Raw genomic sequence first — 121,994 nt, forward strand, 5'->3', positions numbered from 1 at the left:
CCTCTTGGTGGTCTAGCGCTCTCCATTGTGCCCTAAGAAAATTAGCCAGCTTCAAGGTGGGCTTCTCTGGGTGGCTTTCAGAACTACTTGGGAATCCCATGTGGTGTGAGATTTTGCAGCTTCTCCTTCCTCTTGCCTCCTCTTTTCCTCCTCCTCCTCCATCACAGAAATGCAGGAGGGTCTTCTCTGTGTGTGACCTTGCATTTGTGTGAACCGTTCGTTCACCTGTTGGGCTGACACGAGGAGGCGAGGAAGAATCAAAGTCTGCCTTATGGCCCTTTCCAAAGATCAGAATAGAGAAAATATTCTTTAGCTTGACCAATAGGTTAGGTGGCAGTGAGACTTTCAAAACTTTCTACCCTTACTCCCCTTTTCAAGTCAAAAGTTATAGTGATAAGGTATTTTTCCTTCCTTCTCTGCTCTTTGCAACAATCTAAGATGCAACCCCCCCCCCAAAAAACCCCCCGTTATGGGTTAAATCTGGCATGATGTGAGTTGTAGTTAATCCACAACCTTATGTGTTTTGAACAATTAAAAATTGACTTTTTCAAATAACCAGGGCAACACCGAGTACCCCAAGCTAGTTTACAATATAAGCCACAAGCCAGAGAGTCTAAAATATACTAGTGACTGAGGGTGCATCTATACTATAGATTTAATACAGTTTGATACCACTTTAAGTACCAAGGCTCAATGCTATGGATTTGTGGGAGCTGTAGTTTGGTGATGCAACCGTGCTCTTTGGCAGAAAAGGCTAAAGATCTTGTGTATTTTATTTATTTATTATTATTTATTTACTACATTTATATCCCGCTCTTCTCACTATGGAGGGGTCTCGGAGCGGCTTACAAATCAAATGTACATACAATATATGATTAGCATAGCACAATATATGCATTAAATTACTATATTGTACTATATAATTATATGGTAATATTATGAGAAATATTACAATTCATATATATAATATATAATTAATATTATATTATATTATTAGTATAATATTGTATTACATTATAATATTATTATCAATATTATAAGTATATACAATATATTTCAACTTACATTTCATTGTTGTGGTCTTGTGTGTATGTATTATAGGTATTTTAATATTGTGGTGTTTTATTGCTCTGTTTTAACCATGTTGTATTCCTTCTTGAGCAGCAGGAGAGGCAAGTAATGCATTGTAGTATCATTAGTATTATTATTTTGCAGAGCATTGAGCCATGGCAGTTAAAGTGATGCCAAACTGCATTCATTCTAGTGCAGATGAATTCTCAGGATCACCGACTAAATATTGATTTAGTTATTGATTAAATATTGATTTGGTTTATTCAGTTATAGTAAAAATACAACAGACACGTAGCATCATTGTGTATGTGGTTGTATCCCTTAATATACGGGCATCATAAGTTGTCACATCTGTTCATGAAGCAACCAAATACTTACTCTAACAGTAGAAGTGTACAGCTTTGCTGCATGGATGTTTCTTCAACTGCTGGGCCCCATTAGTTGGGGTAAGAAGACATTAACTACCAATGGGATAAGTTAAGGACCACTTTGCATCGAGTGTGGTCTACGTTGTGCCATCGCACATCAGTGGCAGATAAAAGCAGGGCCACATGTTCACATTCAAGCCTTCAAGGCAATTGTTACATCTGTGTGAGTCAGCTACCCTGGGGCTCTGAGTATATCTCTTCCTTCCACTCTTGGGGTAAAATGCCATTGGACACAATGCCAAAAGAGAAAGACTCAAGCCAAAGAGGCAAAACAATATTCCAACTTGAAATAAAGACACCCCCAATTCGTAACTAACGGGAAATGTCTTGATATTTCATATCTTCTTTGCATCCATCCATCTTTCCCAGGGGGTGGGAATGCAGACATTTACTATATGAAAGGAGGAGTAACATAGAAGGAGGAGTAACTTTTATAGAAAAGAGAAAATCAACACAATACAAAAATAAAAGCACTCAGAAAACAGGAGAATTTCAGGCAGGAAACAATCAGGGCCAGCTAACACCTCCTAACAAAGGATTCCTCCCAAGCAGGAAGCAACCAGGCTTTGAAGCTGCCAAGCTTTTCAGTGCTAATCAAGATGGCCAGTTGCAACATTCACACTTTCCTCCAGCAGACAAGAGTTCTTTCTCCCACCCTGGACATTCCACAGATATTGCCTAGTTTCCAACAGACCTCACAGCCTATGAGGATGCCTGTCATAGATGAGAGTGAAACGTCAGGAGAGAATGCTTCTGGAACATGGCCAGACAGCCTGGAAAACTCACAGCAACCTAGTGATTCCGGCCATGAAAGCTTTTGACAACACAGCACAACTTTTTCTCCCAGCTCCTATTTCTTGCCTAAATAGGAGAAGAAAGAGCAGTATCCAGCATGCCATTAGGTATAATAATGTCCCCATCTACACTGCCATATAATCCAGTTTGAACTGCATTATAATGGTTCTGTGTAAACTCATATAATGCATATTTCACCGCATTGAACTGGGATTATATGAGTCTACACTGCCACATAATTCAGTTTGATGCAGTTCATTGTATTCTGAAACTAGATTATATATCAGTGTAGATGGGGCCAATGTAGCATAGTTTAGTGTGCATCCAACTGTCTCAGGTCCAATATACACCGCCATATAATCCAGTCTCATGGGCATATATTATTGCTAAAAAAGGTTCTGTGACAATAGGTATCTGAATATTTCTCTTCCCAGTTGGTTCAGACAAAAGCATCCTGCTGCTCTTATTCCTAATTTGTGTGTTCTTCCCCATTGATAACTTTTACTATCTCCCTGACCACAATTTGATATTGCTTGACCATGCATATCTAATTTTTCCCCTGTGAAATGTTGGAGGATATATCAGGAAGTTGAGCTTCCTTGGGAATGATCAATTGAGGAATATTCAGACGGCTGTTGCGGCTGAGTCTTTTCGGAAAAAATAAAAGACTCCCTGCAATCTACACAGTACACTTATGCAGAAATAAGCTATGAGGATATTGTACTTGTAAGAATCTTGACAGTTACAGATGTTTCAGGGATAATGGATGGAAAAAAGAATTAAACCTCCCTCTGCAAAAACCTGTAAGTAGGTAACATTAATAGCAACCTGCCAGTGCCTACCAATCTTGACCCCTTTGCCTTTAAAAACAGTTCAGAGGTTCTTGATCCATTAAAAACATCAAAGCAATATGCAGGAGAATAGGAACTGATATAACCTATTATTCTCTGCAGCCAGACTCCAAGTACAATGATGACATTTCCTATTCTGGTGTTTTATTGTGCAGAACGCAGACCTCTTTGCATTGGCTAAGAGTGCCCTCTACTGACCTTATACTTTAATGTCTCCTGGATAGTTTGCATTTCACTATGAAAATGAGAAATCAAAAATTTTAAAATGCATTTTTTAAACCGGAGAGAATGCATTCCTAAGAATCTCTTAGTCTCATCTTCGAAGTATGGCTTTTCAGCCCTCAGCACTGGAGAAGATCTGGAGTCATGTTCATTAAGCTCCCGGGAATCCCTTTGACGACAAGCAATTGTTGAACTCTATCCAGGGTCCTGATTCATCCAAAATACCCACCAGACTTATAGCTTCTATAGGAAGCTCGTAACGATCATCTTCAATTCTTCTTAAGTCTTTGAAAGACTTTAAAGGCAAGTCTTTGGCTGAAGTTCCTTTGAGAATGTTAGACAGGATATATTTGCTGACTTTCACTGTTCATTGGATGTACATACAGACAATGTGTATGCGAGGGGCCATAAAAGACTAAATGATATTTATAAAGAAGACCATATAATGTCAAGATGACTTTCCCACACATCTCATTTTCTTGGCATATTCAGGACTGTGGCTGAAACTTTCAATGCCACCACTCTGGAGTCCTGACCCGATCTGAAAAATCCACTTTCAGTCCCCTTCGGGGTGAGAAGGGTCGGATGTAAATGTATTAAATAAATAAATAAACAAACAAATAAATAAATCTGCCATATAATGCACTTTGAAACTGCATTATGTATGTATGTATTTACTTATTTACAGTATATACTAGGCTTGCTCAAATAATTCGTTTTCCCCGTTTACCGTTATTGATTCGTTATTTTCGGATTTTTTGAAGCAATATTGAATCTTGGCTGTCCACACGCCTGGATATCGCGGTTTCGAACCGCGATTGGCCGTTTTCCGTAATGGCGCCTTTTTATTCGTTTTTAAAAAATGCTTTGTCAAATCATCCAAACTTTTTTAAGTCCACTGGGGCAATCTAGTGTGTTGTTTGCCCCTTGTAGCCAATCAGAGAGCACGTTTAACCAGGGGGAGGGGCTGGTAGGACGTGCTTAATGAAAACAGCGTGCACACGCCTCGTGGCTCAGTCGCACTGGGACTTTTGGAGAGGGTGGAAGGGTAGATTCATTGGTGTAGGCAGGCAGGAAACATTGCTGCGTCACAGCATGGCTGTGTGAAGACCAGGACAGGAGAAAAGGTGGGGTGGTCTGTGGCTGAGTTTGGTGGTGTGGGTCTTAGGTCTTTCTATTTGTTTTGTTGTTGCAAACTTGCAAAGGGCTGTCCTGTGGGTGTTTTTCCTGTTCAAAATACAACTCCTTTTGGGGAAAGAAAAGCTTGCCTTTGTGCCTTGCCTTCCTTGTGTGTGTGTCTGCCAGGGACGCTTTGAAAAAGAGTTGCATATCCCATCCTGTTCAAAATACAACTCCTTTTGGGGAAAGAAAAGGTTCCCTTTGTGCCTTGCCTTGTGTGTGTGTCTGCAGGGACGCTTTGGGAAAGAGTTGCATATCCCATCCTGTTCAAAATACAACTCCTTTCGGGAAAATAAAAGCTTGCCTTTCTGCCTTGCCTTCCCCTGGGCTACGGGTGTGTGTGTGTCTGCAAGGGACGCTTTGGGAAAGAGTTGCATATCCCATCCTGTTCAAAATACAACTCCTTTCGGGAAAATAAAAGCTTGCCTTTCTGCCTTGCCTTCCCCTGGGCTACGGGTGTGTGTGTGTCTGCAAGGGACGCTTTGGGAAAGAGTTGCATATCCCATCCTGTTCAAAATACAACTCCTTTTGGGGAAAGAAAAGCTTGCCTTTGTGGCTTGCCTTGTGTGTGTGTCTGCAGGGACGCTTTGGGAAAGAGTTGCATATCCCATCCTGTTCAAAATACAACTCCTTTTGGGGAAAGAAAAGGTTCCCTTTGTGGCTTGCCTTGTGTGTGTGTCTGCAGGGACGCTTTGGGAAAGAGTTGCATATCCCATCCTGTTCAAAATACAACTCCTTTCGGGAAAATAAAAGCTTGCCTTTCTGCCTTGCCTTCCCCTGGGCTACGGGTGTGTGTGTGTCTGCAAGGGACGCTTTGGGAAAGAGTTGCATATCCCATCCTGTTCAAAATACAACTCCTTTTGGGGAAAGAAAAGCTTGCCTTTCTGCCTTGCCTTGTGTGTGTGTCTGCCAGGGACGCTTCCTGATTTTCCCAAGACAACTTTGGGAAAGAGTTGCATATCCCATCCTGTTCAAAATACAACTCCTTTTGGGGAAAGAAAAGATTCCCTTTGTGCCTTGCCTTGTGTGTGTGTCTGCCAGGGACGCTTTGGGAAAGAGTTGCATATCCCATCCTGTTCAAAATACAACTCCTTTCGGGAAAATAAAAGCTTGCCTTTCTGCCTTGCCTTCCCCTGGGCTACGGGTGTGTGTGTGTCTGCAAGGGACGCTTTGGGAAAGAGTTGCATATCCCATCCTGTTCAAAATACAACTCCTTTTGGGGAAAGAAAAGCTTGCCTTTCTGCCTTGCCTTGTGTGTGTGTCTGCCAGGGACGCTTCCTGATTTTCCCAAGACAACTTTGGGAAAGAGTTGCATATCCCATCCTGTTCAAAATACAACTCCTTTTGGGGAAAGAAAAGGTTCCCTTTGTGCCTTGCCTTGTGTGTGTGTCTGCCAGGGACGCTTTGGGAAAGAGTTGCATATCCCATCCTGTTCAAAATACAACTCCTTTCGGGAAAATAAAAGCTTGCCTTTCTGCCTTGCCTTCCCCTGGGCTACGGGTGTGTGTGTGTCTGCAAGGGACGCTTTGGGAAAGAGTTGCATATCCCATCCTGTTCAAAAAACAACTCCTTTTGGGGAAAGAAAAGCTTGCCTTTGTGCCTTGCCTTGTGTGTGTGTCTGCAGGGACGCTTTGGGAAAGAGTTGCATATCCCATCCTGTTCAAAATACAACTCCTTTCGGGAAAATAAAAGCTTGCCTTTCTGCCTTGCCTTCCCCTGGGCTACGGGTGTGTGTGTGTCTGCAAGGGACGCTTTGGGAAAGAGTTGCATATCCCATCCTGTTCAAAATACAACTCCTTTTGGGGAAAGAAAAGCTTGCCTTTCTGCCTTGCCTTGTGTGTGTGTCTGCCAGGGACGCTTCCTGATTTTCCCAAGACAACTTTGGGAAAGAGTTGCATATCCCATCCTGTTCAAAATACAACTCCTTTTGGGGAAAGAAAAGGTTCCCTTTGTGCCTTGCCTTGTGTGTGTGTCTGCCAGGGACGCTTTGGGAAAGAGTTGCATATCCCATCCTGTTCAAAATACAACTCCTTTCGGGAAAATAAAAGCTTGCCTTTCTGCCTTGCCTTCCCCTGGGCTACGGGTGTGTGTGTGTCTGCAAGGGACGCTTTGGGAAAGAGTTGCATATCCCATCCTGTTCAAAATACAACTCCTTTTGGGGAAAGAAAAGCTTGCCTTTCTGCCTTGCCTTGTGTGTGTGTCTGCCAGGGACGCTTCCTGATTTTCCCAAGACAACTTTGGGAAAGAGTTGCATATCCCATCCTGTTCAAAATACAACTCCTTTCGGGAAAATAAAAGCTTGCCTTTCTGCCTTGCCTTCCCCTGGGCTACGGGTGTGTGTGTGTCTGCAAGGGACACTTTGGGAAAGAGTTGCATATCCCATCCTGTTCAAAATACAACTCCTTTTGGGGAAAGAAAAGCTTGCCTTTCTGCCTTGCCTTGTGTGTGTGTCTGCCAGGGACGCTTCCTGATTTTCCCAAGACAACTTTGGGAAAGAGTTGCATATCCCATACTTTCCTGTAGAACTGGAAAGTACAGGTATCCCCTTGTAAATAAATAAAACTAACTAAATGTTATAGACTACGCTTTTGCAACAGTAAATTGGCCAGAATATAACACGTTGCCAATCAAGATTCAACAAATATTTCCCACCAGTAACACAACACCTAACCATCATCCCTTCTGTTACCTGAAAACACTCCCCTTGACATGAAGCGCTCAGCTGTACGCGGGTCTGGGGGAGCAAGTCCTAGTAGTGGTCAAGCCACGGCCAGGACACTGTGGGGGGCCAAAAAAGTTAAGGTGGGTCCCATACGTCTGGAACGCCGAACTATGGGAGTGGGTGGACTTGATGAAGAACCAGGCTGTTCTAATGCAGACAGTTCACAGGCATCCACCCGGAGCCGGCTGTCGCATGGAGCTGAGACAACTGGACGATCATTGGAACATACAGGTGTTGCCGTCCTGGAACTACAGGTGGTGGATAGTGAGGATATAGATAACCCCACCCCTCCACCCGCTACTGACAGTGAGGAGGAGGTAGAGGAGGTACTACCATCAAAACGTAGACTTCCTCATGCTGCTGAAAGGGTGCCCACGACTCCCATCTCTGAGGGCGTCGCCACAGTGGCTGTGGGGAGGCCAAGGTCATTTATTTGGGACCATTTCCATGTCCACTCTCAGAGTTCTACTTTGGCAGTTTGTAGACACTGTGGGGCAAATATCAGCAGAGGCAGAGACACGAGACATCTTGCGACCTCGGGGTTGAGCTCTCACATGAAGCGACACCATCCCTCCATTTCGCTGGGAGGGGGAACTGCAAGCCCTTCCAGTGGCAGCCTTAGCACGCAAAGTTCACCAGGTGAAGATAGTGGAAGGCGGACACAGTCCACCATGGAGGATTGGGCCATTCCATTACCCAGAAAGAAAACGGGGGAAACATTGCTCACACCCCAGCAGATAACCCAAACTGTGGGAGAGATGATTGCCCTAGATCACCATCCCTTCCGCCTGGTAGAACAAGAAGGCTTTGTACGCCTTATGAAACGACTGTGCCCCCGCTACAAAATCCCCTCCCGTCACACCTTTTCCAGAAAAGTAATCCCCGGCTTGTACGAGGGCTGTAAGGAACGCATTATCCAGATGTTGCGTAGCGCCATGGGAGGACACATCCATTTTACCTCTGATATTTGGTCAAGCTTGGGAGGAGGCCACTCCTACCTCTCTCTCACGGCACATTGGTGGGAGAAGGAAGGCACTATGGATACATCCCATCGTTGGGCACTCCTCGCATTGGAGGTAGTTGATCGTGATCACAAGGCAGAGACCATCTGCAACTATCTGGAAAACATGATGGGGGAATGGATGCAGTGTAGGCCGGAAGAAATGAGGAGGGGCTTTATGGTGACGGACGCAGGGAAAAATATGATCAAAGCGGTTGAAAGTGCCGGGTTTCAGAATGTGTTCTGCATGGCCCACTTGCTTCACAATACCGTCAAGGAAGGTTTAAAGAGCCAGGAAGAGCAGTCGGGCAGCAACACAAACATCTCCCTGCTGATCGAGCGCTGTAGAAAGATCGCGGGCTACTTCCACCGGAGCATCAAGGCAGCCCGGCAGCTGAGAGACAGGCAGAGCCTTGAAGGCCTCCCGCAGCACAAGCTGCTCCAGGACGTCTCGACTCGGTGGAATTCAACCTTAAAAATGCTCGAACGCATGGTCGAGCAGCAGAAGGCGGTACACGGCATCTCCCTCACTTTGGTTGCGCCTGTTAGCAAGCTTGTTCCAACTAAGCAAGAGTGGGACACCATCTCCCAGCTAGTAGACGTACTAAAGCCATTCAAACATGCCACTGAGACACTTTCGGAATCAAAAGCTCTTCTGAGCCAGGCAGTGCCCATGGTCTTGAGGCTAAGGAGGCACCTAGAAAGGCTTGGGGCCGGTCGAACAATTGACTCCCTGGCTGGACCGCTGACACCGCCGGTCCAGGAGGTGGTGAGGAGGTTGTCCTTTGCTGTACGGAAACGGCTAGAGCCACTTCTTTCCAGCAAGGTCCATATGCTGGCGGCCTTGTGTGATCCACGGCTAAAGTACAACGTCTGCCCAAAAGACTTTACCATGTGGAAGGCCCAACTTGTTGACCTTGTGAGGGAGGTCTTTGCTGCCAGGGTGGAGGAAACGGGCACAGCGGCCCCTCTTCCAGAACTGCCTGTCACCCCAAGCACTAGCGCTAGTGGCGAGACGGAAAGTCCCGCGGAGCCGGTAGGGGGTTGCCGTAGGGATACGGATCTCCAGCCGCGAACAGGAAACGTTTTCTTTGCAGAGACGGTGGCCATACTTGCCTGCTCTGAAGAATCCTCTTTGCTGGCTTCTGCTCAAAAGGTAGACTCGGCCGAATGCTCGGTCAACAGGTACTTTGAGGAGCCTCCGGAGATAATTTCTTGTGATCCATTGTCCTATTGGGCTTCACGCGAACACATGTGGCCGGATCTGTCGCACGTAGCCCGCCAGTTCCTCAGCTGTCCTCCCACCAGCGTACAGAGCGAAAGGGTCTTCAGCCTAGCGGGAGATGTAGTCACGCCCCACCGCAGCTTGCTGGACCCTCAAACAGTTGAGAAACTTGTTTTCCTGAAGGCCAACCTTCCTGTGTTGAATTTCCCAGATTTGGATTTTGAGACCGACTGCTCCTAGAGCAACAGTTCTCCTCCTTTAACCAACTCTGCTTCAGAGTAACTTTGGCCAATTTTTTGGCCGTCCGGGCGGGGGGGTGGCCCCTTTGGACTCTGTCCAACAACTCTCTCCTCTATCCTACAATGCTTTCCTCTCTCTTTTCCCTTCCTTTCTCCTCTTTTTCATCACTCGACGTTGCCCCACTGACGTTTTTGGGTTCATCCATCTCAAGGGGCCGTTTCACGAATCATGTAATCATGGAATCATAGAAAAGTAGAGTTGGAATAGAACTCATGGGCCATCGAGTTCTCCCCCAAGAAAGACGCAGGAAGTATCATTCAAAGCATCCCCGACAGATGGCCATCGAGCCTATGCTTAAAAGCTTCAAAAGAAGGGGCCTCCAACAACACAGTCCGGGGGAGACAGTTCCACTCCCGAACAACCATCGCGGAGAGAAGTACTCTCTTTCATTTGTCCCTGTTGAACTTAATATACTTTTGGCCCATCTCTGTATTCGGAAGTTACAAAACGTTTTCTCTCATGTAATACTGGCTCTGTAGAGGTTGAAGGATATTCTGTGGAAAATTAGACCATAAAAGCCAAGGTAGATAATGCTTCCTCTTTGTGTTCTGTTCGGATTTCATTCAATTCCCTTTTTATTTGGGGGGGGGGGGGGAAATATTACCATCACGAGCCATGACTGTTTGGTCTTCTACAGATCCTCGCAGCTCCTGTACAGAAAGAGCACTGTTATATTTGATGTGGATACTTCAGATAATCATTTCAGGTGTAGGAATACGCCAGACTCTCACTTTACAGAGGTATACTATCTGTCCATCTGAACCTTTGAGGATGTCTTTATCCACTGGAATTACTACACCTCGACTTGGGACAGAACTTCTCTAAATTGTCATCTTTCAGTGTCCCATTGTCTAGAGCGGGTGTGGTTGCCGCAGTGGTCATGGGACGGCCGCCTTTGGGTCCCCTAGCCCTCTGCCCGCTTACGCGGAGGGTGCCTTTATAACTTGGAGGGGGGAATCATCAAAGACAGTGGTACTCCTCCGCCTTTGCCAGCATTTCTCCAAATGGTTGTCTAGTGTCCCTTCTCCTTTATATGCCGTGGTCTACGCTGTGGTCGTTAAACGGCCGCTTTTGGGTCACCTCCCCCTTTGACCTGGCACGCAGAGGGTGCCGTTCCCCCTTCAGGACGTGTGCCTTGCGGCTGCTGTAGATGTTTGGGCGCAGGTTACGCCGAGTGGGAATTGCCTTTTGCTGGCTTGTTGGCAGGACGATAGAAGAGGTACACGGCCTTCCCCTTGGGTGGTGGGGTGTTGCTGTGGGTTGAGGCTTAAGTCGCAAAAACAAAAAACTTTGTGGGAGGGCCGTGCCGAATTCTCCGGGATGCATGCCGGTCAACTGTGGCCGGCTGGCTCAGGGTGGGGTCTTAGCTGCCCTTTGTTTTTTTCCCTTACTTTTCTTTTCATTTTGCTGCCTCTCGGACTACGTGACGCCAGAGTCTAGAGGTATATGCCCTTCCCCCTTCAGGGCGTGTTCCTTTGCGGCTGCTTGCAATGTGTGGGCGCAGGTTACCCAGAGTGGGAACTGCCTTTTGCTGGCTTGTTGGCAGGACGATAGAAGAGGTACACGGCCTTCCCCTGGGGTGGTGGAGTGTTGCTGTGGGTAGAGGCTTAAGTCGCAAAAACAAAAAACTTTGTGGGAGGGCCGTGCCGAATTCTCCGGGATGCATGCCGGTCAACTGTGGCCGGCTGGCTCAGGGTGGGGTCTTAGCTGCCCTTTGTTTTTTTCCCTTACTTTTCTTTTCATTTTGCTGCCTCTCGGACTACGTGACGCCAGAGTCTAGAGGTATATGCCCTTCCCCCTTCAGGGCGTGTTCCTTTGCGGCTGCTTGCAATGTGTGGGCGCAGGTTACCCAGAGTGGGAACTGCCTTTTGCTGGCTTGTTGGCAGGACGATAGAAGAGGTACACGGCCTTCCCCTGGGGTGGTGGAGTGTTGCTGTGGGTAGAGGCTTAAGTCGCAAAAACAAAAAACTTTGTGGGAGGGCCGTGCCGAATTCTCCGGGATGCATGCCGGTCAACTGTGGCCGGCTGGCTCAGGGTGGGGTCTTAGCTGCCCTTTGTTTTTTTCCCTTACTTTTCTTTTCATTTTGCTGCCTCTCGGACTACGTGACGCCAGAGTCTAGAGGTATATGCCCTTCCCCCTTCAGGGCGTGTTCCTTTGCGGCTGCTTGCAATGTGTGGGCGCAGGTTACCCAGAGTGGGAACTGCCTTTTGCTGGCTTGTTGGCAGGACGATAGAAGAGGTACACGGCCTTCCCCTGGGGTGGTGGAGTGTTGCTGTGGGTAGAGGCTTAAGTCGCAAAAACAAAAAACTTTGTGGGAGGGCCGTGCCGAATTCTCCGGGATGCATGCCGGTCAACTGTGGCCGGCTGGCTCAGGGTGGGGTCTTAGCTGCCCTTTGTTTTTTTCCCTTACTTTTCTTTTCATTTTGCTGCCTCTCGGACTACGTGACGCCAGAGTCTAGAGGTATATGCCCTTCCCCCTTCAGGGCGTGTTCCTTTGCGGCTGCTTGCAATGTGTGGGCGCAGGTTACCCAGAGTGGGAACTGCCTTTTGCTGGCCTTTGGGTAAAACGATAGAAGAGGGTGGAACGATCAAAGACAGTGGTACAGTCTCCCATCACCCTGAGAGGTTGTGATTGACGCTGTTGCTGCGGAACGGCCGCCTTTGGTTCCCCTTGCCCACTGTCCGCGCACACGGACGTTGCCGATTGCCCGTCAGGGCGTGTGCCTTTGCGGCTGCTTTCAAGGAGTGGGCGCAAGTTCCGTCTCGTGGAAACTGTTTCTTGCTGGTCTGTTGGTAATAACGAGGGTGGAGTGATCACAGACTGTGGGACAGTGTCCCATTCACCTTAAAAGGAAGTGTACTCAACTATGTGGCGGCAGAACGGCCGCCTTTGGTTCCCCTCGCCCTCTGGCCGCGCACGCGGAATCACTGAAAGAAGTGGGACACCTTGGCCTTTACCACTTCTCAAAATTGTCTTCTTTTACTGTACCATTGCCTTGTGCGGGTGTAGTCGAGAGCATGTGATGATAATCTTACGCAGAGTAAGAAGTAGAGAATCAATCCACTCAGAATCTCTTTAGCTATTAAAAACAATTACTTAATAATGCCTTCATGTTTCCTTTGGAATCAACATTTCTGCTTTGTTTCTACTTTGAATTACTTTCTACTACATTACACACTATATCTTTCATAATTGTACTTCCTCAAGTTTACTTAAACTGTATGTATACCAACCGAAGTCATTTCCCTCTATCCAGGTCATCTGCAGGAGAACTTTAATAACCCCTGGAGAACACACTAGTCTTACCTGCAGTGGAACTGCATGGAAACATGTGCCTAACATGAGAGCCTTAAAACCTTCCTCCTCCAAAAAGCATTATAGGTCTGTGTGGTCGTTTGTAGCCTATTTAAGAATAGCTTGACAGGCCAATAGTATTTCGCACTGTATAGTTTTTTAACTGTCAAACTACCTCCTCTTCAGTCCTCGGACTAGAGCCGTGTTTTTACACTGTTTTTTAAGCTGGTAATGCTGTATGCTGACTGTGACTTCAGTTATATCTTATGTCTTATTGACCCAACATGAACACAGAAGAGTCTCACTGATCAAAGCCGAACGGGCCTACCAGTGCTGAAATAAGCAAATTTCTTGGATTGGACTTGTTGAAGAAAAGCATATAACACATCATATCAGGTTATTATTTTCCAAATAAAGCACCATAAATGCATGTTATACAACCAAGGAGACATAAGAAGTCGTTCTATATGCTGAAATGATATGTTGCTATTGCTTACTTTATGAATTTAGCTGCAAAATATCACAATATAATGGAATCATTGACTACAGAAATGGCTAGATTTTTCCAGAGGCTAGACGGTTTGCTGTTATGGAGTGTATCTTTGTGTCATGGGTTGTGGTGTGTGGGCGTGGGGCCGGCCAACGGTGGCCGGCCCCCCGGGTCTGATGGGCTTGGGCCCACTTTTTGAAAGCAGACGTGAAGAAAGCATGCCCTTCCCCCTGTGGGTTCAGCGGGGTGGGCGTGGGGCCGGCCAACGGTGGCCGGCCCCCCGGGTCTGAGGGGCTTGGGCCCACATTTTGCAAGCAGACGTGAAGAAAGCCTGCCCTTCCCCGTGGGTTGCGGCGTGTGGGCGTGGGGCCGGCCAACGGTGGCCGGCCCCCCGGGTATGAGGGGCTTGGGCCCACATTTTGCAAGCAGACGTGAAGAAAGCCTGCCCTTCCCCGTGGGTTGCGGCGTGTGGGCGTGGGGCCGGCCAACGGTGGCCGGCCCCCCGGGTCTGAGGGGCTTGGGCCCACATTTCCTATTTTTTGTTCTTCTCTCTCTTTCTCTGGGAAGGGTGCCGGCCAACGGTGGCCGGCCTAGTATTTTAAAGTGTGGGCCTTTTTGGCGGTGGCTTTTTCTGTCTTTTCTTTGGTCTTTGCTGCCTCTCGGCCTACGTGGCCGAGTTTCCCCGATGTACCGCCTCTCTCTTCTCTCGCCGGCTGTCGTTCTTTAGCCCTTTATGCGAGTTTGCACCGAAGCCTCCTTTGGGGCGGTGTCCTCTGGTTTTTTCTCTCTCTCTCTCTCTCTCTCAGGGATGCGTGCCGGCAAACAGTGGCCGGCCCGGCTTAATGTATGGGCCTTGTCGCCTGTGGCTTTTTTCTTTCTTTTCTTTTCTTTTCTTTTCTTTTTGCTGCCTCTCGGCCTACGTGGCCGAGTTTCCCCCGATGCACCGCCTCTCTCTTCTCTCTCGGCTGTCGTTCTTTACCCCTTTATGCGAGTTTGCACCGAAGCCTCCTTTGGGGCGGCGGCCCCTCTTTCTTCCTGTCTGGGAATCGTGCCGGCCAACGGTGGCCGGCCTAGTATTTTATAGTGTGGGCCTTTTTGGCGGTGGCTTTTTCTGTCTTTTCTTTGGTCTTTGCTGCCTCTCGGCCTACGTGGCCGAGTTTCCCCCGATGCACCGCCTCTCTCTTCTCTCTCGGCTGTCGTTCTTTAGCCCTTTATGCTATTTTGCACAGAAGCCTCCTTTGGGGCGGTGTCCTCTGGTTTATTTTCTCTCTCTCTCTCTCTCAGGGATGCGTGCCGGCAAACAGTGGCCGGCCCGGCTTAATGTATGGGCCTTGTCGCCTGTGGCTTTTTTCTTTCTTTTCTTTTCTTTTCTTTTCTTTTTGCTGCCTCTCGGCCTACGTGGCCGAGTTTCCCCCGATGCACCGCCTCTCTCTTCTCTCTCGGCTGTCGTTCTTTACCCCTTTATGCGAGTTTGCACCGAAGCCTCCTTTGGGGCGGCGGCCCCTCTTTCTTCCTGTCTGGGAATCGTGCCGGCCAACGGTGGCCGGCCTAGTATTTTATAGTGTGGGCCTTTTTGGCGGTGGCTTTTTCTGTCTTTTCTTTGGTCTTTGCTGCCTCTCGGCCTACGTGGCCGAGTTTCCCCCGATGCACCGCCTCTCTCTTCTCTCTCGGCTGTCGTTCTTTACCCCTTTATGCGATTTTGCACAGAAGCCTCCTTTGGGGCGGCGGCCCCTCTTTCTTCCTCACAGGGAAGCGTGCCGGCCAACGGTGGCACGCCTAGTATTTCAACGTGTGGGCCTTGTCGGCCTACGTGGTCGACGTGTTTCCCACGATGCACCGCCTCTGTCTTCTTTCGCGGCTGTCGTTCTTTACCCCTTGGTGCAATCTTGCACAGAACCCTTCTTTGGGGCGGCGGCGGCCTCTATTTCTTCCAGTCAGGGAAGCTTGCCGGCCAACGATGGCCGGCCTAGTATTTCAGTGTGTGGGCCTTGCCGGATGTGGCTTATTCTTTCTTTTCTTTTATTTTCATGAAATCAGCGGGGGAGGATGGGCGGGTTGTGTTTCCACAGAACACCACTCAAAGAAACAGTTAGCGGTATCCTATACTGTTCTAAATTGCTCGACAACAAAATGATAGAATCATAGAAACATGGCACCAAACATCATATAATCATAAAGCTAGAAGAGACCATCCAGTCCAACGCCATTCTGCCATGCAAAAACAATATACAGTAGAGTCTCACTTATCCAACACTCGCTTATCCAATGTTCTGGATTATCCAACTTATTTCTGTAGTCAATGTTTTCAATATATTGTGATATTTTGTTGCTAAATTCGTAATTACTACGTAATATTACTGCGTATTGAACTACCTTTTCTGTCTAATTTGCTGTTAAACAAGATTTTTTGGGGCTTAATTTGTAAAATAACCTAATTTGCTGTTCAAAAGGCTTTTCCTTAATGTCTCCTTATCATCCAAAATATTTGCTTATCCAACGTTCTGCTGGCCCGTTAATGTTGGATAAGCGAGACTCTACTGTATCCAGAAATATCTGATGCTGTAACCGATATATCATTTACCGTCCCGGAATACTAGCCAGATGGCCCATGAATGGTCACAAAAGTCATAGAAATATGGTCACAGAAGTCATTGAATAATAGAAACATGGTCCCTAAAGTCATAGACTCAAAGAACCAAGTAACAGAATCATCCCAAAAGTCCTAGAATCCTAAAATGATAGAATCATAGAGTCATGGCGCCAAACATCATAGAATCATAAAGGTAGAAGAGACCATCCAGTCCAATGCTATTCTGCCATGCAAAAGCAATATAACACTCTTGCAGGCTTCATCATTACTGGATCCGTCCTTCAGGACTTTGGCAAACGTTGGATGTGCAATGTTGCTATTTCATCCAAGGCAGAAATTCAACTCATTCTTGGATGGACAAACAGAACCACAACTGCTAACGTTCCCTTAAGGCAGTGTTTCTCAACCTGTGGATCTCCAGGTGTTTTTACCTACAAGTCCCGGAAATCCCAGCCATTTTACCAGCTGTTAGGATTTCTGGGAGTTGAAGGCCAAAACATCTGGGGACCCACAAGTCGAGAACCACTGCCTCAAGGGAGAAACTGTGGCATTACCTCCGAAGTTAAAAATTTGGAAAAAGCAAACTCTTCCTTGAAAAGCTGTGATTGTCTAGACATGTGGGGGTTAAATCTAGGGCAAAGGAGGGTAAAAATAGATGGGAGGGTCCAATGTGAAAGGTTTGGAACCCCTCCCCTTATATATAAAACAAAGACTCCGCCTCCAATATGTGGCATTCAGTGTGTGTCCACACCAGGGTAGAATTGGCACCATGCTCTCCAGATCAGCCATGCACGTGCCACATTATGCCCCTTCCATGTTCAGGGAGTTTGACAGATGGAAGGGCTATCTGAGCCTTGCGAAAGTGGTTACGGAGATAATCGCGGAACGCAAGAAGGTCCCATTTCCATCTCAGAGTTGGGACACAATGGAGTACGACATTCAGCTAGTCCTCAACGAGGACAACTTTGAAACAGCATCACAATGGGTTAATGGAAGCAGTTCCAGCAGCAAGAGCTCCAAAGGTAGTGCCAATGGCCAGGCTTCCCAAAACAAGGAGATTTGCAATTTCTGCAAACACAACGGGGAATCCAAGCAGGTCTATTCGTCCCACCGGCTGAAGGGGATGGACGGCACCGTGGAGTGCCCCATCTTGCGCAAATACACCTGTCCGCTCTGCGGTGCCACGGGCGAAAAGGCCCATACTTTAAAATACTGCCCACTGAGCCAAGGAAAGAGGTCGCTGTATCGCAAGTGCGGACGTAACTCGGCTGGACGCAAGGTGAGGAGATAAGAAGATCAGGAGAAGACCGAAGCATTTATTCTTAGTTTTAGTTTGACTTTGTAAAAGAACAACATTTGATTTCGAGCATCATTAACACTCTTTACATTTCCTCCCACTTTGTTTCAGGTTTGGAGAATGGAAGCCCAATTCTCTTAGACTACAGTTGTGAGTCCAGAAATGTTTTTTTATGTATATTGTTGCCTTCTTTCACATTTGTTGTACCTAGGTTAATTATATTGTGTTTCTTTTAGATGTGTCAGTTGCCTAGTGTGATGACTCATGGGCCCTGCAGTCCTATTCCTGACAGTATTGTGGCAGATGAGGAGGAAAATATGGAGTTTTCCCCAGATTTCCGGTCGGAGTCAGAGCCTTGGCAGCTGCCTGAAGTTCTAGTCCAAGGACCAATTAAACCTGACCTTGGTGGGAACTCTCCCCCTTATGGGAGAAAACAGGCTTACACGACTGATAGAGGATCGAGAGAAAAATTTAGAAGTAGTGCTCGCCTTGCTGCCAAATATGCCACTGATTAGAAGTATTTCCCCTGAGAAAATACGGGGAGTCTTGCACCTGCAAGCTGGTTTCCTTCGCTCCCTGTTCTCTAGGGAAAGTGATTGTTGTTTGGGGAAACGAGACCCAATATAGGGAAATTGCGCGAAGGATTCCTTGCGGAGTCAATTCGTCAGCTCCTGGAGAGAGATCATGTGTGTGTGGACTTCGAATCCTGTTCCTTGCCTCCTGAATCTAGTTCCAAGCCTTGTCCTCGTCTCACGGATTTACCACAGATCTTGTTCCATGCTTCAAGTTGCTTTGCCTTTAGCCACAGCTCCAGCCACGTTCCAAGTAACTTTCAGCCTTGTGTCAAGCTTCATTGGATTCAAGACTTTTTCTGTTTTCCCAACGCTTTGCTTGGCAAAACGTGTGTTGCGGTTATTGGATTATAATCTTTGGACTCTAATATTTCATATTGGACAATAATCTGCTGGACTATATTTGGCCTCATTTGAAAGGTCTGCTTCTGAACTTTATTCTACACTTGTTTTTATTGACTTTATATATTCCTTTAATAAAGATATTAGATAGAATCTGGCCTCAGTGTATGGTTATTGGTGCCCAGCAGCCTAGATCCTGACACCTTGTATCATGCTTTTTTATACATATAATCATGTTTTTTACATATGTAATATCACGTTCCTTTGACATCTGTAATTGCCTTATATCATATTTTATATTGTGTTTTATATATGCAGTTACTTTACATGTTTCTTTTATGTATGGATGTATAATTTTTACATGTTTAATTATATTATTTGCAACTATAATTGCCTAATATCATGCTTCTTTTATATATGCAATGACATCATGTTTATTTAACGTATATAAGTGCCTTATATCATGTCCGGGTTATCATGTGTGTCTCCAGAGGGATGCAGCCCTATCCTTTGCAGGGAAAATATAGAAATATCTTCTAAATGGCTACTGTCTAGAATTTTGATTTGTAAAGAAAGGAAAAGTTTATATGCTATTGGAAAGAAAGATACTATTTTATGTTTAAATTTTGGAAAGGAATAGAATTGGTTATTATTACTGTGGTCTAACCTTCAATTGTTTGCAAGTTGTTCTAAAGTTTGGATCGTAGAGTTTAATAAACAGAGTTTATGGTTTTGGCATCAAAACTGTTCATGTTGTGCTTAAATGGGATTGAATTTTCTTTAATTTGTGGCCCATAATAGGCTGGTTATAAGCCTGATCTGGAAGGCAGCCAAGGCAAAGACCATTGAGCTGCTGAACTTGCAGACTGAAAGGTCCCAGGTTCAAATCCCGGGAGCAGAGTGAGCGCCCGCTGTTAGCTCCAGCTTCTGCCAACCTAGCAGCTTGAAAACATGCCAATGTGAGTAGATGAATAGGTACCGCTGTGGCGGGAAGGTAATGGCACTCCATGTAGTCATGCCGACCACATGACCTTGGAGGTGTCTATGGACAACACTGGCTCTTGGGCTTAGAAATGGAGGTGAGCACAACCCCCAGAGTCAGACATGACTGAACTTAACGTCAAGGGATACCTTTACACACACACATATGCAGGGACTACACCAATTTAACAAAGTTTCAGCCACAAAAACAAAGTTTCTAAAGTAGAGCAATGACTTTCACAGTAAAGACAACCCAATTTAACAGGAAATAAGACTTTCAAACCAGGAACAGATTTCTGCAATTATTAAAAAATGGTTTATTATAAAAGCTATGAAAATTTGCCAAAAATCAGAGGATAAGGGAAACGTTCCACATTTTGGTGAGCTATCAGTGTTAAATGTGTTCTACCACTGTACCAAGTTTGAAGAAGATCACTCAAAAAATGAGGGCGGGAGAGCCCCCTAAGTCCCCCCCCCCTTCGGGCTGTTTTTGGGCCACCGCGCATGCGCGTCCGCCATTAACGAATTAATTTCGAAAATAACGAATTTTCGTTAATTTCGAAAAATTTTGGGGGCCAAATTCGTTATTAGCAACAAAAACGAAAAACTGCCCCCTCTAGTTTTGAAACGAGTTTAGAATCAAATTTTTCATGGATCGATCAAGCCTAGTATATACCCTGCCCTTCTCACCCTGAGGGGGACTCAGAGTGGCTTACAGAATACAAATACAGCAAACATTTAATTTATAATAATAATAATAATAATAATAATAATAATAACAACAACAACAACAACAATAATTTTATTTATACCCCGCCTCCATCTCCCCCGAGGGAGACTTGGGGCAGCTTACATGGGCTGAGCCCAGATAAAAACAATAACAATATAAAATACATCAATAGACAAAAACATACACAATTATAAAATTTAAACATAACCTATGATATAAAAAAGACTTAATAAAACATAAAATTTAAACCCACGAGGTTGTAATAATAGATTGGGTAAAGTGCACCTTATAAAAGTTGTAGACTCAAGGTAACTGATAAAGTGCTATAGATTCGTGGGAGAGCTATATGGGATGGGAGAAACCCTGAGTCAATATCAAATTAACCAGCAAAAAGTGCAACCGGTGCAGAAATGGTCATGGAACATGATTGTTGTGGGGATGGGCAATCTTTATCTACTCGCATTTCTGCTTTCGACTTGCTAGGTGGGCAGGTGAGTTATGGCTGGCAGCAGGTGCTCACCCCCAACCTGGGCTCAAACTGCTTACCTTTTGACCGGCAGGATTTTTCTGCAGCACTGTGGTTTAGCCTAAGCCTGACCCCTTATATGTAGACCCATATAATGCGGTTAAGCCTCATTTTATGAGACTATACCAACCACATAATGCAGTTTCAAAGTGTATTATATGGCAGTGTAGATGAGGCCTTTCATTTCCCCAAATGATCAGGTGAAATGGCTGCAGTCCATACATTGTCTTCTGATTATTACATCAAATGGCAACCCTTAAGTTTGTCTATTAAGCCTTATAGAAAAGAATAAATGATACGCCTTTCAGCTTCTAAAGTGAAAGAATGGATCAAAGATCCAAAGCTGGGAGAATATACCACTGTTGTTCATAAGGTCTGTATAATCTCTTGTGGATAAGCAATGGTGCCTCTTTAAAGAAACAAGGCAAAGACATGGGCACCATGCAAATAAAATGTGCCAAACATTGTTAATATTAAGCAAAATAAGGGAAGAACAGGACACCTTGTAGGCGAACAAACAGATGGTAGCATAAGCTTTTCTGACCTACCATCTAGCCTAGTCTTTGTTCACCATTCCATGAACACTCACTTTTTTGCTGCTTCTTGTATGTTTTGAAGCTCCTGGAGTGACATCATTCCTCCCACTTTTATTAAAAGGGGACTTTATTCAGCCAGGGCTGAAGTAGACATAAGACAGGCATGGTTAGGAATACTGCATCCCATTCCGCTGATCCAGAATAGATAAAAATGCTTTTTTCTGGGCAAAAGAGACAAGAGATTATCTCATTTTGTCTTTAGTTTCTTTAAACGCTTTTCCATTTGCCTCGTGATTGAAGCACAAGGATGCAACAGCGTATGTCGATCTTTCTGCCAGTTGCAAGGAAGAATCCTCTTCAACCATCAGGGGATGCAGGTAAGAAAATGCAAATTAAATATATTTTAAATAGGGATGATTGAATCCATATTGTGAGCAAACAAATCATGTCTCCCTCCTCTCTTAAGAAACCAAGAATGATGCCAGGGGGACAATGGAAACATGTATATTTTATGTTATTCATATATAAACAGTATGTCTTTTCTATTTCTTGGTTTCCTTTGCTTTTTCCCTAGTTTGACAGCACTCACTGGAATATAACAGCAATTGCTATCATTCTGTCTCAGGTTGGATCTATACTAATCAGCTAATCTGCATTCTGAAACTGCATTAAATGGCAGTGTAGATCCATCTTCAGTCCTTGGAAAAATTCATTAAATACTGCACTGGCTTTCCTAGCAATTCTGAGCTATGTGTTGTCAAAGGTTGTCATGGCTGGTTCTTCTTTGGGAAACAATGTTCTCTTTATCCCTCGACCCTTCACTCATCTACAACACTGTGAAAAGGAGGAGGTTGTGCTGCGTTTGCCAAATTCAAGTCAAACTGCTTTATATGCAGTTGACAAAGTGGGGCAACAGAGGATTAATCAAGACTATCCTTTCCAAATTAGGACAGTTGGAAGGTATTTCCCCCCCTCAAAGACAAAGTGACTGGATGGTCATGACCTAAAGGAATGAATAGTCAAGTGTCCCCAGAAGATCCTGGTTCTCTTGGCTTTTAGTGCTGAATTGAGGTGCATCTACACTGTAGATTAATGATGTTCAACACCACTTTAAATGCTAAGGTTTCAATATTATGGAATCATGGGAATTACAGTTTTACAAGGTCTTTAGTGTTTTCCTCCAAAGAGTGCTGGTACCTCACCAACCTTAAACTTCTAGGATTCCATACGACTGAATCGTTGCACTTCAAGTGGTGTCAATCCCCACCAATTCTACAGTCCTGACAATACAAAATGTATCATAATGTGCACTTTGCTTATCCACTATTGCAACCTCATTGGTTTTAATTCTACGTTTTAATACTGCGTTTCTGTTTTTTTATTATTGTGTATATATTATTATTTGTTTTGTTATTGTTCTTTGATGTTTCATATTTTGTCATTGTTTTGTATCTGATTTTGCTGTAAGCCGCCCCGAGTCCCCTTCGGAGGAGATGGAGGCGGGATATAAATAAACAACTTCTCCTTCTCCTTCTCCTTCTCCTTCTCCTTCTTCTTCTTCTTATCACCCCAAAGGCTGCATATACCCATCATAGGTCTCCTCCAAGCATCAAAAACAATTGTTGCAACATAAATAAAGAAATACATAAATATTATGCCCCCTTACAAATATGTCTTGAGGGCCATTTCCATCATTGGGTTGCTATGAGTTTTCCGGGCTGTATGGCCATGTTCCAGATGCATTCTCTCCTGGCTTTTCACCCACATCTATAGCAGGCATCCTCAGAGGTTGTGAGGTATGTTGGAAACTAGGCAAGTGGGGTTTATATATCTATGGAATGTCCAGGGTGGGAGAAAGAACTCTTGTCTGTTTGAGGCAAGTGTGAATGTTGCAATTGCCCAACTTGATTAGCATTGAATAATCTTGCAGCTTCAAAGCCTGGCTGCTTCCTGCCTTCTTTTGGTTTTTTAAAAACAGAGGCTGAATAGTCATTTATCAGGAATGCTTTAATTGTGTATTCCTGTATGGTAGAATAGGGTTGGACTGGATGGCTCTTGGGGTCTCTTGGAGGCTTTAAAGCAAAGGCTGGAAGGCCATCTGTCGGAGGTGCGTTGAATGAGATTTTCCTGCTTCTTGCAGGGGATTGGACTGGATTGCCCATGAGGTCTCTTTCCACTCTATGATTCTATGATTCTAACTCTTGGATTCTATGATTTCTACTAATAAAAACCATAGATAATTGATATAACTTTTAAGTGTACACTAAAGCCATTGAAATAGCTCAAGATTTTCCATACCTTGGACTTCCGGGTATGGCAGCATGGCGACTGGATGAGTGTTCGTGAAACCCGTGAGCACCGACCTCTAAACAGACCGGGTAGGGCAGTTTTTTCGCCCCCTCTCCTGGGCGGATCGAGTCCCTGGGAGACTGCGAACCCACCGAGACCCCTATCGCGGATCTAACGGCTGATCCCCCTCAAGGAGATTAGCGAAAGATCAGAGAACGGGCGGTGGCAGCGGGTCTGATGAGGCTGAGGACAAGAAGGTCCAAAACAGAAGCCTAGCCATACTTCCAAAACTAAAAAGGATATAAGAAGAATCTTAAATGAATGTGAGAGTGGATCGATACACAGACAAACAAAAGTGCAGTCAGAAAGACTGAAGGCAAGCGAAGAAAGAAGAAAGAAGCGAAGAAGCGAAGAACGCCTAAGGTAACCCCCCTTAAAACTCTGGGTGGAAAAAAAAATAGAAGGGTATCTAAACAACAAACTTAAACTAGCGAACAATAACGCAAGGGCTGAAAGGCAAACAGAGTTATACCCAAAGGAGTTGCCATCAAGTTGCCCTAAAAGCCATAAATACCACCCTCCGAGATTGGATCTGACAAAATATAATATAATATAATAACATACAAAAAAGAAAAAAAGAAAGGGGGAGCGGGAAAAAAAAAAGCGCAGGACTGTGAAGGGTTAAATACCGACCTTGAGAGCCTGGAGTTTAGTCTACAGAATTTGAGCGTCATAGAAAACCTCAAAGACCCGGATGAAAGAAGAAAGCGGAAGCTCGTAAGCGGAAGAAGGGATAAAGGAAAATCAAGAAGGTCAACCCTGCCGCAGGAAGACTGGAGGACTCAGCTAATAAAATTAAATTAAAATTATATAAGTAACAGACAGCAAAGTCCTGATAAGAAGAAGGGAGTAAGAGCGGAGAACGGGAAACACCGGGCAGATAAAGTATGAAGCACGGAAAGTAACAGGACGAGAATAACCAGCGGCAGAAGGGGAAAGATTGGGACGAGTAGCAACTGGGAAGAGGAGAGACGAGGCAGAAGGAGGTGTCACGGGAGGAGAAAGAGAAGAACGAGGAGGAGAAGCAGACGGAGGCGAGAGGGAAAGACGAGGAGGAGAAGCAGACGAGCGTGAAAGGCGGAGGCCACGAGGACGAAAAGCAGACGGAACGAGAGGAGGAGGTAGACGAGGACGAGAAGCAGACGGGTGAGAGGAGACTACGAAAGAGAGAGGAGTAGACAGAAGAAGGGGAAAAGAAGAGAGAGACAGTGAGAGCGAATAGACGCGACGAGAAGGGGTTGTGCGGTGGGGGAGAAAGGAGGTAAAAAAGAAAAGAAAGACTGAACGGCAGGGAAACCAGAAGGTGCGGAAGGGATAATTCAGAAATAATTCAGGGAAAGGCAATGAAGAGAATTAATGTTAAGCAAGTCAAATGCATGTAAATTTCATTTGAATTGATACAAGACAAGGGGGGTAAGCAGTTTAAAATATATATATATACAATTAATTGATCAGCAATATTAGTAATAGTATTTAAGTGATCTGGAATAAGAGAATATATGTCCAATTAATTAAGTAGTTAATCAGTGGTTTGAAATATACCTCCTATAGACTTTAGTGGGGAATTTGTTTACGAGATTATTAGAAACTGAATAGATCATTACTGGGCGGGGGCAAGTTAATAAGGGGGGGGGAGAAAAAAAGGGGAAATGTACACATACTTATAAGCATTTATTCTAATTAATTATTTAATACAGGAACTTCATATTACACCCAACAATAATCAAGAAATAAAGTTATTTGATTGCGGAAAGATATAAGTATCCAATGTATCCAAAGGAGAATATACCCCCTCAATAAAATAAGAAGATTAAATTAAGCAAATAGTTAGACAAATAGTAACTTAGAAACAATTAGAGTTCTCAAATTGACCGGGTTAAGAAGCCCAAGGACTACATTTAATCCTCACACCAGAACAAAACAAAGAAGATGTCAATGCAGAAACTCAAGACAGATGAAAAAAAATGTCCGGAAGAAAGGGGTCCATCTCTGAGGAGGTAAATCTAAAAGACGTGATGAAGGAACTTCAAAAAATTTCGGAAAATCAAAGAACTCTCCAAGAACAGATGATAGATATGAGGAAAGAATTATCAGAAGAATTCATAGAAGTGAAAAGAGAAATAAAAGATTTACAAAAAGAAATGAAAGAAGTAAAAGAAGATAAACAAAAATTGGAAAAGAAACAAGACAAGTTTCAAGCCAAACTGGAAAGATTAGAAGTAAAGAATAACAAACTGGAGGAAAGACAAGAAAAACTGGAGAGGAAAGAACTAGAATTCCAAGTAAGAGTAAGAAACATCGTGGAAGAGCCAAAAGAAAATCTGAAGCAAATAACGACCCAAATTTTAGCAGACCTACTACAGATACAGGATGAGGTAATGGAGGATTGTATTGAGAAAGTGTATAGAGTAACCACAAATTACTCAAGAAAAAACAAGGTGGCAAGAGACGTAATTGTACAGTTTGAAAGGAGGAGAACAAGAGAAGAAGTGTTAAGAACCAGTAACAAAAATACTATCCGCTATAAAGGACAGAAAGTAACGATACTGAAAGAACACCCGCCTAGCACAATGCAAAAACGCAAGAAGTATCTATTCCTCACAGAAGAATTAAAAAAACGACATATTAGATTTAGATGGGAATGGAAAGAAGGTCTGATGGCAACGTATAATCAGGAAAGAGTTTGGATAACTTCAGAAGAGAAGGCTAAGGAATTCTATAAGAATCTAATGAAGAAAGAAAATGGACCGACCCCACCGGACCAAAACTCGGAGAGATTAAGGAAAAAACCCAGAATCACCTCACCAGACAATACCCACTACGCTACGACCCCACAAACTTCAAACCTAATTTGCCTAGAAGAAGAAGAAGCAAAAGAAGAAGAAGAAGAAGAAACCACCCAGCACTAAATTATGGAAATAAAATGTCATTCAAATAACGTTAATGGTATGAATTCATCTAATAAAAGAAATAGTCTGTTCAAACATTTGAAAAAATCGAGATTTGATTTAATAGCACTCCAGGAAACCCATATCTGCCATAGACACACCGCATATTTAAGTCAGACAAACCTAGGAAAAGAATTTATATCATCCGCTCCGGAAAAAAAAGGGGGGTGGTCTTATATATAAATCAAAAATTAAATCCAGAACTAGTATTTAAAGATGATGATGGAAGGATGGTAGGAGCAAAAATTAAAGTGGGCAACCAGACAACATTAATCTGCAACATCTACGCGCCTAATGGGTCAAAAACAGCCTTCTTAGGAAAATTAAAAGACAAAATAATAGAGCATGAATTCGATGAACTGATGATCTTGGGTGATTTCAATGGGGTTTTAAATCCAGAATGGGACAAAAAAGGGAACGTAAACAAAAAGAACAAGGATACGCAATTAGGCAAACTCCCAAGAAATTTTATTAAGGCACTGCAAGACTGGGAACTTAAGGATGCCTGGAGGGCGCACCACGAAGGAGAGAAGGATTTTACATACTTCTCGAACAGACATAACTCATGGTCTAGAATAGACATGGCATGGATGACCCCCTCATTGATTTTGAAACTATCCAAAATAAAAATTACTCCTAGGTATATCTCGGACCATTGTCCATTAGAATTCATGATAAATAAAACAATTAGAAACCCAAATTGGAGGTTAAACGGAAATCTAATAAAATCAGAGGAAGATATCAAAAAGAATAAAAATTTTTTGAAGGAATATTTCGATTTGAACAATACGGAAGAAATACCTATCCAAACAATTTGGGACGCAAGTAAGGCGGTCATGCGAGGCCACTTTATTCAACAAAATGCCCAAAAAAATAAAATGAAAAATAGAGTTACCAACGATATAGAGGAGGCAATCAAAATAAAGGGAAAAAAATTAAAATTAGAGCCAATCAACATCAAAGTTAAACAAGATTTGGAAATTTTGAGGAAGCAAAAAATTCATATAGAACTGGAAGAGACAGAGAAAAAATTAAGGTTTATTAAACAGCAACAGTTTCAAAATGCCAATAAGCCAGGCAAATGGCTAGCCTGGAAAATTAGGAAGAAAAAACAAGCACATGTTATTACTGAAATCACCACAGGAGGAGTCAGCTATATGACAAAACAGAGCATACTGACTCAATTTAAAATTTTTTACAGTAAGCTGTACTCGAAAGACCAAATAGATAAAGAAAAAATATCTCAATTTATCAGTAAGCAAAAACTGGCCAAAATATCAGAGACACAAAGGGAGCTTTTAAATAAAGAAATAACAGAGAAGGAAATTAAAGCAGCAATAAACAAGATAGATGGGAATAAAGCCCCGGGACCGGACGGATTAAGTGGCATCTATTATAAGGTCTTTGCGGAAGAAATAACTCCGTATCTCAAAAAAATTATGAATAGTATTTTAGAAAACCAAAAAATCCCAGATTCATGGAAATACGCATTAATAACTACGATCCCAAAAGAAGGTCAAGATCTCAAAAATGTAAAAAATTATAGACCAATATCTTTATTAAACTCAGACTACAAAATCTTCACGAATATATTAGCGGAGAGACTGAAAGATTTTCTGAAAGAGTGGATAAAAGAGGAGCAGACGGGCTTTCTACCAAAGAGACAAATGAAGGACAATGTGAGGGAAATTATAAATATAATTGAATATTATGAATTTACAAGAAAAGAGGAATTGGCTTTGCTTACTATTGACATGGAAAAAGCATTTGATAATTTAAATTGGGATTTCTTCAAATTATTAATACAAGAATTAGATATGAGGTACAAATTTACAAATGCAATTAACCAAATTTACGACAAACAAGAGGCAAAAATAAAAATAAACTCATTAGAATCGAAAAGTTTTAGAATATGTAAAGGAACCAGACAAGGTTGCCCATTGTCCCCCTTGCTCTTCATCTTCTCATTGGAAATTCTATTAAACAACATCAGAGAAGACCCCAAATTAAAAGGTGCCAAAATTAAAAAATATAATTATAAAGTCAGGGCCTATGCGGATGATCTCATTTGTATAATTGAAGATCCAATCAAGACAATTCAAAATTGGCTATCGAAAATAAGAGAATTTGGAGAAGTATCGGGTTTAAATTTAAATATAGATAAGACCATGATCTTGCCAAAAAATATGGCAAAAAAAGGCAAGAAGAACTAACAGAAATCTCAGGGATACAGATCAGGAAAAAAAAAAAAATATTTAGGTATAACGTTAACGGCCAGGAACTTTCAATTATTAGAGAATAATTATGACCCTATATGGAGAGATATAAAGAAGGACTTAGAAAAATGGAAGTATTTAAATTTATCATTATTAGGGAGAATTTCAGTAATAAAAATGTCTATTCTGCCCAAGATGTTATTTTTATTTCAGAACATCCCTATCATTAGAAACTCACAAAAATTCAAAAATTGGAATAAAGATATTAGCAAATTCATTTGGATGGGCAAAAAACCTAGAATAAAAAGAAGTTACATGATAGATGAAAAGAAAAGAGGAGGATTAGGGCTACCAGATCTCCAAATATATCATGACACATGTGGCCTTATATGGGTGAAGGATTGGGCTACATTGGAGAACACTAAAATCATAACACTGGAAGGTATAGATCTACGGGCGGGTTGGCATGCATACTTATGGTATGGAAAAAAAACAACGGAAAAAAAATTTGGCAACCATTTTATCCGATCCGCACTCATAAAAATCTGGGACAAATATAGGAAGAAATTTTATTGGAAAACACCTAGATGGATCTCTCCATTAGAAGCATGTCAGAGAAGAGAGACAGGTGGAGAAATATGGCCCAGATACAAAGACATCTTAGTGAAAGAAAATGGAAAACATAATCTACAAAGTCAGGAAGAAATAAATCGCAAATTCCCTAATGTTGGATGGTTCCAATACATGCAATTGAAAGAATATTATAATAAAGACAAAATTCTAGGATTTGAAGAGAGAGATAGTTTCTGGGATAAGGTAATGAAATTGGGAAATAAACAAATATCCATAATTTATACAAAACTAATAGAATGGGAGACGGATGAAGTAGCAATAAAAGAAAACATGACCAAATGGGCTAAAAATTTAGGGGAAAAAATTTATTTAGAAGAATGGGAAAAGGCCTGGAACTCCAGACTAAAAACAACATATGCCATAGAACTGAAAGAAAATTGGATTAAAATGTTTTATCGCTGGTATTTAACCCCTCAAAAATTATCAAACTATTATAAAAAAACTTCAAACAAATGTTGGAAATGCGGTGACCAGGTGGGGACATTTTTCCACTGTTGGTGGACATGCAAAAAGGCGAAGAAATATTGGAAAGAAATCCATCAAAAAATACAAGAGATGTTGCAAATTAAGGTAGAGCTGGACCCAAAGTATTTTCTATTGGGCATGCTCAATATAGAAAAAGACAAAAATAAAGAAACGTTGTTTAATTACCTCACCACGGCGGCTAGAATAATATATGCCAAAGATTGGAAAAAGAAAGAAACTCCTGAGCTAAGCAGTTGGTTAAACAAAGTGTTGGAAATTATGAATATGGACAAGCTGACGTATTTACTGAAAGATAATAATGGCATACCAAAAAGGCAAACGGATTGGGGCTTGATAAAGAAGTACTTAAGAGAAAAACAAATAACGATGCTAATTTAGATAAACAATTATTAGAAATAGATCAAATGTAAGAGGATACAAAATATCTGTGTAAGAGATGGAAGTCAGAGGCTGAATAGTCATTTATCAGGAATGCTTTAATTGTGTATTCCTGTATGGTAGAATAGGGTTGGACTGGATGGCTCTTGGGGTCTCTTGGAGGCTTTAAAGCAAAGGCTGGAAGGCCATCTGTCGGAGGTGCGTTGAATGAGATTTTCCTGCTTCTTGCAGGGGATTGGACTGGATTGCCCATGAGGTCTCTTTCCACTCTATGATTCTATGATTCTAACTCTTGGATTCTATGATTTCTACTAATAAAAACCATAGATAATTGATATAACTTTTAAGTGTACACTAAAGCCATTGAAATAGCTCAAGATTTTCCATACCTTGGTTTGGAATGGAGATTGTGATCAAGCGGTAGCATAGCGGGTTAAACCGCTAGCTGCCGGAAGTCTGCTGACTGGAGGGTTGGCAGTTCGAAGCCATGAGTCAGGGTGAGCTCCCGACTGTTAGTCCTAGCTTCTCCCAACGTAGGAGTTTGAAAGCATGCAATGCAAGTAGATCAATAGGAGCCGCCTTGGAGGGAAAGTAAAAGGGTGACCCATGCAGACATGCTGGCAAAATACGATCGGAGATGCCAACAGTCTCCTCAACATGGAAAAATGGAACAAGAGCACCTCCCCATGGCTGTAGTTGAGCAATGCCTTCAGACACCGGAGATGAAAGGAGGTGTTTACCTTTGTCTGTGTACGTGTATTGTATGTTGTTGTGCAAAAAGGCAACGTTTGCCTTATATGTGTACTGTTATCCTCTCTGAGTCACTCCAGGGAGATAAAGCAGAATATAAATAAAGTCTAATAATAATAATAATAATAAAAAAACTTTATTTATATACCGCCCTATTTATTTATTTCATTTATTTACAGTATTTATATTCCACCCTTCTCACCCCGAAGGGGACTCTGGGCGGATCACATTGTACACTTATAAGGCAAACATTCAATGCCATATAACATAGAACAGAGACAGACGCAGAGGCAATTCAAACCTTCTCCAGCTTCCAGCTTCCTGAAGGTATGCTTGATTCCGGCCACAGGGGAGCAGCTGCTTCATCATCCACTGCGACGGCAACTTCCTCATTCCAACAGTGGCTGGATGATTTTTATGATGTCGTAAATTAGCCTCCCCACATATAAGTGGTACCTAAATTTCCTACTTGATAGGTGCAACTATCTTTCATGTTGCTTAGGTCAGCAACGAGAAGGGGCTATATTTTATTTTTAATGGTCGGGTGCTCACCCCGACACGAGCTGGCCTCAAACTCATGATCTCTTGGTCAGAGTGATTTATTGCAGCTGGCTGCTAACCAGCCTGTGCCACAGCCCGGCCCCTATCTCCCAGAAGTGATTCAGGGGGGTTACAACAATGATACATAGCATACAATACATAACAATATAAAAAGCAGATTATTACACAAAATAAAATGTTATACTAAAAATAACAATCAATAACAATCACAACAGGTTGTTGTTGTTGTTGTTGTTGTTGTTGTTATTATTATTATTATTATTATTATTATTATTATTATATCAGATTGATTTTTCCACTTATGCCCAAACCTAGGAAGTAGATTCAATTATTATTTTGTTTGACTGATTCTCACACTGCTGTCCCAGCAAACCATCCATGGCTGCTTACTGTGCAAGAGTATAATGCAAGGCAATTAAGAGATAACTGAAATCAGCTCCCTGGGTGGCATCTGCATAATAAATGACATAATTAAATGGTGCTAAAAGCTTGAACAAAATAAAAATTGTGCTAAATAAACAGCCAGAACCAAAAATCAAGCTGCCTCCCTTCCTGATCTTGGAACGGGTGTTTCATTGGCATGTTGGATCCCTAAGTACAAAACTTGAAGTGGGAAAGAGCAGCACAAATAGGGCACCATCCATATATTATATTTTCTCCTTCTCCTCCATTCTGTAGAAGCATTTTCTTCCTCCATTTGTTCTCTGCATCCCTTCTGTGTCCAGGTAGCCCTAATGGAAGGGAAAAAAAGCTCATTTGACAGCTGGAAACCAGCTTTTGTACTTTTACAAGATTGGTTTCCTCCCCTGTTGAGAAGCATCTGGCAATCGAAGCAACCTGCCTTTGGAGATTGGTAATGCAATGGGGAGATCTGATGAAACAACTGTGTGTCGCCTGCTTATTTAATAGGAACATAATTCCAAGGCTGAATGGCATGTGTGTATCCAAGCCTTAGACAATACTAGACCTGTTGCATTCATTAAACACTTATGCCAATTATGTAAATAGAATGCTAATACGCTGCCTGAGTTGCAGTGAGCATTATCTCTCTCAGTTCTCCTGAATTCCCTCTCCTCCTTGTTTGCTTCATTAATATTCCCTATGGTGACTCATAAGTTGTTTACTTAATTTCAATATATGCCAAAGAGAAGCACAGGGTTATTAAAAAAACATTTTAATTGGCTTTGACTGCTCTCACCAACAAGAACAAGTTTTATAATGTTTTTAACATGTTATATGTCTCTCCAATATTTTTAGGTTTGTATAGTTATGAGTAATATTTGTGAGTTATACTCCCTCAGGTAGGAAGCAGCTAGGCTTTGAAGCTGCAAGGCTATTCAATGCTAATCAAGCTGGCCAATTGCAACAGACAAGAGTTCTCTCTTCCACCCTGGACATTATTCCATAGGTGTGTAAACCCCCTTGCCTAGTTTCCAACAGACTTCACAACCCCTGAGGATGCCTGCCATAGATGTGGGCAAAACATCAGGAGACAATGCTTCTGGAACATGGCCATATAGCCCGAAAAAACCACAGCAACCCTATACTTAATTTGTTACTATTATTCATTTTCTATGTAATTGATGTGTTTACTTTTGTTGTTTGCTATGTTCTTATTTGTTGAATATTGACTCTTGTTGTAAGCCTCTCCAAGTCCCCTCAGGAAGATGGGGCAGGGTATAAATAAATTATTATTATTATTATTATTATTATTATTATTATTATTATTATTGTATGACACAGCAAACAAGATAGATATGCTGGATTTCGTATCATAAAATCACAAGTCGAACACTTCCCTAGTGTCTAGGACTGTGTGATGTATTTTCGAATGATGCGCGCAGATCCCGGTAGGGTGGCCTTTTGCAGTTGGCAGATCATAAATTTGTCAATGTCTATTGTTTCCAAATGCCGGCTGAGATCTTTTGGCACGGCAGCCAAAGTGCCGATCACCACCGGGACCACCTGTACTAGTTTCTGCCTGAGTCTTTGAAGTTCAATTTTGAGGTCCTGATAGTGGCTGAGTTTTTCCTGTTGTTTTTCGTCAATGAGACTGTCACCTGGGATGGCAACATCAATAATCCAAACCTTTTTCTTTTCCACAACTGTGATGTCTGGTGATTATTATTATTATTATTATTATTATTATTATTATTATTATTATTATTATTATTTGCAGATTTCCTATCTATGCTGAAATGTTATGGCTTGGAAAAATAGTTTTTCATGGACATGGATTCGCAAAAGTGGCTTGTGGGCAGAACTAGCCACTGAAATTATTTTTCTGCTTTCTTCCTGGTCGTTGCCAAATGATCCACTATGGAGGCCCATGAAGACATTAACCAGACAACCCACGCTTTGGGAAGGTCTAAAAGGAACTTGACATATTCCTCTTATTATCAGCACTCGCTGCCAGTCGCTGCCAGCTACACGGTCGCCTACCTGCTCATCTTCATCTTCTGCATGCTTGGGAATGGCCTTGTTTGCTTCATCATTGTGAGAAACAGACAGATGAGGACAGTCACCAACTTGTTTATTCTCAACCTGGCCATCAGTGATTTGTTGGTGGGCATTTTCTGTGTTCCCACGACACTCGTGGATAATTTGATCACAGGTAAGGCAAAGAGACAATGAATGTTTGCATCCTCTGGATTCTGGATGCAAGTGAAATGGAGGGTGGAAAAGAAGACCCTTCTAGATTCCACTCCCCACCCCAATCATTTCCTTGGACAAAAAAGGAGACACAACAATAATAGATCGAAAAGTTGTTCTTGTTTTGACATCAACAACATCATTAATAAATGCCTCCTTTTCCCAGTTTGGGGCTCAAGGTGGCTTAACCTTGCATTATTTTTTGGAAAGATAGGGCTTTGTACATGGAGAAACAACCAGCAGGGAATGAAGTCAGACTTCCCTTTACCTTTTTTTGGTTGAAATTGTGTCAAGTTTTCATTCTCAGATAATGGCATGTGGCAACTCATTGGTAATAGTATCTTTGCTATGGAGTTATAAAAGGCTGCCTGTGTATTAAATAGAGAGAGAGAGAGCTAACTGGTAAAAGTAGCCTTTCTCTTGTTTACTGAACTGCACCTCATGGTTCTGGTTGTCTTTTTACTTGTCTCCTAGGATGGCCCTTCAGCAACAGCATCTGCAAGCTGAGTGGCCTGGCCCAAGGCATGTCAATTTCATCATCCATCTTCACGCTGGTGGCGATCGCAGTGGATAGGTGAGAAGGGAAGATCCGACAAGCAGAGCATACACAGTTTCATTCACTTACTGAAGACATGTTTCTGTACACACAGGGGGTCCAAATGGGGTCTGGTGGCCAGTCCCCTCTCATTGAAATCAATGTGAAGACCTCAGTCCCACCCCAGTCCAGCCTTTTGTGAGCCACCCCGAGTCCCTTCTGGGAGATGGTGGTGGGATACATTATTATTATTATATTTGAAACACAACAAGATGAGTCCACAGCAAACACTCTGCTGGCTGTTGAATTGGACACTTCCCAAGTGTCTAGGACTGTGTGATGTATCGGCAAATAATGCAAGCAGATCCCAGTAAGGTGGCCTTCTGCAGCTGGCAGATGGTAATTTTGTCAGTGCCAATTGTGTTTAAGTGCAGGCCAAGGCCTTTAGGTGCTGCACCCAGTGTGCCGATCACCACTGGGACAACTTTGACTGGCTTGTGCCAAAGTCTTTGTAGTTCAATCTTTAAATCCTCATATCGTGTCAGCTTTTCCAGTTGTTTCTCCTCAATCCTACTGTCTCCTGGGATTGCTACACTGACAATCCATACTTTGTATTTTAACATGATCGTGAGGTCAGGAGTATTGTGTTCCAAAACCCTGTCTGCCTGAATTCGGAAGTCCCAGAGTAGCTTGACATGCTCATTCTCTGTAACTTTTTCCAGCTTGTGATCTCACCAGTTCTTTGTCGCAGGCAGATGGTATTTGTGGCACAAGTTCCAATGAATCATTTGAGCAATGGTGTTATGCCTCTGCTTGTAGTCTGTCTGTGCAATCTTCTTGCAGCAGCTGAGGATGTGATCTATTGTTTCATCTGCTTCCTTGCAGAGTCTACATTTGGGATCTGTTGTCGACTTTTCAATTTTGGCTTTGATGGCATTGGTTCTAATGGCTTGTTCTTGGGCTGCCAGAATAATAATAATAATAATAATAATAATAATAATAATAATAATTTTGGCAAAGGCATAACTACTAGAGCCATTCTTGGCTCTGGAACCAGCCCTGAATAAACTAATCTTTTTGGAAGAAGACTAGTATTAGAACCCTTTTCCACCGGCATCTGTTTATGTGGTGGGAATATGGAAATGAAAGAGCGTTCTTCTAGCTCAGCCCCTTATTGGCCATCTGCCCTATTGCCTTCCAGATACAGGTTTATCACCACAATGAAGAGCAAGTTCCATATAATTCATGACATTGTGTGTTACAAAAACCTGGGGAGGGAGTACAGCTCAGTGGTGAGAATATATGTCCCTCACATGGAAGGAATTCCAAGGAAAAGAGTAAAAAAAGACAGTCGCCCCAAAAGGTTGGATTCAGGTGTTTTGGATATCAGTTCATAGAAGCACCGGCCAGCATAGGCAATAGTCACAGATGGGAGTTCACAGTGGGGAATGGGGAGGTGGTGGATTGGGGAAATAATATGTATATCTTGATGGCTGAATTTTTAAGATGGTGTTTTTTCTTCATATACCACAATAAAATGTGTGTATATGTGTGTGTATGTATATGTATGTATGTATGTATGTATGTATGTGTGTCTGTATGTGTGTGTATGTACACACAGACACACACACACACATATATACACACCCTAGAAATAACCTTTGGAGGGCCAAAATCTGAATGCCACTCAGAAAATAAATGCTGCAAAAGAACTCAGTGAAGGAACTCCAACCTGATATCCAGTTAGCAATCAGAATAGAGAAAATGTAGTTAGAACATTGATCCAAATCTTTGGTCTTCCAGTTCCTTGGGACTTCAGCTCCCAGAAGCTCTGGACAGCTTGGCCAACTGTCAGGATTTCTGGCAGCTGAAATCCAAAATGCCTGGTGATTCAAAAGTTGGGAACCACTGAACGAGAAAGACAATGAGTCTGATGTGTGTAGTATAAGTAAGCTTTCGTAGCCTTGCAATGTTATAATGGTCTTATCTTTCTCTGTCCTTTCCCCCTATTCCCAAACTCTAGGTTCCGCTGCATTGTCTATCCATTTAAACCCAAGCTCACCTTCATGCAGGCGCTCAATGTCATTGGCATCATTTGGATCCTGGCAATTACCATCATGTGTCCCTCTGCTGTCATGCTCACCGTGGCTCAGCAGGAGGGTAGCTACTTGGTCCGTGGTGACAACCAGAGCCTGGTGTACCCCTTGTATTTCTGCTATGAGGCCTGGCCAGAGAGTGAAATGCACACGATCTACACCACTGTGCTTTTTGTCCACATCTATGTGGCTCCATTGAGCTTCATAGTGTTCATGTATGGCAGGATTGGATTTAAGCTCTACATGTCCTCTGGTCCAGTAAGCCAGCACCAAGTGATAGGTAAAGCTCAGTGCAGCACAGTGGTTTCTAAGCAGAAGCTGAAGGTCATTAAAATGCTTGTCCTTGTGACACTGCTGTTCATGCTCTCCTGGTTGCCCTTGTGGACCCTGATGCTGGTCACAGACTATACAAACTTGGACGAGCAGGACATCAACCTTTTAGCTAGCTATGTGTTCCCTTTTGCGCACTGGCTAGCCTTCTCTAACAGCAGTGTCAACCCCATCATCTATGGTTACTTCAATGAAAACTTCAAGAAGGGCTTTCGAGCAGCTTTAAGACTTCAGAGCTGCTCCAGGAAAATGGTTCCTCGAGAAATATATGCTGAGAAGACAACTGTGAGTACCAGTGGCTTTGGTGCCAGAAATAAAATCTTCACCAGTGGAGAGTCTTCTGATTCAATCTCCTTGAAGAATTTGCATCCTAAAGCTCCTTGTGGTCCATCGATTGAAGATGATTAGAGAGCAGGGTTCTATGTGATACTGAACCCTTGAACAAAGCCTGCAAAGCTTGAGAAAGATTAATCAGCAGAGATTAGCTAAGACCTTTAGCTAAGAGGAGATTCATGATCAAATGAGAACATCAAGATCCATAATTTGTGTGGGTTGTTTATATTTGGGGGCCTCCGAATACTGGAAGCAGAAATATGTTTGCTTGTGTGCATGTCAAAATAATAATAATAATAACAATACTTTATTTATATCCCACCCTATCTCTCCAAGGAGATTCAGGGTGGATTACAGTACACATACATGGCAAACATTCAATGCCGTTTGGAGACAGGACAGAACAAGACAGACAGAAGGAGGTATGTAATCTTGAAGTCCAGTTTTTTGGTGCCTTGAAGGCTGCGGTTACACTGAGACTGAGTTGTAAGTCCCAACAAAACTGAATATTTTGTGAAATGTACTGTATATGGGCTTATAATACATCATGCGTTGATTGGTTTGCTATTGCAATGGTAAATTGAGATTTTCATATGGATTTTATTCTATTCATGTAAGGTCCTCATGAATCTAGCTACTTTAGAGTTTTAGTTAATGGGGATGGAGATCTTTTCTCTTCCGTTGTGTTATTTTTCTGACCCATTTCATGGTGCATTGAAATTTTGGATTTCTCTAGTGACATTTAAAAGCAGTATGTTCTTCTGTTATGTTGGTTAAAATTGTTCTGCATTTTAAATATTGTATTGTTCTTTCTGTCACTTTTTTGAACTGCAAAAAAGATATGTGCAGTGTGCAGAAAAAATTATAAATAGGAATATATAAATACCGCAAATAAAATAATAAATAAATTTGTTCATTTTTTTCCCAATTAGTTCACACAAACACTCTCCATCCATCTGCTACTGGCCTGGCCGGTCTGTCAAATTTTAAAACATAATGCGTCAAAAAGTTTGCCCTTGCCTGATATATATACATGATATAATATATAACATTTCTTGGAGCTCCACGAGTAACTTTTGCTTCAAAAAGAGCTCAATTGCTGAAAAAGTTTGAGAATTCCTGGTCTAAGGTAACTCCCATTGGACTTGAGAATGTCTACTGGAGCTATCCTTGATCCTGAAGAGACGGATGCATTTCTAACCATCTAGATCAGGCATGGGCAATTTTGGCCCTCAACTTCCACAATTCCTAATAGCCAGTAAGCTGTTAGTTTGCCCATGCCTTATCTACAAATGCCAAGAGTCAATGATAAATGTCAAAGGAGCAAGAGTCTAAAACATTGGTTCCCAAACATATTTGGCTTACTGCCTGCTTTCCAGAAAAAATATTACTCAGCGGCCCCTGGAAGAGGGGCGTGGCTTAGAGGGGTGGGCGTGGCTCCTGCTCAAGAGGGTGGGGCTGAGCCTCTCCCCTAGTCCAAGATGCAGGGCTGGGAGGGGAGATGGGCGGGGCCACAAATGGGGGGCCAGGACTGGGATGGGCGGAGTTATGAGCTCTGAGGCAGGGCTGAGCCTCTATCCCTGTCCTGCGATGCCTGCCAGGACACAGGGGCGGGGCTAGAGGAGGGGGCGGGGCCTCTTCCCAAGTGCCTGACAGGGCTGAACCTCTACACTCCGCCCCTGTGTTCTAACAAGCACTTCAGGGGAGGTATACAGAGGCTCAGCCCTGCCTCGCGCTCTTGGGAAGAGGCCCTGCCCCCTTCCCTATCTCTGCCCTCTGTGTCCCAACAAGTGCCTCAGGAGAGATATAGATTCTCAGCCCTGTCTCGGGCTCTTGGGAAGAAGCCACTCCCCTCCCCTGGCCCCGCCCCATGTCCTAATAGGTGCCATCACCGCCCCCCTGGATCGCTGCAGCACCCACCAGGGGGCGGTGGTGCCCACTTTGGGAATCACTGGTCTAAAACATTGTCATATTTCCATGGGTCAAGCCAGAGAAGCCAAAGTTCAAGGGTAGGTCAAACACAGTAGTCGAGGATCAGTCCAGGGGTTCGCAGTTCATTAAGGTCCACAGCATGATACAAACAAAACAAGGTTCACCAACACAATAATCTTCTTGGTTCAAGGTTCCACAATGTACAAGGCTTACAAGAGTTCATGACAGGTCTGGATACCATAATCCACCAACCCAGGGGAAACACCACCAGTATCCATGGGCAAGTATGGCAGGTATTTTCTCCCAAAGAGCAGCCTCTGCTAGGTTTTTTTATGCAGCTGATCACAGCTGCATCCTCTCTCTTGCAGGCCTGCTACCACCTGTAAATTCTTACCTGCAGGTTGCTCTGCCCTTTAGAACTAGGAGGAAGATCAACCCCTTCTGTACCTTCTGAAGCATCACCACCCTATGGGTCACAATCCCACCAAGCCTTCTGTATACTAACCACCACCAACTATTAGGCACTCTAATCACCATCAACTGCTGGACATGGCACCTATGAAAAACATCCCTTTCCCCAGCACGATAAAATTAGTACTAAAACGAGCTTGGGCTGATATATTTGCTGCTTTCAGAGAACCCATTTTTAGCTAAGGCTGTCTCTCTGGTGTAAACCGTGCCCAAAAAGCAAAAGGACCATGATCTTTCCATCGGAGAAAGCAAATTAGAAGGCTCACAGCAAATTAGACTCTTAGTTCTCCAGTCACCAAGTGTAATCTTGAGAGCTGACATCTAATGAGGAAAAGGTGCTTTCAGGTCCATATTTGGAAAAATCTCCTCTTGAATGATTCACTCCAGACAAGATGAAAGAGAAGCAGGTGAAAGAATTGGAAAGATTTACAAGAGGTAAGTTAGTCACTATAGCTAAAAATATAACTGGCAATGTTGGAGACTCAATCTATAGATATCTTTTAAAATTTAACTTATCAAATATGTATGCATTTTCCAAAATGGTCCCAAATTTCAGAGAGCACTGTAACTCCCACAAGCAACAGATCTGGCCCAAATTAAGCAGACAGATCCCCCATGACTAACTGGACATACTGGAAGGGTTTGGGGCAGATGGACCCTAGATTCTGGGAGTTATCGTTCATCTAGAGCACTGTGAACCCAAACAATGATGGATCTGGACCAAACTTGGCATTCATACCCGATATGCCCAAATTTGAAGACTAGTGGAGTTTCAGGAGAGGGAATGGACCTTGACATTTGGGAGTTATAGTTGCTGGGATTTATAGTTCACCTACAATAAAGGAGCACTTTGAACCCCACTGATGGCATTGGACCAAACATGGTACACAGAACCCCTAACAGAAAACACTGGAAGGATTTGGTGGGAATTGACCTTGATTTAGGGGAGTTGTAGTTCACCTAGATCCAAGAGAGGACTGTGAATCCAAATGACTATTGATCTGGACCAAACTTGACACAGATATCTGATATGCCTAAAATTGACTAGTGGTGGGGTTTTTGGAAGAACTGACCTTGATATTTAGGAGTTGTAGTTGCTGGGATTTAAAGTTCGCCTACAATCACTCTGAACCCTTACAAGCGATGGACCTGGACCAAGTTTGGTACACTGAAATCAAATGACCAACAGAAAATACTGGAAGGGTTGGGGGGAATTGACCTTGCATTCTGGGAGTTGTAGTTCACCTGCATCCAGAGAGCAGTGAATCCAGTCTATAACAGATCTGGACCCATGATCTACTTTGAATACTGGTGGGTTTTGGGGAGGATTGACCCATGATTTTGGAAATTGTAGTTCACCCACATCCTTCTGCATTTTCTAATGAGAACATTCATAACAACAAAAGCAAAGACTGACTTTTTTCTAATAAATAGAGTTACAAATTACCTAACATGCAAAAACAAACAATGCATTGCAGGGGTACCCAAGCTAGTCTATATATAAACAGCATAGGTAAAGGTAAAGGTTTCCCCTGACGTTAAGTACAGGGGGTTGGTGCTCGTCTCCATTTCTAAGCCGAAGAGCCGGCATTTACCGTAGACACCTCCAAGGTCATGTGGTCAGCATGACTGCATGCAGCGCCGTTACCTTCCCGCCAGAGAGGTACCTATTGATCTACTCACATTTGCATGTTTTTGAACTGCTAGGTTGGCAGGAGCTGGGGCTAACAGTGGGCACTCATTCCGCTCCTGGGAGTTCAACCTGGGACCTTTTGGTCCACAAGTTTAGCAGCTCAGTGCTTTAACACACTGTGCCACCAGGGCCCCCCATAAACAGCATATATGTATATAAAAACAGCATCCTTGCTTTTGTCATTTTGGCCAATAGGTGGTGACAGTTTACCATTCAACTCAAAAGAAGAAGACTTCAGAATGTACCATTCGCTGTTCCTTTTACTTTAATATTTTACACTGGCCATGAGCACCAGCATAAGATAATGGTTTAAATGTTGCATTAAGAGTGATCCTGTATGGGTAAGTAAACCCAGACTCTCTTTGAACTCACTTCTGTCTGTTCCCACCATGTTCTCCAGTAGCAAAGCTCCTTTATGCAGCTCCTCACGGATTGCCTTTGCAGCTTCATGGCTTCTAAATGCTATTCAAGCTTACTGGTTGCAACATTCACACTTGCTTTACACAGGCAAGGGTTCTTTCTTCCACCTTGGACATTCCACACACACACACACACACACACACACACACACACACACACACATATTTGCCTCACCTCCGACAGAAGTCTGAAGATGTCAGCCACGGATGCAGGCAAAATGTCAGGAGAGAATGCTACTGCAACATAGCCATACAGCCTGAAAAACTCATATCAGCCCAGTGATTCCAGCCATGAAATTCTTTGTCAACTGTATGGTTGTGGGTTATGTTGTGATGGATGGATGTATTATAATTTTTCCCCTTATACTATCAGTCCAGAGAATTCCCCCCCCCCCCCCCCATCTTTTCTGGAACCAAAAATACCAGGCTCTGAATAAAAAGGTTTTTTTGTGTCAGGAGTGACTTGAGAAACTGTAAGTCACTTCTGGTGTGAGAGAATTGGCCGTCTGCACGGACGTTGCCCAGGGGATGCCCGGATGTTTTTTAAAAAATGTTTTTACCATCCTTGTCTCATGTCCCCGCATGGAGCTGGAGCTGATAGAGGGATTTCATCCACACTCTCCCCGGGTTGGATTCGAACCTGGCAGCCTTCAGGTCAGCAACCCAACCTTCAAGTCACAAGGCTTTAACCCACTATGTCACCGGGGGCTCCTCTGAATAAAAAGTGAAAGATAGAGCAACTGTACAATGCTATTTGTTTGATAATTCTGCATCTCAAAGCACCCTTCGTACTATAGTAAAGGGAATCAAGTTCAAATTTGTCTGGGCATTTTATTATGACATTTACATTTGGATGTTTCATCTCATGCTAGAGAATCTCGAAATCTGGATACGCTAGCTGTAGGGTTTGGGGAATTGATGTGCCAAAGAGTAACTTCTCCAAACTCTAGTTGGCAAAACATTGGAGCAGCTGTTGAGAAAGTGTTCTTGTTCTCCCAAAGAGTAGAGACTAAACCAGCAAGCCATCAGGTTGGATCCAAACAAGATCAACAACACTGAAAATGGGGAAATGATGAAATTGTGATCCTAATCTCTGTTTATCAAGAGAATAGCATTGTTGTGTTAAATGGGAACACAAAAGGGATTAAGATATACAATGAATCGGAAATGGCAATTGAAAGACTGGCAAAAAAAAACCCTTTACGCATCTTGGTTTGGGAACAAGGGGTTGGCTGGAGTGAATTATAGGGAAGACGGATCAATGTAGTTCAAATTATTCAAAAGCAGCCTTTCCCAAAATATGTTGCATGAACTTTGATATCCAAATGTATTGCATGAATGCTGACTTCTCCTGGGTACAGTCACTGCAGTTTTTTTTCCTAATTTTATTCTTTTGACATTTTCTCTCCTTCAGATGCCATGAAAACATTCACATCTTTTCCCTCCTACAGCCCAAAGGTCTTTGTTATTTTTGAAGCTGCTTCTAAACACAAATGCTCTATCTGCTGCTTAGAATCCTGTTTCCAATGGTAGCCAGTTTGGGTGTGCTTTAGAACAGCGTTTCTCAACTTGGGGGTTGGGTCGGGTCACCAAAGACCATCAGAAGACACATTCATATTTGGGCATATTGAGTATTCATGCCAAGTTTGGTCCAGATCCATCATTGTTTGAGCAATTTAGATGTAGGTGAAACTACAACTCCCATACTCAAGGTCAATGCCCACCAAACCCTTCCAGTATTTTCTGTTGGTTGTGGGAGTTTTGTGTGCCAGGTTTGGTTCAATTCCATCACTGCTGTAGTTCGGAATGCTCTTTGATTGTAGGTGAACTATAAATCCCAGCAACTACAACTCCCAAATGACAAAATATCCCCCCATCCTAACCCCACTAGTATTCAAATTTGGGTGTATCGGGTATTTGTGCCAAATTTGGTCCAGTGAATAAAATACATCCTGTATATCAGATATTTACATTACAATTCATAACAGTAGCAAAATCACAATTATGAAGCAGCAACAAAAACAAAATTATGGTTGGGGGTCACCACAACATGAGGAACTGTATTAAGGGGTTGCAGCATTAGGAAGGTTGAGAACCACTGCTTTAGAGAAAGTCATGTCTTTGGCTCAGCAAGTGTTGCAATGTTATGGGGACAAGTTTCTTCAAAGCCGCAGATGGTCATCCAATTATCAGGGAGGCTTTGGCACAGGAAGGAGTGCAGGAAAGGAATAGGGAATGACATCAACATTGGTCTCCCCACCCTTGAGGCTGCAAAACAAGAAAGACCTACCACGATTTCCTTTTCCCAATAAACGACCCATGAAAGTGTCAAGGAACCCTTTGAAACAGCAAAGCTGTGTTTGACATTCAGGAGCCTGATGAAAAACGCCAGATAAGTTTTCAGGAGGGCACATAAACAAGGCCACTTTAGCCATCCTCCCATAGATCAGCATTATTTAGTCCAAGACAGTCCTTCTGACCTCCAGAAGATATGCTAAAGTCTCCATTGGCCACTGAATCCATTCTTCTTTAATCTGGTCTTGCATCTCTTTATTCAGGTTTTGCTAAGAGGTACCTTGTTCTGCCCTGCTAGGCTATATACAGAATGGAGAATAGTCGGCATTTTTTTCTTATCTCTGCTGAGCTCCTGAACTTGCTGACCAAAAGGTCAGCAGTTCAAATCCAGGGATCCAGGTGAGCTCTCACTGTTAGTCCCAGCTTCTGCCAACCTAGCAGTTCAAAAACATGCAAATATAAGTACAGTAGAGTCTTACTTATCCAACACTCGCTTATCCAACATTCTGGATTATCCAACGCATTTTGTAGTCAATGTTTTCAATATATCATGATATTTTGGTGCTAAATTTGTAAATACAGTAATTACTACATAGCATTACTGCATATTGAACTACTTTTTCTGTCAAATTTGTTGTATAACATGATGTTTTGGTGCTTAATTTGTAAAATCATAACCTAATTTGATGTTTAATAAATAGGCTTTTCCTTAATCCCTCCTTATTATCCAACATATTCGCTTATCCAACGTTCTGCCAGCCCATTTATGTTGGATAAGTGAGACTCTACTGTAGATGGCGGGAAGGTAAGGGTGCTCCATGCAGTCATGCGGCCACATGACCTTGGAGGTGTCTATGGACAACACTGGCTCTTCGGCCTAGAAATGGAGATGAGCATCAACCCCCAGAGTTGGACATGAATAGACTTAATGTCAGGTGAAAACCTTTACCTTTACTTAGCTTGCTCTGTCCTGCTATATACAGGCTGTAGGCTATATACAGAATGGAGAATAGTTGGCATTTTTTTCTTGTCTCTGCTTTGTGTTCAGAGATTTATATCCATCCCTCACATTAGTTAACGTGCCTGTGGTCTCTTGGCTTTTATGTCCTGTTTTGGGTGGGAAATTTGGAATGAGAAGGGATCAAAAAGAAGAGCCAGCCTCGTTCTGCCCAGAGCCAACTTGGACTGGCAGAAATTTGACTGCCGATAGAGCTGAAAGAAGAACAAATAGTAAATCACCGAAGGCCTAACTGTTCATTGCACTAGCTGTGCCGAATCAGGTCTGGCCAAAGAGATGTTGATGCTTGAGGGAGAATAGCCATTGCATCACATTCTAGCCATAGCTAAAGAATTACAATGTTTATGTTACACGATTCAAACCAGTTAAGAGTAATTCCAGAGGAATTAATTGTGATAAGAGCCAGTATGGTCTAGCTATTTGAGTGTTGGTTCAAATCTGCATCCAGACATGGAAACTCATAAGGTGACTTGGGTCAAGTCACATTCTCTCAGCCTCACAAGATGGGAATGATGGTCCTTCTCAGAACAAATCTTGACAGCAACACCCTTTCATAGATTCAGCTCAAACCATTGCACCTGTTTAATTTTAGCTACTCTGAAAAACTATGCTTCGTTCTCACTTCATCGCTCCATCAGCACCTCCCACTCTCTCAGCAAGTCACCATCCACATGCAAATCCGTTCCATTTTCTGCATCTGTCACTCAGTCTTCATATACACCATTAATCTATTATTACCATCTTCCATTACCATGGCACAAAGTGTTTTTGTTGGAAGCAAAGAGGCACTGACACTTGTGTAGATCAATGTGGGACAGAGGGAGTTTCAGACTGCATGGCCTCATCTCGCTGATCCTTTCTTTGATCTATGTGCTCAAGCCTTTTTGTGTCTTGCCAGGAGAGATCACTTCCTCCTCCTTCCAAAAAGTTGGTTAGCCCTTTATGGCTCTTTATTAGAAAAGCCACCTTTAGGGCCTCTTCTATCAGAAACACCAGTACAGCCTGTTCTCTGTATCCACAGATTCTGCACCCACTATTTGAAAATACGAGGGTTGAATGAAAAGTAATGCCTCCATATTTGTAACTGCCTCAGCAAATGGCAGTCCTGGTCTGCGGCAGGTACTGGCTTGTTCAGTAGACTTTCCTCTACAGTTCCGTTTAGTGGGAAGCATTAGCTTTGAACAGTTGTGTTGTTAAAGTGAAAAGTATGGAACCCTGCACAGAAGGTCGGTCAATGCGACTTAAGCAACATGCAGTCATTGAATTCTTGACAGCAGAAGGTGTCACTCCAAAGGAGATTCATCAGAGAATGCAAGCTGTTTATGGTGATTGTGTTGATGTGAGTACTGTGCATCATTGGGCGAGTAAGTTTAAAGATGTTGAGGTGGGAACATCTGACTAGCGTGACAAACAAAGAGTTGGATGTCCTGTGACGGCAACCACCAAATTTCACAAGCAAAACGTTGACAGGTTGATTCAGGATGATCGCCGTATCACTCAGAGAGAAATTTCAAGCATAATCGGCATTTCACAAGAACATGCGGGTCACATTATTGCTTTGCTTGGCTATCGGAAGATCTGTGTACGATGGGTCCTGTGAGATGCTGGTTGCAGAAACAGAGTATCGACTTCTTCCATGACGGCTTCAGAAAACTTGTTCATCGTTGGCAGAAATGTATCCAATTGTCTGGTGATTAAGTGGAAAAGTGAATAGTGGTAGTTGAAGAGCACATTCTAAGGATTATTTCTGTGTTTGATTTATTAAAATATTCCCATCCAAACCCAAGTAATGAAAGTGGAGGCATTACTTTTCATTCAACCCTCGTATTTTTAACAATCCCCAATACCAAACCTTGGTCTTGCCATTACGAAACTTGTCCACCTCTGCTGCCATTTGCATGCCCAGACACTAAAAAAAAAGTCCAGAAACATAGAGACATTTCCTGGGATGGACAAAGCTCCACCTTTCACTACTCTACTCAAAGAAGGAAATTCTGTATTGTTGGGTTTCAGTGATGTTTTCAGTGGGGCCAAAGCTCTCCTTTGCTCCTATGCTCCAGCTGGTTCTTATCAGCATTTCCCATGGAAATGTGTTCATTAGTGACTAAAAAAGAACAAATGTCAACTGGGGAAACTGACTTTGAGTCAGACATTTTCTTTCTGTATGTGTCTGTGAATACCCCTTAAAATATAAACTTTTTAAACAAAATAAAACTAAGAATAGCCTGCTTTATCCTTTTACAAAGGCTGGCACCTCATGAAACAAATTCCATCCAACATGACGATGTCCAGCTCTATGTATTACTGAGAAGAGAGAAACAAGTGAATGGGGAAAGGTTTTGGTATGCTACGGCCCTACATATTGACCACAATCTATTGACCCACCGCCTAGCCATGACGGGGGTTAGGGGGATACCCCTGAAATGGGTGTCCTCCTTCCTCCAAAATCGGGGACAGCGGGTGGTGAGGGGAGAGTTGGTTTCCGCGTGGTCTCCGCTAACTTGTGGGGTCCCACAGGGAGCTATTCTCTCTCCTCTATTATTTAACATCTATATGCGACCGCTTGCCCGACTGGTGCGGAGCTTTGGGCTCGAGTGCCACCAGTACGCTGATGACACTCAGCTCATTCTGAGGATGGAGGGCCAGCCGGACTCCGTACCCGATAGTTTCCATCAGTGCCTTGAAGCCGTTACTGGATGGTTGCGTGCCAGCAGGTTGAGGGTGAATCCAGTGAAGACGGAGATCCTTTGGCTGGGCCGTCCGGGTGGGAGGGAGATCCAGCTGCCTACCCTGGATGGTGAGACACTACATCCATCATCTTCGGTAAAAAGTCTTGGTGTCTTATTGGACCCTCTGCTCACAATGGAGGCCCAGGTCTCTGCTGTGAGCAGATCTGCGTTTTTCCACCTACGTCAGGCTAGGCGACTGGCTCCCTACCTATCTAGGAACGACCTGGCGACGGTGATCCAGGCGACAGTCATCTCGAGGCTCGACTACTGTAACGCCCTCTACATTGGCCTTCCTCTGTCAGTGATCCGGAAACTGAAGCTGGTGCAAAACGCGGCGGCTCGTCTTCTCGCCGGGGTGCCGGCGAGGTGGCATATCACCCCAATTCTTCAACAGCTGCACTGGCTACCGATTGAGTACCGGATTACTTTCAAGATACTAGTACTAACTTTCAAGGCCTTACATGGTCTGGGGCCAGCGTACCTGAGGGCCCGCTTATCACCCTACCAACCCCAGAGATTACTTCGGTCCGAAGACCAAAATTTGCTTGAAGTCCCTAACATACGGACTTATCATTTGTCTTCCACTAGGCAGAGAGCCTTCTCGATTGTAGCCCCTCAATTATGGAATGCCTTGCCAGTGGAAACTCGAACCACCCGAGACTTACTTGCCTTTCGGAAAGCCTGCAAAACCTTGCTCTTCCGACAAGCGTTCAATGGGTGAAAGACTCGGGGCTATGTCTGTTTTTATTGTTGGTTTTATTGTTGCTTTTATTGTTTTTATTGTTATTTTAAAGCCAAGTGTATTGTTTTAATCTATTTTTGTAAACCGCTCCGAGCCAAACCGGGAGTAGCGGTATATAAGTTTATTATTATTATTAATAATAATAATAATAATAATATTGGTAATGAATAACTACAACCCCATCTACACTGCCATATAACGCTGTTCAGAGCAGTTAAACTGCATTATGAAACAGCACTATAGGGCAGTATAGGTGGAGCCTAATGGTTAGATGCTTGGGTTATACCTGACAACTGCACAGTTTTTTAATAAAAGTAGATATTTCATTATCTATAAACTATATCTCAGAGAAATGTGGATCTTTTGTTTGCACTGGATTCCACCTTAAAGCAGTGGTTGCTCCAGTTGAAAGAACAGTAGTATGGACAGAGGGCTCATTTACATGGGCTTAATAACCTGTATTCATGGTCCACTGAGTTCTGTCTGTTCACATAACATTCCTGAATCTCCATTGGTTATTGTGGGGTATTGTGTCTTGCCAGTATAAATGAGGTCCAAGCAATATTTGGGCCATCTACGGCCATGCATCTTTACAATGGAACATCAGTTTAAGAGCATCCCAACTTAAGAGCATTTTGAGTTAAAAGCTGCTGCTCGGCCTGGGTTTTGTTTTGTCATACGAGCAGTGTTTTGAGTTAAGAGTTGAGTACCAGAGGAAGCACTAGTGCGAAAGTCCAGGGCTTTAGAACTTCAAGGGAGCAGCCACCAGGCCTCATACCTCTGTATTTCTTTGCTCTTGTCCACTTTGGAAGATTGCTATCTGCTTTGCTCTTGTCCACTTTGAGGAACTTTGGATTAGTTGATTTTATGTGGTTTTATTCCTGGTCTGTTTGGTTTCATGAAGAGAGAGGGAGAGGGAGAGAGCAAGAGCAGGAGGGAGGCTGGAATGAGGACAGGATGAAGAAAAGGATACTTCTGCCTCTTCACTTTGTGCTTTGTGCTTCTTCAATTTTTAAGTTGATCTTTCTTTTTTTATTGTTCCATGTGAAGGTGCATTTCGGGGCGAGGGGGAACCAATTATTAGCATTCCAATTCATTTCAATGGGAAATTCACTTTGAGACAAGAGCAATTGGAGTTAAGAGCTTGGTCATGAAACGAATTAAACTCTTAACTCAAGATATCACTGTATCTTTCTGCCACCTCTCCCAATATAAGACTGGCACCAGAGTGGGAAGATATGGGGAAAATGAAAGAAGGACCAACGCTTAGCTGTAAACAACTCGGATCCTCAGAGGCAGACCCATTCAGTTCAGAGGAGACAAAGGCTTCAGGACTTTCTTCTCCAGCTGGCCTTTTCTACTATGTAACTGACAGGTTTTTGGCACCTATAGAAAAAAGCATTTTGCGATTGCATAAGTAGTGGCAAGAAAGGACGCTGTTATGGAAATACATACACAAGGAAATGCCAAGAGGACTGGATGGTGTCAGCGACGTCTTGAGATAACAGCTTCAGCTGAGATAAAAGCAGAAAAGGGACTCTTTGTTTTTGGGTGGACCCCATGGGATTATTTATTTATTTATTTATTTATTTTTCAAACTTATATAGTTTTTCAAACTAACATTTACCTTGTGTTTTTTTTTTTCTTAATGGAACATAAGAGCAACTGTGCTCAGCATTTGGGGCTAAGGAAATGAAGCAACCCTCAACAATATGTCCAGTCTAGTATGGTAAATCTCTGGCTAAATAAAAAAGGTGGGGACTTGGATGGTTTTAGCCTGGAGAAGGGAAGATAAAGATGTGAAATTGCACCCATTTAAAAAAATGGTTTGTCAAGTGAAGGGTGAAATAATGTTGTTTTCTGCTGCTCTGGATGGTAGAACTCAAACCAAGGGAGAACATCCGAATGCTGAGTGCTATTTGACAATTGAATACCCTCCCTCGGTGGTGAGCTATTCTTCAGAAATTAGATGGCTACCTTAAGAGTGCTTTACCAATTGATTCTTGTGCTGGAAGGAGGTTGACCAAGATGGCCCTTGGAGTCCCTTCCATGTCTTTGAGCCTATTAAATAATATACCCTATTAAAACTATACTATAAACAATTTAAAGGTATTGCAGTGTAGCTTGGTCATACGGTTGTAGAATCATAGAATTATAGAGTTGGAAGAGACCTCGTGGGCCATCCAACCAAGAGGCATGAAAATCGCATTCAAAGCAGCCCAGACAGATGTCCATCTAGTCTCTGTTTAAAAGCCTCCAACGAAGAGACCTCCACAACAGTCTGGAGGCAGAGAGTTCCACTGCTGAACAGCTCTCATAGTGAGGAAGTTCTTCCTCATATTCAGGTGGAATCTCCTTTCCTGTAGTTCGAAGCCATTGTTCCATGTCCTAGTCTCCAGGGCAGCAGAAAACAAGCTCGCTCCCTGCTCCCTATGACTTCCTCTCACATATTTATACATGGCCATCATCATGTCTCCTCTCAGTCTTCTCTTCTACAGACTAAACATGCCAAGCTCTTTAAGCTTCATAGTGCTTCTTCTCCAGACCCTTTATCATTTGAGTCACCCTTCTCTGGACACATTCCATCTTGTCAACATCTCCCTTAAGTTGTGGTGCCCAGAATTGGACACAGTGTGATTTCAGGTGTGGTCTGACCAAGGCAGAATAGAGGGGTAGCATGACTTCCCTGGATCTAGACACTAGACTCCTATTTATGCAAGCCAAAATTCCATTGGCTTTTTAGCCGCCTCATGACATTGTTGGCTTATGTTCAGCTTCCACAAGGACTCTTTTTCACACATACTGTTGTCGAGCCAGGCGCCCCCCATTCTGTATCTTTGCATTTCATTTTTAATGCCTAAGTGAAGGATCTTGCATTTGTCCCTGTTGAAGTTCATTTTTTTTAGTTTTGGCCAATCATGTCTCTAATCTGTTAAGATCATTTTGAATTCTGCTCCTGTCTTCTGGAGTATTAGCTCTCCCAATTTGGTATCATCCGCAAAGTTGATGATCATGCCTTCTAACCCTTCATCTAAGTCATTAATGAAGATGTTGAACAGAACCGGGCCCAGGACGGAACCCTGCTTATGGCATTCCATTTGTTACTTCTTTCCAGGATGAAGAGGAAGCATTGGTGAGCACCCTTTGGATTCGTTCACTTAGCCAATTACAGATCCACCTAACTGTAGATTTGCCTAGCCCACATTTGACTAATTTCCTTTCCAGAAGGTCATGAGGGACCTTATTGAAGGCCTTACTGAAATCCAGATATGCTATATCACGGCGTTCCCTGCATCTATCCAGCTTGCAACTTTATCGAAGTAGACAACATAGAGATTACCCCCAAAAGTGTTTTCTTAGGTTAAAAAATAACAGTTTTCCTACCTTCTTGAGGTATCCTGAATCCCTAACCCCAGAGAATGTATAAGGCTAACTGGATTTCAGATAGTCTGGACCAAGTTGTATGTACCCTAAAGATCACCACTTTGCCAATATCATTGTAAAATTTTTATAATCCGTATTTAATAGAGAAATAGGTCTGAAGTTCCGTACATATCTAATATCTGCTCCATCCTTTGGAATTGTTATTATGTCCGCCTGTGTCCACGATTCTGGGATAACTTTATCTTTCAATACTGAGTCCATTATTTTCTTTAAAAAAGGGAGAGATTTCTTCTTGCATAACTCTGTAAAAGTTTATTGGAAAGCCATCTTGCCTGGGTGCTGCCATTCGGTTTCATCATTTTTATGGCTTTTTTAAATTTCATCATCTGTTATCTCTTTGTTCAATAACTATCTCTAATGGTCAGTTATTTTTTGCAATTTTTGTTCACCCAGGTATTCCGAGATATTATTCAAATTTATGTCCTCCTCTTTATATAATCTATATATATAAATGAGTGATGGCATCACGGCGACCAACAAAACTACAGGCCCCCCAACCTCGAAATTTGACAACACAACCCATCATCCATGCCTCTAGGTTGATACAACAAAAAGAAAAGAAAAGTCCTAATTAGAGGAAGAGCAATAATTGTTTTTATCCAATTGCTGCCAGTTTAGAGGGCTAATCTCTGCCACTTGGTCTCCTAGCAACCAACTCAGCCAAGGGACAGCCAGGGTTCAGTTAGGGGACAGGCAGACTTAGGCCTCACTTAGGTTTCTTCCACAGATTATCTAATTTGCACTGGATTACATGGCAGTGTAGACTCAAGGCCCTTTCACACAGCTATATAACCCATTTATAATCTTATATTATCTGCTTTGCACTGGATTATCTTGACTCCACACTACCATATAATCCACTTCAGTGTGCATTTTATACAGCTGTGAAGAAGGGGCTTCATATAATGCAGTTCTAAGCAGATAATAAAAGATTATCAATATACAGTAGAGCTTCACTTATCCAACATAAGCAGGCCGGCAGGATAAGTGAATATGTTGGATAATAAGAAGGGATTCAGGAAAAGCCGATTAAACATCAAATTAGGTAATTGTTATACAAATTAAGCACCAAACATCACGTTATACAACAAATTGGACAGAAAAAGTAGTTCCATGCACAGTAATGCTATGTAGAAGAAGAGTCTCACTTATCCAACACTCACTTATCCAATGTTCTGGATTATCCAACACATTTTTGTAGTCAATGTTTTCAATATATCGTGATATTTTGGTGCTAAATTCATAAATACTGTTGAAAGTATTATAATGTTTGCAAAATTATATAGTTCATGTTTAGCCAGTAGGTCTGTACCTTTAACTGGTAGTATGCTTGTACTTTGAGCTTTCTCAATCAGATACAGGTGGAGCTATGTTTGTCATTTATATATTCTTTGCACTCTGCCTGTATTCTCTCTCTGAGTTTTTTGTTCCTGCATTATGCTTCTGTTACAGCATTAAAGTAAGTTGACTTTATGCTACAATGTAGTTTTTTATTTGACCACATTACTTCGGGGCTATGTTTCTGTTGCAGCTTTATTCTTTTTTCTTTGATACTCTGCAACCTAAGGTTTTTACCTTTGCTAACATTACTACATAGCATTACTGCATATTGAACTACTTTTTCTGCCAAATGTGTTGTCTAACATGATGTTTTGGTGCTTAATTTGTAAAATCATAACCTAATTTGATGTTTAATAGGCTTTTCCTTAATGCCTCCTTATTATCCAACATATTCGCTTATCCAACATTCTGCCGACCCGTTTATGTTGGATAAGTGAGACTCTACTGTATTGCACCAAATTGCTATGTGTGTATGTAAAGAAATCCTTGCAAAGTTGGTTTGCAAAGGGAACTCTGCAAAAGAGCTCTTTTTGCAGAGGCAAGGCCACGCCTAAAACAATGTATCTGTTTGATGGCAGGTGGCTGAGATTGTCAGTTGGAAATCTGAGCTTCAAGAGAGAGCACAGGAAAGAAAGGCTCTCTAGCTACGGTCAAGTAGTTTGAATATGCTATGCTGTATATATTGATGCTGATTGATTGGTTATTGATCTTATGCAACTACATGGACATTGTACGATTGCAGAACTGTTTTATATTTCAACTCAACAAGCAAGAGTAAAGTTTCCTTTGTTCTTTTCAATTCCTCTGCCTGGTCTGAGTCTTTTGCACATGGTATTAACTGGACACTACTGATTCCGCTATACTCTCACCTGGTAACATACTGTACTGTATTTACAAATTTACCACTAAAATATCACAATGAATTTAAAACACTGACTACAAAAACATTGATTATGAAAAGGCAGACTGAGTTGGATAATCCAGAACATTGTATAAGCGAATGTTGGATAAGTGAGATTCTACTTTAATATGAAATAATTACTGGGATAAAATAATGCAGAACAATATAATCTCTAAAACCAGGACAGTAAATAAAGACCAACAGTCTGAAAGCAGGGAAATTAAAAATTCCACAAAGGAAACAATCAGGGCCAGCTAACACCTCCCAAGAAAGGATTCTTCCAGAAAGGAAGCTGAGAAGGGAGTGAAGCACCGTGTATTACCAAAGTCATTATTATTACTGTCATTACTATTATTATTACTTATTATTATTATTATTGTGTTGCGGTCAACTGTGAAAATGAATACAATCTGGCTCCAAGTATTCAAAAACACTAAAATCAGAATATATAAAAATTAATGTGGTATAATAAAACAGAACAATGCAATCTCAAAATCAGAACACTAAATAAAGAACAACACTCTGAAAACAGGGGAATTCCAGATAGGAAACAATCAGGGCCAGCTAACACCTCTCAACAAAAAATTCACTCAGGGAGGAAACAGCCAAGCTTTAAATCTGCAAGGCCATTACATCCTAATCATTTTTCCTAATTGCAGCATTCATACTTGCCTCCAACAGACAAAAAAAACCCCAATCAGAAATATTGTATATTCACAACCTTTAGGAAATAATATCCCCTGATGGCGCAGCATGTTAAAGCGCTGAGCTGCTGAACTTCTGGACCGAAAGGCCACAGGTTTGAATTAGGGGAGTGGAGAGAGCCCCCACTGTTAGCCCCAGCTTCTGCCAACCCAGAAGTTCAAAAACATGCAAATGTGAGTGCATCAATAGGTACTGCTCCGGCGGGAAGGTAACGTCGCTCCATGCAGTCATCCCACATGACCTTGGAGGAGTCTACGGACAATGCTGGCTCTTCGGCTTAGAAATGGAGATGAGCACCAACCCCCTGAGTCAGACATGACTGGACTTAATGTCAGGGGAGAACCTTTACCTTAACTACCACCAATTCCTCAATACTTTATTTCCCATACCACCAGACTTCGCCACAGCAATGCGTGGCCGGGCACAGCTAGTTTGTTATAAAACTCTCCAAATTCCCGCAAAATCTCTTCATCTGTTAGGAGTAACTTGTTTCCTTTTTTATTTTAATTATCTGTTGTTGTTGTTTGTTCTTTCTAATTTTTTGTGCTAACCACACACCCGGTTTATTGGCATTTTTGAAATTATATTGTCTAATGAACTTAAGTTGTTTTGCAGGTTGTTCTAAATCAGTATAGTTTTTCTTATTTTTCAGCTGGGGATTCTCCTTAATGTCTTTTTCAGTTGCCATTATTTCTTTATTAATTTCATTTATTTTTTATTTTTCAATTTGTTTCTTTCAGCCTCTTATTACCGCCTTATAGGCATCCCATATTACTTGTCCCTTGGTTTCAGGTCGTCGTCTCACTCGTTCAGTCGTTTTCGACTCTTCGTGACCGCATGGACCAGTCCACGCCAGAGCTCCCTGTCAGCTGTCACTGTCCCCAGTTCCTTCAAGGTCGAGCCAGTCACTTCAAGGATACCATCCATCCATCTCGCCGTTGGTCATCCTCTCTTCCTTTTTCCTTCAATTTTCCCCAGCATCATGATCTTCTCCAAGCTTTCCTGTCTTCTCATGATGTGGCCAAAGTACTTCAACTTTGCCTCTAATATCCTTCCCTCCAGTGAGCAGCCGGGCATTATTTCCTGGAGGATAGACTGGTTGGATCTTCTTGCCAAGGTCCAAGGCACTCTCAGGATTTTCCTCCAGCACCAGAGTTCAAAAGCATCTATCTTCTTTTGCTCAGCCTTCCTCATGGTCCAGCTCTCGCATCCATAGGTTACTATGGGGAATACCATTGCTTTGACTATGAGGACCTTGGTTGCCAGTGTGATGTCTCTGCTCTTCACTATTTTGTCAAGGTTGGCCATTGCTCTCCTCCCAAGAAGTAAACGTCTTCTGATTTCCTGGCTGCAGTCTGCATCTGCAGTGATCTTCGTGCCTAGAAATATAAAATCTGTCACTGCCTCCACGTTTTCTCCTTCTATTTGCCAGTTGTCAATCGGCCTGGTTGCCATGATTTTGGTTTTCTTGATGTTTAACTGCAACCCAGCTTTTGCACTTTCCTCTTTCCCCTTGGTGATAAGGCTCCACAGCTCTTCCTCACTTTCGGCCATCAGAGTGGTATCATCTGCATACCTAAGGTTGTTAATGTTTCTTACAGAAATTTTAATTCCAGCCGATATTTTAATTCCGATAGTATACAGCCCTGTCGCACTCCTTTCCCAATCTTGAACCAGTCTGTTGTTCCGTGGTCTGTTCTTACTGTGGCTACTTGGTCTTTATACAGATTTCTCAGGAGACAGACAAGGGGACATGGTATCCACATACCACCAAGAACATGCCATGGTTTATTATGATCCACACAGTCGAAGGCTGTGAATAGTCAATAAAGCAGAAGTAGATGTTTTTCTGAAACTCCCTGGCTTCCTCCATTATCCAGCGGATATTGGCAATTTGGCAATTTGGTCTCTTGTTCCTCTGCCTTTTCTAAACCCAGCTTGGACATCTGGCAGCTCTCACTCCATGTATTGCTGAAGTCTGCCTTGCAGGATCTTGAGCATTACCTTACTGGCATGGGAAATAAGGGCCATTGTATGGAAGTTGGAACATTCTCTAGCATTTCCCTTTTTTGGTATGGGGATGTAAATTGATTTTTTCCAATCTGATGGCCATTCTTGTGTTTTCCATATTTGCTGGCATATGGCATGCATCACCTTGACAGCATCATCTTTCAAGATTTTTAACAGTTCAGCTGGGATCCCATCGCCTGGTTTCAGGTAAATAATTAAATTTGAAAAATTCCCTTGTTAGTTTCTTATTTCTTTGAGTTGTGGTTAGAATTAGACCAGTATCTGGTTAAGCTGTTGCAAGAGAAAAGGTTGATGTTCTCAATAATCAACCCCAGTCAATCGTCTGGCTGTAGTACTTTGGAGCCATTGAAGTTTCTGAACTTCAACGAAGTTATTTCCTGCTGTTTCTCTGCAGTCTCTTGATGTTTATCCATGGGGCAGATGCAATCACTCTGGAGGGACTCCCTTTGCGTGAGAAGATGTTCCTCCAAACAAGCCGTTTCGGAGCAAGGGGAATGTTTATGGCCATCCAAGAGCCAAGGGGCTAAGAATCAATAGGCTGGCAGCCCAAGGAAATTCCTGCATGCCAATGTGCTATTATCTATAGTACTTCCACCAATACTAACCGACTTGCTTATTAAAAGCGAGTTCACCCATGGCAGGAAGAAAATATAGTGAGGAGAGGATAAACATCCCCTGTTCTGTAAACAGCCAGCTACAAAGCAGAGCAAAGACAGCGATGGGGAGGGAAAGGGGCAAGGAAGTAGATCCCTTCCTTTCCATGATGCCCTTGGAAAGTTAAACTCCCTTTGTAGTGAAATAGCCGCCATCTCGCTTGCAGGCCTTTGATGTCTGAAGATCTCAGCATGGCTAAAACAGACTATTTACAATGGTTTAAATATTTTAAATACATGCTATGATAGAACAGGTAAAAATCTGGATAAAATCAATTAGACTTGAAGGCATCAATAAAAAGCCAAGTCTTGACTTGGTGCCACAATGATATTCATGTTGGTGCCAATCTGGCACCAACATGAATACAAAATGAGAATAACTCAACAAATACAAAATACAAAACGAGAATAACTCAACTGCTGCAGCAATCCTGTCTTCTTCAAAGTGGTTAAATGTAAATGGTCCTTGATACACACACATAAAACACGTTTCTCTCTTTAGATAGGTGGCCTTCAAAATGTATCATCATTTTGAAATGTGGTAGGTAGAGCCTTCTTCTCTGGAGGTTTTTCAACACATGCTGAATGGCCATCTGCCAGCGGTGCTTTAAAAGTATTTTTATTAAGTACATATTTATTTATTTACTTATTTATTTATTTCGTGTCAAAAGCATTGGTACAGCAAATACATTTCAAATAATGGAAATAAAATAGAAAGGAAAAGAAATCACAAGCAACTAAATAGTTTTGGACTAAAAGCGGGCAACAGCAACCGCATTGTCTGTAGCTTTAAACAACTCCTCCTCCGTGCATGAGGCAGGACATTGTGGGCAAGCATACATATACAGAGTTGTTTGTTCAGCTCCACAGTCACACAAGGTGGAGGATTCCTCCAGGTAGTGCCACCTTGCCAAGTTGTCTTTTGATCTGCCCACTCCACTTCTGAGTCTGTTCAGGGACTTGCAAGTTGCCCATTCCTGGTTTGCCCCTGGAGGAAGACCCTCTTGGGGGGCCATCCAGTTAGAATTGCCAGGTTTAGCTGCCCAGAGGGACACCCTTGCTGCTGCTGGAGGAACATCAAGAGGAGTGGTGGTTCTCATGAAGCCCTTCCTTGATTTGAGTCTGGTGGGAGGAGGCTGATAGTCATGCAGTGGGTGGCTTTCACAATGTTCAACCTTTTTTCTCTCACCGTTATCAGCAACTTCCCGTCGCACGTCAGGAGGGGCAATGCCAGCTAACTTGTAGAGTTTATCAACAGGTGTAGGTTTAAGGCATCCCGTGATGATTCTGCATGTTTCATTCAGTGCTATGTCCACCTGCTTTGCATGGGCAGACTTGTGCCAAACAGGACAGGCATACTCAGCAGTTGAGAAAGACAAGGCCAGGGCTGATGTTCTTATTACTTGTGGGTCTGCTCCCCATGCGCTGCCAGTCAGTTTCAGCAGGATGTTGTTGCGTGCATATTATTAAATACATAATAATAACACAAACTGTGAATAGGTAATAGACAATGTGTTGTAAAAGGCTTTCATGGCTGGAATCACTGGGTTGCTGTGAGTTTTCCGGGCTGTATGACCATGTTCCAGAAGCATTCTCTCCTGATGTTTTGCCCACATCCTCAGGATAGGCATCCTCAGATGTTGTGAAGTCTGTTGGAAACAAGGCAAGTGGGGTTTATATATCTGTGGAATAATGCCCAGGGTGGGAGAAAGAACTCTTATCTGTTGGAGGCAAGTGTGGATGTTGCAATTGGCCACCTTGATTCACATTGAATAGCCTTGCAGTCTTAAAGTCTGGTTGGTTCCTGCCTGGGGGAATCCTTTGTTGGGACGTGTTAGCTGGCCCTGATTGTTTCCTGTCTGTTGATTGTTTTAACAAAAAGGAGGAAATCATGAAAATGAACAAAATCTGGCTACCAGTATTATCAATCAATCAATTTATTAATGCTCCGACCAATGGTCATATGCATTCACAAACATCTATACAAAACACTGTAAAATCCAACACTTAAAGGTAGGATGCAAGCAGGATAAAACAGAACATGTAAACTATACATTGTGAGGTGCAGCAGCACAAGTGCAACATGTGCTGGGAACTGCACAATTACCGGTAAAATGCCAATGTATAAGATCAGTCATTTAAAAAACATAAGAAAAAATATCAACCAAGCATCTATAGGAATCCTATAAAATTCCACAGTTACAAGCAGGATGCATGGAGTATAAAACAGAGCTTGCAAAATATAACCGGTAAAAAGCCAGTATAAAATATCTGTCATGTTAAAAACTAGATAAAAGCATCCCCGGCGCAGTTGACTGCAATATCCGCAATCAGTCTTGCTCTGATTTTATTTGCTGCCAAGGTAAAGAGGGAGACCTTATACGTGATTGAGGAGTTGGTATCAGATAAAAGATAGATCTTTTCTTCAACCGTGTTCGATCGTAGGTGCCATAGAATAGGCCCTAAGAATTTATTTCTTGGTGCAGAGTACAGAGTGCAGGCAAACAAATAGTGGGGCAGGTCCTCAATTTATGAGGTCCCACATACGCATATTCGGCTAGCCAAAGGAGTGCCTGAGTATCTACCATCCAGCACTGCTGAGGGCATGCTTTGGAATTGTAGAGCTGTAAAAGCTTGTCTGAGGTTAGGGAATGTGAGGTTGGTTAGATACATAGCCCTTTCGTGGTCGAATTTGTATAATTTGTACCATGTTGAGAATTTGGAGCTGTTAATAGCCTGTCTGTCCATTTGAATACCTTGGTTATAAATGTATTCATGCAACTTCTCTCTTGAACTCAGGATTGAAAGCTCATGAGACAGGGTAGGGTATATTTTCAGCAATTCCTGATGTTTTGAGCTCCATACTTTGCATTCAGATAGATGTTCAAAGCATAGCTTTGGGAAAACCCTACCTTAGGAATCCTTTATGATTCTCCGATAGTTGTATAGGGAGAAATGGAGGGTAAACCAACCTCTGCTCTGACCAAGGCTGCTGGAATGCCGGGTGGGAGTCTTAGCAGTTTCTTAAGAAATGTATTCTGGATGGCCTCCAATTTTGGTATCTGTGAATCGTCCCATCCCCAGACTGGGGCGCCGTACAGAATCTGGGCAATAACTTTGCTCTGGAATATTTTCAGAGCTGGGGCAACCAGATGGCCACCTGCTGTGTTATAAAATCTGAGGATTCCTCCAATAGATTTTAGTGCCACTTCTCTGCTATGTTCTATATGGGGCTTCCATGATAAAGTCTCTGAAAAATATACACCCAGATACTTAAATTCCCTGCATTGTTCAATCTGATGGCCACCAATGGACCATCTGAACTGTGAGTGTCTTTTTCCGAACACCATCACCTTTGTTTTATTATAATTGATGTTCAGCTTTTCTTTGGAGCAGTATATACCCAGTTTAGTAAGCAGCCTTCTTAGACCTATTTGGGCAAATGAAACTAACACCATATCATCTGCATATAAAAGAGCAGAAATCTTCTTTGAACCGACTGAGGGTGGGAAGAATTCTGGACCTGAAAGTGCTGTTATTATATCATTCAAGTATAAATTAAAGAGTGTGTGTGCCAGCAGACAGCCTTGTTTTACTCCTTTACTGGTGTGAATTGCATCAGTTAGTGAGCCAGAGGTGCCAACTCTTATTCTAGCTGTGGTGTCAGAGTATAGTGCCTTAATAAGAAACAACAGGCGTTTATCTATATTAGTGTTGGTCAATTTTTGCCACAACAAGTTTCTGTCAATTGAATCGAATGCTGCAGCTAAATCAACAAAGGCTACAAATAGGTGTTTAGTTGGTCCTGTGATTGCTTGTTGGGCTAGGAAGTACAGAGTCAAACATTGATCAATTGTGCTCTGACCTTTTCTAAAACCAGCCTGTTCAGGGTGAATAATGTGGTTAGCAGATTCCCAATCCTCTAATTTGTTTAATAGGTGTTTGCTATATAACTTAGAATCAATATCTAAGAGGCTGATGGGTCGGTAATTGTTGGGGTCTTGCTTGTCACCCTTCTTGTAAATAGGAACAACTATGCTCTGTTTCCAGCCCTCTGGAATTAATCCTGAGTTGTTGATTTGTGTAAACACTTTAGCTAATATTGGGGGCCACCATTCTGGGAAGTTTTTAAATATTTCTGGGGGCATCATGTTTTCCCCTGGAGCCTTACCCAAGGCTAGAGCTGCAATCAGCTTCTTTATCTCATCAATTGTCACTGGCAGCTAGAGGGGCAAACAGGTCATTTCAAAGGTAGTTGGCGGATTATTCTCTGAGGAGTTAGCTCCATAGAGCCCACTAAAGTGAGTGAACCATTGCTCTGATGAAATATGCCCACGTATTACCGGTCTGGCCCTATGCATTCCTCTAGAGGTTATATCCCAAAACTGTTTCTCATTCTTTTGCGTCACTGCTAAGGCTAGTTGTTTCGACTGTTCTTTGGCATATATGTCTTTTTTCTGCTTTATAAGAGCCTTATAAGATACCCACATTGAAGCTAGGATAACAGCTGTATTGTTGTCTTTATTTCTAAGGGCCTGTCTAGAGTAGTCCATCAGTGCCTTCCTGGCGCCGGTTACCAGTATTAAAAACCCTAAAATGAGGACAGTAAATAAATAAAATCACTCAGAAAACGAAGTAACTCTAGGCAGGAAATAATAAAAGCCAGCTAACACACCTAACAAAGGATTCCTCCAAGCAGGAAGCATCCAGGCTTTGAATCTGCAAGGCTGTTCAATGCTAATCAAGGTGGCTAATTGCAACACCCACACTTGCCTCCAACAGACAGGAGTTCTTCCTCCCACCCTGGACCTTCCACTGGTATATAAACCCTACTTGCCTCCTTTCCAACAGACCTCACAACCTCTGAGGATGCCTGCCATAGATGTGGGTGAAACATCCGGAGAGAATGCTTCTGGAACATGGCCATACAGCCTGGAAAAATCCCAGCCACCCAAATCTTGTTTCTTTTTACACGGATCTTCTTATTCTCTAGTATACCCATTAACATAAGAACCATATTTACCTGAATTTGTATTTTAAATAGTTTCTCCATTTTCTTTATTATTTTTCCCCAGAAAATTATTGTCTTTGGGCATTCCCACCATATGTGGATGTACCAAACTTTATTTGCTCCACAATGCCAACATGTTGAGCTTATTCCATTCCCATGTTTGATATATATTGGTGACGCTTTGATTGTGCATTCTTGTATGGTAGAATGGGGCTGGACTGCATGGCCCTTATAGACTCTTCCACCCCTATAATTCTATGATCTCCTGTCATCCACCATATTGAAGGTGACCTGAAAGAAGGTGTTGGGAGTCCGAGTCCTTCCAGCACTTTAGGGACACCTTGGATCACTGCAAGGTTCTGGAACAGCACCATGCTGCTCCTGGTGACATCAGCTTGACGGAGACACTTGGGACTTCTGCCAAGTTTACATTCCTCCCTGTTTGCCAGCCACGATAACATCCAGTTGGCCTGTCTGCCAGCCAGCTCAACATGCAGATAATTCATGTCCCGATAAACAAGCCCATCCTGCCCTCAGGAAGCTCTCCACCCGCTGAACCAGGCTCCACCTGAGCTGCCAAGAACAGAGGAAGCCAAACATCCTCACCGGAGAGGAGAGTTGCCAGAAGATGTTACTACTACCCTTCTGCCCTGCAAGGAGGTGGCAGCTCTGTGGACAAACCGCAGCCCCATTTGCCATCGCTTCCCCTGACACATTTGAGGTGCATCTAAATACAACACAGAAGGGAAATTTCAGTTAATACTCATCACCGTGTCTCGATGGAGTGAACGAGAAAGCTGCCTGTTGAAAGTCTGTTTATCAGGCTATTATTTCCATTACAGATAGACTATAAACTAAGAAGGAGAATGACGATATTACAGGTTTTGGCTTAGTGAAGAATGAATGGAGTTGAAATTATTTTCACAGTGGAATGATGGGCATGATGATGAAAAAGCGCAGGAGAAATATGTTCATTCCTTGATAACACTATGATGTTTTACTACACACCTAGCTATGGCTTTTCAAGAATTCTGTTTTAGGATAGATCAGAGTCATATACAAGATGATAAGATCTATTTTGCATGATGACACAAGATCCACCGAGCAGAGCCTAGTACAAAGTTCTCCTATCTTAGAATTAAGAGATGTCTGAACTAAGATTAAAAATTAAATATTACTATTAATTCTAACAACCACCATGTCAGAGTACACAGAGAAGCCATTGAAATCCACAAGCATGTGGACAATTTCAACAGAAAGGAGGAAACCATGAAAATGAACACAATCTGGCTAGCAGTATTAAAAAAAACCTCTAAAATTAGGACAGTAAATAAATAATAACACTCAGAAAACAGGGTAACTCCAGGCAGGCAACAATCAAGGTCAGTTAACATCTCCCAAAAAGGATTCCCCCAGGTAGGAAGCAGCCAGCTTTGAAGATGCAAGACTATTCAATGCTAATCAAGGTGGCCAATTGCAACATTCACACTTGCCTCCAACAGACAAGAGTCTTTTTCTCCCACCCTGGACATTATTCCACAGATATATAAATCACACTTTCCTCATTTCCAACAGACCTCACAACCTCTGAGGATGCTTGTCATAGATGTGGGTGAAACGTCAGGAGAGAATGCTTCTGGAACATGGTCATACAGCCGGGAAAACTCACAGCAACCTATCCATTTCATTTGGCGTGTCTAATGTCAAGGAAATTATAAACCAAACTATCTGGAAGAACAAATATTCCCGATTCCTGTTGCCCACTGGATTGGGGTTACTATTCTATATCTGGGAGGCTGTTTTCTTTCTGTTGTCAAATGCTTTCATGGTCAGAATCACTGGGTTGCTGTGCGTTTTTTGGGCACATGTTCCAGTAGCTCCCTTCCTTCCTTGTCCCTTCTTCTGTACAGACATACAGTAGAGTCTCGCTTATCCAACATAAACGGGCCGGCAGAACATTGGATAAGCGAATATGTTGGATAATAAGGAGAGATTAAGGAGAAACCTATTAAACATCAAATTAGGTTACGATTTTACAAATTATGCACCAAAACATCATGTTATACAACAAATTTGGCAGAAAAAGTAGTTCAATATGCAGTAATGTTAAGTAGTAATTACTGTATTTACGAATTTAGCACCAAAATATCACGATGTATTGAAAACATTGACTACAAAAATGTGTTGGATAATCCAGAACGTTGGATAAGTGAATGTTGGATAAGTGAGACTCTACTGTACTGGTATATACCAGCTCGTTGAAATAATCTTTTTTGTTTTGCTCAACAACAAAATAAATAGGTGGGTGATTGTAAATAGACTCCTGCCATGTAAGGCTCGGTGCCAAAAACCCGCAAGGAATTGCATCAATGCATGCCAATCAGGAAGAGAGATCAGGGATTTCTTCCCCTTCCCTATCTCATAAACAATTCTTGGAGCCAAAGGTAAACATTAGAAGTCCTGTTGTCCTCTCCTTTCTTTAACTGGGGTGGGGGAAGCGGGGCTTCAATGGAGGGAAAGCACACACTCCCACATTATAGCATGGAAGCAATTACCATGCCATTCTGGAATTTGGAAGATTCTGTGACTAAGAAGCACGTGACTGATAGGAACTATGGCTCTGCCTTTTTTTTTCTTGCTTTGCCCCACTTGCAATGACCATTCATTCTTTAAAAGAACATGTCTGGAAGATCCATGGGGGCATTTGCTGGAGTTGCACCTTGGGCAACTCCAGAAACTTGTGCTCAGAGTTCAACTAAGAGATCTGTCCATTTCCAGAAGGACAAGATGGCAACCCGTCTATATATAGAAGTTGATAAGAATGGCATTGGACTCTCACTTCAGCACCGATAAGAGAATAGTTTATTCAGGGGGACTTTGCTAGACAGAGGGATAACAGGCAAACTCCAGGGATGGGTGTAATGTGAGAGTATTGTGATCCCTATCCAGTCATGGAAACATAGTTAGTGACCCTGAGGAAGGCACACTCTTTCAGCCTCAGAGGAAGACAATGGCAAACTCCTCTGTAGATAAGTTGTGAAGAAAACTCTGCTCACAACAGCAACCAGAGTGCATTGTGATAAAAAATCTAAGTAGCAGATGGTCAAATGTCTCTTGCAGGGAAGGGGGAGCAAAAGCAAATGGGGTACTCCAAGGAAGGAAGGAAGGAAGGAAGGGAGGGAGGGAGGGAGGGAGGGAGGGAGGGAGGAAGGACTTCACTGCTTTGGGTTTCTGCTCTCCCAAACAAAATGAACTGGAGCATTGCAATGTGACATGCCATCCAATCCAACCTCCTGCCATGCAGAAACAACCTATGCCCTTTTCTTCAAGCATGAAATCACTACATGATCTTGCATTAGTATGCTTGTTTCTCACTCATCTTCAGTATTGATCATGTTGCATCCCAGCCACAGGCTGGCCAGATTCTGGATGAAGATGGAGGGGATTCTGGGGATTCTGGATTTGGGATTCAAGATCAGCAGTCTGAGGCAGAGGTTAGCTCAGACATGCAGTTGCAGGATGAGCTGCTGATTCCAGGAGAAACAGATAACGGTCAAGCTGACATGAGAAATATTGAGGGAGAGACTTCAGCCTTGGAAAATAATTTGGATGACGGTTTAGCTTCTGACCAGGTGCAAGATAACGAGGAGTTATCTAGAGAGGACCGTTTGTCTTGGATGGGTTCCCAGGTCCGTAGAAGTGAGTGTTTGGCGCGCAAACGTGAATCTAGCTGTGGGAAGAGGAATGCATTCCTAAGTTGTTATTAAAGCATGCTTTCACAGACTATTCTTTGTCAGTGCAATTTTCATCGCTTCATCTGTGTGGAAGTGCTACCTAGCCAGCGTTCTTGGATCTTTGGGCCTTGTTCTTTGGACTCTTTGCCTTGTGGTTTATCGTGGATTCTTGGACCTTGTTCTTGGACTCTATGGACCAATTCTTCACCTTGTGGATTATCTTGGATTCTTGGATTTTGTGCTTTGGACTCTATGGACTAATTCTCTGCCTTATGGATTATTGTTCCTGCTATGCTCTTTGAATCTATGGACTTAGCCCTTTTGGATTAATAGACATTTATGAACTTTGTGAATCTCTTGGACCTATTGACTCTTTCACTACAAGTTTGAATTACCTTTTGATTGATTGCTTGATTTACATTCTGCTTTGCTTAATAAAAACTTCAAAAGACTATCTGTGTGCCTGACTGGGTATCCATAGCAAGGTGAACTTAGTCTGAGGTGCGTCAGATCATTTCATTTGTTTTGAGGATAAAGTGGAGAAAAGTGAAACTTTGGAAGGTATGAACCAGACTTTTCCCTTCTTCCAGACCAGTGGCTTTTCAATCCTAAGTTTGAAGGCAGTTGTCCAGGACTCTTGGAGTTTCTCATTCACAGGGTCACCAGCTGCCCAAGTTGACTTAGTAGCAAGGAGTAAGATGACCCAGTTTCCTTCTCAGCTACTGTGAGGATTACGTCTCAGCTCAAAGGGAACAGTGAATCCTGAGAAGGGCAGACAATGTGACGTCACCACCCTGGTCATGAAAAAGTCTCAGTGGCTCAGCCTGGTAAGAAACCCTGCCTCCACCACATTGCAGATTGCAGCAGCCGTCCTGGAACGTCCAGTACTCAGTGAATTAAAGCTATGCGCAGTAGTGTTTTGTTTTGCTTTGAATGTGCTGAATGGGAAATGTGATGACAGATCATTCCAAACAACATCAAAGCGAGATGCTGGAGACTAACTTGGAAACTATTCCGAAAAGGCCCAGCGCACAGAACCAGATTAGCACCAAAGAAACATTGCACTGGAAGCTCGAGGCGATGCCAAGTACTGAGCCTTTTCCTTGACCCAAATCTGACTGACATCCAACCCCATGGCTCAGCTATTATCTCATCCATCGATAGAAGATAGGAAGCAGCACAAAGAGATTTGGAATTCGGTTTGCAAAGCAGCATTTTAAAAAGGAGAAGCTGATGCTTCCCTCTCCAAAGCACTACAATTCCCCTTTAACTGCCATGACTGCCTCCTCTGGAATCATGGGATTTGTAGCTTTGGAGAGGCGGTGGGGTGCTCTAGCTGAGAATTCTAAATACAGTGGAATCTTAAGAGTTTCCTGACTTAAGAGAGTTTTGATTTAAGAGCCATCACTCAGCCAGGTTTCACTTTGACATAAGAGCAGCATTTTAAGTTAAGAACTAGCATCAGAGGGAGCACACTAGTGGCAAAGTACAGGGCTTTAGGGCTTCAAGGGAGCAGCCTCTGGGCCTCATGCTCTTGTCTGCTTTGGTCTTGTCCACTTTGGGGAACTTTAGTCGATCTTGTGTGGTTTTTATTACTGGTTTGTTTGGCTTCATGAAGAGAGAGAGCAAGAGAGGGAGGGAGGCTGGAATGAATACAGTAAGAAGAAAATAATGTGTCTGACTCTTCACTTTGTGCTTTGTGCTTCCTTGCCACAACTTTGTGCTTCTACCATTTTAAAGTTGATCTTGATTTTGGTTTGAGATCAGAGTGTTTTGAATTAAGTCAAAAGATGTCTTAAGTCAAGACATCACTGTACAAGCTTTTCCCATCTTTGGAGACCTCACTCAGCGCTTGCAAATTGCAGAAAATTCCATTATTTTCTTTCTTTGGTTCTTCTTGACTAAAAGACATACTTGGAGCTACTTGCACAATGCACAACCCCATGGTTTGCCTATGGAAATATTAGACCCCTTCTTTGAATCACTTTTGAATGCATGCAAAAGGTGTTCTAGACTACAATGGCTAGCCTTTCTCAGCCTCCAGTTTATCCAGCTTTCTCCAACTTTGTGTACAAGAAAAATGTTTCTTGTGTTCAGAAAAATATATATTTCTGTGTAAAATAACCCCTGGAATACTTTGGAATGAGTGTATACAAAGCGAAAACCACCAAGGATTGGACTGTACGTTAATCTTTCTGAGTTGAAGGTGACTAAATAAGAACTAAAACTGAAATACAAAGATGCTTTGAAAGTCATTGAGTCATTTTTAGCAACTTAGCAGTGTATTAGAATAATGAAAAATGAAACCCAAATTCTGGAAACCTCAGAAACAGTGTAATTTGCATCCTGCACGAGAACTCATTGGCTCAGGCTGACTTTCTTCCCTTCATTATTAGTAGCATCCAGACCCAACAGCTATGGTATCCATCTTGTTATTTACTTTAGACTTATGGAAACAATGGCCAAGCTGCAGACAGCGAGGTGTGGACAGCCAAGATCACATCAACACTACAGTAAAGTCACTCTAATCAGAAAGTAGCCTATATCCCGCTGTTACTAAAAATACATCCTGACCATGTCCAAGCTCTGGACAAGCCTGTATTGAATGTTCCCGTCTCGGGTTCCCCAGAAATATCTGAATGGGTTTGTCGCCATGTTGCATAAACAAGCTTGAGGTCGAGACTTTATTTGTTGTGCTGCTCCAAATGGCTTCCCCATATGTGGATGTAAAGAAAAATAGGTAAAGGAATGGCACAACACTTGCAGAAATGTTTGTCAGGGCTTTGAAAAGATAACTATTCACAGTGACCACCTCAGACAAGAGCAGCAAATGATGAGATACTTGATTTGTTAGAAAGAAGGGGAAGAAATACAGAGTTGTCAGGTTATATCAGGGGCAGGACTCCTTTTTCTTTAATTGAGGTATAGGACACAAATGCTGAAATTCTCCCATTTGCACAACCGTTCCAAGTATAAGAGCTCAATTTCTTATTTTACCTCGCAAGCCCAACTTGGGAGAATCTCTGCCTTGAGCTAAAACAACTCAGTTGGCTTTATGTATCACACATCATGGCTTCCAGAGCTGTGCAAAAATTCGGATGGGGGTCATAAATCATAATTGTTTTGGAAAATCTTGACTTACAACCCACTTTACAAGGCCAGAGCAGCACTCCTGCACAACACAAATAAATTAAAACAGCCATTTACATGTTGCTGCTGTTACTGTTGCTGCAGGGCCAATATTAATACAAACAACAAACAAACATACAGCTATGAGCTTCAATGCCCCCCTCCCCAAATTTGCATATCTGTCAGTACTTGCTTGACCACAAGAAATTTGGTTAGAGCGCCCTTACCTTTTCTATTCCAAGATGTATAAATATATACTAGGACATTGTTCTCCACTTTTTTACATTGCAAATTGTGGTCCAAACTTCTTCAAAGGGCTGTATTTGGGTGCATTTTGCAAAATGCTTGGTGGAGAGACAGAAATGACCAACGCTCTTCTCAGTTTGGACAAAAGGTAAATCAGAATCTACAGGTACAGTTCCAAGTGTTTACAATACATTGACCAACAAGGGCACCTCTTTTTCTACCTAAGGTAAATGACAAGATGGCACACACATTCTGCAACTCCATGTATCATAACTGACAGAAGTGGCAATTGAATCGTAGAGGACACTATAGAATTAATGTTGTTCGCCACCACTTTTTCTGCCATGGCTCAATGCTGTAAAATTGCAGGAATTGTAGTTTGGTGAGGCACCCTTTGGCAAAGAAGACTAAGCTACAACTCCAAGAACCTCATAGCATTGAACCATGGCAGTTTAAAGTGGTGTCAGACTGCTTTAATTCTACAATGCAGACACATCCTTACTTCAACATTTGAACATTTGAAGTGGGAGAATGCCTGAGAATGGCAGGCCAGTCTAGAGCTGCGATTTTCCTACTTTTTGGCAGGGGGTTGGACTGAATGGCCCACCAAGTCTCTTCCAGCTCTATGATTCTATGATATGGAGGTCAATAATGAAGCCCTGATTTTATTCTTGCCTTTCAAAGCAATTAGGTCGGTGGACACAAAAGATACAAAAATGATTTTCTCATCCCATCTTCTGCTCCTGAAACCGTTCCAATAAATGACAACCAGGCTTCACCATTACAAGCTATAAAGCAGGAGTGGAACAGCTTCAAATGGCAGGTACATTTTTTTAATCTTTAGGATCTATTGTAGGCTGTGGGAAGCCTGGAAGTATTCAAATTGGTTAACTGGACACATAAAGAAATGTTCTTCCCATGGTAGAACATTAGAGTGTGGATGACCTCGATCTTGTCATTGCATATTCCATATTCCTCCTCTAAGGCAACAGATATATCTTAAACATGGGAATGTCCATTAAATCCAATCCTGTACTTCCTGCAGTGGTCAACCAGACATCTCCAAGAAACCACAGAGCAACAAGGACATACTTGCCCAGCAGCATTATTTATCTCAGTCAAATATGTTTGTCGAGAAATGTCATAGTGTAGCAAGTTGAGTATTGCACTATGATGTCAGGAGACCCAGGATTCAAATTGCTGCTCAGTCCTTACAGTTACAACACAACTGTAAGTAGACTGAAACCAAACAAGACTGTTTTAATGTTCTGTCTTGTTTGGTTTCAGTCTACTTACAGTTTGATCATGTGACAATTATTTATCATCTTTGGATAAGTGTCTTGGGAGCCTGTTCCAATTCTGTGTTGCTATGCTAATGCAAAGGTTGATGAATTCAGCACCATGGAGCATCCTCCTCAATAACCCTACTTTGCAGAATTCAGAACCTTGGAGAGTTCCATTGATCTCAGGTAATACTTCCCTTACCTGAGATCAAACAGGATTGATTGATATGGGAATCATTCTTGACATGAATCAAAGTCTAGCCATATTTGTTAAAACAAACTCCATGTCTATTCACGTCAAAGGACTAGCCGCTGCCCTACTTTACAAAACAAACGAAAATTTGCTGATTTTAGTGGTGTGATTAATTAAAACAATGCCCAGTAGTTTTGTTATCTCTTTTTAGCAACTGTCGGGACATTATGAATTCTGCATTGTTCAGCAGTCATTCCCTTCCCGATCACACCATTGGTAACAAGAGAAGTTTTATTTGTAACTTCTCTTAGAGTGACAATCATGAGGAAGGTGAGATCTAAAGGCATGCCTTGCAGACTTCATTAGGTCATTGCAATATGAACTTATCAATTCTTTGCCTTTATCACCTGGCAAAACAGTTCAGTTGCAAAGATCCTCATAATTACCACCAGCTCTGGATAAAAAAAGAATTTGAAAGCAATCTGAGATAGTCATCTGCTGTATGTATTGCAATTTGCCCTTTGCTATGTCATCCGGTGTTGTCTGACAATAATGTAGCTCCTCAGAGCTGTGCCGATTCTGTGAATTAAATGAATAGTAATACAGTCTAAAAATATATAGAAAACTGCTTTCCCTTTTGCTTTGGAAGTATAACACGTAGTGTTCTTAAAGCTAAGTGAGACATGAATGTTTTTACTGTGGGTAATGTCCTAGATGGTTTCCCAGAAGAATAAAGCAAAATACAGTGTGGCCTCTGTATCCACAGGACCAGGATCCACGGTTTCATTTATCCATACCCAACAAAAAGTCATCTTTAGGCATTTTATAGGTACAAAATTGCAACTTTAGGCATTTTCTAGGTTCTCCAGCATGATTCTATGGTACTTTGGGGTATTTTTATTTCAATAGTATTCACTATTATCCATGTTCTCACATATCCCCATGAAGTGCAGGAACATATTTCACAGTAATATGGGGGTGCAACGAAATACAAACTCCACAAAAGAGCCAACACGTTGTCTCTGATATTACTTCTGTTGTCTTATCATCCTTTGCCCTTGGTCCCCACAGGGTTAAGAAGTGGGATGGCCTCTGCCTGCATTAAGATCCCCCTCAGACCATTTAACTGACAATGGAAGTAACTTTTGAGACAACATGTCATTGTGTAACACTACCATCATTGTTCTCTTTCTCGTGTATGATTTTTAGCATCTTTGCCCAATGAAGAAACCAATGGAGCTTGAGAAGTTTGCACAATGTATTCTGTACATTTTGGTTGGCCAACAAAGGCATCATTCTCTTGTGGAATTTACTTATTTCCCACGACTCATGCTGGAACGATCCTGTGAATAACGGGGAGTTAAGATTCCAAGGTGCATGTATATGCACAGGCTCAAATTATAGTATTTACTTGAGTCTAAGGCACCATCAAATTCAAAAGGTAAAGGTTTTCCCCTGACATTAAGTCTAATCGTGTCCGAGTCTGGAGGTTGGTGCTCATCTCCATTTTTAAGCCGTAGAGGCCGGCATGACTGCATGGAGTGCTGTTATCTTCCCACTGAAGTGGTACCTATTGATCTATTCACATTTGCATGTTTTTGAACTGCTAGGTTGGAGAAGCTGGGGCTAACAGTGGGAGCTCACCTCGCTCCCTGGATTCGAACCGCCAACCTTTCGGTCAGCAAGTTCAGTGGCTCAGTGATTTAATCTGCTGCACCACCGCGTGCTCCAAATTCAATACACACCTCAATTTTCAAAACCCTGAAACCAAAAGAGCATTTGCTGCCGAATGTAATGCACAGTAGTAAGAAGTGCACTCATTGTAATTTAGAACATAATGGAAAAGAAAACCTTGGGAATGAATTCACTTTAATTGCCTTGGTTCAATGTTATGGATTCATGGGGACTGTGGTTTTACTAGGTCCTGAACCTTCTCTGCCAAAGAATTCTGATGCCTCACCAAACTACACATCCCAGGATCACATAGCATTGAGTCAATGCAATTAATTAGAGATGATGACCCTCAAAGAGAAGCTCCTGAAGCAGCTTCCCCTTTTGCTTTGGCTCAGCACTCAGATGACCGTTTTACACATATCTAATGCAAGCCTTAATTTTGGAGAAGTCATTTAGCCAAAAAAGGTGAGCATTAGATTTTATTAAACAGGGTATACTCTCTCCAAGGCATCCCCAGTCATCTTCCTGTAGCAATTCCTTCAGCTGCTGGCCAAGCTGCTGTATGAATAATAAGTGTGACATTACTGCATCTCACTGTCCTCAGTGTTCCAGTATTGAGAGATCACGGGGAAATAATCTTGCAATATCTTCTAAGAAGATGCACATATATATCGCATATTTCTGGGAATGTTCCTGTGTATGTCTTTTTTTTTAACAAGAAGGAAACTGACATCCATCCTAAGCCCTCTGGAAAGAAGTGTTTACAGTATTTATTTTTATTTCCGGACTAGCCTGGGGATCTGTTGCCTGGGTTGTTTGTTTGTTTGTTTTTTAAAGTCAGATTTTTTAAAATTTTACATAATGCATAAGATTGTGGGTGAACTACAACTCACATCATGCTAGATTAACCCCCTGTAACTCCATCAGTACTTAGTTTGTCATGTTGGGCAAGTTTGCTCTAGATTCTTCATCGGTAGGGTTCTGGCTGCAGGGTAAACTACAACTCCCACCACCGGGAGTCAGTCCTCTCAAACCCCTACTGTAGGTTCAGTTGGACATGGGGTTCTGTGTGCCAAGTTTGGTCCCAGTCTATTGTCGGTGGGGGTCACAGTGTCTCTGGATATAGGTGAACTACAACTCCCAAATGTCAAGGTCAATTCCCCCCAAACCCCTCCAGTATTCAAATTTGGTCATATTGGATATATATGCCAAGTTTGGTCCAGATTGATTGTTGATTGGATTCACAGTGATCTCTGGATGTAGGCGAACTACAACTCCTATAAATCAAGGTCAATCCCCCCCCCCCAAACCTGGTCATGGGGGTTCTGTGTGCCCAATTTGGTCCAGGTTCATTGTCAATGTGGGTCACCGTGATATGTCTTGATGCAGGGTGAACTACGACTTCCATCATGTTGAGTCAGTCCCCCAAAGTCCTCCAGTATGTTCAGTTGCTGATCAATTCCTCTGTTTTCTGTGTGCCATAGAAAATAGTAGTAAAGGATTATTGGGGATGCAGTGGGGTCATGCAAATTCTGCATCAATTGAGAGAGTCAGAAACACTGGGATGTCTATGATGGAGGAAAAACAGAAAATATAGGATGAGATTGCCCCTGTATGAACACCTTCACTTGGGTGGTGGGCAGTATGGTGTTTGTGGAGGACATTAGCAGGGCTCTTGGACATGTTCATGATACTCACTATAACCTGCAATGTCATTGGATGAAGAGCCATTGGTGTCTCCTGAGTAGTGGGAGTTATAGCTGTTTGTGGAGGCAGGAGCTTGTCTGGGTAAGTGGGCACCACAGCCACATACACATATACATATTTTCACTTTTATTATGTGTATAAGGTAAAGGGTAAAGGTTTCTCCTGACGTTAAGTCCAGTCATGTCTGACTCTGGGGGTTGGTGCTCATCTCCATTTCTAAGCTGAAGAGCTGTAGACACCTCCAAGGTAATGTGGCCGGCATGACTGCATGGAGCGCCGTTACCTTCCCGCCGGTACCTATTGATCTACTCACATTTGCATGTTTTCAAACTGCTAGGTTGGCAGAAGCTGGAGCTAACAGCGGGCACTCACTCCGCTCACTGGATTTGAACCTGGGACCTTTCGGTCTGCAAGTTCAGCAGCTCAGCACTTTAACACACCAAGCTCCTATTATGTGTATAGATTTGATCATAAATAAATAAATATAAATAAATAAATATTTGTTCCCACTTATTTCCAACGACAAAATAGGAAATAGGTTTCTCACGCTCAGATAGGATCTCTATTAGATAAGGCAGTACTGTTAGTGAGCCAGTTATATTGGATGAGTGGTACTGTTTATCCTCCACAGACACATTCAAAACTAAGGATGACACAGAACATGAAACTAGTCTGATTAAAGGCATTTTCTCCTTTCTCTTTTGAGGTGGCTCTTGGACTGTGAAAAACTGAATTTTGAACTGATCAGTGGAAGTTAGGAAGGAAGGAAGGACGTATTCATTCTTCTTTATTATTCCAAATGCCCACGTTCTGCTTTTGAACTTTAACGAAAAGGAGCAGGAAATGTTCCTGGAGCATCACCTCAATTTGCTTACATATCACAAGTGTATTTTATCCTGGACTGAGTCACATATTCCATATGGAATAGCTACAATCTGTTCCTCACCCAGATTTCCTTTAGTTTCCCACATTGTTCCTTCTCCCTCCTTTTCTCTTTGATGCCCAGGGAAGTCCTGCTTCTTTGGCCTGCTGATTTTACTTGCATTCAGTATGGGAAAATATGTGTAGTATTCCCTGTTTATTAATACTTATAAACAGAGGCATTCAAAATCCTTACATGGCATGATGTAGCCATACTATGTGTGCTTACTTGTGAGTAATTCTATGTTGGATTTGTAAATAAATAGGCATCAGTGTCAATTAACTGGTTTTCTGGAGCTCCGCACTATAGAAAAGTTACTTTTTGTACTACAACTGCCAGCAGTCCTTGGCTAGCATTCCATTCAGTGATATAAAAGAATGTTGAACTGGATTAGTTGTATTTGGAAATGGGTGGATATTTTTCTTACTTTGTTCCTTTTTTTAAATGAGAAAACAACATTGACACATCAGCTAAATTGATTTCAGTGAACTGGAATTTGTGGGACACTAAGAAGTCAATAGTATTGCAGAGACAAAGGACAGGATTTCTTGCCTCCACATTCTACATACAAATCCACTTTTCAGCCTGGCAATTCTAGCACAGAAGCTGACCAGACTAGCAATGGGATGGTTCTTCCGCATTGGCACCGGAACAGTATTCTCCCAAAGTATCTGCAGGCATCAGATTTCTTTAGTGAATACACTTGGCACAGAAGTTGTCTGTCGAAGTTGCCCACATGCTTATGGATTTCAATTGCTTCTTTGTGTAGAAACAGAAAGGTGGAAGCCATGAAAATGAACAAAATCTGGCTAACAGTATAAAAAAACCCCTCTAAAGTCAGGACAGCAAATAAAGAACAACACTCAAAAAACAGGGGAATGCCAGACATGAAACAATCAGGGCCAGCTAACACCTTCCAACAAAGGATTCTCCCAGGCAGGGAGCAGCCAGGCTTTGAAGCTGCAAGGCTTTTCAATGCTGATCAAGGTGGCCAATTGCAACATTCACACTTGCCTCAAACAGACAAGAGTTCTTTCTCCCACCCTGGACATTCCACAGATATATAAACCCCACTTGCCTAGTTTCCAACAGACCTCACAACCTCTGAGGATGCATGCCATAGATGTGGGAGAAATGTCAGGACATAATGCATCTGGAACATGGCCGTACAGACCAGAAAACTCATAGCAACCCAATGATGCAAATGGCCTTCAAGACACATTTGTAAGGGGGGGATATTATTTATGTATTTCTTTATTTATGTTGCAACAATTGTTTTTGATGCTTGGGGGAGACCTATGATGAGTACATGCAGCCTTTGGGACACATTTTGTATTGTCAGGACTGTAGAATTGGTGGGGATTGACACCACTTGAAGTGCAACGATTCAGTCCTATGGAATCCTAGAAGTTTAAGGTTGGTGAGGTACCAGCACTCTTTGGAGGAAAACACTAAAGACCTTGTAAAACTGTAATTCCCATGATTCCATAATATTGAAACCTTAGCATTTAAAGTGGTGTTGAACATCCTTAATCTACAGTGTAGATGCACCTCAAATCAGCACTAAAGGCCACGAGAACCAGGATCTTCTGGGGACACTTGACTATTCATTCCTTTAGGTCATGACCATCCAGTTACTTTGTCTTTGAGGGGAAAAATACCTTCCGACTGTCCTAATTTGGCAAGGATAGTCTTGATTAATCCTCTGTTGCCCCACTTTTTCAACTGCATATAAAGCAGTTTGACTTGAATTTGGCAAACGCAGCACAACCTACTGCACAACTCAGTGTTGTAGATGAGTGAAGGGTCGAGGGATAAAAAGAGCATTGTTCCCCAAAGGAGAACCTTCCTCCCAAATGAATTTTCCCTGTGCTCCCCAAATTGCTAGGATTACATGGTCCCAATATATAAGATGGTGCAATAAAATGGCATCTCTTATATAAAATGGCAAAATCAATGTATGTTTTAGGTAAAATAAATGTTTTCAAGCTGTGGCTGGTGCAGAATCCATAGATATGGAGGGCCGACTCGACATTTCTCTTTTAGTAGAGAAATTGTTATCTATGCACGGGGAACTCTCATCACAACAGGGAGAATTAAGTCTCCAATCCTATAGACCATACTCCTAATTCCAACAATTACTAATGCTGGCCAAGCTGTCATGAGTGTTCTATACTGCATGACTACTAACTCAATACATGGAACTGAACAAGATCTCATCTTACAAACAGCGCACATATAAACAGTCTTCCTCTGTAACTCTTAGGAAGAAAAGTGAAAATTATAGTATGAAAAGATACATGCTGGAAGCTGAATCTTGTTGGAAACTATTCCACTAACTGACTATGTGCCTAGCCCATATATGAATGTGTTTATTTAATGGTGCAAAAGCAAGACTATATATGACATCCACCTTGCCAGATCCTTTATTTATTATTTTGAGACTTTATTTGCTGTTGTAATTCAGTATGAGCTGGACAGCAAATGTATTCCCCCAGGTCACAAATTAGGAAAGGGTGGGTCTGCAGATGTGTATTGCAACTCACATCAGCCCTGGACAGATGGGGATGACAGGATTGGCACACTGACATTTGAAAGGGGTGCCAGGGAGCAAAATGAGCTTCCACTGTTAGTCCCAGCTTTTGCCAACCTAGCAGTTTGAAAACATGCAAATGTGAGTAGATCAATAAGTACTGTACCACTCCGGCGAGAAGGTAATGGTACTCCATGTAGTCATGCTGGCCACATGATCTTGAAGGTCATGCTGGCCACATGATCTTGAAGACAATGCTGGCTCTTCGGCTTAGAAATGGAGATGAGCACCAACTCCCAGTCAGACACAACTAGATTCAATGTCAGGGGAAAACCTAGAGCTGATGTGGTCTATCCAATGCAATTTTCTGAAACAGTATTCCAAACAACTCCAGGAACAGGCAGAAAAATGAAGACACCAAGGTGCTCCAACTTCCAGGCCTTATATGGAATGGCTCTGCTAAGGGGGAGGGAGAAAGAGGAGAAGCAGCAGTCAGGAGGCTTGTTGTCACGCCTTTCATGGGTAGTCAGCCTCTCCCCTCTCAACATCCCCATTGCGCTAGCACTATAAGAGGGTTTTGCAAGACCAGTTGCTCTTGTTCCAATGGTGTAACCACGGTGAGGCTGTGAGTCATATTTTAGTTCTTGGGGACCACAGGTTGGGAACCACTGATCTATACTAACCAGAAAACCCATACTCACTTCGAGTCTACTGCAGCCTGTCTCAATAATGCATTGGGACTTTCAGAGAATATCACAGGTTTTCTGGCTTTAATCCAACTTTGCCTCATTTTAGGCAAAGTTCTGGATCCTCCAATATTTGCAGGAAAATCCAGAGAATTATGGAGCTACATAGCAGTGTGCACAACTGGATCAAGTCTGTTTTGGTCAGATTCACTGTCCCAATGGACACTGCCATGTGGAGGGGAAAGAGATGGTCTGTTCCCTGTGTCAGCCAGAGTGCTCTGTGCAAGTGTTCCCGTTCTTTGATTAATGGAGGAATATTTTATTTCAAGACACAAGATTTGAAAGCCTTCCTTTAGGGCAAAACAGCGGGATTGCCAAAGATTTTTCAGTTTCCACTGTTCTCTAGGATCATGACTTTTGTTCTGTAAAGATGTCCAAAAGAGACTGGAATGTGTGAAATATTTCTTGCCCCAGGCACTGAGCAAATGCATCCGAATGAACATCTGCTCCTATTTTCATCTTTTTTGCACCGTGCTGAGTTTCAGCTTCCTTTCTCCTGCTTACTCTTTCTGAAGATGGACACTCATGCTGGATGGCCTCTCTCACCCAAGAATGTTTATTAGCTTGGAAGAGAACCTGAGGAATCATTTGTGGCTGTTTCTTCCAAGTCAGATGAATGCCCCAAAGCTTGGGAAAGTCAGATATCTTGGAATATATTTTAAATAGTCACTCCCAGAATTTCCCAGCTTTATGCAACTGCATCTTTGGATTTCATTTCCCAAGATTCCCTAGCCAGCTGAGACTCTGGTGAACAAGTCTGGTGCTAGCCCTGGCTTCTGTGTGCATAGACCTTCTAGTCACCTGTCTACTCCAATATGCTGATAATAACATAGTCCATACTAATTCAGAAGACCTACATATGAAAGCCAACCTTAAAAATTGTGGCATAGACTCTGAGAATTGGGAAAACCTGGCCCTCGGTCATTCTAACTGGAGATCAGCTGCTACCAACAGTGCTGTGGAATTCTAAGAAACACAAATGGAGGGTGAAAGGGAGAAACGTGTCAAGAGGAAGGCGCATCAAGCCAACCCTTCTCAGAACCGTCTTCCATCTGGAAAGCGATGTCCTCAATGTGAAAGAACATGAGGATCAAGAATGGATCTCTACAATCACCTACAGACCCATTGCCAAGACTTGGAAGGCCATCATACTTGGCTGTGAGTGATCGCTGATGATGATAATATCACATTTAATAGGGTCTCCTTAGGCAAGGAACAGTCAGAGGTGGCTCTGTTAGCTTCTTCTTCTGATTTCCAAACTCACAACTTCCAGATATTTTGAACCAACTCCCAGCAGCCTCAAACACTTTGGCCAATGGGTTGTTATATGTTTTCCGAGCTGTATGGCCATGTTCCAGAAGTATTCTTTCCTGACGTTTCTGGAACATGGTAATACAGCCCGGAAAACATACAACAACCCTGTGATCCCGGCCATGAAAGCCTTTGACAACACTTTGGCCAGTGGTTAGAGATTCTGGGAGCTGAAATCCAAAATACCTGGAGGACCAGAGTTTGGGAATCACTGAATAATATGAAATTGATTTATAACCGTTAGACTTAAAGATATTACTACATCCCAGCTCCCTTCTTCCTTGTTATGCTTACTTCTTGTTTCTCTGTGTGCTTGTTACTCCCATATCCTGACATGAGGAAGATCAATTCCTGAGAAGAATAATGATGTAAAGTGACAACCAGAAGCTCTGAAAGCACAGAAGTGGAAGAGATCCCAAGCACTGCATTCTTTTTCCAAAGCAGAGAAGCCTTCCACCTTGCCAGTGAATAAGTCATAAAAATGCCAATCTTTCCTCTCCTCCTCACTCTCTGCTCCCAAAGTAGAGTTTCTCCCATACTTACAGTTCACATCCGCTAATCCTGTGGCATTTCTCCTGCCAAGGCAAACTGGCACAGAGCCCTTCGCCAAGACATATTTCAGCACCTCCAGCCCTTCTTGCTTGGCTTCACTTTATCGCAGAAATTGCAAGCGTTATTTTTGTTCGGAAATGTTGCTGTTTTGGACTCACGCTCCTCGATTCCCCAGGCCAGCTTGGTTCAGGGGGTTCAGGTTGCTGGAACCCAAAAAAGTAACTTTTCGGAGTTCCGAATTATTTATATTATTTTGTTTATTTAATTTAATCTATATGGCCACCATATAAATAAAATGAAATGAATTAACGACATTTCCCATCCAGTTTAAAAACAATTAAAATCATATCATAATATATTTTAAAATCAATTAAAATCATATATTAAGATCAGTAAAATATGCCCAATGAAAAGCCCCCCCCCCCCCCCGCTTTGTCCAGTCGTGACCAACTCTAGGGGTTGGTGCTCATCTCCATTTCTAAGCCGGAGAACCAATGTTGTCCACGGACACCTCCAAGGTCATGTGGCTGGCATGATTGCATGGAGCGCCCGTACCTTCCCGCCGGAGCGGTATTTATTGATCTACTCACATTTGCATGTTTTCGAACTGCTAGGTTGGCAGGAGCTGGGGCTAACAGTGGGTGCTCATTCTGCTCCCGGGATTTGAACCTGGGACTTTTTGGTCCGCAAGTTCAGCAGCTTAGCGCTTCAACACACTGTGCCACCAGGGGCCCCTTGGAACCATAATAAGTGGGACCAAATATCTCTCATTGTATAATAAAGTCCTGGGGTGCATCTACACTGTAGAATTCATTCACTTCAGCTGCCAATATGGCTCTAGGCAGAGGTCCCCAAAATAAGGCCCGGGGGCCGGATGCGGCCCCCCAAGGTCATTTACCTGGCTCCTGTTCTAAACTTTAGACTTAGGGTTAACCTAAGTCTACTAGGTCTTTGGAGGTCTCTTTGCTTACTTATGGTCTTATGAGATCGTCTAGATGGTCTTTGAAGGACTCTTTGCTTAGCTATGGCCTTATGAGACCATCTAGATGGCTTTTGGATGTCCCTTTCTTTACCTATGGTTTTATGAGATTGTCTAGATGGTCTTTGGGAGCCCCTTTCCTTACCTATGGTCTTATGAAACCATCTAAATGGTCTTTGGAGGTTTCTTTGCTTACCTATGGTCTTATGAGATCGTCTAGATCAGGGGACCCCAAACTAAGGCCCTCCAAGGTAATTTACCTGGCCTTTGTCCTAAACTTTAGACTTAGGGTCCGAAACAACTAGAAGGCACACAACAACAACAATCTTAATTTTGGACTATTTCATCATAGTCTGGCCCCCCAACATTCTGAGGGACAGTGAATGTGCCCTCCACTTAAAAAGTTTGAGTACCCTGCTCTAGGCTATATGTAAAGGTAAAGGTTTCCCCTGACGTTAAGTCCAGTCATGTCTGACTCTGGAAGTTGGTGCTCATCTCTATTTCTAAGCCGAAGAGCCGGCGTTGTCCGTAGACACCTCCAAGGTCATGTGTTCGGCATGACTGCATGGAGCGCCCTTACCTTCCCGCCGGAGCGGTACCTATTGATCTACTCACATTTGCATGTTTTCGAACTGCTTGGTTGGCAGGAGCTGGAGCTAACAGCGGCCGCTCACGCTGCTCCCAGGGTTTGAACCTGGGACCTTTCGGTCTCCAGCTCAGTGCTTTAACACACTTCGCCACCGGGGCTCCTGCTCTATGCTATAGAATCCTGGGAATTGTCGTTTCACAAGGTCTGGAGCCAAAAAGAAATACCTGAGTTCCACTGTGAGCTGGGCTATGGAAAAGTCGCGTGCACAGACATTGCTTTGACTTGGTTTGAAAAAGTATGAGGGGACGTCTGATGGTGCATGGTCTCCCGTGGAAATGCAATGCCCTAGCATCATCACTCTCCACCCTCGAAAAGGGACAGGACCAGCACGGGATCCGCCAGGGACTAAGGCGTGGGGGAGGCGTCTCCGTGGGGCTGCGCCTTTAAGAACTCCTCCTCCTCCTCCTCTTCCTTGCGATGCCCGTCGAAGGGAAAGGCGCGCTCAGTCTCCAGCCGGGAGCATGGGTGGCGCGTGGGAAGAAGCCCCCTGAGCCACCCGCGACCCCTTTGGAGGGAAAGGAGCAGGCCATGGGGCCCACGTGGCCCCCCAACGGGACCTGGCCCACCTGGGGCAATTGCTCGTGGCCCCTGGAGGCCATGGGTTGGCAGGCAGCCCTGGGCGCCGCCTTCAGTGTGGCCGTGCTGGTGACAGTGGGAGGCAACTTGCTGGTCATTGTCGCCATCGCCAAGACGCCCCGCTTGCAGACCCTCACCAACGTCTTCATCACCTCGCTGGCCTGCGCCGACCTCATCATGGGCCTGCTGGTGGTGCCCCCGGGGGCCACGTTGGTGCTGAGCGGGCGCTGGCCCTACGGCACCACCGCCTGCGAGCTCTGGACCTCTCTGGACGTGCTGTGTGTGACAGCGAGCATCGAGACCCTGTGCGCCATCGCCGTGGACCGCTACCTGGCCATCACGGCCCCCTTGCAGTACGAGATGCTCGTCACCAAGGGCCGGGCCCGCGGAGTGGTGTGCCTGGTGTGGGCCGTGGCCGCCTTCATCTCCTTCCTGCCCATCATGAACCACTGGTGGCGGGACGGGGCTGATGAGGAGGCCCTGCGCTGCTACAGGGACCCCCAGTGCTGCGACTTTGTCACCAACATGCCCTACGCCATCCTCTCCTCCATCATCTCCTTCTACGTGCCCCTCCTGGTCATGGTCTTCGTCTACGCCCGGGTCTTCGCCGTCGCCACCCGCCAGCTCCACCTCATCGAGAAGGACAAGGGCCGCTTCCTCCAAGGGGGTCGGCGCCGGCGTCCCTCCCGCCTCTTGTCGGCCATCAAGGAGCACAAGGCTCTCAAGACCCTGGGCATCATCATGGGCATCTTCACCCTCTGTTGGCTGCCCTTCTTTGTGGCCAACATCATCAACGTCTTTGCCAGGTCCCTGGTCCCCGACCAGCTCTTCCGCTTTTTCAACTGGCTGGGATATGTCAACTCGGCTTTCAACCCCATCATCTATTGCCGTAGCCCTGATTTCCGGTGTGCCTTCAAGAAACTGCTGTGTTGCCCTCGGAGTGTGGATTGCCGCCTCCATGCCATTGCCAAGGACCTTCACCGGCGGCCTTGTGGCTTTGGTCCACAGGCCTTGTTGGAGAAGAAGGTGGGTGCCCCCGTGGCCATGAGGTCCAGAGAGGAGGACGATGACGAGGAAGAGGACGACAACGGCACCAACAGCACCAGCAGCGGCTCCAGCAGCAGGACAGGCGAAACAAAACTCTTGTATCTTACCAGCAATGGACATGGTGGTGCACAGCGCCCGCTGGGGGAAGCCCAACTCCAAGGCACACAGATCACTTTATGCCCACAGCTGGAAGAGTAGGTTTTCGAAGAAGCGCTCCATGTTTGGCAAATGGGAATGGGAGGCAGGGAGAGCTTAGTGTTATGCACTTCGTTGCTTATTAAACCATGGTAAAGTTCCCTGTGCAGTCTGGAGAAAAATTCAGTGGCAGAGCCCTGGTTTTGCATGAAGAAACCCTCTTTAAAAAGTTCAATTTTCAAAGGACCGGGTACAAGGTAATAAGAAGAGGTACCAGAAAGCTATGACCAGTCAAAGTAGACAATACAGTAGAGTCTCACTTATCCAACATAAACGGGCCGGCAGAACGTTGGATAAGCGAATATGTTGGATAATAAGGAGAGATTAAGAAAAAGCCTATTAAACATCAAAATAGGTTATGATTTTACAAATGAAGCACCAAAACATCATGTTATACAACAAATTTGACAGAAAAGGTAGTTCATTACACATTAATGCTATGTAGTAATTACTGTATTGGAGCCCCCAGATGGTGTAGTGGACTAAGTGACTTGAAGGTTGGGTTGCTGACCTGAAAGCTGCCAGGTTCGAATCCCACCTGGGGAGAGTGTGGATGAGCTCCCTCTATCAGCTCCAGCTCCATGCGGGGACATGAGAGAAGCCTCCCACAAGGATGGTAAAAACATCAAAAAACATCTGGGCGTCCCCTGGGCAACGTCCTTGCAGACGGCCAATTCTCTCACTCCAGAAGCAACTCCGGTTGCTCCTGACACGAAAAAAAATTACTGTATTTACGAATTTAGCACCAAAATATCAAAGTGCATTGAAAACATTGACTACAAAAATGTGTTGGATAATCCAGAATGTTGGATAAGTGAGTGTTGGATAAGTGAGACTCTACTGTATTAGGATAGGTAAACAAAGAATCTGACCTAATATGGCCACTTGCTATAATGGCTGCAAGATTCTGGATGGTGTTTCTAGAAAGTGATATTTCTCAGCTCTGTATAAGACAGCAGTTCAAAGAGGTAGAAGTCCTTCTTAGTTTTTTCCTTGATGTGACCCTACTTTTAGGGCATTGGTTAAGTGAAATCCGTGCCCTATCTTTTAACCAAAAGAGGAGTACCATTCACCTCTTTATAGCATTTTGCTAAATCGTCCTCCAGATGACAAAGGTCCCTTCTACACTGCCGTATAATCCAGTTAAAAGCACATAATCTGGATTTTATATGGCAGTGTAGAAGGGGTCAAAAAGAATCCAGACTGGATTTGTGCTTGATTTTGGGTTCTCTGCAGCAGGAGCCTTTGCAATCTTTCTTGGAATGCTGCTCTTTAGTCAGCTCTCCATCTAGGTCTTGTAAAGTGATCTTGGGACAACAACCTTCTGGCAAGTAAAATATTAAATGTTGTGTTTTGAATAGATGTTGTCTGCCTTCTGTTGAGGAGGAGCGGGGAAGTGGTTTTGTAGGAACTACTGGTTTTGGCTCCCTCTTTGCCAGTTAATGTCTCATCACTGCCAGGCTAGAATCCAGCAGCTTCTTCTCAGACCAGTTGTCTTTGCTACTGGATTCCATATCTGCAGCAACAGCTAGGACTCAGTCCAGTCAAATGACAAATGACATGGCTGCCTTTTGTCTTGTTGCACATAGGGCGTGCTTGACAAAGTCCTTGCTGTGTGAAAGTTGTCAATACGGGATAGATGGCATGAAAGGGAAAAGCATGTGTATAGTCTAGTTGAATGGCTCTTCGCCACTGAAGAGTCATTGCCATAGTGGTGCAATGGGTTAAACCCTTGTGCCAGCTGGACTGCTGAACTGAAGGTTGGGGGATTCAAATCCACAAGGCGGGGTGAGCTCCCATCTGTCAGCTCTAGCTTGCGGGGACATGAGAGAAGCCTCCTAGTAGGATGGTAACATATCCAGGCATCCCCTGGGTAACGTCTCTGCAGACAGCCAATTCTCTCACACCAGAAGCAACTTGCAGTATGTTCTCAAGTTGCTTCTGACATGATTGAAAAATAAAACCCCACAGTCCGCAGCTAGCATTTCTAATAGCTAGAGTTTCTGGGACCTGAAGTCCAAAACGTCTGGATGACTAGGTTGAGAACCACTGCCCATGTCGAACTTTCCTGAATTGCCTCCCCACTCCCTCGACAGGTTGAATTGTATCTACTCTCACTCCAAACCAGCATAGATAGTGTCCATGAAACCCTAGCACATATGGACAATGCTCAAGGATACTGGGAGTTGATGTTTTGCCCTTCAACTTTGCCTTATTGAAATAGATGACCTGGTTGCTTCCTCTCCATAATACATTAGACAGTAGTTGTAATTGTTCTGAACTATTGGCCACATTTAAGTTGCATTTGTTCTATGGTGTGGCTTGAATCCCAACTTTTCTTCAGAACTGGGGAATAAAGGTAGTTTTAAAAATGGATGACAAATGCAAATAACAAAGCATAATTTAATACAAAAATCATTTCAATATTCAGTTTAATTATAGATATAAAAGGTCTAAAAATAAGTCAACGAAAATTATTACAATCAATCAAATAACATAGGATTAGAAGCTTTGCGTGGGGCCCCTGGTGGCACAGTGTGTTAAAGCGCTGAGCTGCTGAATTTACGGACCAAAAGGTCCCAGGTTCAAATCCTGGGAGTGGAATGAGCACCCGCTGTTAGCCCCAGCTCCTGCCAACCTAGCAGTTCAAAAACATGCAAATGTGAGTAGATCAATAGGTACCGCTCTGGTGGGAAGGTAATGGTGCTCCATGCAGTCATGCTGGCCACATGACCTTGGAGGTGTCTATGGACAACGCCGGCTCTTCGGCTTAGAAATGGAGATGAGCACCAACCCCAGAGTCGTTTACGACTGGACTTAACGTCAGGGGAAACCTTTATCATTACCAGAAGCTTCGCAGTCAGTTCCTAATAAATGTTTGTCCGAACAGAAAAGTTTTCATTTGGAGATAGAAACTTTCCTGGGCAGTTTGACTGGCATCTATTTACTAATTCCATCTGAGATGTTTTGGGAGAGGCAAAGAGACTTTCTCCACCAACCAATCTAATCTATCCTGCATAAGGATTAAATAGAGGACGAGAGGGTAATGGTGCTTTGAACACTGGCTTTACGGCCTCATCTGTTCTGGCCAAAATGAGCCCTATTTGCCTTAAAAGCATAGTCCATGTAACAAATCCCAATTCTGGATGATGAAAGAGAATCTGAAAAAGTTGCCTGATTAGTAACTTAAACTGACTTCTTTTGTTGTTGGCTTTCAAGGTTTTCAACGAGTGACATGAAAGAGGGACATGGAATGTGAGTGAAGGAGGAACCAGAGAGAAAACTGTGAGTAAACTTTTCACACTGAAAATTTAGCTAAAGATATAAACGGTTGGGTTTATTTTTATCGTTTCAAAAGTGACTTGAGAACATACTGCATGTTGCTTCTGGTGTGAGAGATTTGGCTGTCTACAGAGACGTTGCCCAGGGGACGCCCGGATGTGTTGCTGGGAGGTTTATTTCATGTTTCCACAATCTAGAGCCGACAGACGGGAACTCACACAGTCTTGCGGATTTGAACCGGCAACCTTCAGGTCAGCAACCTAACCTTCAGGTCTGCAGTTGCACCACCGTAGTTTACAGTTTGGTTAGACTATGCATATGAGTCTGGTCTTTGTTATCTATGCTTTGGAAACTTCTGGGTTAGGCTACTGTAATTTGCTATGATTGGGACTCCCTTTGAAAATGATATGAAAAGATTGTTGTTGGCTACCAAATGAACTTCGGAATTGAGCATCCAGTCTCCATTGAACCGTAAAATGTACTGTGTTCCCACAGGCCAGCGATTGTATTGTTTTAGGCCTGAAAGAAACAGGACAGCAGTTGTATTGTTTCATGCTGAAATTTGATGGATCTGAGTGCTACTGTCTGTCCAAATTCTTAATCCAGTCCTTTGGTTCCTGGATGTGAATGTTGGAATGGACCAAAAACTTCACTCCCCATTTCCTGTAAAACATCAGAGGCAACATCAGAAGCACTGGGAAAACATCAGAAGGGTTTTCTGTCGCCAAGCTTACACAGAGAATTTTATCTTGAATGTTTATCCCAGTAATCTTGCTTGTCCTCGCAGCCTCCAGCTTCCATATTTGGAGATGGAAAGGAAGTGATCCTGCTCCATGACATTTGCGTGGTCCCTCTAGTTCTTTGCCCAGGGTTTACTGCATCTAAAAGATCTATTTATTTATCATGTCAGAAGCAAATTGGGGGTACAGTTATAATGTATTTAAAAATATATAAACAAAGTCAAAAACTTGGCATTATACTAGATTTCCTTTGACCAGAATCTGGCCACTTAGAGTGCAAGGTCCTTCACTGCGCATGTGGCAGCGCTCAGACAGCATTGTAGTAGGTGGTCTATGGTTTGCTTTTTTCCACACTTTCATGTCATGGACACGACTTTATAGCTCCATTTCTTAACATTAGCTCTGCATCTTGTGGTGTCAGAGCACAGCCTATTCAGCATCTTCCAGGTCGCCCAGTTTTCTGTGTGCCCAGGAGGGTATCAGCCACTGATTGAGGTTCCGGGTTTTAGCCGGCCACTTTTGGACTCTCGCTTGCTGAAGTGTTCCTGTGAGTGTCTCTGTAGATCTTAGGAAGCTGTTTCTAGATTTAAGGCGTTGGCTTGCTGGCTGATATCCGAACAAAGGACGGGCCAGAAATGTCAATGCCTTGGTCCTTTCATTGCTGTCTGCTACCTCCTGGTGGATATCAGGTGGTGCCAGTATAATTTCTACAATGGTGTAGTTGTAGACATCCTGCGATAATGCGGCATGGTTATAGTGAAATCATGGAAGAGAACTACTCGAGAGAGTCTAGAGAGAAAAATTAATAGATTACATACAAATGGCCAAACTGTCTAACAGACTTCAAGGTAAAAATAATGAAGAATATGTAAATACATGGCTGCTGGCCTTCACATATTTTGGAAAAAAGTCAAAGGTTGACTTTGGGGATGCTGCAAGAAGAACTATTTAAGGAACTTATATGTGTAGGTAGTATTACAGGGTATAGGTATCATAGTGAACAGGGATGGAAGTCCACGGCGGTGGGTTCACAGGTGTGGGGATGGAGGGAATGTATTGTCTACTGTGTTTGTTACTGTCTCTGTAGGTTGTGTGCTCTGTTGGTAAATGTATATCACTGTTTTTCCTTTTTTAAAATAATAAATTGTATTAATTATTAAAAAATAAAATAAAATGAAATATGTTGATGTCCTGTTGGGGTCTGAAATGGGATCCCTTCATTAATTATGACTCTTCCGGTAATCCAGACCAGCAGGTCTGGATCTAGCACAGGATTGATGGAATTGCGTTATGCAGGAGGAGAGATCGCAAAGATCGCACTGTGATTCCACTTTAAATTCCATGGTTTTGTCTATGGAATCAGTTTAGAGAGGGGCATTTAGAATTTGCAGGTAGGGAGTTCTTGCATTTTGGAAAATGCAAAATCTGGGAAATAGTCGGATGCAGCTATTTCAGTTAAAGTGGAATCGTGTTATAACTAGGTAGTGTAAAATAGCAGCTAAACTTTTAAGAGGTAGACATTGCAGACTTCGTGGGCTCAGTTAGTGACCCGTTCCATTTGGAATTTTTGCTTGTCAGACACATGTGTGTTAGCAGTGGATCTGTTTCTAAATCCAATTTAAAACGCACATGGCTACTGCATGTTTTAGGAGCTGAGGTCGGCAACCCACAACCTTAGTGTCAAATGTTTCCTCTCCTGCTGCTTTTGTGGTCTGCATAACTCCAGCACTGAGCTAGCAAATAGACCATGCTCGGGTGCTTGTTTTATGAAAGAATCACATTCCCGTAATCCTTCAGGATTCCTCCCAAAACAAGGTGTGCATGCACTCTCACTTGCTTTGTTTTAGCACATGGGGGATTTTTCTGAACGGGGACTTTCACACTTCCAGCTGCCACTGGATGCAACAAATCGTGGTCTGCAAGGTCCAACAACCATAGGAGTGAAATTATCTGTTCCTGGTTCAGAACCAAAAGCTTCCTCTTCTTTCATCTTTTTCACAGCACCAGTGTTTGGCACCATTTTCTGAAATCAATTTCTGCCTCTTAAATATCTTTTGCTTTTGTTGGCTTGGAGAAGAAAAAAAACATTCAATTCAATGCCCCCATTTGGGGAGTCCACCTAGAATTTCCAACGAGCCAGTTATGCAATCATTTCTTCCACTCACTTATCGATTTTGGCCTCGGGTATTTGTTGATTTAATGAAACTTTAAGCCTGAGTTGATTTCTCAACGACTGACTAAATTGCTGTGTTGGATTAAAGCCTTTTGGCTTTGAACTCAAACTCAGCCAGCTTTATTTTCAAACATGCTCTTCTCCCTCTTGTTTCAGACTGCAGCAACAGTTTTGCCGAGGATCCTGCTTCTCTATCCACTGAATGCTGGCTTCTTTCCCAAGTCGGCAACAATCTGAATCCCTTGGATACTCACAATAACTCCTTTTGTCATATCAGTTTGTCCCTTTTGGCTTTGACAAAGTGAGAGTGAACTTTCTGCATCTTACTCAGACAATCAAAAGGGTTGTTATTTTTTTATTTGAGAAAGAACAGCCTGCTGGGGACATTGGCACTAATTTATCATTTATGTAAAGCTAACTGAGCACAAGCCATTGTGTGGATCCTAGAAGTGATGCTTTTCCTCTCAACCTGTTTCCTTTGTCTGGGAGTGCTTTTATCAGGACTGGTTTGACATGGAACTACAAGTTTTATTCCAGTAGTCCAGGGGTAAATGACATGCAGGCATGAATGGGCATCCTTTTGAAACTGACTCAGGAATTTTGAAAGGGACACATTTAATTTCCCTCCAGCAAAGAAGCATTGGGAAGAACAAATGGTCACTTTAAAGTAAGCTATGGTGATAGTCTCCCGGTGGTGCAGTGTGTTAGAGCACTGAGCTGCTGAACTTGCAGACCAAAAGGTTGCAGGTTTGAATCCGGGGAGCGGAGTGAGCACCCGCTGTTAGCTCCAGCTTCTGCCAGTCGAGCAGTTCAAAAATATGCAAATGTGAGTAGATCAATAGGTACCGCTCCGGTGGGAAGGTAAGGGCGCTCCATGCAGTCATGCCGGCCACATGACCTAGGAGGTGTCTACGGACAACGCTGGCTCTTCGGCTTAGAAATGGAGATGAGCACCAACCCCCAGAGCTGGACACGACTGGACTTAATGTCAGGGGAAATCTTTACCTTTACCTTTACCTGTTGTGGTAGTCAGACCTTAACAAGGCAAAGACCTGGAGTAGAGGGGTGGAGGATGCAGCCACCCTACAGATATTGGTGATCTCCAGTTTGCATCGCAAAGGATCAGATCTAGTCTCAAAATCTCTGGAGGATGGCAGGAATCTCCATCTATGCTTATTATTGGATGAAGGGGATTCGTTGGATTTGTTAAAGTATTGTTCTGTTTGGTAACAATTATGGCAAATCCAACAAAACTAACTAAATGTAAATTTTCTTAATAAACACACGCACACCTCAACTAAAATCATTTTTGCCACATTTTTTGCTATGTTATGTTATGCTCTTTGTTAGGAGGTGTTAGTTGGACCTGATTGTTTCCAGTCTGGAATTCCCATGTTTTCTTTTTTTATATAAAATAGTCTTTATTGATTTTACAAATCGGTAAAAGTAAAATCCCGGGTAGGGAGCGAAAATAAGAATGAAGGTTGATTGAGAAGATAAAAAACTAGATCACAGATAAAATAAAAGAATAGGAGAAAGGAAAAAGAGCAGAAAGAGGGAGAGAGAAGAAAAAAACAGAAAAAAGGGAAATAATAATAATAATAATAAAGAAAAATAGAAAAAAATACACATATAGGTTTTAAAAGTGACTTCTCAGCAGTTTCTTCAGAGTGGTTCACCTCTTCATTTTTCCATTCCTAAACTTCTTTTAAATTTATTCTCCTTTTCTTCTTTTTTAGCTTTTTCTTTCTGTTGGCATTATTTTTTTATTATTTATTTACAGTATTTATATTCCGCCCTTCTCACCCCGAAGGGGACTCAGGGTGGATCACATTATGTACATATAGGGCAAACATTCAATGCCCATATACACATAGAACCGAGACAGAAACAACAGACAAACAGACGCAGAGGCAATTTAACCTTCTCCTGAGGGGATGTTTGATTCTGGCCACAGGGGGGAGCAGCTGCTTCATCATCCACTCTGATGGCACTTCCTCATTCCAATGTTGTAAATTAGTTAAACTTGCCTCCCCACTTTTATAAGTGGTACCTTATTTCCTACTTGATAGATGCAACTATCTTTCGGGTTGCTAGGTCAGCAACGAGCAGGGGCTATATTTTATTTTTAATTGACAGGTGTTCACCCCGCCACGGGCTGGCCTCGAACTCATGATCTCATGGTCATTTATTGCAGCAGCTGTTTACCAGCCTGCGCCAACCCTTCTCTCTTTTCCTTCTCTCTTTTTCTATCTTTTCTTCTTCTTTCTTCTTCTTCTATTTTGCTTTTCTTTTCTTCTCAGTCCGTTTTTATTCTTCCATCACTTTATTCCAATTTGTCTCTTTAATTGGTATTCCTTTATTTTTTGCTAGTAAGAAAGTCAGTCCTATTATAGTCTTGCAGTTTCAAAGCCTAGCTGAATCCTTTGTTAGGAGGTGTTAGTTGGGCCTGATTGTTTCCAGTCTGAAATTCGCCTGTTTTCTGAGTGTTGTTTTTTATTTGAAGCTACAAGGCCATTCAATGCTAAGTAAGGTGACCAACTGCAACATTCACACTTGCTTCAAGCAGACAAGAGGTCTTTCTCCCACCTTGGACATTCCACATCTGTGGAATAAACCCCACTCGCCTAGTTTCCAAAAGACCTCACAACATCTGAGGATGCCTGCCATAGATGCAGACGAAACATCAGGAGAGAATGCTCCTGCAACATGGCCATACAGTCTGGAAAACTCACAGCAACCCAGCAGGAGATGAATTTGTTACTAAAGGTGCACACTGGGAATTGATTATGTTTGGCATCTTGTGAAAGAATACTGGATTGTGGTTTACTTGCCACCTTCGTGTGATAAAATTGTGGCATCAAAAATTGCCAAAGTGCAATTACTTTAAGTACGATTCCCATTTGTTGCTTCAGTTTCATGGCTTAATTGAAAGCTGTCTGTTGCTGCCATCTGTTGGACAGTTTGCACCTCTGTGAAAAGGGAAACTTGGCTAAATTATATTGGACTTGTGTGCCAAACTGATAATTAACTGATAGTTAAAATTAATTCCTCTCTTTAAACAGAAGAGAATAAAGGAGTGAGGCAGTTGCAGAAGATTTAACTTATTAGCTGTAGGACCTTTGATCCAAGATAATTGGAGCACTTGACCCTATAAAACCCCTTTAAGAGGAAGGGGAAATCTAGTGTTTCCACATTTTGGAAAGGCTATGGGGAGGAGTTGTGAATTTTTCCAGCTGAGCTGTTTCACATTTCTTTTGTTCCATTAATTTGGTAAATAATAATTATTTATTCTAGCTTTCTCAAATGCTGCCCTTGTAGGTAATTAAACCAAAGGAGATATTGCCTTAATATTTTTTTTGTGTCAGGAGTGATTCTAATGTGAGAGAATTGGCCATCTGCAAGGACGTTGCCCAGGGAATGCCCAGATGTTTTACCATCCTATGGGAGGCTTCTCTCATGTCCCTGCATGAGAAGCTGGAGCTGAGAGACGGGAGCTCACCCTGCTCCCTGAATTCAAACTGCCGACCTTTTGGTCAATAGTCCTGAGGGCACAAGGGTTTAACCCACTGCACCATTAGGGGTTCCTATTGCCTTAGATGAGTTGTGATAATTTCCAGTTTTTTTTTCATTAACTAAATGAGACATTACCAAATGTAATTTTTGTTCAACTTCTAAATTCCTATGAATAATTTTGTTCTTAAGCAAAACACAAGGGAGCCGTGGTGGCCCAATGGGTTAAACCCTTCTGCTGGCTGGACTGCTGACCTGAAGGTTGGTTTGCTGACCTGAAGGTTGCTGGTTTGAATCCGCAAGATGAGGTGAGCTTCCTTCTGTCAGCTCTAGCTTGTGGGGACATGAGAGAAGCCTCCCAGCAGGATGGTAACACATCCAGACATCCCTGGGTAATGTCTCTGTAGACAATCAATTCTCTCACACCAGAAGCGACTTTCAGTATGTTCTCTGCTTCTGATACGATGAAAAAAAAGCAAAACACAACAATGTTTATTGAAAGGCAGAGCTTTAAAATAGCTAAAATACAATTTTTCAGTATCATATCCTTTTAAAAACATTCAATCTTGGTTGTCATTGTGACATCACAGCCTGGCCTGCCTTCTATTCTTCTGCTCCTTCTGCCAATCGGTTTTCACCAGTACAGAATTCTTTGTGCAGTTCAAGACATTGGCTCTCCAGTAACTCAAAACTCAAGCGCCTCCTTCCTTGGGACCTGGGACTCTGTCCCTTTCTTCCTTTTTCCCAGTTGCCCAGAGCTTTTTTGTGTGATGACCCTCAAAAGAGTACCATTGTGGTACTGGTGGGTTATTTATTTACTGCTGCCTTGCAACTGTATTTTCCAAGAGGGATACGTTTCCGACTATGAGCCGCCAGAAGACGAACTTCCGCCGGATGAGGGGGAAGATGACACAGGTCAGGAAAATGTGGAGGAAGAAGAAGAGCCCAATGCAGAACCGGATGAGGACAATCCAGAACCGGATTTGGACAATCCAGAACCAGATGTGGACGATGCAGAGATGGAAGAGGTAAAATATGTTCACTTATACATGGGTGTGATTCCTGGTCACTGAGTGTGTCATAGGATCCTTTTAGGATGGTGCGATAAATAATAGCCTGGACTGTGCATACTTGAAGATAAGCCGAGTTTTTCAGCCCTTAATTATGACCTGAAAAAGCCTCCCTCAGCTTATAATCGGGTCAAGGTCAAGGCCGGCAATGGAGCCTGCAGGCTATTGCTTGCAATATGTGATCTATTTCTTTCTTCTCCCTTATCTTATCAGTGTGTTTACTTTTGCAAAGCTTCCCTCGCTTTCACCATCAAGGGAATGTTTTGAAAAGAGAAAGACCCTTGCAAGTCAGGAAGAAGAAAAATATATATTCTTTAATTTTATGAAAGCATTTTCCCCTGAAATATTTGTTAAACTCTCCTACAGATATATAGGCATTAACCCCTTGCAAACTTGTGCAATCTCTATCTACCTTTATATGTGCATCTATCTATATACATTAATTTTATATATGAATTTCCCGTCATATATTTGCAGGTCTTTGCAAATCCTTTATACATATAGATCCATATACCTGTGTATCTGTAGCCATACATATACATTATTTTATATATGAACAACAAAACTACAGGGCCCCCCAACCTCGAAATTTGACAACACAACCCATCATCCATGGCTCTAGGTTGATACAACAAAAAGAAAAGAAAAATAAAGTCCTAATTAGAGAGAGAGAGGAATAATTGTTCTTATCCAATTGCTGTCAGTTACAAGGCTAAGTTCCACCCATTTGGTCTCCTAGCAACCTACTCCACCCAGGGGACAGGCACAGTTAGGCCTCACTTAGGCCTCTTCCACAGATTATCTAATTTGTACTGGATTATATGGCAGTGTAGACTCAAGGCCCTTCCACACAGCTATATAACCCATTTATAATCTTATATTATCTGCTTGGCACTGGATTATCTTGACTCCACACTACCATATAATCCACTTCAGTGTACATTTTATACAGCTGTGAAGAAGGGGCCTCATATAATCCAGTTCTAAGCAGATAATATAAGATTATAAATATACAGTAGAGTCTCACTTATCCAAAATAAACAGGCTGGCTGGATAAGTGAATATGTTGGATAATAAGAAGGGATTCAGGAAAAGCCGATTAAACATCAAATTAGGTAATCGTTATAAAATTAAGCATCAAAACATCATATTATACAACAAATTGGACAGAAAAAGTAGTTCCATGCGCAGTAATGCTATGTAGTAATTAGAGTAGAGTTTCACTTATCCAACACTCGCTTATCCAACATTCTGGATTATTTTGGTGCTAAATTCATAAATACAGTAATTACTACATAGCATTACTGCGTATAGAACTACTTTTTCTGCCAAATTTGTTGTCTAGCATGATGTTTTGGTGCTTCATTTGTAAAATCATAACCTAATTTAATGTTTAATAGGCTTTTCCTTAATGTCTCCTTATTATCCAACATATTCGCTTATCCAACATTCTGCCAGCCTGTTTATGTTGGATAAGTGAGACTCTACTGTACTGTATTTACAAATTTACCACTAAAGTATCACAATGAATTTAAAACACTGACTACAAAAACATTGATTATGAAAAGGCAGGCTGTGTTGGATAATCCAGAACATTGTATAAGCGAATGTTGGATAAGTGAGATTCTACTTTAATATGAAATAATTACTGGGATAGAATAATGCAGAACAATATAATCTCCAAAACCAGGACAGTAAATAAAGACCAACAGTCTGAAAGCAGGGAAATTGGAAATTCCACAAAGGAAACAATCAGGGCCAGCTAACACCTCCCAAGAAAGGATTCTTCCAGAAAGGAAGCTGAGAAGGGAGTGAAGCACTGTGAATTACCAAAGTCATTATTATTACTATCACTATTATTATTATTATTATTATTATTATTATTATTATTATTATTATTATTATTAATATTCTTGTGTTGCGGTCAACCGTGAAAATGAATACAATCTGGCTCCAAGTATTCAAAAACACTAAAATCAGAATATATAAAAATTAATGTGGTATAATAAAACAGAACAATGCAATCTCAAAATCAGAACACTAAATAAAGAACAACACTCTGAAAACAGGGGAATTCCACACAGGAAACAATCAGGGCCAGCTAACACCTCCCAACAAAAAATTCACTCAGGGAGGAAACAGCCAAGATTTAAAGCTGCAAGGCCATTACATCCTAATCATTTTCCCTAATTGCAGCATTCATACTTGCCTCCAACAGACAAAAAAAAACCCAATCAGAAATATTGTATATTCACAACCTTTAGGAAATAATATCCCCTGATGGCGCAGCATGTTAAAGCGCTGAGCTGCTGAACTTCTGGACCGAAAGGCCACAGGTTTGAATTGGGGGAGCGGAGAGAGCCCCCACTGTTAGCTCCAGCTTCTGCCAACCCAGAAGTTCAAAAACATGCAAATGTGAGTGCATCAATAGGTACTGCTCCGGCGGGAAGGTAACGTCGCTCCATGCAGTCATCCCACATGACCTTGGAGGAGTCTATGGACAATGCTGGCTCTTCGGCTTAGAAATGGAGATGAGCACCAACCCCCTGAGTCAGACATGACTGCACTTAATGTCAGGGGAAAACCTTTACCCTTTACCTTAACTACCACCAATTCCTCAATACTTTATTTCCCATACCACCATACTTCACCACAGCAACGCGTGGCCGGGCACACCTAGTATATATCTATAGGGCTTGCAAATATTGTAGGGGAAATGCACACACACACACAGAGGGATTTGCAAACGTTTCAGGGGGAAATGCATATGTGAAATTAGCATCTATAATTATAGATCTATATCTAGCTCTGCATTGTTTGTATAAGCATTGAATGTTTGCCTGTTACTATGTTGGAAGCTGGCCCCCATGGGGAGATAGGGTGGGATCCAAATGAAGTTATTATTGTTATTATTATTATTATTATTATTATTATTATTATTATTATTATTCGGTTATTGTTGATACCATATTGTTTTTGTTGCCCCTACTTTTCCACTTATAGAGCTAGTTTATTGTTTTTCTTTGAAATACGGTAAATATTCAAAAACATTTAACCTACTGATGCCTCGATTAATGAAATTTTATTGGTATCTATTTATATTTTGAAATTTACCCGTAGCTGTTGCATTTCCCACTCTTGGCTTATACGCAAGTCAATAAGTTATCCCAGTTTTTGTGGTAAAATTAGGTGCCTCAGCTTATATTCGGGTCGGCTTATACTCGAGTATATACGGTTAGTCACATAGCAGACAGGGAGAGTTGACCTTCAATTGAAAGAATTAGCAGAATGGAATTATTGGCACATTGATGTTAGACAGTTGTCCTGCATCCAAAAGTTAAAGTATTCAATGTGTGTATTAAAACAATGTGCACTTAGAATTCACCTTTCCATTACAAAACAAAGACACTCCATATGGTTGTTGTATGTTTTCCGGGCTGTATGGCCATGTTCCAGAAGTATTATCTCCTGATGTTTCAACCACATCTATGGCAGGCATCCTCAGAGGTTGTGAGGTATATGGGAAAACTAAGAAAAGAAGGTTTATATATCTGTGAAAAGTCCAAGGTGAGAGAAGAACTCTTGTCAGTTGGAGGCCAGTGTGAATGTTGTAATTACTCACCTTAATTAGCACTGAATAGCTTCATTTCCTGGCTTTTTTCTGCCTAGGGGAATCCTTTGTTCAGAGTCATTAGCTGTCCCTGATAGATTCATGTCTGGAACTCCTCTGTTTTTAGAGTGTTTTTCCTTATTTACTGTCCTGATTTTTGAGGTTTTTTTTAATACTGGTAGCCAGATATTGTTCATTTTCATGGTTTCCTCCTTTCTGTTGAAATTGCCAACATGCTTGTGGATTTCAATGGCTTCTCTGTGTAGTCTTGACATGATAGTTGTTGGAGTGGTTGAGCATTTCTGTGTTCTCAAATAATATACTGTGTCCAGATTGGTTCATCAAGTCCTCTGCTATGGTTGAGTTAATCTTTCGTGCCTTTCATGTTCTTTGACTCGTGTTTGGACTCTGTGTTTTGTTGGTCCCAATGTAGACTTGTCCACAGTTGCATGGTATATGGTAGACTCCTGCAAAGGTGAGAGGATCCCTCTTGTCTTTCGCTGACCGTAACATTTGTTGGATTTTCTTGGTGGGTCTGTAGATAGTTTGTAGGTTGTGTTTCTTCATCAGCTTGCCTATGTGGTCAGTGGTTCCCTTGATGTGTGGCAAGAACACCTTTCCTCTGGGTGGATCTTTGTCTTGACTCTCATGGCTTGTTCTTGGCCTTACAGCTCTTCTGATGTCTGTGGTGGAGTATCCATTGGCCTCGAGAGCCCAGTTTAGGTGGTTTAGTTCACCTTGGAGGAGGTGAGGTTTGCAGATTCGTAGTGCATGGTCTGTCAGGGCTTTGATAGTGCTTCTTTTTTGACTAGGGTGGTGGTTGGAGTTTTTATGTAGATATCTACCAGTGTATGTAGGCTTTCTGTAAACTGTGTGGCCCAATTGTTGATTGGGTTTGCGGATGACTAGAACATCTAGAAATTGCAGTTTTACTTCCTTTTCTTTTTCCATGGTGAATTAGATGTTTGGGTGGATGCTGTTGAGATGGTCCATGAGTTTTTCTTCTCCATGGCTCCAAATGGTGAAGATGCCATCAACATATCTGAACCATATCGTTTCATTTTTTGGTGCTGTTTCTAGGGCTTGTTTTTCAAAGTGTTCCATGTAGAAATTTGCTATTACTGGGCTGAGAAGGCTCCCCATGATCTTTCTGTTCATAAAATCCATTGTCCCACTGAAAGTAGCTAGTGGTGAAACAGGACTGTGATGTCTTCAGGGAAGTTTTATTTGATTAGTGCGGTGGTGTCTGCTAGATTAGTACGATGGTGTCTGCTACTGGGACTTTAGTAAATAGGGACACCACATCGAAGCTGATCAGGATGTCCTTGGTGCTTAGCTTGAGGTTGCTGATTTTTTTCTATGAGGATGCCTGCCATAGATTTGGGCGAAACGTCAGGAGAGAATGCTTCTGGAACATGGCCATTCAGCCTGGAAAACTCATAGCAACCCTATGCAATGAGTGTTCTGTTTTTGTTTTGTTTTTTAAACGGAATCTGTCCGTCATGTGTGACTGATTGATGCTTTTAAACTTTTGAATCTTGTATTGTTTTAGCTATTTCATTTTAACTGATACTGCAAGCAGGTTTTGGTCAAAATTTGGAAAAGATGGGATATAAGTGGGATTCATGGCAACTTTGTATTGTTTTTAATTACGCTGTTTAAATTGTATTACTGTTAACACAGTGTTGACCTTTTGTATGTAAACTACATTGTTTTCAATTTGATTTTGCTGGTTTATTGTTTTTAAGTCCCAGTTTTGTATAAATGTGAATTATTATTATTATTATTATTATTATTATTATTATTATTATTATTATTTTATTGGGATCTGCACGCATCATCCGAAAATACATCACACAGTCCTAGACACTTGGGAAGTGTTCGACTTGTGATTTTGTGGAACGAAATCCAGCATATCTATCTTGTTTGCTATGTCATACAATAAAGTAATAATAATAATAATAATAATAATAATAATAATAATAATAATAATAATAATAATAATGCTTTTAAAAACAGACACTTTAAAGAAGTGCTGGGTGGGAATGTTTTGCTTGTGCTCACTGCTAGTTTTAACTCTGGAACTGATTCTTAGGTTTTCTCTCCTTAGGAAGATGCACCTAGGCCAAGATGATGTCCTATTTTCTAGCCATGGCAAGTCTCATGTTGAAAAGGTCTGCCAAGGGAACAGCTTTGGATGGTTACATCTGCTACCGGTGGATTATGTTGTGCAAACTTGATTAAATATTTATTACAGGAAATAATGTTGCTTTCTTTTGGTCTGGTCTATGTTCCTGGATTCCTGGCAAAATGGAGATTACACAGATGTTATTCAAAATGCATATACCTGGTATTCATGTCAAGGCTCAAGTATTCATGACAAGCTCAGTATTCATAGAATCATAGAGTTGGAAGAGAACTCGTGGGCCATCCAGTCCAACCCCCTGACAAGAAGCAAGAAAATCACATCCAAAGCAACCCCGACAGATGGCCATCCAGCCTCTGATTAAAGGCTTCCAAAGAAGGAACCTCTACCACACTCCGAGGTAGAGAATTCCACTGCCGAACAGCTCTCACAGTGAGGAAGTTCTTCCTGATGTTCAGGTGGAATCTCCTTTCCTGTAGTTTGAAGCCATTGTTCCACGTCCTAATTTCCAAGGCAGTAGAAAACAAGCTTGCTCCCTCCTTACTTTTACATATTTATACACGGCCCTCATGTTGAAATGGCAGACAAAGGTTTGAGGAAATGAGACAAAGAGAGTTCCGGTGGCTGTAGAAAAAATGACGTTTATTCTCAGTGGCCAGTGAGAATATAGCAATAAGAAAAAGGAGACCTTCTCCTGTAATCAGGAAAGCGAAGGTACCTAGACAAAGGAACACAGATCCTTATATACTATTTTGGCCTGACTCTATCTACGTCACATAGGTATTATCCATCACCAATTAGTGTCAAAAAAAGTCTTACTTGGCACTTAGCTAAAAAGCTACCTTTGCATTTTCCTAAAAATAGACTACTTCAAGACCTCTGACCCTCCATTAGCCTTATCTCTGGAATTCTCATCTCATCCATTAGGGCTTCCCCTCGTCCTCCATTAATTAAGGAATTTACTCCCTACCTTAGCTTGTCAGAGAGAGTAATTAGTATTCCCCCCTGGCGCCAAGTCTTAACTTGACATCCCAAAAAGCCTTAATTTGTCTCCTGTCCATTAGCTTATCTACTCTTATTGACACTTAACATATGTCATTGGCACTTAGGGTGAACCTTGATCTTTGCTATGGGGAGACAGTTATTTTGCTGAGCAGAGTGTATTTTTGGCTATAGGCACATAATCTGCTGGTGAATACATATTTTCCTATTTCTATTTCTTAACATGATTACATCCGATATATAGTTTCCAATACAAGTATTATATTTTCCCAATACACCTTCATCAATGTCTCCTCTCAGCCTTCTCTTTTGCAGGCTAAACATACCCAGCTCTTTAAGCCACTCCTCATAGGGCTTGTTCTCCAGAACCTTGATCATTTTAGTTGCCCTCCTCTGGACACCTTCCAGCTTGTCAACAACTCCTTTAAACTGTGGCACCAGAATTGTACACAAAATTCCAGGTGTGGTCTGACCAAGGCAGAATACAGGGGTAGCATGATTTCCCTGGATCTAGACACTGTACTCCTATTTCATCAGGAATATCCATCCTTCCATGGACTGGGTATGCAAATGTAGAAGGATAAACTTCAGAACCACAACAACCACATGAAAATATCACAGCTCCGTATACATGTACATGTTTGTGTTAGGAGTAAATGAGCATAGGGATCTTAAAACAATGGTGAAGAGCTCAATGGAAATATCTTCCTAGTGTGTGTCAGCTTCAAAAAAAAAAAAAGCCAAATTCCATATTGGCAATCATTAGAGAAGAAATCCAAAATAAAAATTACAATATGTAGGAACTGAAACATTTCAATGTAGTAATGTTTTTATATGAATCTTTAATGCACCCTTGGTGTATTGTAAAAGGCTTTCATGGCCGGAATCACTGAGTTGCTGTGAGTATTCCGGGCTGTATGGCCATGTTCCAGAAGCATTCTCTCCTGACCTTTCACCCACATCTCAGCCATAGCAGAGCACTTGGTGAACCAACCTGGACACAGTATATTATTTAAGAACACAGAAATGCTGAGCCACTCTAACAACCACCATGCTAGACTACACAGAGAAGCCACTGAAATCCACAAGTATGTGGACAATTTCAACAGAAAGGAGGAAACCATGAAAATGAACAAAATCTAGCTACCAGTTTTTTAAAAAAACTCCAGAATCAGGACAATAAATAAAGAACAACACACAGAAAACGGGAATTCCAGACAGGAAACAATCAGGGCCAACTATCACCTTCCAGCAAAGGATTCCCCCTGACAGGAAGCAGCCAGGCTTTGAAGCTGCAAGCCCATTCACTGAGAATCAAGGTGGCCAATTACCAACATTCACACTTGCCTCCAATAGACAATAGTTCTTTCTCCCATCCTAGACTTTATTCTACAGATATATAAACCCCACTTGCCTAGTTTCCAACAGACTTCACAACCTCTGAGGATGCCCGCCATAGATGTGGGCAAAATGTCAGGACAGAATGCTTCTGGAACATTGCCATAAAGCCCAAAAACTCATAGCAACCCACCCTTGGAGTACTTAACATCCAACATTATTTCAGTGTTCAAAAAGTAGTAGTTGAAGTAACCAAAATGAGAAATGCTGAAAAGATTGCTGGATTTAAGACTGTTTAGTTTTGTGAAGAAGCTGATCAAGAGTTGAGATGAAAAAGTTACATAAAAGCCTGCATGATTGTAGACCAAGTGGATAAGAAGACATTTTTTCCCTCTTATAATATTAGAACTTGGGCTTTTTCATTGAAGGTACTCAGTAATTCTGAACCCACAAAAAGAAGTTCTGCAAATTCCTTGGAACCTTTGATTAAATACTATGAGAGAGTACAGTTCCTTAACAATGCTAACAGTTCTGAGACCATACTCTCAATCCTCCCATTAATGTGCTTAATCTGTTTTTGAAGCCAATAGTCACAACCACATTCTGGGCCAGTCAGTTTTAGCAATTAAGACCTACAAGAAAAACCACTTTATTCTGCCCTGTTCTGATCATCTTCTTCATTAGTTGCTGGAAGAGAAAAATATGATCTACTTTCAATGAAAAAAAATGTTTGTAAGAAACTGTTATCTCCAAGTTATATGATTGGAGGAGAAGAAAATAACCTCACAATGGACAATAATGGACACAAATGTCCATCGATAGTCTCCTTTCCATCAATAGAATGTTGGAATACAAACACATATAGTAACCCAGGAGATTGTTGTTTTAAGAATCCTGGAAGTTGATTCTACGTAAGCATTAGATCATTACCTCTAGAGTAGAATTTCCTTGCAAACATTTCCTTACTCAGGTTTGGCCATGGGGACTCTTTCCGTTTTCCTTGACGTTCCATTAACGGAAACAGACATCCCCTTAGATGTCTACAGAGAAGATCCTTCACCTAAAAAAGTGTGCCTTGGCCATACAGGTAAATCTGGTTTCCAATGAGCTGGCACTGGTTGGGAATAAGGAAGATTGTATGCTCATAGGCTGAAATCACTCTGGAAATAAAACATTTAGTGCCAACAGTGTGCATTGTCACACAATATAAAAGACAAGTACCTTCCCTGGGAAACGAACAGAATAAGGGTTTATCTTCATCGGTGGTTCTCAAATTGTGCTCCGTGGAGCCCTTAGGGCTCTGCGAAGGAAACTGAGAGGCTCTGCTGTCAATTATAATAATATATAAACATGTAATAATATATACAAGTTATATATAAACACACACACACACACACACACACACACATTTCTTGGGGCTCCACACAAAACTTTTGCTTCAAAAAGGGCTCTATGACTGAAAAGGTTTGAGAACCCCTGATCTACATTGTAGAATTAATGCAGTTTAACCACATTTTAGCTGCCATGATGTATTGGGAGGTGTAGTTTCGTGAGCCCTTTGCACTCTTTATAGGCTAAATACCATATAAAACTACATATTCTACAGCGTTTATTTATTTACAGTACAGTATTTCTATTCCGCCCTTCTCATCCTGAAGGGGACTCAGGGCGGATCTCATTGTACACATATAAGGCAAACATTCAATGCCATATAAACATAGAACCAAGACAGAGACAGATGCAGAGGCAATTTAAACCTTCTCCAGCTTCCAGCTTCCTGAGGCTATGCTTGATTCCGGCCACAGGGGGAGCAGCTGCATCATCATCCACTGCAACGGCAACTTCCTCATTCCAACGGCGTCTAGATGATTTTTATGGTGTCGTAAATTAGCCTCCCCACATATAAGTGGTACCTAAATTTCCTACTTGATAGATGCAACTATCTTTCGGGTTGCTTAGGTCAGCAACGAGCAGGGGCTATATTTTATTTTTAATTGTTGGTTGCTCACCCCAACACGGGCTGGCCTCGAACTCATGATCTCTTGGTCAGAGTGATTTATTGCAGCTGGCTGCTAACCAGCCTGCGCCACAGCCCGGCCCCCAGCATTGAGCCATGGCAGTTAAAGTGAGCTTGGACTGCATGTGTAGCTGCACCCAAAATTAGGGTATTACATGTAACAAGGCAGCAGATTGCTTGCTGAACATGAGAGGATTGAAGGTGAGATCCTGAAGACTGGGGTAAACTGAGCAAAAGATGACAAGGCTCCAGACTAGGATATTTTGGGTTCGTGACACCTTCTGTTCCACTTCCTAGGCTGCCAGACAGATTGTCCAGACGAAGCCTGGATCCCGGCGGTGGTGCAACGGGTTCTGCTTCAAATCCCTCAGGATCCAACTTTGGATCACGAATACCTCCCTCAACTGGGCATGACGGCATTCACTACGGCAGCCATGGAGCTACTGATCGGCAAAGACAGTCACGCTCTCTTAGAAAACAGGGTATGGACAATCTTCCTGAAGTCACCTTAACAGAAAGGCAGTGAGATACTCTATTAGAATGTTAGATTTGGACATTGGGAGTAGTGGAACTCTCTGCCTTTTAATGGGTAAATGTGTATGCTTGAGATTACATAGATGGTAGATAGATAATAGATGAAAGCCCTGATCCCCCCCCCTTTTTTTTCTCTCTCTCTATAGGCAGGTGCTGTTCAAACAGTCGGTGGGACTGGAGCAGTGTGGATTGGAGCTGAATTTCTGAAACGCTGGTACAAACCTAATGATTCTGCTCCAGCAACTGTTTATATCTCTGTACCACAGATAGGTAGGTAAGTTTTTCTATTGTGTTTGGCAATCTGAGAAAAAGTCGCAGATCCAAGCTCCAAATTGGTTTCTCTAACATTTTTCTTAATTTTCATTTGTTCCTTGGAAAGTTTCTCACAAGGATTTGAGATTCATTTTTTTAAAAAATCCTTCTGAAGAATTTGAGGCACCCCTAATAAATATGTGACCTTTACCTTATTATATTCTACTTTAGACTTTGCAGTTGTTTTAGTTAGGACTCTTATATTTTGGAAACCAAAAAAGAGGACACATTTACCAATGGATGATTACTGTGATAATTCTCCCTTTAAATACCACTACTAGATATTTATTTTATTTATTTACAGTATTTATATTCTGCCCTTCTCACCCCAAAGGGGACTCTGGGCAAATCACAGAACACATATACGGCAAACATTAAATGCTGTTATACACAGACAGGACAGACAACAGTACATATTGAGATATATAGGCATTTCCCATTTTCGGCGTCCTGGAGGTTGTGCTCGATTCCGGCCACAAGGGGTGCTGTCTCTCCATTATCTGTAATAGATGCTTAATATATATACATATTTACATCATTAAAGGCTATGAATGTCTAATGTAATTAATTTTAATTGAATTGCAATGTATTGTATTATTTTTATATATGTGCTTTTATTGTAAGCCGCCCTGAGTCCCCTCTTGGGTGAGAAGGGCGGGACACAAATGCTGTAATAATAATAATAATAATAATAATAATAATAATAATAATAATAATAATAATAATAATATTCCTAGGCCTTAGGGCCTGGGATAATCCATAGCCCTAGTGACAACCAATGCTCTATTTTTTCAGGCAATCTTGGTTGTATATTCCATGCTGCTGGCTTTACGGACATTTGTACCTATCATTATTGGGATCCTGTCAGTCTGACTGTTGACACGGAAGGGTTACTAGAAGAACTCCAGGTATAGTAACCACAACCTAAAAAACGTGGTTATGTTCTGTGACACCGCAGTACACAAATACTAGGAACTACAGGGGTTGTAGTCCAAAACCTCTGGAGAGCCCAAACGTCACCAACCTTGTTGTCATTGGAAATCTGCCAAATGCTAAGGTTCTCTTAGAAATTACATCAAATAGACACTGACAGACTGAGCCGTGGTGATGCAATGGGTTAAACCCCTGTGCTGCTGAACTGCTGACCTGAAGGTTGGCAGTTCGAATCCGTGAGATGGGGTGAGCTCCCGTCTGTCAGCTCCAGCTCCTGCCAACCTAGCAGTTCAAAAACGTGCAAATGTGAGTAGATAAATAGGTACTGCTTTGGGGGGAAAAGGCAAAGAGGCGCTCCAAGCAATCTTGCTGGCTACACAACCAGGAGGTGACAATGCAGCTTGAAAATGGAGAAAAGCTCCTCCCCAGAGCCAGAGGTGAGTATCGCCTCCAGAAGCCAGAAATGAAAGGAGAAGCCTCTGCCTTTGTGTTTGTGTGTCTTGTTGTATATGATTGTAAAGTTTGCCTGTAATCCGCTCTGAGTTCCCTAGGGGAGATGGGCGGAATATAAATAAAGTGTAATAATAATAATAATAATAATAATAATAATAATAATAATAATAATTTATCTTGCCCAATGTTCTTTACAGAGTCTTATCCCATCTCAGCTTCCTCTAATATCCTGACTCTATAAAATGATGACGGCTGTGTTGGTTTGCTTGCAGAATGCACCAGACGGCGCTATTGTTTCACTCCACGAACCTGCAGAAATGGGCCTGACACCCAAAGAGTGGAAAAAAGTTGCCGCAGTCATGACAGTAAGTCTAGGAAAAGAGATAACCCAGTATAAGGTTTATTTTGCTCTGTGCTTTATCACACAGACCTATTAGTCTGCTACAGTCACGTTAGCAACTTTGCATCAATATATCGATATCTTCTCCCTCTATGACTACTTTCTTTCCATAGGAAAAGCATCTCTTCCCCTTTTTTGATATTGAAACTCAAGGACTGGCTTCAGGAAACCTGGACAGAGATGCCTGGGTACTACGGCACTTTGTGGATAATAACTTTGAGCTTCTATGTGCTCAGTCCTTTTCCAAAATATTTGGGTTATATGGTAAGTTTTTATACTTTTGAAGGGACCATGGGCCAGAGGGTGGTGGACTTTTGCCTGTGTGGCTTTGCCTCTGCATATGCCCCTCCCTTCCTGTGAGCTGGTGCCTTTCTCCAGAAAGTTCCAAGACCAAACGTTAGCTTGAAATCAACAAATGAGGTCACAGGTATCACTTATGCCAAGTGAGTGTGGAAGGTGAGGAAGACCCTCAGCCATTGGTCAATTTTAGATAAGCCGAAGGTATATATTCTTTGTTTGCTACGCACATGTTGCAGCAGACATTTGGAAGTACAAACCTTTTGGGGTGTACGGCTATCCTGCCTTTGCACAGTTGTGGTGAAAATAAACTTTGCTTTTTGCATCTCTCATAAGACTGAGTTTTTCTGCCTGATTTCCCTCCTGAGCCAGGACCCTTTGAAGGTAATTGTCTTACACTTTAAGCATGTGTTCCTCTTGCGAAGAATACCTTGTGCTCCTTAGTAGATATATACAGACCTCAAGTTCCTGGGCCTTCTATTCGGAATTGATTAGAGAGAAAAACCAGAACTGCCTTGGAAAGGTGTTTTGAGGGAGAGGGTATAATAATATTATTGATTAAGATGCAAATGATATAGGATGCACCACACGGCATGCTCCTTTCATTTCTTTCTGCAGATGAGCATGTAGGGAACCTCATTGTGGTGACAAAAGATAATGAGACACTGATCCGAATTCACTCTCAGATGGCCGCGCAGATCGGCATGGTCTGGTTCTGCCCATCTGGTTTGGGAGGACGGGTCATTGCCATCGTCCTGCGCAACCCTGCTCTGCTGTACGAATGGTAAGGAGGAATGCGAGCAAAGCCAGTGCCCGAGACCGTATTTGCCAAGAGAGTGGCTCTCTGCATCCTCACATCTTCAGAACACATCAGTACATGATGGCGAAGGATTACAGAGCAGTTTGGAAAATTGCAACCCATTTACTCCGAGTGGAATAAAGCAAGAGAAAAGGTGTTCCTTGGATAATAATGGGGGATTATTTCCCATTCTTTCAATTACCATTTCCTATTCATTGCATATCTTAATCCCTTTTGTGTGCCCATTTAACACGGCAATGCTATTCTCTTAATAAACAGAGATCAGAACCACGATTTCATATAGAAAGGCATCCCAGATAGAGAAGGCTGATGCACGGGTAATGATAATGCCCCTTCACAACAGCAGGAATGGGCAACGCTTTGCTATATTCTCTTAGCCTCTGGAATGAGATTGAGAACCTTAAGTTGAATGAAGTCCAAAAGAAATAGAATTAAGTGAATGAGAAATTCCAGAAAAATATGATACCCCCATTTCTTCTTTCCCAGGAAACAAAGTCTCAAGGCATTAGTAAAGAGGATCATGCTGATCAGAGAGAAATTGAAAGAGAAACTGCGTATCTTGGGAACGCCAGGTTCTTGGGAGCATATTACTACCCAGTCAGGAGTAAATAGCTTTATTGGTCTCCTCCGTAAGTATCCAGGGAGTATATTCTTTCCCTAAACACTGGATAGATTTGTATCCAAGGGCTGTGTTCTTCTAAAGCTCTGTCATTTGTGCTATGCTAGAAATCTCATTATATGTATGCAAGCATTCCAAAATCTGAAATAACCCAAAATATGGAAGACTTCACGCACCAAAGATTTTAGGTAAAGAAGACTCATCCTGTTTAATTATTGCATTCATGCCAACATTCACTTTTGAGTTTCAGAAATGCCTTTTGTTCATTGCTGGACCAAGCCATTCAATGCTAATCTTGCAACATTCACACATGCCTCAAACAGACAAGAGTTCTTTCTCCCACCCTGGACATTCAATAGATATATAAACTCCACTTGTCTAGTTTCCAACACACCTCACAATCTCTGAGGATGCCTGCCATAGATGCAGGTGAAACATCAGGAGGGAATGCTCTCCTGTTTTTTAATATCGCTTCGCATGTACGAATCATATAAAACAAATCCAGCTAATGAGTTACAATGGGGCCCCTGATGGCACAGTGTGTTAAAAGCGCTGAGCTGTTGAACTTGCGGACCAAAAGGTCCCAGGTTCAAATCCCAGGAGCAAAATGAGTGCCCGCTGTTAGCCCCAGCTCCTGCCAACCTAGCAGTTCAAAAACATGCAAATGTGAGTAGATCAATAGGTACCGCTCCGGTGGGAAGGTAAGGGCGCTCCATGCAGTCATGCCGGCCACATGACCTTGGAGATGTCTATGGACAACGCTGGCTCTTTGGCTTAGAAATGGAGATGAGCACCAACCCCCAGAGTCAGTCACGACTGGACTTAATGTCAAGGGAAACCTTTACCTTTACCTTTAATGAGTTACAAACAAAGTTTTGCACACCCCTATTGGGTACTGTGTATAAGAACGAAAACAGTGCTAAAGTGTGTTTTATTGTTATTGCTTCCCACCACCAGCCTCCCAAGTGGATTTTCTGGCCAAGCGCAAGCACATCTACCTCCTTCCAAATGGGCAGATCAACATCTGCAGCATTAACTCAAGGAATCTGAACTACGTTGCACAGAGCATCCATGAAGCAGTTCTGTCCACCACCATTGAAGACCACAGTCAGAGCACATGGAACACGGATTTAGATTATCTAGCCAAAAATTCCATAGACCAAGTGCCAACCAGAATCATTTTTAAATAGTTCACATTAAAGTCTTTTTATTTGCTTTGCTTCTAAACCATAGCAGCAACTAGAAAAGGTATTTTTCAGCTACCTTTCTCGGGATGATCCAATGGTTGGTAGATTATAGTGATCTCAACATTGCAAGTTCTGGCTTCTGTGTTGGAGAAGAAAAGGGAAGAGAAGAATTCAGTGTATAGACAATTGAATTTACCAGTAAAATTCAGTTTTATGATGTCAAACATAAATGTGTGTGCGCGCATGTTGAGCATAACAGGAAATCACCATCTACCTTTCTCTTTCTAATTGGGAAATGTTCTTTGGCTATATGTTTCTCAGTTTTCGTTTATACAGTGTGGTGAGTATAAGGACAGAGAGCTTTAGGAACAAGGTTTCAGCCCAATATATGACAAAAAGCTTTTGGGATGATCATGTCATGTTCGAATGAAGCTCCCTATAAAACATTCATTTTTGTATTTCCGCTTTAGAAATTTTGCCTGCTTTGTCAAACCCATATTCTCTCTCTCTTTTTTTAAAAAAAACACCCACATTAAATCAGATATTCCTTTTGCTGAGTTTCCAGCAGGCCTGTGCAGGCCCCATCATGTTTTTGGGAATGAATCAGTATGGCTTCTGTCCAGAAACAGCATGAACTTCTCTTTTGCTTGAGCTCCTTTGCTCAAGGACTTCATCATTTGTTCCTGCTACCTGATTAATTCTTGAACTATAGCAAGAGGGGTTCCATTTATTAGCTGTTAATCTGCTGTCTGCTGATTTTTCATACTTTGCCAACACATTTAAAATTATTCAGCGATTCCAGAAATGCATTCAAGGGTAGGAACTCAGCAACATGGAAAAGGAAGCAGAGCAAATCTCTTGCTGATCACAGATTCATCCGATAGTCTCTATTTTGACCATAAATTGTCTGTTTGTTCTGCCACACCAATCAATTCCTATGTCAGTTAGTGCCTATGTGTTGCACCCCAGGTCTGGAAACCCCTATGACCACAGCACACACAAAAGTCCAGAATATTGAAATGGCAAACAAAGGTTTGAGGAAATGAGACAAAGGGAGTTCCGGTGGCTGTAGTTAAAAAGACGTTTATTCTCAGTGGCCAGAGAGAATAAGCAATAAGGAAAAAAGACCTTGTCCTGTAATCAGGAAAGCGAAGGTACGAAACAAAGAAACACAGGTTCTTATATACCCTTGCCTTACGTCATCTAGGCATTATCCATCACCAATTAGTGTCAAAAAAAGTCTTACTCGGCACTTAACTAAAAAACTACTGGTTCTTAGGAAAACAACTTGCTAATTAATAGGCAGCCATGAAGTCATTTTGCTTCCCACAAATTCTCTCTTCAACTTTCCCACATAGACGCTCCAGCCAGAGCTGCCTATTTTCTGCTCTAATCTGGAAACGAAGGCTTTTATTGACCTTTTCAGCTCCAGGTGTTGAACCCTGGGAATATTCCATATTACTTAATTCTTCACCCAACTCCTTATCTAATATTGGAGTTTCTGGCTCCTCTGGCTAACCGTGGAGCCTTGTACTTTCTGAGTCAGTTTTTCCAAGAGAGAACCATCATTTCTCTGACTTGAATTTTCATCACTTTGTGCCTCAGGAAACCTCACAGCAAATCCCACAATTCACTCTAAACCATCAGTGAACCCATCGGCCTCAGGTTCAGGCTGTACTACAACACTATGTGCCTGGTCTGCATGCATATAAGGCTTAGCGTGTCAACTGATGTATATAGTATTCAGCCACATGGAAGGCGGAATCCTGGTACAGAGCTCTCTATCACTACTGAGGCCTTCATCCAGAATGAACAATTTGTATTTCTCCATGTAGTGTTAGATTATAGCTTCCACAATCATACATATTCCAATCTTTGCCGACAAGAACCTGAAACATATGGGTGAGCAACATCAGAATGTGGTGAATATAATAACAATTCATTCAGCAAAGTCCATGGAAACCTATTGGTGACTGGCAGGATAGGTATATCACCTGAGTATATCACAAACAGGATGCTTGACAGATAATATTATATTGTGTCCTCTGTATAACCATCATTTCAGCCCCACTTCCAACTAATTTCAGAAAAGCAATACAGCTGGCAATGCCTCAGGATGGAAGCAATGCGACAAATATGGTAATACTGTCAGGCGGAATCTGTTGTTGTTGTTTAAGCAAACCCTTAACCTATGCCATTCCATTACTTCTCTATTTGTTTCTCCCGCTTAATATTTTTATTATGCCAAACATTTTTCTTCTTCCCTGTAGCCTCCAAAACCAGATGCTATCAAAACAACAGGAAATTAGATACAATGATAATTTGCATGTATCATTTTCCTCTATAAACAGACACTAGAAACAAACAAACTTAGTGTCTAATTCACAGATTTGATGTCATTCCCAGAGAAGCAATGTCAGTAAATTAGATATGATGCCTATTTATTCTATTTTATGTACAGTATACACTATCATATATACCCAGCATTGTCCGGGTATGCATTTTTTTGTGGCTCTTCCTTTCGTTCCTCCCTTTCCATCATATACCTTCTCCTTTCTTTTCCTTTCCTTTCCCTAACACACTTTTCCCTTTCTTTCCTTTGTCTTTCCTCCCTTAACCAATAACAGAAGAGATTATATTAATGGGACCAAAATATCTGAAGCACCAGAGGATCTTCAGCTGTGGTGTAGGCTCTAGGGTAATTACATTATGTGTTTAATACACTAGTGACAGGAAAAATGCTTGGGAAAATAATACAAGGGCAAAGAACCTTTGTATGGTGTCTTCACAGTGCATTTATGAGGATCCACCATAGTCCATTAACAGATGGAGTAATTGTAAGAAGAAAAAGCCTCTTTGGATGCCACTCAATGCACTGCAAATTAATTATAGAATATCTATTATGTTCACAGTGGGGTGTATGAATAAGCAGAACTGCAGCTGTGTTTTTTCCCCCAGAAGCATGCTTTGAATCTAGCTCCTATGTGAGACAATGTGGCTTTAGAGCAATATGTGCCACAGAAGCTATCCTTGGCTTTCTATATATTGGTGAACTATAAATAGCTGGGGTGGGGGTGCTGTGTTCAATAGCAATATGTCCATGATTCTACATACCCTCTAGTCTCCAGTCACCATTAGCCCACAGAATAAAGGATTCAGAATGCATGAATAGGATGTGATGATACTGTATTAGACAGACCCATAGCTAGACATGAAGTTCTGAGTTGATCCTGACAAGGCAGCCTCACATGGATGTTGATGTCCCCATGCGCCATCAGATGATGGAATGCAAACACAAACCCTGAGACTAGCTTAAGAATAGAGATTGTTGAGCAACAGGGTTGGTCACTCATTAACAGACTCCCCATTCTGTCTAGGGCATGCCCTGAACGTACACAGAGTCAAGCCCTACAAACTGTGGAGGAAGACACCTAGTCAGAGGGCTTTTCAGATCCATCTCCCCACACCAAATTTGCCTCCTGCTGTATTGAGAACTCTGGTTGGTAAAGCAGGTAGATATTAACCTCCTCTGCCTTGTCCAAGCAAATCTCTATGAAACACGGCAGGTCAACAAGGCAACCCAGGATTGCCATGCACGGATCTGGTATTCAACAATATATTTTCAACCCATGGCAATGAAGCATGGAGGGGAATATTGGCAAGGTTACCCAGGTTGTCAGAATGTCCTGCAAAATGGCCTAGCTATTCACTTCACTTAGGTGATTCCTCGTAGACCGAGGATGATGATTCTCCAAGCGTGGTGTCTTGGTGGTGGGTCCATAGGTGGCTGTGGATCCGCATGCTCTCCCGCAGTGAAGACATTGGTTTACAGACGGGAGGCAGTCCTGGTCAGGGTTGGCTTGATGCGCTTTCCTCTTGGCACATTTCTCCCTTAGGTCCTCCTTTTGTGCCTCTTCTAATTCTACAGCACTGTTGGTTACAACTGACCTCCAGTTAGAGCGCTCATGGGCCAGGGCTTCCCAGTTCTCAGTGTCTATGCCACAGTTTTAAAGGTTGGCTTTAACCTTATCTTTAAATCTCTTTTCCTGTCCACCAACATTCCATTTTCCGATTTTGAGATGGGAGTAGAGTAACTGCTTTGGGAGACGGTGATCGGGCATTCGGACAACGTGGCCAGTCCAGCAGAGTTGATGGCATAGGAGCATCGCTTCAATGCTGGTGGTCTTTGCTTCCTCAAGCACGCTGACATTTGTCCGTCTGTCTTCCCAATAGATTTGCAGGATTTTTAGGAAGCAACGCTGATGGAATTGTTCCAGGAGTTGAGTGTGACGTCTATAGACAGTCCATGTTTCTCAGACGTATAGCAGGGTTGCAACCCCAACCATAGCTATTAAAGTATGGGACACAGAAACATTTTCCCAACCATACAGTCCTCCCGTCACATTGTTTCCCACTCTAGGTCCTCACTTAGATAAAATCCATTAAAGGGTACAAATTGATTCTGTTACCTCATGCTGATGGAAAAAAAGCAACACGGAAATTAGTAATAAAGTACAAATTGACAGTCATTATCACCCCCAGCAGCAGTCTGGCCTGAAATCATTAAAGCATGAGACTGCTTCTCCTGGCTGCATCATTCCATCAAAACCAAAGAGAGGCCAGCCTTCAGGACTTCTGGAGGCTGCACTACCTTGTATTACAGTAAGAGTTACTTTTCTATATCACTATCTCTTCCAGATTTTGGAAACATTGCTTTTTGCTGACGAGTTGGGCTACTGAGAGACAAAAATACAACTTTTCCTCATCTTTAATGTTGTGAGTTGCACAATGCAACTTGCATTGTGCAAGGGTCTTGAGCTGTAGTGTAATCCTTTCCCCCTCAATTATTTCTGCAACCCTCCCCCCCAATGCCATGCCATTTTCTAACACAGCTCATCTTGAATTAATGCAGAAATGAAATTATCTGAATGGGCTATTGATTGGCAGCTGGAGGAAAAAAGTTTAGACAATCACAGGGACACTAACCTTTCCTTATGCCATCCAAAGCTCTCTCTTTATATACATGGAGTTACACTTAAAAATTATACCTGTCCTGACTCACATATAAATTCAACTTAAGAACAAACCTATAGAACCTATCTTGTTCGTAACTTGGGAACTGCCTGTAGTTCTTTCAGTAGAGCTCCCAAATCACCGTGCGACTATATTCTTCCAGATTTTGGTAATAGAATGCCCCTCATCCCTGGTCATTTTCACTCTGGCTTTTGATGTGTGCTGAGTCCAAGCAGAAAGACCACTTTGGCACAAACTGCTATTTCATAGCCATAGCAACCACATCTAATTAACATAAAATGCTCAGTACCATGGAAACCACCAAACCAGTAGGCCCAGTAAATTAGAGAGTGAGGACATTTTCCACTCTCTTTTTATGTAATGGTTCAACCCTTCATATCAAATTGTGTATGCAGAGTCTTGACAAGCCCTGTTTTAAAACATGATTTATTCAAAAAGAGAAAGCAAAAAAGAAAGAAAGAAAGAAAGAAAGAAAGAAAGAAAGAAAGAAAGAAAGAAAGAAAGAAAGAAAGAAAAAGAAGTGGTCACATCAAAACTATGTTATTGATGGGAAGATCAGGAGGGCTATTTCAGTAATGTCCACACAAAAGAAAAACTTTATTTATTGACAAAAAAAGAAATAAAATACGAAGCTACCATATTTTGGGAGATCTAGAAATAATAATAGTTGCTTCTTCTGCTCCTGTTCCTATTCAAAAATATCATGCTGAATTTCATTCTTGGTGAAAGAAGACATGTTTTACCAAATGCCTACCAAGGAGTAAGGGAAACATGAAAGACAGAGAAGCATTGTCCCATTGGCTTCTCTTTGTTAGGATTTTCTTAGTGTTAGGGAAAACTATCCAAAATATAGCAGAGCATCCAAAATACAAAAAAAAAAAAAACAAGATACTAAAAGTTGAGCCATCAACTCACAGCAAGCAGAGCATGAAGTGCCATGTGGGTGTGAAGAATTTTGAGTTTAGAAGGCAAACATGCAGAGTTCTGTCTTTAAAATCACAAAAGGTTTGTTTACAAAAACAATATCTACATTTCTTCATAACAAAGAATTGGGACCTAGCTACTCTATAACCCCATCTCTTCTAATGTTTCAAAGAGAGGGGGAAAACTCCAAGACACTATATCTCTTTGACACACACAAGCAGAGAGAGATCTTAATACACACAGCACTTACTCAGATGAAAAGCTAAAGTCAGAAGTAAAGGCTTGCAGCAGAAAAGTGTCCATTCTACATAACCAAACAGAATTAGAGCAGAAACAGGGAGAAGATAAGAAATGGATATATTTCAACATCCCTCAGCCTATACCAAAGCTAACAGACTATTCCTCATTGAGGACTACAGACTTGGGCAGTGTGGGGTTGAATTCCAACACTCTTCTTCTCTGGAAGCCCATCAGATTAAAGAGATTAGTCTCCATGGATGTTGCTGCACCTGTGATAATGCCAGGCTGTGGCACAGGCTGGTTAGCAGCCAGCTGCAATAAATCACTCTGACCAAGAGGTCATGAGTTCAAGGCCAGCCCGTGTCGGGGTGAACATCCGACAATTAAAAATAAAATATAGCCCCTGCTCGTTGCGACCTAAGCAACCTGAAAGATAGTTGCATCTATCAAGTAGGAAATTTAGGTACCACCTATATATGGGGAGGCTAATTTACGACACCATAAAATCATCCAGCCGCCGTTGGAATGAGGAAGTGCCGTTGCAGTGGATGATGAAGCAGCTGCTCCCCCTGTGGCCGGAATCAAGTATACCATCAGGAAGCTGGAAGCTGGAAAAGGTTTAAATTGCCTCTGTGTCTGTCTCTGTTCTATGTTATATGGCATTGAATGTTTGCCTTATATGTGTACAATGTGATCCGCCCTGAGTCCCCTTAGGGTGAGAAGGGCGGAATATAAATACTGCGAATAAATAAATAAATAAATAAATAAAGTAGGATCTTGATAAAAGTAATTTTCCCAATTTAATGTTAACCATTGATTTCTCTAGCTCAGTATTGTTTACTTGGACTGGAATCCAACGTCACCATGGTCTTAGGCAGGCAATGTCCCTAGCCTCACTAACAAGAACACTGCAACGCAAATTTGTCTTGTACTCAAGTATCCAGACAAATTAGTCCATTTGGGATTCAGTTTGACAGATGATGAAAATGTTATTAGTACTAGCTTTACAATACTTTGCATCTCTGGAGAACAGTCTGCTTAGGGAGGTGGGATTTGCAGAGCTAGAGATGTTTGCCCAAACTCCTTCTACACAGTCTCTGATGATCAATGAGAAGAAAGGAATGTTGCCTTGCCACAAATGAATGCTTTGCAATAACAAGAAGATCTTCCTATAATGTTTTATTTAAAAATTACTTTGTATTGATCCACCTATTGATATGAAACGATAGGACTCTTAAGCAGAATTTGGAAAAAATAGGGCGTGCTTTGGAATGATTCTGTCCTAATCCTAAGGAGCTGCAGTGGTGCAATGGGTTAAACCCTTGTGCTGGCTGAACTGCTGACCTGAAGGTTGGGTTGCTGACCTGAAGGTTGCCAGTTCGAATCTGCAAGACAGGGTGAGCTCCCGTCTGTCAGCTCTAGCTTGTGGGGACATGAGAGAAGCCTCCCAGTTAACACATCAGGGTGTCCCCTGGGCAACGTCTCTGTAGACTGCCAATTCTCTCACATCAGAAGTGACTTGCAGTATGTTCTCAAGTCACTTCTGACACAATAAAATAAAATAAAAATCCTAAAGTAACCAGAATGGTCACTGGTCATGGAATTCTGAGGGGGGGGGGGGTAGTACAAAAAATAACTTCTCCTGAGCTCACATACTTTCCAACCTTTCACAGAGGAAAGTGAGGATAGGTGGCCAAGCACATGTCAGAATGTAGGCAGGATGGAAAATATATGAATGAGGAAGAACACTCAAGCCTGGAGAGGCTGTAGCAGTTTTGTTTTGAAGGATAAGATTCCACCTCTTCCATCTACCATGTTGAAGCATTTGAGAAAGAAAAAACCCTTTTGCACTTTGAGCTCAGTAAAGCAGGAAAAGAGGGGAAAGCAGGAGAAGGAGAGAGAAACAAGGACATTTTTAAAAAGCAGTTGAAAAAGTGGGACAACAGAGGATTAATCAGGAGGGTCTCTGCCAAACTGGGACAATTGGAGGATATTTTTGATAAGTTATGTGAGAGTTATTGTATCTGGGCAGGTTGAACCAACAGAAGAATGAAGGTCACTTGGCCAGAGTCTTCTAATGTGTTGTTCCCACCTCCAAGTATTGCTTGTGACCAGGACACTGAATGACAGGAGGGCAATTTTCATTCTTCTTAATGTCAGATAACAACTTTGCACAAACCCTTCGGCACTCTATCTCCATTTGGGCCAGTTTGCCTCAACACTACAAAATTGCATTTGTTTGTACCTGAGGGCTATAAAACAGATCCTTATGCCATTCTCACATTACATTGCACATTAGCTTTGAGGACATAAATATTCATGTCCTTTTATAAAACAGACATACGATCCTCTGCAATGAACAACATTATAGAATTATAGTTTTAATTGCTGATATACTATCCTGAAGAACTTAAGAGACTGGAATGGAAATATGGAATAATTATGAAAATGTGTGATTATATTTGTCTACTTGAAGTGAGGAGTATCCCTCAAGGACTTTGTAAACTTAACATGAGATGGCAGAGAAGACAAAGCATATAAATTAACTGGTTGATGGTATTTTGATGCAGAAGAAAATGCAAACGCATAGCTGTTAGGTACAAAGAAAGTACACAGTCAGTGTTCAAGAAAACACCAGAATATATAAACAGATGGAAACATTTCTTCCAGGCTTATCCTGTCCTTCTTTCATCCTCCTACTAATATATGCTGGAAATAAAAGATCACTCCAAATCTCCTTTGCTATTGAGACAGAACGAAGGTGAAAGAAAGCCATCTTTGGATGTCATCCCAGATATCTCCTAAAACAGCTTCTGCCATCGTAAATCAGACTTGCCTGAGATGCCTGGCTAGCCCCTCTTCATAGTGTGCAAATAATTTTTGAACATGTTTTGAGAAAGTACAAAGATCATTGACCTCACCTTACATGTAGGGACGTAACTCTCCCAATCTGTGCGATTATCCCCATGTTCAGACATGACTCCTTTTTTTGTTTCTATATAACTTTATATATGTACTAGCTTTGCCCGGCCACGCGTTGCTGTGGCTTATGGGAATCCTTTGTTGGCCAGGTGGAATAGCAGGGAATAGCCTTGCAGTCTCAAAGCCTGGCCGTTTTCTGGAGTAGCTGGAGCTTTTTGTTGTATGAACATAGAGGCATGGATGAGGGGTTGTGCTGCCAAGTTTAGTGTTTCTGGGATGTGTAGTTTTGTTGTTTTATCTTAGGCCAAAATTTCATTACCTTTATCTATATATATAAAAGAGTGATGGCATCACGGCGACCAACAAAACAACAAAATTACAGGCCCCCCCAACCTCGAAATTTGACAACACAACCCATCATCCATGCCTCAAGGTTGATACAACAAAAAGAAAAGAAAAATAAAGTCCTAATGAGAGGGAAAGGAATAATTGTTTATATCCAATTGCTGCCAGTTAGAGGACTAATCTCTGCCCACTTGGTCTCCTAGCAACCAACTCAGCCGAGGGGACAGGCAGATTTACGCCTCACTTAGGCTTCTTCCACAGATTATCTAATTTGCACTGGATTATATGGCAGTGTAGACTCAAGGCCCTTCCACACAGCTATATAACCCATTTATAATCTTATATTATCTGCTTTGCACTGGATTATCTTGACTCCACACTGCCATATAATCCACTTCAGTGTGCAGTTGGACACAACTGGACTTAATGTCAGGAGAAAACCTTTACCCTTTACCTTCACTACCACCAATTCCTCAATACTTTTTTCCCCATACCACCATACTTCGCCACAGCAACGCGTGGCCGGGCACAGCTAGTGTGTGTGTGTGTGTGTGTGTGTGTGTATGTGTGTATATATATATATATATATATATATATATATATATATATATATATATATAAAGAGTGATGGCATCAGGGCAGTGGACAAAACAACAAAATTACAGGCCCCCCCAACCTCGAAATTTGACAACACAACCCATCATCCATGCCTCAAGGTTGATACAACAAAAAGAAAAGAAAAATAAAGTCCTAATGAGAGGGAAAGGAATAATTGTTTATATCCAATTGCTGCCAGTTAGAGGACTAATCTCTGCCCACTTGGTCTCCTAGCAACCAACTCAGCCGAGGGGACAGGCAGAGTTAGGCTTCACTTAGGCCTCTTCCACAGATTATCTAATTTGCACTGGATTATATGGCAGTGTAGACTCAGCTATATAACCCATTTAGAATCTTATATTATCTGCTTTGAACTGGATTATCTTGACTCCACACTGCCATATAATCCACTTCAGTGTGCATTTTATCCAGCTGTGAAGAAGGGGCCTCATATAATCCAGTTCTAAGCAGGTAATATAAGATTATAAATATACAGTAGAGTCTCACTTATCCAACATAAACAGGCCGGCACCTTTACCCTTGACCTTAACTACCACCAATTCCTCAATACTTTATTTCCCATACCACCAGACTTCGCCACAGCAACGCGTGGCCGGGCACAGCTAGTATATATATATATAGATAACTTTATGAATATATGTACAACTATATGTATAACTTTGAGAGTTTTTATTTACCATTTACGTCATTTCTATCATGCCTTTCTCACCCAAAGAGACTTAAGTTGGCTTACAAGTACAGTAAAGTTTCGCTTATCCAACGTTCTGTATTATCCAACGCAGTTTGCCTTTTAGTAGTCAATGTTTTTGTAGTCAATTTTTCAATACATTGCAAAGTTTTGGTGCTAAATTCGTAAATACAGCAATGATTACATAACGTTATTGTGTATTGAACTGCTTTTTTCTGTTCATTTGTTGGAAAGCATGATGCTTAATTTGTAAAATCATAATGTAATTTGATGTTTAATAGGCTTTTCCTTAATCCCTCCTTATTATCTAACATTTTCGCTTATTCAACGTTCTGCTGGGGGGTTTATGTTGGATAAGCGAGACTCTATTGTATTTACGTCATTTCTATCCCACCTTTCTCACCTGAAGAGACTTAAGGTGGCTTACAAGTACGTCAAAAATTCAATGCCAATAAAAACAGCAGTACAATAAAACATAAAAAAAGTTAAGAACGAA

General features: G+C 42.2%; 4 protein-coding genes across 5 annotated transcripts; all 4 read left to right on the forward strand.

Moving 5' to 3' along the window:
- The first annotated feature begins 21,180 nt into the window (after positions 1–21,180).
- LOC100553797 (neuropeptide FF receptor 1) lies at positions 21,181–38,332 on the forward strand. The gene is made up of 4 exons (XM_008119664.3): positions 21,181–21,530; positions 33,654–34,088; positions 34,601–34,700; positions 36,685–38,332. The coding sequence occupies exons 2-4, from the start codon at positions 33,794–33,796 to the stop codon at positions 37,493–37,495; spliced, it is 1,206 nt and encodes a 401-aa protein (XP_008117871.1). The 5' UTR covers positions 21,181–21,530; positions 33,654–33,793; the 3' UTR covers positions 37,496–38,332.
- LOC107982768 (ribonuclease Y) lies at positions 25,518–26,411 on the forward strand. The gene has a single exon (XM_016992966.2). It carries the CDS (start codon positions 25,518–25,520, stop codon positions 26,409–26,411), a length of 894 nt encoding a protein of 297 aa, XP_016848455.2.
- Positions 38,333–82,852: 44,520 nt separating the features above from the next.
- On the forward strand, positions 82,853–100,933 carry adrb3 (adrenoceptor beta 3). Of its 2 annotated transcripts, XM_062960836.1 has the most exons (5): positions 82,853–84,280; positions 87,501–87,566; positions 90,633–93,749; positions 94,836–95,017; positions 100,780–100,933. In XM_062960836.1, the coding sequence occupies exons 1-2, from the start codon at positions 82,881–82,883 to the stop codon at positions 87,538–87,540; spliced, it is 1,440 nt and encodes a 479-aa protein (XP_062816906.1). In that variant the 5' UTR covers positions 82,853–82,880; the 3' UTR covers positions 87,541–87,566; positions 90,633–93,749; positions 94,836–95,017; positions 100,780–100,933. The 2 variants fall into 2 exon arrangements, with proteins under 2 accessions (XP_062816906.1, XP_062816907.1); XM_062960837.1 differs by lacking the exon at positions 90,633–93,749.
- Positions 100,934–101,228: 295 nt separating this feature from the next.
- got1l1 (glutamic-oxaloacetic transaminase 1 like 1) lies at positions 101,229–111,185 on the forward strand. The gene is made up of 9 exons (XM_003226744.4): positions 101,229–104,242; positions 105,470–105,654; positions 105,853–105,976; positions 106,814–106,926; positions 107,677–107,769; positions 107,918–108,068; positions 108,720–108,885; positions 109,408–109,550; positions 110,498–111,185. Exons 1-9 carry the CDS (start codon positions 104,134–104,136, stop codon positions 110,728–110,730), a joined length of 1,317 nt encoding a protein of 438 aa, XP_003226792.2. The 5' UTR covers positions 101,229–104,133; the 3' UTR covers positions 110,731–111,185.
- Positions 111,186–121,994: the final 10,809 nt, after the last annotated feature.

This window comes from Anolis carolinensis, unplaced genomic scaffold, assembly GCF_035594765.1.
Source record: "Anolis carolinensis isolate JA03-04 unplaced genomic scaffold, rAnoCar3.1.pri scaffold_8, whole genome shotgun sequence".
NCBI lineage: Eukaryota > Metazoa > Chordata > Lepidosauria > Squamata > Dactyloidae > Anolis > Anolis carolinensis.

Excerpts from the sequence above, each read along its gene's own strand:
- LOC107982768 (XM_016992966.2), top strand. The coding sequence starts at position 25,518 with ATGAAGGAACTTCAAAAAATTTCGGAAAATCAAAGAACTCTCCAAGAA.
- LOC100553797 (XM_008119664.3), top strand. The coding sequence starts at position 33,794 with ATGGAGGCCCATGAAGACATTAACCAGACAACCCACGCTTTGGGAAGG. Across the intron at positions 34,089-34,600 it reads CGTGGATAATTTGATCACAG|GATGGCCCTTCAGCAACAGC; the intron begins GTAAGGCAAAGA and ends CTTGTCTCCTAG. Across the intron at positions 34,701-36,684 it reads GTGGCGATCGCAGTGGATAG|GTTCCGCTGCATTGTCTATC; the intron begins GTGAGAAGGGAA and ends CCCAAACTCTAG.
- adrb3 (XM_062960836.1), top strand. The coding sequence starts at position 82,881 with ATGCCCGTCGAAGGGAAAGGCGCGCTCAGTCTCCAGCCGGGAGCATGG. Across the intron at positions 84,281-87,500 it reads TTATGCCCACAGCTGGAAGA|GTTTTCAACGAGTGACATGA; the intron begins GTAGGTTTTCGA and ends TTGGCTTTCAAG.
- got1l1 (XM_003226744.4), top strand. The coding sequence starts at position 104,134 with ATGGGGACTCTTTCCGTTTTCCTTGACGTTCCATTAACGGAAACAGAC. Across the intron at positions 105,977-106,813 it reads TATCTCTGTACCACAGATAG|GCAATCTTGGTTGTATATTC; the intron begins GTAGGTAAGTTT and ends CTATTTTTTCAG. Across the intron at positions 107,770-107,917 it reads AAGTTGCCGCAGTCATGACA|GAAAAGCATCTCTTCCCCTT; the intron begins GTAAGTCTAGGA and ends TTCTTTCCATAG.